Genomic DNA, 144179 nt, shown 5'->3' on the forward strand with positions numbered 1-144179 from the left:
GCATCCGGCGGCGGTTCGCGGCTGTGACTGCGCACGTCCGCAATGAATTTCTCAGGTGTCAGGTATGAAAGGGGCGCTACTTCGTCATGTGTGAGGGACCTTAATGGTCGTCTGGCTGTGGTTTGACAGCTGATGGCCGCGTCGCCTCGTGGGGGCTGCCGTTAACCTCCTGTGCGGTCTAATGGACAGGGGGTGGTGGAGAGTGCTTGGGCGTGTCTGTTGGATTATTTTGCGAGCAGGTTTGTAGGCTGTGCTATGCATTATTAGGACAGTTTACAATTTCGTGTCTGCACATCAGTATACTGAATTATTTAGGAGTGGTGGAACTGTTTTTGTTTAGCACAATCTGTGACATCCGTATGTGCGTCACACACACACACACACACACACACACACACACATCACGAGCGGTGGAACAGCACGATCTGTGACGTCGGTATCCACGTGTCAGAGGTGTCCCATTAGAATGACGACAGAGAAAAAGTGGTCGAACAGATGAGTGGAATGATAGCGAGCGCTGGTGGTGGTGCTGTGCACTAGGTCAGTTGGTCTCTGGACTTCATGGTGAACACACTGCATGGCAGTAGTGGCACAATTTGTTTAAATGAAGAATGGTGCATGATTTCGACAGTTGACAATTAGCAAGCATGTTTGCAGAGTCTTTTAGTGGTTCGCATGTCTGTAGGCTGTGTGACGTGACCCCAAGCATGTCAGAGTATGTGTTTTGTATCAGTGTAATAAATATACTCTATCCCTAAATAAATTGTTCCAAAATAAATAAAGTGCACTCCTTCCTCTCTCCACTAGCCCTGTGCAGGCTGAGTCCTTTTTCCATGAATCCCTAGGAGGATGTGGTGGTTAGGTGACTTAGGTTAGTGGAGATAGTCCAAGTGTCCTTTCTTTCGCGCCATTTTCTTAGGGTAGCAGATGTAGCGCAATTGACCTATCTTCCCGCTAGAATTCAACCTTCCCGCCAGGGGGGGGGGGGTGGCATTTGCGTCATCAACATACGACATGCGCTGTGCACGTTAGTACACGTTCGTACACGTTAGTGCACGTTAGTCTACGTTAGTATAAGTTAGTACACGTTAGCCTGCCAACATGGGTTGGTAAAGGGACGTGGCGGTCGGTTGAGGATCGTGGTGGAGACTTTAACGATTTCCTTTTCCTTCGCTACGTCCACAATGGTGGCAAACGGTTGCCAACTCTGCAAATTCCAACAGTCGCATTGACGCTGACCCACTCATGCTGTGTGGCACCATCGCTGATTTCAGTGTAAGACCTGCTGTGTACCTTTGATGTAATAAAGTCGATGGCACACTTGCCAGTGTTTCTCTATATGCTTCAGCGTCAGTCTCTCCCAAACCATACCTCTCGGTCATTCTGAAAAATTATAACCCATTAGCTCAGGAGGTTGTAACAGTATGGTGTCAGGAAGTGGTCGTTTCGCTTTCCAATGCAATACATTGCATCTGAAAGTGTCCGTCCATGCCCAACACTATGTTTTGGTGAGAGTGTTGGTTATGGTGAGTATTGAGTGAGGCATTGGCACTTGACATATGTACCAGCTCAGCATCGTGTTGTATGGTGAGTCTCAGATTTATTTATATTATTTTTTATGTTTGCTCTTGTTGTTAGAGTTTGTTGCGTGAAATAGGGTACGAGATGTTTAGAGTCACTTTTGTGAAGCCACAGGAACTCGTGGACTTAGCTTTGTTTAGAGGTAATGGTGGATGGGATAATCTAGTGCCAGTGAGCTGTCCATTTTGTCAGGACACTAACTGCCATGTATCAGAGCTGCAGCAGCTCTTTGTTCTGTATGTAGGCATGCTGGTCTCTGTCTAGTAGTTGTACTGAATCTAATGGATGATAATTCGCTGGAGGAATTAATTTGGGTTTACGTTTTTTGTGTAGAGTTGAATGGGAACTTGTGTTTTGTCTTGTTCAAAAACATCGGTTGCATTAAGGTAGAAATAGAGTAGGCAAATGATGGAAACACTCGCTACTACCGCAGATGCAGTTGCTACTTTAACTTGGAAAGTGCAAGTGTTAACAGAGCAGTTTGAGAGCACGAAGGAGAGAAATTTCGAACTTAATCGTGAGTTAGAGGCTGGTAAGGAGAGTCATGATCAGTCGCAATCAGAGTCTCGGGAATGTGACTGTGCATCGAGAGTGCCTTCTGTTCCGTATGAGCCAGCCGGGGTCGCACTGATTAATCCCTTCTCAGACAAGGCAATGGAAGATGAGACAATTTTTGTTAAGGATATTAGGTACTCTGCGGAAGCACATGGGTGGTCGGATGATTTAACACTACATGTTGCTAATATACATTTAGCGGGGGCGCCAAAGCATACGTTGTCTACCACGAGACACTGAGTAAATCGCACACGTTCCAAGAGTGGGCCGCAGTATTGTGCCAGCGGTATCAAAAGCAGAACAGTGCGCGATTTTTTCGCAAGAAATTTAGTGTGTTGTCGATACAGTGCAAGGGGTCTGTGGAAGCATTCTCAGATAGAATCTGTAAACTTCTTCTTACTCCTTGCAGACAAATTAAATGGCTTGTCTGGAACCAAAGGATATTAGGTACCCAGAATGCAGAAGATAATAGGGTACTGTTACAGGCGGCAGAAAATATAGCCGTGGATGGTTTTTTGCGTCGTATACCCGCTGAAACGTCATGGAGGGTATGGATGGAGAACACAGAGCACTTAGAATCAGCTCTTAGGAACGCAACACTTATAGAGGAGGTGCATATGGCCACAAAGCACCACTGCGTGTTCGCTTCTGAAGTCAAGTGTTATAGATGTGGTCAGCAGGGGAACGTAAAGAAGCAGTGTAAGCAACCAGAGTGCTACACCTGTGGCATAGTGGGCCACTGGGCATTTGAGTACAGAGGTAGGAAGGGTGGCAAGCACCATCAAGGGAAACAGGTGTTAAACGCAAAAACGATTGCTTCAACTGTCAGAAGGCAGTCCCGATAGACCGTAACATGGCACAAGCTACTAAACGGAATTTAGTCTGGTGGGCTTAGTGGGTGGCAGGAAACAGATTTTTGGTAGGCAGAGGTGTGAATGTGTCCGTTATCAGTCTGGATCTCGTGGGAAAGAGGAGACCGGGACCACCACGGTATAGGTTGCGTGGGGTTGGCGATAATAGGGTGGAATCATCTGGGATGGTATCATAGAACCGAGTGATAGTCCCTAGAGTGCAAATATTGTCATCGTGCCAAAAGAGTTGGCGGACGGGACACTGAAATACAGATTTTACTGTGACTGCAGATATCTTAGGCGCGAACCATTTCGGGTGCTTATCCAATTCCAAACATCACAAAAACTTTGGATAATCTGGGTGAGTATCGGTTGTTTACAACTATGAATTTCAGGATCGGCTACCATCAATTGGAGGTGGCGCCTGAAGATAGGCGAAAAATGCGTTTGTTGTCACAGCAAGACATTTTAATTACGCATGCATGCCATTTGGACTAAAGAATGCACCGGCAACTTTTCAGCGGTTGTCAGATGGGATACTGAGAGGATCAAAGTCAAAAACTTGTCTATATCGATAATATAATTGTCTATTCGAATGATATGCTGTAGCTTCTGAGAAGTCTGGAGGATGTCTGTAGTAGACTACGATTGGCACATTTAAGCTTAAGTGTGGGCAACTGCCATTTTGTGCAAACTCGAGTTAACAATCTGGGGCACGTGATTAGTGAGTGTGGCGTACAAACCGATCCTCGTCTTACAGATGTAGTTCAAAAGTATCAGACACCACAAGCAACTAAGCAGGTACAGTCTTTCATTGGCCACTGTAATTATTATCGATGGTTCTTGAAAGACTTTGCAAAAACACCTGGACCCTTGAACAAGCTACTGAAGAAGGGGACGAAATTCCATTGGTCGCAGGAATGTCAGGAGGCATTTGAAAACTTTAAAGAAATATTAGTTTCAGATCTAGTATTCGTTTTTCCGGATTTTGTCTGATGCTTCAAATGAAGCAGTCGGTTGTGTTTTGGAACAGATGGTAGGTGGTTAGGAACATCCGATAGCTTATGTTTCAAGGCAGTTAAACAAGGTGGAGCTTAACTCTTCAACAACAGAAAGGGAGAGTATGGCAGTTGTATATGCTATTACATATTTTCGGTGTTATCTATATGACAGGACGTTAAAGGTCGAGACAGATCAAGCCTCATTGAAATGGTTGCTTGGTTTGAAAGATCCATTAAGTAGATTAACTCTGTGGGCACTTAAGCTTAGTGAATTCAAGTACGAGGTAATCCATGTGCCAGGGAGATCACAAGCAAATGCAGAATCGTTAAGCTGCGGGACAGCAGTGTTAAGCAAGCTAGGGAAGAGGATTGAAGAGAGGCAGTAGGCACAGGCAAAGGATAAGGAGTGTCATGCATTTAAGTCACAGGCACATTTCGCTATGTGCGAGAGTCTGTTGTGTAGAACAAAGAAGTGTGGACCACATGCGGTGGTTGTGGGGGTTTTTTGAAAGGAAGTTTTGCAGCAAGCACACGACCATATGCTGTCAGGTCATGATGGACGACGTGTAGCAGAGCAGTTCTGAAGGAGGAACAGGAAGTGTGACGTGGAGCAGCAAATCGAGGACTGTGTGGCATGCACGCAGACGGCTGACGTTACGCATAATAAAGTGCCATTTCAAAGGTTACTAGAGGCTTCCAGTCCATTTTCTACGTCGCGGTTGGATGTCCTCGGGCCATTTAATAAAACACTGCAGTAAGTAGGTATGTTCTCATGCTCATCGATCATTTTTCTCGATTTTTGGCAATGGTACCATGCCAGACCAACGGGCTAGTACTGTAGTGCAGGTGTTAGTAAACAACCGGATAATTAAGTCCAGGGTGTCTGAGGTCATAATTATAAACCAAGGTACGAATTTTATCTATCATTTAATGAAGCAGCTATGCCATGTGTTGCGTATAAGCAAGTTATAGACGAGCCCGTTTCATCTGCAGACCAATGGAAGAACGGAATGCACGCACAAGACAATTGCAAAGATGTTGAGCTATTACATAGGTTCCAGACCAGACGATTGGGATACCTATTTACTATATGTACTGTGTGCCTATAATTCGAAGGTTCATACTGAAATGGGCTTGTCACCATTTGAGGACTGGATGGTGAGCTGGTGAGGAAGCTTGCCAGAAGACTTAGGGAAGTTTGGAGGAACGTGTAAAAGGCAAACACTAAGGTGCTAGAAAGCTAGCAACAACCAAATAGAAGTATGAGCAAATTGCCACAACGCCACGTGAGTCAATGGATAATGGTCACTAGTCCCTGCATGTCAAAGGGGAAAACGAAGACATTTTTAACAAAATACTAGGGAAATGACCTCACCGGTCACCATGAAGATACTATTCCCCACAAAAACGTCTGCTATACACGCCAGTCATATAAAGCCGTTTAAAGGAATGATAGAGGGGCACCACAGTTGCCGGCAGCCAATCAGGAGGTGAAAGTTACAAAGAGTAAAAAGAAGGAACCTGGAATTGGTGAGCAACATTAAGATGCATGATATTCTGCATAGGTTAAGGTTGCATAAGTAAGTTGTATAATTGTAATTTGTTCTTTTTTATTGTGGTTTAATATATCAGGGACGTGGTATTTCTTTTTGGCGTAGGGATATTTCTTGTTTTTGGGGTTTTGCGGAGTTGTTAGTTTTTCATGTTTTTTAGGGGTTGTGCGTTCTCGAAAAAAGGGAGGCGGTGATAGGGTCATTTCTGATCTGTCCAGACGGCCAAGTACGGACTGATATGCGGACATGTGAAGCGAGTTTTCTGGGGAAGTAAATGAGATGAGTTGTGGTAAGAAGCTTGTGCCAGCACGAACGTACTTCCAGATGGTGAGTACTCATTGGTTATACTCCGTATTCAAGCCATAAACTGCATGGTTGAATTGCTAGGAAGGAGGCAGACTAGTATAACTGAAAAAACTCGACCTTCGGGAAAGTGGAATGATCGTAAATGGCACAACATGTGAGATAGTCGGAACGGATTTTCCCATTCGGCTATGTTCACAGGCTCAACTATTATAACATTGTATTGTAACAAATAAGCCCTCGGTCACAAATATTAAGTCAAAATTAAGTGACCGAGGGCTTATTTGTTACAATATAATTCTGACACGGTCACTGAACCTTAGCAGCTATGTTCAAAGTATTATAGCATTGCTGCAGAATACATTGTATTGGCCAGAAGGATCTCTGAGGGTATTATCCATTCAGAATTTAACGTATTTAAATGACACATACAATCCAGAGCTTTTCCAGTCCCTGGACAGATTAATAGCGTACCAGCAAGGGCGAATTTAGATGGAACAAATGTGGCAGCATGTACATCATTTCCAGGAAGAACAGGAGCACAAAGTATTAGTGGTGAGCGTATCGGCCACCAGTTGTGGCGTGTTTCTAGCAGGCTGTTGCGGACTGTATTTCTGGGTAAGACACAAGAGGGCATAGACCGTGCATGTGCCAACACGCCAGTTACCAGTAGAATGGTTGATGGTCAAGGGTTCGAGAAGCAGTTAGTTTTAAGATCTCAGTTAGTGTGTAAGGGTATGATAAGGGATACATGGTAGTAGTAAAATGTGAGCGGAAGTCCTGTATGGTGAATTCGGAACATTGTCCTCAATGTGTAAATTATTAGTGTTAAGGCAGTTGAGTGCGACAATGGTGTTAAAGATTTGGGACGAATCTTCTCCGAAGAGAGGAGGTATGATGCGCCACGAAGAAGTACAGGGGTGGGTGTGGGAAACTCCTGCAAATTTCGCGCAGCTCTGGATGGAACGCACTAGTTAAGGGACCGATTGGCACACTGGGTGGCAGGCGCAGGCCTTGTTGATATTTTGCAAACGATTCTGCGAAGCAAGTTTACGACACCTATCGCAGGTGGGAAGGCACAGCCTGGCAGACATTGTTTACAAATGTGAAGTAACCAGGGCAGCACAGGGCACCGATGTGCTGTAAAGAACCCATATGTCGCAGTTACAACAGCGCCTAGTGACTGTGTGTTGGGGGCGAAGTGGGCTGAAGAAAGCTGACGTTGTAATTATCAAAGAGCACTCCACTTACCCCCTCCAGAGGAACTACATCAGAAGCGTAGGTAAAAGAATAAAGTATAATGTCACTTTGTCCAGACATGCAGTTCTCAGCCTGTGTAAAAGGTTTGTGTAAAACACTCCAGCTTCTTGTCTGCAGTCCTCCTTTAAAACCTGGAGGTACTGACACTTTTCTTTTGATGTTTTCACAGGACTCATGAAGACAAATTACTGTTATTATTATTTTTATTATTATTATTATTATCAGCAGTATACAAAGTTATTCTAAAATGATGTTTTATTATATTTCTATATTTTACATCTCTAAGCTGGGGATTGATATTATCCAGACTGCTGCTCTTGAAGTCACCGTTAAACTCTCACCGCCAATAATATCCAAGCTTCAGTATAAGTTTCTTTGTGAATGAGGTGTGGATTTTTTTTTTGTGATGGCTACCTCTCGAATCGGCCTTGTTAGGAAAGGACATCTCCTCAAATATTTCTTCTTCAAGATAATTAATTTCTTCTTCAAAATAATTAAGATACTATGCTGAAGTGTAATTCTTGTGGCGTAAACACAAATCACAAAGAACTTTTTAAATGTTTCACTGTCTTGTGCAATAATTATGTCACAAAGCCATTTAAAAAGAAAACAACTGAATTGTCCCCTCTTGTTCCAGAACCTTCAGTGTAAGTGTAAAATACTGATGTTGCATTTGAAAGTTGATGAATATTGAAGGAGTAAACAGTCAACTGACTTTTGTAACAGACATCATTACTACTTATGTTTGGTAAGCACACATTTTTTGTTAGTCTGTGCAGATAATTTCTTTTTTGTGAATTTTGGCTTCTTAAATGAGCATTACACTTTCTTGTATAAAATTTTCAGCTTTCACTTTGTGTGCTTCCTGGTCAATGGTGATCTTGTTGAAATGTTTGAAGACTTGTTTCTTAATGTCACTGTCTAAATCTGCAGATAATGTTTCATTCAGCACTTTCATCTTAGCAGTGTATTTATTGCATGTTAAGCGTGTATCATTCCTTGAGTACCCCAAAGTTATGTTGAATACTATGTTGAATGTTGTTATCTGCATTTTATGTGAAATGTCAGAATTTGAGTATTTTACCTGGAGCATTTCATGCAATTCTTTTCATAAAAAGTTCTTCTGCGAGATACAACATACAGGTCCTGTCATTGCTGTAATGGCTTGATCTACCCTTAAATGAATTAATTTGATCATGAACTGCCATTCGCACTGTTTCCTTAATTTTCTGTGGTCTTTCCATGCTTACCCCTTCCAGCAAGAAGAGACTTGTGCATCTTCAAAAATTTCTGAACTGTCAATAGTCATCTCCTTGTTACTCCACGTACTGCTGTGAAGGCTTTTCTGCATATAAGGATTTCATGTACGATTTCGTCGCCTTTTATCTTATTCTGTAGTTCAACTTACACTCTTGAAGCCATGCTTCACCTTTATTATTCCTTGATCGATCACCTTCTGAGAAATGGAAGTGTTGTAATGAGCCCAGTCAGGTACAGTGGCTGTTCATTCCAGTCTACCATATCACTAAATTTTCGTATAATATTTGATCTTACTTTGGCACTTACTATCTCAAAGCACTTTAACTTGCAGTTGTAGTCTTCTTACTCCGTTTGACTGAACCCTTAATTTCTTCATAACTGTGCTCATTCATCCTCATACTTTCCTTTTCCTAACATTGTTACAATCTAAGGGTCTCTGTCCTTGAGATTCAGCTGAAGTACTCAACATTTACAGTAAACAATAAACTGTTAAACCTGAGAAGAATCACTTACAACAACTGCATTACTAAACACAATGTCTCAAAATAAAGTAATGGTTCCCTCTAATACCAACAATGCACAATAAAGAAAAATTCTTTGTTTCTTGTTTAAACATTGTTTGCCAACCCACAAGGAATCTAAAAATTCATACAGAACGTTCTACAAAGCACATTTATTCCCTGTGGCGTGAGACATTAGTATGTTCTTTCCCTGCATGCCTAATGTAAAACTGGCTATAGAATGTGGACTATTCATACTATTAAAAAATGCAGAATCCTACATATCATGGCGTTCATAATTCATTTTTGATAAAAAAAGTGGACAAAGCACATTACTTTCCTGTACTCTTCATATGTACAGGAATCCCATAAATGAGCTACAATTACGAATAGTTCATCACTCCAGTTCCCTAATTTTACAGCTGTATGCAAACTATCCATGAATTTAAAAAAATCCATCCAAAGATTTACAAGAAAACGGTGCCGCCAATGACGCTGTACCAGCATTAAGGGCTAGGTGAAGCCGTGCCCAAAGGTGGTCCTTCCCTTCCTTCAACCTCCAAACGATTAACTTCTCTACACAAAACTTCACTGTCAACTCAGACCTTAGCTATCTCATTTATTAAATGCTGAATTGCCGGCCGGAGTGGCCGTGCGGTTCTGGGCGCTACAGTCTGGAGCCGCGCGACCGCTACGGTCGCAGGTTCGAATCCTGCCTCGGGCATGGATGTGTATAATGTCCTTAGGTTAGTTAGGTTTAATTAGTTCTAAGTTCTAGGCGACTGATGACCTCAGAAGTTAAGTCGCATAGTGCTCAGAGCCATTTGATCCAAATGTTGAATTGTCTCCTGGGTTGTTGCTTTCTCAGAGACAGCCATTTCGTTCGGAGGTTCCACCACAAATGTAAAGTATGCCCAAAGTAGAAATGAGAGAACAAACACAACGAAACAGGCACTTACTTGGAAAGTTGAGCTGAACGACAGTGCTGCTGCACCTCCTTCTCTTTCAGGGCTCCTTTGGACAACCATTTCCAGCTCCACCAGGTATCCTGACACCAATATAGTAACAGGGCTTTACTGCAGGGTAGGAATGGACGAGTGGTTCTCTGCTGGAGGTGGGCGGTGGGGTGGCTGAAGAAGGCAGTTGATAAAACACTTTACTGATGAACACGAACAGACATGGTTCAGCACATTGGAAACAGACAGACTGTGAATGACAGGAGGTGATCCTTGACCCCAGCAGACCAGTATAGGCGTGCTAACGCAGGCGTTTTCTGTGTACAGTAGTTGTTATCCGACTAACACAGCATGCTGGCAGATGATGGTTGATGGATGTGAGTTGGGTGCAGCAGCAAGGCAGCGTCCCTGTGTCCAGGTTGGACATTCAGGCAGCATTCATTGGTTTGCAGCCTGACAGAGTCAGTGTCATAGATGCAGCAACAACTGACAGAGGCTTTGCATCACCTGATGGCCCAGTTGTGACGAATTACTGAGAGGATGGTCCTTTTGGTTAAAATCCTGTTTCCCCATGCTGGCAGCTGCTGAAGGCCCCCTGTATCGAGATTGCATCGAGAATCTGGAGCAGGTTCGGTGGCCTGGTGTGGCATCATAGGTAGGTTGGTCAATCATGTGATGGGAGTCCGTGTGCCATCCCTTACACAGAAGCGTTGGTTGTGGAAACTGTGACTGCTGATGCTGCTGAACTGTTGGGGCATTGGCCGGTAATTGTGCCCTGGTTGCGGTTGCTGGGCTGTTGTCCTGACTGTTGGTGTTTGAGCCATTACGGTTTTGTGATGTTAATGCCTCAATACTGGATGTGGTTGCATTTGTGTCACCCATTCTCTCAATTGAGAAATGAAGTTTGTTTGATTTGTGCCCTCCATCGAGATTGCACGTAGATCACTGACCTCATCAGGAAGTTATAGTACTTCTACGTAAACTAGCTCAGCCAGTGAAAAATCCATGTCAGGTTTGAAAGTGTTTCGCAGGCCAAGCAAGACCAACGGTAAAGTAGTAGTCCAGTTTGACTCACGATGTTTTAGTGTGGCTTTTAACAAGTGGTGGCAGCCTTCATCATTCGATTGCTTGCTGGATGACAGCTTGTCGTCTTGTGATGTATGGCACTGCAGAATTTGCTCAGCTGGGTGAATAGTTAAGATTTGAATTATCGGCCCTGATTTGTTTTGACGTGTAGTGGACAACTAAACAGGGACATCCAGTACAAAACAAATATGGTGGCTAGTGTTTCACTGAAATATCGTCTACTGGTACGGCTTCTGGGCAGCAGGTATAGCTATCGATTGCTGTTAATAGGTATCATTGGCCTTTGGATGGAGGTAATGGTCCTTCAACAAAAATATGTACATGTGTAAATCTTGCAGTTGTGTCTGGGAAATCTCAGAGAGGTGCGTGTACATGGCGAGATACTTTGCTATGCTGGCACTGTGCACATACGCGAGTCCACATTCTATAATCTTCCTATATACTGAGCCATGCAAAATGGCTAGCGATCAGTTTAACTGTTGGTCTGATCCCAAAGCGACATAAGTTGTGCAGGCTCTCAAAAGCGTGTCAATGGAATGAGAAATATAGAAATGGACGTGATCTCCCATTAGAGTTCTCGCTTTATAGCTTAACGTTTGTGGGAGCAATGTCAATCAATTTCAGCTGAAGGTTGGAGGAAGTGTCTTTCAGTAGACCCTGAAGCTCCTGGTATGACTATTGTGCTTTGGTGAGCTGAGTAAAATCCACTACGTCTGTTATAATATTTGCATGGGATAGGCAGTCAGCTGTATTGTTAATTTCTGATGTGTGGCATATGTCAGTGTTAAATTGAGCAATAAATCCCAATTGATCGCACTGTTGTGGCGAGCTTTTATTGTTTTGCCTGAAGGCATAGACGAGTGGTTTGTGCTCTGTGTAAATTGCTAACTCTCTCGCCTCCATTTGTGTGCAGAATTACTTAACAGATTTGTAAGCTTCCTGGCAGATTAAAATTGTTTGCCAGAACAAGACTCGAACTCGTGGCCTTTGCCTTTCACAGGCAAGTGCTCTAGCGGCTGAGCTACCCAAGCACAATACACGACCTGTCCTCATGACTTCAATTCTGCCAGTACCTCGTCTCCTACCTTCCAAACTTCACAGAAGCTCTTCTGTGAACCTTGTAGAGCTAGCACTCCTGGAAGAAAGGATGTCGTAGAGACATGGCTTAGCCACTATAGATGGCGCTGATGATTTACGAAAAAACAGCACAGATTAGATTAGATTACATTAGATTAATTATTCATTCCATAGACCCACAAAAGAGGGGATCCTCCTGGGTGTGGAACATGTCAGATAAACACATTACAAAAATGTGATTAGAAAAACTTGAGTTTCATTAATTTTAATGATCCTCAGTCAATAAACAGTAAAATTATGTACATTAATTAAAATTAAACTTCTAATATTTACAGGTTTAATACATACATTTGGTTTCATTAAATACGTCATTCACACAGTAGATAGTTACTTGGCTATTACAACTAAGTATTGTCAAAACTTAAAGTAAATTATTCATTTCAATGACCTCAGGTAAGAACAGTCAAATTATGTACAAGATTTAAAATGAAACTTCCACTATTTACAGACTTAAGACTTACATCTGCTTTCCAAACATCCATCATTCACACAGTAGGTAGTTACTTGGCTGTTACAACCAAGTTTTGTCAAAAATTAAAGTCTGATAAATTTTCATTAAAATGGTCAACTGCACTTGTTGAGAAATTCATAGATGGAATTGAAGGAGTTGGCCACCAAAAATTCTTTAAAAATAATGTTTAAATTGTGACTTACTAAAACTTAAAAATGCAGAAACGTTTGTAAATATATGCATAATATTCAAGTTTCGCCATTACCATAAACTGCAGAAAAGCAGTGTCATCCCAAAATCATGTGACTATCGCAGTTTTCTGTTGAGAACATGTGCAGTAGGTTATGCTACTCAATATATATACATACTCTATAGTGGTAGAGCAGAGTAGTGTCTCTCGCCAGTAAAACACCTGACTACATTCACCTTTTGCACCAGAAACAAGCATCACATGACCAGCTGCTGTACATGCCTGGCTGCAACGACACATGAACAGCTGACACGGAACTCTGTGCTTGACTGGAATATGCTTATATCTTCATAGCTACAAAATCCGTGTACTTTTCCTCATTTTGATCCCTCCCTTATCTATATGCACTAAAGAAATTAGCGAGTATATTAAAATGGCTGACTGTTATTAATGGGAAAAATATGGTGCAAATTACATTTTAGTTGTGCATAAAGAACTTTCAGTTGACAGAAAAAAATATATGACTGCTATTTTTGTACCTGACCCAGTTTTAGAAGTGTACTCAAGATTAAACAATAGTCAACATTTGTTGTAACGTACATGGTCCAGTTAATTATAATAGTGCATTAATTATTGAGAAAGGTATTGTGGTACTGAAGCTTTTCCCACGAAGTTAATGCAACGAGACCATACCATATGCCACTGGAAAATTGGGGATTACTCTAAATACATTTGTACAGACATTTTAAGTGTAATTATTACTCTATTCCCATAAAATAGATGAAAATACATAAAACTCTCATAATTTCCTGGGTGTCTGTATCACTAGGTAAAGGCAATTCAATGGTCATGTCTTTATACATTACATCTTTGTGATAATGACTCACCCAACTTTGTTCACCTTTGGAATAAGACGTCTTTTTAGTATACACTGATAATACAATTAATGCTGAAATAACTGAGAAAGGTGCCTATATAATTCAGCGAATTACAATATTAAATACTCCTTTTACAGCTCTTTTTTTCCTCAGGAGTACTATTAGTGTACAGTATAGTTTCCACAGAGACTAATACAAAGAAAATGTTGACAGAAGATAGGGTAGCATATAAGCAACTGTTTTTCACTTACAATGCTTTCTAATTTGTAAATGATAAAAAATCTTTTAATAGCTTGTCCTACATGTAGTGAGTGTATGTTTACCAATTTACCACATCAATTTGAGATCTAGATGTATGACTAGCTGTCTGACTGGGCATACTTAAATTCTGTCACCGAGTTTGTGGTGGAGAATGTAAATAGCATCAGCTTCAGTGTTCTTTAAAATATAAATGTCACATGACATGACAAAAAAAGAAAAAAGAATAAAGAGTACCTGTTATGCCTACATGGGGTCTTATTATGGGGTAATTTGGTAGCAGCTAAGACAAAAAAGGGCCATTGGAATGCAAAAAAATGCCATTAGGATCATAAAAGGTCTAAATGTAGAAACTCCTCTAAGCCCCCATGTAAGTGTTTGGGTATTCTACTTCTACCATGTATTTACATTAGAGAGATGCTCGTATTTTAAAACTAACTTAATGGGCAATGAATAGCAGACTATTAAACAGTGACAGTCATAATCATAACAGTGTTGTTGTTGTTGTTTTTGTTGCTATCTAAAGTCCAGAGATTGGTTTGATGCAGCTCTCCGCACTACTCTAACCCATGAAAGCCTCATCGTCTCCGAATAACTACTGCAACCTACATTCTTTTGAACCTGATTACTGTTTTCATCTCTTTAACAGCATAATGTATGTAAAAAATAAGTAAATTCCAGCAGCAAATATAAAAAAAACAGAAACAAAAATAGCAAAGGAAGCAAGTGAAATGAGAATAAGCAAGCGATATGGAAGTAGGCAATTGTAACATATGTCTTAGCTGCTGCTTTCAGACTGGTAGAACACACGGAGCCAGGTGTTCTGTGAAGCCAGGTGGGTATGGCCACAAACTGTCAGTGTCTAGTCTGAAACATCAGTGCAGCCAGGCGTATTACTGGCATGAGACACTACCATTGACCAGGACCTTGCACAAAACCGTCTGATGTTAGCCGATGTTGAGTGAGCTTCACAATGAAAACCAACTCCAACAAACAAACCTACACAACTGTTGTCAGGTGGTGATCTCGTAACTGTTGTGAGTCCAGCAATCTTACAATTATTGTCAACTGTTGCTAAATGTTGACAACCGTTTCAAGCTCCTGTAAACATACACATTCGACGTTTATTATTATTATTATTATTATTAGTAGTAGTAGTAGTAGTACAATTACAGAAAAGAAACTGGATTCTGACTGAAGATGCATCACGAAAATCAATCAAAGAAAGACATGGTCCAGAAAGATTTTTTTTACAAAGATAAACCCATGGACCTCACAATTCTGTACTGGAGGAACTCTATGTTGAAGACAGGTGAGATTTCAAGAAATTTTGAGAATGACATGTGGCAAGAACACATATTCAACACAAAGACACATATCTTAGAGCTGCAGTATCACCAGCAGAACAACTTATTGTAAACCTCCGATATTTGGCAACAGGTGACAGTTATACAAGTTTAATTTACTGTCGTCGAAATTCAATGGCCAAAATTAGTGAAACGTTGCCTACAATATGCTAAGTAATCGTGAATATACTCAAGGACTTTGCAAAGTTAGTACTCGGCAGTCTCTCCATTGTATAAATACAAGAAACAAACAAAGCAGACAATACAGCAGTGCCTATGCGCAAATTACTCAGATTATCCATATCTTTGCTCATTAACCATGAACTATAGAACACTTGACAAAACTTCCCTCAGCTAGTTCTTCAAACTAACGTTCAAAAACAATTGTTGGCAACAGTTGGAAACTTAATCAAACTATGAGTTGAAAACAGTTATGCAGCAGTATATGAGTTGAAAACAGTTATCATCCAAGTTTGCTGGAGTTGGTTTCCGGTGTGAAGGTACAGTTGTGACGGCCAGGGTGGCCGAGCGGTTCTAGGCGCTACAGTCTGGAACCGCGCGATCGCTACGGTCGCAGGTTCGAATCCTGCCTCGGGCATGGATGTGTGTGATGTCCTTAGGTTAGTTAGGGTTCAGTAGTTCTAAGTTCTAGGGGACTGATGACCTGAGAAGTTAAGTCCCATAGTACTCTGAGCCATTTTTTTTGGTAGAGTTGTGACTATGAGTTCAAATGCCTCTGAAGTGTATGCTGCTTTCGATAATAAAAGTGTGTTATATTGAATCTATGTTTTTTGATTGTTCACCATCATCACTCACTGCATGTATGTGCAATACGTCTTCCACAAGACGAAAACCGAATTTCGGAAACCGTTTTTCGCCGTCGTGTTTACATGATAAGGCCGGAAGCGGATTTCCTATTCCAGTTAAATATGGCATCTGGAAAACGCTGATCCAGTTGCTGATATCACAGATATTACAGATAGACAGCTTCATGCTCAGTCTAATATTTCTGCTTCTCGTTCTCTGCACATTACCCGAATATTCCAAAAACAAGACGTAACTCGACAACCCAAGAACGTTTCAAAACCGGGTGCGTTTACGTGCCAGAGAAAATCGATGGCGGAATTGGAAAACCGGCAACTACAAGCGGATTTACAGAGCCCATTTTGAACTGTTTGCATGACCATCCAGAAGCAGTAGTATCGGTTTACAAAGTAAAGCTTTGGGAGTCCCATATAAAAGGGTGACTGTCTATGCACCGCAAAACTGCAGACTTTATTGTATATTTTCACAAAATGTGTTACCCCGTTTACATGGGCTCCCAAAACCGCATTTTCTAAACCGATTTCACAGTACCGCCTCTGGGTGGTCATGTAAACACTTCAAAATCGATTCTGATCCGTTCATCATAAGAATAAACCTCATGTAAACAAACACAAACGCGATGATTGGTCAGAAGCCCTAGCACACGTATACTGGTGTTGTTACACTGTTGGAAGTAGGCCCTACTTATATATTAGGTATATAAAGTTCCTTAAATTAAACTTTAAGGCATTCAAATGTATTAACAGCTATCAAAGTTTTTCTTAATTACGCTTTGGTTATGTAGTTTTTATTTCAAAAATCGTATATAATCATAGTCTCTGCAGTGCTCCACTCTGATCCTGGCGCTGTTAATACACAGTATGAAAACGGCTGAGGCTGCTTCCTGTTCCTTAGTGAAACACGCGTGTTGAAAACGTTAACGCCGAAAAATAGGTTGCGCTTAATGTTTGTCATTAATTTATAGAGGTAGTCAGCTTTGAATCTTTATGAGGGACTTTATTAGATACAGTTGAATCAATTTCTTTCTCGTTCAATTTGAATTACCTACATTTCATAATTGTAACATTAATTATCGTTTTTTATTAATAATGCGCATCTTCTTGTTTTTAATTGCATATTGCACGCAAAATTCCTGTTATCATTTCAAATATAAATTCTCAATTATCGATATTTTATAAAAGACTGTTAACAAAGGTTGCTTAAATTAGGAAAACCTAATTGTTTTAGGTAAAAGTGAAAAACTAAGTACTCATTATTTAGACTATGTCCATTGTTTTATACCACTGACATGTTCTAGAAACATGAAAAACAATCATTTTCACAACATTGAGTACACCATACAAATGCTGCATGTTTACATTTTCCACTGTACCATTACATTATGAACACAACAGAACTGATCTGGTGCCAAGTTAAGGGATTTGGCCCTGAGAAATAACAAGACTAATAAGCTGCCAGATGTACTGGATCTAACGCATGCAGCTTTTCATGTAACAGCCGAACGTTGGCGTGATATTGAGTGACATGTCATAAAAGAAGAGGAGAAAATTCGGCAGTTGGGTGGCTTCGTGGATTCTGTTGTTGATCGACTCGTTATCAATGTAGCAAATGACAGTACCAGTACTGAAATGTATTTCTCGGATTCGGATAAGGAAGGAGCTAAAAGATTACCAGACTACTGACTATAATTAATACGTTCAGTGGCTTCAGTGCTCAACAGTAACGTGAAATACCTGCAGTACACTTTCGCATCACACATGGCTCGCTCAAAAAATGTGTTTCAGTTAGGAATTTTCATCACTCTTGTTTGTGATTATAATATAATGTCAAGTAAGAATGGGAGCATTTTATGCTTTCCGTCTGGACACCTAAGAAGCGCTCGTAGTGCTGGAGTTTTCCCGATTGTTATTTCATTCTCTTCAAATATTAAACGACATTTGAAGCTATATTGTTTCTTTGCCCATCTCTTTTTACGTCTAAACAGCAACAGCTCACATCATTGCCGACTAGTTGGACCATTGGTTGGCCAGTGCTGCCCAAGTTTAACGCGCTGGTAAAGCCGTTACCCGCACATTATCACTCAATATGTGTGCATGTAACACAGCATAAAAGGTATCCTTATGATTGTACTTGACTGTACTGGTCACAACTTGACTTTCGTTCCACATGAAACGAAACACAATGAGATTCAAGTAAAAGCGGAAGAAAACGTGGCCTAGTGTTTACATCAGGTTTATTCTTATGATGGACAGAATATAGTTGCCTGTTTTCCAATTGCGCAATCAATTTTCGCTCCCATATAAACAGAACCAGTTTTGAAACATGCATCTTTTGTCAAGTAAGGTCTTGTTTTCAGAATGTTAGGTTAAATGGATTTACTGTCCTGTGAAGGAGAAATATTGGACTGTGCATAAAGCTCTCTACCCATAATACTTAAGTGAAGAGAAATAACAATTGCGCTGACTGAATTACAAAATTGATCAGCTGTTTTCCAGATGCCATATTTAACTGAGCTAGCAAATCCGCTTCAGACCTTAAGGCTGAGTTCACAATGGCACCACAGTCTAACATAACAGTCGCGACACTCACTGCTGTAAAAGTTGTTACCGTTTGACAGATGGAGAGGTACTAGCGCTCCAAGCGGCGAGGAAAGTGAACATCAGATGCGTCGTAAGCACAATGTTTATTTATTTATTTTTATTTATTGTATTTTTTGGCATGGAGACACCAACTGGTGTCTTTTGCAAACGTCATATCATTTTTTTACTAGTTTAGTACAGTCATATATACATATGTGAATATATATACATGATACAAATGTACCATTGTACCTAATAAGGCACAATATTGGGTGTTACATCGTACCTATTACAAATATTCAGATTTTACACAACTATATATATATATATATATATATATATATATATATATATATATATATATATATATATAATTTATTTTAGTTTAATATTAATATTCACTTAAAGAATATAAACACTTGTCAATCAAGAAATATTTCAGTTTCACTTTGAATAAGTTCCCTTTGTGGCACCTTATAGAGCTCGGTAATCTGTTGTATCATATTTGACCACTAATGCATGGACTATGGTCTGTTGTTTTTAATTTTGTTCTTTGTCTATAGTAGCAGTCTTTATTTCTTGTATTATAGGCATGCATATCAGAGCACTTTGTTGCTTTGTTTTGATGTGTCACAAAAATATAATTAATTTGTAAAGATACAGTGAGTAGACTGTGAGGTATTTATGATGAACAAAGATTTCCCTGCATGAATCTCTATACCCTAATCCATGGATAATTCTGATTGCTCTTTTCTGTAGGGTTAATATTCTGTTCATATGTATGTCGGCAGCACAACCCCATATCTCTATCCAGTAATTAATCTGTGCAACAATGGTTCCATAATAAATTGTTTTTAATGTCTCTTGTGGGACTACTTTTGATAACTGGCTGATTAGATGTAATGAACTGCTGATTTTATTGCATATAAATTTGATATGGTTTACCCATCTTAGATTTTCATCTAGGTGAATACCTAGAAATCTGCAGCCTTCTGTGTCCACTACTTCAATTCCACCTGTGTTACTGATAGAGGTTTGGTGTGAGTTTGTAAGTTTAAATGGCAATAACTGAGATTTACTGATATTAACTTTCAAACCTTGATCTTGGAAGTAAGTAGTTATTTGACGTAGTCCCTCAGTTGCTATCAACGTTAACTCATCATTTTGTTTACCAAGAAATAAAAGTGAGGTATTGTCTGCATAGGTTAGCAATTGGGAGTTGAAAAGTTGCTCTATATCATTTATGTACACTAGGAAAAGGAAAGGGCCCAAAATTGAGCCCTGGGGTACACCTTGAGTGACTGTCTCATATTTGGACTGGAAATTAATGATCTGAGTATTGATTTTGTAAGTCACCTTTGTACACTGCTTGCAGTTAAATTTACATTGTATGACTCAAGTTTACTTAAAAGTAACTCATGGTTTACCGAGTCAAAGGCTTCAGTAAGGTCTAGAAATATGCCAGCTGTTTGCATTTCTTGATCAAGGGCACCATACGTTTTGTGAAGAAATTCCGTAATTGCTGTGATAGTACTATGATCTTTTCGGAATCCATGTTGTGTCTCTGTTAGGAACTTATTTTTCAAGAAATAGTCACTAAGTTGCGTCAGCAGCACAACTTCAAATACTTTGCTGAAGACAGGTATTAATGATATGGGCCTGAAATTTGAAACCTCTTCCTTGGATCCTTTTTTATGCACTGGTTTAACTGTGCTCCATTTCAATACATTTGGAAATGTGTGTTCTCTAATACTGCAGTTTACCAGGTGGGTGATTATTTTCTCCATGAGGTCTCGGCTATATTGTCTGATTGAGCTATTTCACTGCTGTATTCTTAGATTTGAAAGCTCTTTCTTAAAGATTTTCTTGGCTTCGTTGTACTTGGCCTTAAAAACCTGCAGGTTTGTTGACTTGTGTAACACATCCAGGTCCTGGATGTTTTGCCTGGGTTTTATCATATTTGCTGGAAGTATCAGTCTGTTGGTTTTTGCACTTTGGTTATGGGTGAACACTCTTTGTATTTTCTTAACAGGGCAGCATCTGTCAAAGTGTCTTAGCATAGTATCATAGAATTTGGCCCATTTGTTTTCAGATCCTTCAGTCTGGTAAACCAGATCCCAATCCTCTATAGCTAATTTATTTCTTAGGGCAAGGATGTTACCCTCTTTTAGGATTCTTTTATTTTCGATAACTTTTGTCATTTTTGGGATGCTTGTGTTTACATACTCTACAAGCTGGCATTTGTGGTCAGAGTAGTGAAAATCCATATTCCAGCTCCTAACACTGTCTTTAATATGTTTACAGAGTATAATGTAATCAATTCTGCTAGCTGTGGACTTTGTTACCCTGGTATCACTATTTACTACATTTATGAGATTATATGGGTTAAGAGTATCTATTAACCTCATATTACACAAACTGGAAGATTTCACCTCAATATTCAGATCACCAAGTATAGTTAGGTCACTGGGACCACAACGTCCCACTACTCTACTAAATATGTCTATGAAGCTAACTACATCAGCCTTTGGTGGATGATAAATCCCAATAACTTTATGTTTTCTCATAACCTCTCTACACTCTTTGGTGTGGACTTCAATGCCTGTCACTTCAATCAAGCCTTCTATGTTGTACTGGTCTAGATAGTTTATTTTCTTGTACTCGAGATTCTCACTAATGTATACTGCCACACCACGACCCTTATGTTGCTGTCTACAATAACTATTTGCTAAGGAGTAGCCCTCTAGTTTACAGTAAATAATTTCATCAGATTTTAATCCATGATCAGTTAGCACTACTATATGAGGTGACTGTTCATTTACAAAAACCTGTAACATATTAAGCTTATTTCTAAGGTACTGTATGTTTAGGTGCATGAGCCTTAGTGGTATTTTTAACTGGTCACTCTGATTATCTTCCTTTAAAATGCACTGAGTTGGTTCACTTACACAAGTTCTGGATCCAGGCATTAAAAGTTTTCCTGTTCTTTGGCGATCTTGCATTTCCCGATCTACTACCGAACGTGGCTTCTGTCTGTCTAGTTGTCAAGGTAGCTGTTGAGGTGCCTTCATGCTCCGTACAGTCCGAGGAGTTGGCGAGCTGCCTGTTTGTTTTGCATCCATTTCCTATGTAATTTACGAAATATTTGAGTTATTTTCTTGCCTCCAAGGGTTTTATAGTATCAGAAGGCATATCTGTTTCTAAAAATGATTCTAAAATAAGCGCAAGTATGGACAAAAACCATGAATCGAGTGGAAAGCTACAACACATTAGTGATGAAACACTTGTGACGTTGGATGCAATTGCAGCTTGCCTCGTTGATATCAAAAGAATATAAACACACAGATTCACACGTAAGAAGCACAGACATGTACCTCTACATGTAAAAGCGATCGATAGCTCATTTATCGTTCTGTAGGCCTACTGTGTTTGTCATTGTCGCCTGTTGCCACAAGTACGACCTTCATCTTTATATTATTCTATGTGGGACAAGCAACTGCCAAATAGTGGGTGAAATATGTTGAAAACACTATAATGAGCTGATTACATTACATTTCAAGCAAAACCAAATATTTGAATAATTTTCAGGCAATCTGTCAATGAACAGAGTGCTAACAAAATAATGTCATCACACGAAGGAAGCAAGGAAAATTATGTGACTAACAACAGAAGTGAATGAAATACATACCAAACATTACGTTTTTGTGAATAACTGCACTTAATCTAACCACTTCATCGTCAAAGCAGGTCTGTGTTGACGATTCACACGAATCTGGCACTGATACTCGGAGAGCTGAACTGACTGCTTCTGTGTCATAGGACTGTTTTACAGCTTTAGATGGACTGTCGAATCTTTGTGGCAGTTTCCTCAGCTGAGGTGGCTTATTTGGGACGTCAAACAGTATGGGTACTATATTCCACACGAGTTTATTATTGTCTGCGTTCATGAACTGGTTTTGTTCGAAATGTACCGAATAAAACCTAATATTACTATACAGCTAAACTGGGTCTTTTTTCATAAGGTCTTCTCGTCTGCTATTAACTAGACATTTTCATCATCTTTTTAGCTGAAATAACAATAATAATAGTATGAGTATAAACAATACATCATTTGTTTCTATTAAAAAAATTCGTCAATGGAGTAGAACGAGTTGACCACTAGTAAGTCTTTCAGGCTCTTTTTAAATTGATCTTTATTTGTAACTAATTTTTTTATGTTTGCTGGCAAATTATTGACCCCTTTTTGAACTAAAGTAAGTGCTTTAAAGTGCTTGTGCAGGTCATTTTTGTTCCTGGTATTGTATGTATGAACTGAGCTGTTTGTTGGGAAAAGAGATATATTATTTAGAACAAATTTCATTAAGGAGAAAATATACTGAGAGGCAGTAGTTTGTATACCCAGTTCTTTGAAGAGGTTTCTACAGTACGTCCGTGAATGTACTCCACAAATAATACATATTACACACTTTTGGACTCTGACAACTTTTGTTTGACTTGGAGTTACCCCAAAATATTATACCTCATGACATTACGTAATGAAAGTAGGCAAAGTATGCAAGCTTTTTCATTTTTATGTCGCCTATGTCTGCTAACACTCGAATTGCAAATACAGGTTTGTTAAGGCGTTTCTGCAGTTCTGTGGTGTGTTCCTCCAAACTGAATTTATTATCAAGTTGTAGTCCCAGGAATTTAAGACTGTCAACCTCTTCTATCTGCTCTTCTTCGTACTTCCTGTTAGGGAGGTATGACTTGAAGCACTTTACAGCAACGCCCGTGACACCAAAGAATTCTAATTTACTTAAAAGTATGTTGCGGTTCACACAATGAAATGATTTTGACAAATCACAGAAAATACCTGCTGCTTGTAATTTGTTATTTAATGAATTAAGTACATTTTTACTATAGGTGTAAATAGCCTTCTCGATGTCAGAGCCCTTCAAAAATCCAAACTGTGTTCTTGATAATATGTTATTTGTGGTCAGATGGTTGAAAAGCTGCCTGTACATTACTTTTTCTAAAATTTTTGAGAATGCTGGCAAAAGTGAAATCGGTCTGTAGTTTGATGGTATCTCTTTATCCTCTTTCTTGCATAGAGGCTTAACATCTGCATATTTTAGCTAGCCAGGAAACGTCCCAGTTATAATTTACTGGTTATGCAAGTAACTTACAACTGTACTAAACCCACAAGTACATGCCTTAATTAACTTTGTTGATATTTCATCATAACCACTAGAATGCTTTGTTTTTAAAGATTTTATTATGGAAGTTATTTCTTTTGGTGAAGTGAGTGACATTCATTTACCTGAGGCTATTTGTAAAAGTTAGTTTCAGATATTCGAGGGCATTATTTACTGACCCTGACAATCCCATTCTATCAGTAAGGGATATAAAGTACTTGTTAAATAGATTTGCCACACTATGCCCATCGGTTACTAATGTGTCATCTACCCTTAATGCTATTTGCTCCTGTTCCTTTCTGGTTCTACCAGTCTCCTCTTTCACTATATCACATATTGTTTTTATTTTGTTCCCTGACATTGCTATATTCTTCACGTAGTGCATTTGTTTAGATGTCTGAATTACTTTTTTTAGTATTTTACAGTATTCCTTGTATTTAGCTAAATCATCAGCATTGGAGCTATTCTTGGTCGACAGACACATTTTCCTTTTTGTCTTACATGAAATCTTTATTCCTTGTGTAATACATGATTTTATTATAGACTTCTGTTTAATTCGAGTAACTTTTAGAGGAAAACAGTTTTCAAACATGGTACTGACATTGTTCATGAATGTTTTATATTTTTCATTGATGTCATGAGCACTATAAACATCTTTCCAGATCATATCTTTGAGCAGTTCCCTAAAACACTCGATCTTTGGTTGATTGACTACTCTCCTGTACTCAGATTTAGCAGTCTTGATAATCTGTTTAGAATTTACATCTAAAACAAGGAGCTGCATGTCAAGATCTGATAATCCATTTGTTACAGGTTTTATGATATGATTTTGTTCCTTTGATTTGTATATAAAAATATTATCAATGGCTGCCCTTGAGGATTTAGAGATCCTAGTTGGAAAGTTTACAGTGTGAGTTAGACTGAAAGACAACATTACTAACTGCAGTAAATGTTTACTGGAAGATTGCATTAGAAAATTTGTATTAAAGTCATCAACAATCAAAAATTCTCTGTTTCTTCCTGTTAAATAACCCAAAAGAGCTTCTAGATGATTTATGAATAGATTATAATTTCGTGCAGGTGCTCGGTAAATAGTTACTATTATATAGGACCTGTTATGGAACTCTACTTTTGTTGCACATACTTCTAGATGCTGCTCCAAACAGAACTTATTAATGTCAATGTTCTTAAATTTATGGCAGTTTTTAATAAATGTGACAACTCCTCCTCCATCCATACCTAGTCTGCAGAAGTAGGTTGCTAGCTTAAATCCTGAAATGTCTAGCACATCTATATCAGTGGTCACTTGATGTTCAGAGAGGCAGATTATGTCAATTTGGTTAGATGAATTCATTTCATCAATACAAATGAGTAGTTCATCAACTTTATTTCTGAGTCCCGGAATGTTCTGGTGTAATAAAGATAATTGATACTGCATACTAATGGGATTATAACTGCTATGGCGAAGATGAACTGGCAGTTTCTGATTACTTTCTGTTAGACTGTGGTGGCACTGATAGTGCTCACCAAAGGTTTCCCAATAGCTTGGTCACTATGCGTTCGATCTCATTCGTCGGTTTTTGACGGGATCGAGGAGGTTAGATTAGGTTAGAATCTATTCTATGTATGAAGTAGATTAGATTTTAACCTTCATGGACAGTACGGTTATCACGATGCTTCTGTGCTTGGAGATGACTGCTGTAATGCAGCATTTGCTATTAAAAAAGATACCGAATGCATGTAAACAAACTATACCTGTCTCGAAAAGAACGTGGCGAGCACAGTACACTCTGTCATCAGTGATTGGAAATACGCAACAAGTTTTATGAACAGGAGATGAAGAGGAAAACGCCATGCTATAAATGTTAAAAATGCTTTAACTTCATGACATTTTCCTTCTCCTGCCACCGATTAGCTTGAGAAGGAGCCGCTACCTTTGAATCTAAAATGACATTCTTGAAGTATTTCATATTTATACCTGTATATTAAGAAAATATGCAGTTTCAATGATAAACCACATTAAGGCTCTCTCCCAGACATGTTATCCGAGTATGGTTTATTTTGCAACAGTCGTAGGATGTGTGACTTCTGTGTATAAATATTTTGCCACTGAGGCTATGAGCACATGTAGGTTACTTAAGGTACATGGTGCAAGTACATGTCGTTTCCATTATATGATACAAGGATAAAAGGTGAGAGTAAGGAAGAATTATTTAATTAACAAAAGATATATTTTATCAGATTCCAGAATGAGAAGTTTCAGTGCTCATTAAACACTTGCTCACTGCTCTTTAAGCACTTGTTCAGTGTACTTGAGAACGGAAGTAACAAGGTTTCTGGTGGCAGTATTATTTCAAGTTGAATGTAGCTTTTCATAAAGGGAATCATAACATCACAGTGTCTTTTTAGTGCTTTACACAAGGCATAGTTTCAAAATTCGGCACAGAATAAATTTAACATTTCGTATTATTTGGGGTGAAGATATTAGCTTTTAAGTTAGTATTTAGGACACTATAAATAGCATCGAAAATATCAAACATTTCAAACAGATACTTTGAAATGTCAAATACTGAAGTGTCACGTCATTACTTGAGACAGAACTGCATCTTTAATGTGAGTATCGGATTTTCTAACTCTTATCACACCTCCACAAACACTCGAAATTAGCTTCCATTATCTGAAGGTGTTTCACATATGAGTCTTCAGCTTTATGTACTCAAGAAGATTTGTGATGACCTTGAACAACAAGGTTATAAACCCTATGTGTTGTTGATTTTATTTGCAATTGTTTAGGCACACAGTAATTAACTTTCAATGGTTATAATTAAGGATACGTGTGAAAGATAAACAAAGTTTAGAATAAGATACTCCGCCGGCCGAAGTGGCCGTGCGGTTAAAGGCGCTGCAGTCTGGAACCGCAGGACCGCTACGGTCGCAGGTTCGAATCCTGCCTCGGGCATGGATGTTTGTGATGTCCTTAGGTTAGTTAGGTTTAACTAGTTCTAAGTTCTAGGGGACTAATGACCTCAGAAGTTGAGTCCCATAGTGCTCAGAGCCATTTTGAGCCATAAGATACTCCGAATGTAAAGCACTGAAATGTGAACGCACATAACACCACATTTGCAAACCACTTCACGTAACAGAATCACCCTCATTACTGGCATAAAAACGTCAGTAAGCAGTAATAATAATTTCTAGAGAACTAATGGCCACCTACCAAAACACAAAAAAGATCCGTTACAGTAACTTTAAGCATAAGATACGCCAACCTTCTCATTTCAACAAATTATTTTTTGAGTTTATAATTCACCCCGAAACATCGGCTGTCTTCCGCCGAACCTGGCTGTCGGTGAAATTCATCGAAGTCGGTGCCACTATGACCGCAGTCTAATATGTAAACACAACAGCGAGAAAGGTTTCTGCAAGTCCTCTTTTGTCTTTCGGAAGATACTCCGCGTGTAAACGCAATGAGTATGTAGTTCTGTTTTGACTAGTATTGCTGATGTCACTGAGTGCCATGCATTTCACAATGGTTTGAATTCTTCTTTGCAAAAGTTACAAAAGCAACAGTAGTAACGCAAATACGTTATTAACATGTATTCCAAGCGATATATTTTAACAGAAACCGATGTATTAGAATCATCCTCTACAATGAAAATTTCGAGGTAAATGCGAGAAAGTGCGAAAACGGATGCAAACAAAAATTATTTAGAATAAGAGTAATATGCTTGCAATGCAATTAAAACGAGATTTCATGTACGGATCCGTAATCATTTACAAATAGACACGACTCCACAGAATACCATGCTACAAAACCGGCTTCTGTTTCATAGGAAGCAAAAACAAATACGAAATCATTTTCCCCACCAAATATTACGGATGCGAGCAAAAATTTACCAGTATACGAGCAACATATTTACAATGTAACTGAAAGAGGGTAATACAACAAGGTCAGGGTCAACAGAAAGGTCCGATCTTACTCGTCGGCTTTGACCCGTGACGTAAGCGTGTTGTGGTGTGTGACGTCATTACGGCGCGGAAAACCTAATACATGGTTTGATGTACTCTTGTTTAAAGAACATGTATACGTAATATGAAGCAATTTGATGAACATATTGATCTGTAGCGTAGCCCACTTGAGGTTAGGTTGGGAGTTTTCTTTTTGGAATGCGGCCGCGGCAGCGGCCGCCTATGATTCGAAAATATTGATTTGACACTAATGAAGCCTGTGGGGGGATGGGGGGGCACTGCAGACTCCCCCCACCGCATAACGACATATTTAGTTTCTCCCCACCCAAAAACCCCCAATTTCCCACGCTTGTCCCGTTACAGTCATTAGGCTTTTTGTGAAACTTGTGTATTTCAGTGTTTACAATACGTATTCGATGTTTTTATATTCGCCATATTGGAATTGTTGTTTATGGTCGTTTCCGCGGTATTTGTGACGTCATGGGTCAAAGCCGACGGGTAAGATCGGACGCTTCTGTATTTCCCAAGGTCATAATAAGGGTCACATTGCAATGAAACCAGCTTGTATGTCATACCAAACCAGATTTTGCCACGTGACAAAGGGCAATTATTAACACTTGATAATCGCCACACTGTCAAAACTGCAGCATTGAGTTTTACAAATAAATTATTTTACAGTCAAAAGACGACGACTTTGTCATTTAGAAAATTTTAAATAGCTGTGAAACCCAGCTACGAGAAGCTAAACATAGTTTTTGATTGATATTTCTCGAATATATTCCATCGCAAGGCCACAAAAACGTTTCTAGGTACACACTTTACTACCAGATTATCAGGCCCACTTTTGAGAAATATTGTCATCCAATAGTTACATTTCGCAAAGTAAGAATAGGGCTTTTCGCACTGTAGTTTCGTGTTTTTGAAGTTCACTGACAGACCACTACGAGCACTACTGACGTTCCCTGTTTCCCCGAGATGAGCGCATAGAGTTTTAATTTAGATATTTGTGCTCTATGAATGAGCCTTGCACTTCTTATAATTTGTCGTTGTTTTGGTGTTCCTCCGGGGGTATTTCTATTTTTTGTAAATTTCGTTTGGAGTTTGTGTTTTTACAATTCATATATTGTTTCTACTCTACACTTTGGAAGAACTTTGCTTAAAAATACAGTATATACAAATACTAAAAGTGGTACATCTTTAGTGTTGAATTCTCTGTCCATCTGTGATGTGGGCTGTTTTGAAATAAGCAGACAGGAACAAATTAATAAACATGTCTTGGAATTCCGGAAAACTTAGTTGGTCTGGTAAGAAATCGCAAATTACAGATGCGTGGGTGTTAGGTTTATTGTCGCGTTTCACAAGCATTAGGCATAAGTTTTACAAGAGAGCGGAGGAATCCATTATCATTAAGAATTAATTTTACTTGCCATTGTATTAGTCGGTATTGTGTTCAGTTGGCCAGGCACTAGATCGTGTGGTAGAGTGTCAGACCTCGTTAGGCTTATTTAACATCGTGTTTATTTGTTTTTGTAATGCATTTTTGTGAAGACAGTGGAGTAATCCAGTCTTCATTAAGAATTAATTTCCCTTGTCACCAGTAAACCGTATTATATTCGCCCTATTACTGTGTGTATATCTTAACTGCATGCAGGTGTGTTAGTTACACGTATACACAGTAATAAATGACATATCGCCAATGAGAAATTAGCAAAATGCGCCTTCAGTAAAGTCATTTGAGTACACCTCCGCCACAAACATTTATGACAGTTTGATTTAGCCTCAAGTTGATAGGACTTTGCCTTGTGCTTCATTACTGCACAACCTGTACATCTTAGCATTTACTTCCAGAGTGATTATAGTAATGTATTGTGAAATATTAATAACGTTGGAACTGTTAAATCTTCAGTACTTCTTCAGCAAGCTTGTTTGTGTTATCAAAAAGTGTTATTAAGTTTGTTATGCACATATGCTAAAGGTGTGAGTATCGCTTTCTGTGCTATTTAGGGATTTTAATACAAATTATGAAAAATCTTTTACTAGATTTAATTTAAAGGTCTGACCTTTGCAATGGTAGTAAATTACTAAGATGAGTCAAGGTGAAAAAGCTCTTGCCCAGTGAACATATTACATGGAGTTAGTCTGATTGTATTATCGCCAGTCACCTCCAGACTGAGTAAGACTTAAGAAATCACTATGTTCCAAAAATCCCAACAAGTAGAATGCATGGAATATGGAATAAGTCAAGATATACATTAATAAAGAAATGAGTTGTTAGAGACTGTGTCAATAATTAAATATTTATGCTTATTACGTAGAGCTATTATTAACAGGGGAGTAACTTCTGTTACTGTGAATAACTGTCATTTATTCCAATGCCGACCTAATATTCATACGACTAAACTACAGAATACATAAATGTAGATGACCAGATGGTGATTTGAACCCCATTCCTCCTGAATGCTAGCTAGTCCATTGCCTCAACTACTGTGTGACTTTGCTCAATCATAAGGTTATAGTTTTGTTTACAGTAGGCTACACATTGGTACTTGTAGAATATCTAACTGGAATAATCAGTCCCAGAATCTAGAGATCAACTTGTTAAGGGAATGGCATTGTTTTGTTCCTAGACAACAGAAATTTGTAGTATTGGCAATTAAAGTCAATTGAGGTTCTGGGCCAACACAGCGACATTTTCATTGGGGCCTTTGAGGTCAGTAAACAGAGGACAGGCAGTAGGCCTATATAGACATGTTCATTTGGGCCTTTGAGGTCACTAAGCAGAGCACAGATGGTATAGTTATGTTCGTGTACTTACGCAAGAAGGTAGATAGTGGAAGTATTTAATTTAAATGTAGTAGGAAAGTTGTGGCAGAATGTAAGTACACTATGTGATCAACAGAATCCAGACACCTGGCAGAAAATGACATAAAAGTTCATAGTGCCTTCCAAAGGTAATGCTGGAATTCAATATGGTGTTAGTCCACCCTTAGACTTGATGACGGCTTCCACTCTCATAGGCATACGTTCAGTCAGATGCGGGTTTCTTGGGGAATGACAGCCAACTCTTCACGGAGTGCTGCACTGAGGAGAGGTATTGATGTCGGTCGGTGAGGCTTGGCGGAGAGTTGACATTCCAAAACATCCCAAAGGTGTTCTATAGGATTCAGGTCAGGACTCAGTCCAGGCCAGTCCATTACAGGGATGTTATTGTTGTGTAACCACTCTGCCACAGGCCGTGCATTATCAACAGGTGCTTAATCATGTCGAAAGATGCAGTCATCCTCGCATTGCCTTCAACAGTCGGAAGCAGGAAGGTGATTAAAATATTAATGTAGGCCTGTGCTGTGATAGTGTTATGCAAAATAACAAGGGGTACAAGCCCCCTCCGTGAAAAACACGACCACACCATAACATCACTGCCTCTGAATTTTGTTGTTGGCGCTACACACGTTGGCAGATGACGTTCACCGGGCGTTCACCATACCCACACCCTGCCATCGGATTGCCACATTGTGCACCGTGATTCATCACTCCACACAATGTTTTCCCACTGTTCATGGTCCAATGTTTAAGCTCCTTGCACCAGGTGAGGCGTTGTTTGGCATTTACCGGCATGATGTGTGGCTTATGAGCAGCTGCTCGACCATGAAATCCAAGTTTTCTCACCTTCCGCCTAACTGTCATAGTACTTGCAGTGGATCCTTGCACAGTTTGGAATTTCTGTGTGATCGTCTGGATAGACGACTGCCTATTACACATTACGACCCTCTTCAACTGTTGGCAGTCTCTGTCAGTCAACAGAGTAGGCTGACCTGTACGCTTTTGTGCTGTACGTGTCCCTTCACGTTTCCACTTCGCTATCACATCGGAAGCAGTGGACCTATGGATGTTTAGGAGTGTGTAAATCTCGTGTACAGACATATGACACAAGTGACACCCAATCACCTGACCACGTTTGAAGTACTAGGGTTCTGCAGAGCACCCCATTCTGCTCTCTCACGATGTCTAGTGACTACTGAGGTCGCTGATATGGAGTACTTGGCTGTAGCTGCCAGGTACTCCATACTTATTGTGAAAAATGTATGTTTTTGGGGGTGTCCGGATACTTTTGATCACATAGTGTACACTGTCCAGTCTCATTAATGTGACCACCAGTCAGAAGCCTGAAATACTACCTTGGGCAGCACTAATGGGCACTAAGTGTGACAGTGAGGTTATGGAAGTTACGAACAGGGATGGGGAGGCATGCTGTCTCCAGCGCCATGGCCAGTTGATCCATGGCACTAACAGCCTGATTGAGATGATTCTGCATATTCTTGATTGGGTTTAAATCTGGGGAGTTTGGTGGCTAGGGGAGTACAGTAAATTCTCCTGGTGTTCTTCAAAACGTGCACCACACTGTGAGCTGCATAACATGTTCCATTGTTCTGATGGTAGATGGCATTGTGCCGGGGAAAGATACTGCATGTAGTGTTGGACATGGTCCTCAAGGGTAGATGCACAGGTATTGATCCACTGTACCTTCCAGAATGACAAGATCACCCAGAGGGATGCCACGAAGACATTCCCCAGACCTCCTGTAGCTTGGACCTTTCCGGCAGTTGTTACAGGGTGTGTGCTTTGACATTTCATGCCCTAGAGGTGAATGGCTATCTTTCCGATGGAGCATAAAATGTGATTCATCTGAAGAGGCTACCTATTGCCACACAATGGGTGTCCAGTTGTGTTATTGGCACACAAATTTCAGTCTTTGTCACTGATGACCAGCAGTTGGTGTGGCTGCAAGAACCAGGCACTTGCTGCAAAGGCCCATATGCAGCAACATTCACTGAACGGTTGTTGAGGATACACTGTTGGGAGCCGCTTGGTCCATTTGGGCAGTCAGTTGCTCAACAGTCGCATGCCTGCCTGCTCATATACATTTCTGCAACTGACATTCACCCCTGTCTTTTGTGGTCTACGATGCACCACAGTCATCTTGACAGCTATTTTGGATAGTGCCATTTTTCCATGCATGATATACTTTAACCACAGCACCAGGTGAACAATTTGCAAATTGCCATTTCAGAAATACTTCCACTCTTAGTGTGAAAGCTAGTGTTCATGCCCATTCAGACGCCAAATAAATCACTCCATTTCTGCGTTACGGCAACGCCACTGTTTTCGGGTCACCCTAACACGCTTTGTCTACTCGCCACTGCTAGTGCTGCCACTTGCCATCTGTGAGTGGTTATTACATGTTGACACTGAACGTAGCCAGTGGTCACATAAATGTGAGTGGACCGTGTAATTTAGGAGTGAAGGAGACTACTCACTGAATAGTAGAAAGATCATGTCGTCAACAGGCACACGGAAAAAGAAATAAACATTGCCAGCTTTCAGGATCAGTCCTACCTGGAACTACAGCACAAATACAGGGTGTTTCAAAAATGACCGGTATATTTGAAACGGCAATAAAAACTAAACGAGCAGCGATAGACATACACCGTTTGTTGCAATATGCTTGGGACAACAGTACATTTTCAGGCGGACAAACTTTCGAAATTACAGTAGTTGCAATTTTCAACAACAGATGGCGCTGCAAGTGATGTGAACGATATAGAAGACAACGCAGTCTGTGGGTGCGCCATTCTGTACGGCGTCTTTCTGCTGTAAGCGTGTGCTGTTCACAACGTGCAAGTGTGCTGTAGACAACATGGTTTATTCCTTAGAACAGAGGATTTTTCTGGTGTTGGAATTCCACCGCCTAGAACACAGTGTTGTTGCAACAAGACGAAGTTTTCAATGGAGGTTTAATGTAACCAAAGGACCGAAAAGCGATACAATAAAGGATCTGTTTGACAAATTTCAGTGGACTGGGAACGTGACGGATGAACGTGCTGGAAAGGTAGGGCGACCGCGTACGGCAACCACAGAGGGCAACGCGCAGCTAGTGCAGCAGGTGATCCAACAGCGGCCTCGGGTTTCCGTTCGCCGTGTTGCAGCTGCGGTCCAAATGACGCCAACGTCCACGTATCGTCTCATGCGCCAGAGTTTACACCTCTATCCGTACAAAATTCAAACGCGGCAACCCCTCAGCGCCGCTACCATTGCTACACGAGAGACATTCGCTAACGATATAGTGCACAGGATTGATGACGGCGATATTCATGTGGGCAGCATTTGGTTTACTGACGAAGCTTATTTTTACCTGGACGGCTTCGTCAATAAACAGAACTGGCGCATATGGGGAACCGAAAAGCCCCATGTTGCAGTCCCATCGTCCCTGCATCCTCAAAAAGTACTGGTCTGGGCCGCCATGTCTTCCAAAGGAATCATTGGCCCATTTTTCAGATCCGAAACGATTACTGCATCACGCTATCTGGACATTCTTCGTGAATTTGTGGTGGTACAAACTGCCTTAGACGACACTGCGAACACCTCGTGGTTTATGCAAGATGGTGCCCGGCCACATCGCACGGCCGACGTCTTTAATTTCCTGAATGAATATTTCGATGATCGTGTGATTGCTTTGGGCTATCCGAAACATACAGGAGGCGGCGTGGATTGGCCTCCCTATTCACCAGACATGAACCCCTGTGACTTCTTTCTGTGGGGACACTTGAAAGACCAGGTGTACCGCCAGAATCCAGAAACAATTGAACAGCTGAAGCAGTACATCTCATCTGCATGTGAAGCCATTCCGCCAGACACGTTGTCAAAGGTTTCCGGTAATTTCATTCAGAGACTACGCCATATTATTGCTACGCATGGCGGATATGTGGAAAATATCGTACTATAGAGTTTCCCAGACCGCAGCGCCATCTGTTGTTGAAAATTGTAACTACTGTAATTTCGAAAGTTTGTCTGCCTGAAAATGTACTGTTGTCCCAAGCATATTGCAACAAACGGTGTATTTCTATCGCTGCTCGTTTATTTTTTTATTGCCGTTTCAAATATACCGGTCATTTTTGAAACACCCTGTACATACGGCATACAAAAAACACTTGTCTGTGCCCCTACATAGTCCCAGCTGGACTCACAGTGCCGTGATTGTAGTTCAGCAAGTGGAAGGGTGTCCTGGGGATTTTGTCAGGTGGGTGGGCAGAGTGCGGGAAAGGCAGGAAGAAGGGTTGGGGGTGGATAGCTAGTGGCTCAGAGAGATACAGCTGGTTTGCTGGCGAGAAATGTGGCAGGGAGTGGTGGCATGTTTATGGCATAGGCATTTAATGCATGGGTGCCAGAGCTGGTGGTGAAAGGCACAAGGTGAAGATGATGTGAAGATGTGAATTAGGATGGATGATAGGACAGATGAATAGGGAACTATTGGGTGGAGTGTGTGAGGACAGTGGATTGACAGAGAGGAAGGTTTTGGGAGCAAAGGATATGTTGCAAAGATAATTACTATCTGTGTAATTCAGAAAAGCTGGTGATGGAAAGAAGAACCTGTGTGGCCCAGGTTGTGAAGCAGTGATTGGAATTAAGCATTTTGTACCACTGGATGGTCAACTTCATTTTTTGCTGCAGTTTGGCAATTATCATTTTTTTTTGCTGGGTGGCTGTTTGGTCGTCATAATGACATAAGCTCCGGAGTGCTTGCTGCAGAGTTGGTAAATGAAACGGCTGCTTTCACAGGTGGCCTGGCCTGTTAAGGGGTGGGAGGAGCCTGTGACAGGATTGGAATAGGAAGTGCTGGTTGGGTGGATTGGGCTGGATTTGCACCTGGGTCTTTCACCGGGATATGATGCCTGTGGGAAGGGGGTTGGGAGTGGCATAGGGATGGACTAGGATGTTCTGTAGGGTGGGTGCATGACAGAATACCACTTTAGGAGGGACAAGTGGGATCTTAGGTAGAATGTCCCTCATTTCAGAGTACGATGATAGAGAATCAAAACCCTGATGAAGGTTATGGTTGAGTTGTTCCAGTCCAGAGTAGTACTGGGTGATGAGAGGGAATGCTCCTTCGTAGCTGATTCTTGGGCCTGATTGAGAGCATTGCAGCTGTGTTAGCATATGGCACAGGAAATCTGTTTGTGGTCTAGGTTTGGGGGTTAATACCTGTCTGTGAAGGCTCTCGTGAAGTTCAGCATACTAGGCAAGGGAGTTCCCATCACTAGATATGCCAGCCACAGGTGCCGATGTTATATGGGGTAGGGAATTTTGGTGTGGAAGGGATTTCAGATTGAAAATTCTGGCACTATTGATGGTTAGTAGGTTTAATATGAACAGAGGTGAATGGAGCCATTAGAGATGTAGACGTCAATATCCAACAAGGTGGTGCAATGAGTTGAGGATGACCAGGTGAAGTGGGCGGGGGAGAAGGAGTTGAGGTTGAGGAGGAATCAGGATAGGGGTGTCTTGGCCCTGAGTCCAGATCATTACGATATCATTAATAAACCTGAAACAGACAAGGGTTGTGGGTTTTGGGAGGCTAAGAAGGCTTTTTGTATATGGCCCATAGAAAGGTTTGTCACTGGCATCAGTTTGAAGTGTGAGACCAGCAATCAATATAGTGTCCATTTACAGAGGACAACTGTATGCAAATTAAACTCAATACTTTATTTCTAATGACATGTAGAGTGGCATACATCCAATACATTAAAAGAAAAATAAATTAATTAATTGCAATCAATATTAACCATACAGTCTCCACCAGCACATCAGCAACCAAGCAAAAGTAAAAAAGAAGTAAGCAAATTAAAGTTCACTGCATGGAACATCTGCACCTTAGCAAAGATCAGTCAATTGCCAGCATTCCTTGTGGCTCTCAGATGAATTCAGCTGATGTTTCGCAGTCAGCTGATCACTAGCTGTCAGGCGTGAGCCAATTACGGTCTACTACTATCCCTACAGGTTGGTATTCGGGGGTGGAATGTGGGTACACATGGCTGTGCCATGGATTTCCTTTATTTATCTCCCCCACCCCCCAATAGGAGAAGCAGTTGTGTTTAAGATGTGGTTGATAATGAGTATGAGAAATGAGGTATTGGCTTTAGAACGTGAAGGATGTTAGGAGATGTAGTATTTGATGGTGCAAGGGCAGTAGTAACAAGTAGGGATTCAAGAGGTAAAGGGGTGGGGATGGTGGAGCATTGGTAAAGGAAGTAGTTAGTACCTTGATGTGCGAGGCTAGGTTTATGGCAGTTGGTTGAAGCTGTTGGTCTATAAAAGTGGAAATTCTCTCAGTGGGAGCACAATAGCCAGCTACAGTGGGGCATCCAGGATTGTTGGCTTTACGGATTGTGAGGAACACGTAGAAGGTGGTTGTGAAGTGTGTCATTGGGTTGAGGAGGGAGATGGACTTGACGGAGAGGTTCTGGGATGGGCGCAAGGATTTTGGAATGGATGAAAGGCTATGTTGGACTTCTGTGATGGGATCGCTATGGCAGAGCTCTTAGGTGAAGAGACAGGCAGCAGTTGGTGGAAGCCTTCTGTTGGGTAGTCACTGTGATTCATGGTAACAGTGGTGGAGCCTTTGTCTGCAGGGAGGATGATTGTGGGGTAAGGGTATGTTTTTGGGTTGTGTACAGCTGTCCTCTCTTCTACAAAAAGATTCGTGTTCTTAGGAATGGGCCTGGGGGAGGATGTTGAGGCTGAGTTGGAGGTAAGAAATTCCTGGAAAGTGTCAAGGGATTAGTTAGGTGGGAGGGAAGGTCATAGTTGGATGGTTGAATTGGGAGAGGCAAGTGTTTTGCATCCAGAATGAGATTTTCACTCTGCAGCGGAGTGTGTGCTGATATGAAACTTCCTGGTAGATTAAAACTGTGTGTTTTGGATTTTTTGGGTTGTGGATTTTGTGGAGTGTTAGGAGGGAGTTCTGGAGGATGAGACAAATTGAAAAGGTTGATGTATAGCAGTGCTCCAAGGTGGGAATGTCAACAGGTTGGACAGTTTATGAAGGTGTTGTCTGAAATACTCTTGGAGGATAATTGTTTCAATTTTGAAGATGTGGTGTAGGTAGTTAGGATTGTGTAATAAAGTATATTGCAGAGGGAGCAGTGGTGGTACTGAGATATCTGTGCCACGGTGGTATGCTTTTGCAGTATCATATTTGTTGTGAATAGGGACTGGGGGAATCTGAAAAGGTGAAGTTATTAAGGAGGAGGGATGGGATCCAGAAAATGGATTTCTTATGGTTAGCATTTTTGGGAGAGGCGAGTTGAGGGCTCCATGGCTTAGGCAGCATTTAAGGAACAGGATGAGGGACTTGGTTTTGATGAGAAAAGGGATACTTTTCTGAACTGACGCAGGTAGATGGAGCAGTGGTCCATTTGTCTAGGATGTTGCTAGGAAAACAGGAAATGATGCAGGACTTGGATGAATGGAAGCATTAGATGGTCTTAAAGGAACTTGATAACAGTGTGATTTTAGGGAATGAAAGGGATGCAAGAAATTTTGTTGAGGACATTGGGAGGGTTCTGAGATGTGAGGGTATTTAATTGCACATGAGAAAGAGGAAATGTGTAAAATACTGCCAAGAGAAATCTGTGTGGAGAGGTGGGTTGATATGGAGATGAAATGCAGTGGTTAGCGAGAGGCAAAGCTACCTGTTAATGCAGCCATGTCATTGTGGACATGTCATATGGCAAATCTACTGCAATCACTGTGCAGTGTTTTATGTCGGCATGACAACCAAACAGGTGTCAACTGGAATGAATGACCACCACCAGACTGTGGCCAAAAACAAAGTTGACCACCCAGTAGCTCCTCATGCAGTTGAATGCAACGGGCTTGATTTCAATGGCTGCTTCCCAACCTGGGGAACCATCTATGTGAACTACACAGAAGGGAGTTATCCTTGCAATGTTTCCATAACCTTCCTGGCCTCAGTCTCCATTAACCAACTATCCCCACACTGTCCTCCCAACAGTTTGCCTTTTCTGTATCCTCTCGCTACCTCCCACTTAATGTCTCCATGTCACCTACATTGTGTGCCATTCCCCACCACCTCCAGCATCTGTGCATCACATGCCTAGCTTGTACACTTGCCACCCCGCCCTCCCACATCCCTAGCCAGGAAACTGATGTTTCCCTCCAAGCCTCTAGCAATCAGTCTCAACACCTCTTCATCCCTGCCTTCCTCCGACACAAACTTCCACCCCGTCCACCAGACAAACTGCAATCATGACATTTTGCGTCCAGCCAGCACTACATAGATGCACAGACGTATGTGCATGTGTATTTCATATGTGTACTTCTCTTGTAATACGAGATATGATTGATTCTGGAAGCTAGGAAGTTTTCTTTCTCTTTTGTGTGCGCCTTTTGATGCATCAAACTTCTTCTATTTGGTGGATGGGCTTTTTTTACTCCTAAATTATATAAATATCTAATTTAGGTGGATTCGAGGAAAGCTATACCGAGTCATGTGTAAATTTGTATAAGAGTGGGCCATCCTGCTTCCTTTGACCATCCTAAGACAAATGTGGAGGTCTGAATATGTAAATATCAGATAATGTATTGCTTGGAGTACACATGGTACACTTTTCTCCTGTGTGACTTCATGGCTCAGCACATATTTTGAAAGGATGTACTGAGTGTATATGACACAGAATTTAGTCAAGAAAAGGAGGGGAAATTGATTTTGTAGGTCACAAAAAACCTTACCAAAAAATGTGACCAGTAGTATGTTTATTGCTCTTAGTGGCACTACTTAGGTTCATTTCTTCAGATTTTCTCTGTATTTGCTCCAGCAGGATTCATGCAGTACTATTCGGCATTTTACATGTGTTAAAATTAGTGTTCAGGTGCCCATGACAACAATCTTTACTTTTTCCCCGATAGAGATCTGCCAATGGGACAGGACCTATTTCCAGCTGGCAGCATGAAGATGCATCATAGCATGCGGCAGCCATTCTGGATTAGTCAGTTTGGTGTGTGATAAAATTATTCTAGTTTGCAGAAAATGTCTGACCCAGTGGTATTTACAAGGGACAGTTGTACACATGACCTGCTACCTTTCGTGGTCCTCTGTTCTCAATTGATACATTGTCCATATGGCAGAGAATAACAGACGAACCATAAACAACTTACTCACTGAGATCATCATAGCAGAAACTGCACAATAGATCACACATTGACAATTTGCTCATTTCTTTACAACTCAAAATGTTGAAAGGAATGCACCATCTTGGTGTACTGAGCACTAAATGCCAACTGGTAAGTTTTATGTATGTGGTATTGCCCTATGCTGTGTCACCGTACAGATAGTGAAAATTTCTGTTCATTACAGCTGCTGTTTTCATGCAATGTATCATTTAGTTTGATCCAGGCACTTTGTGGGTGAACATGGAATGGTTAGACCACAATAAAATAAAGGTGACTGCCAAGAATGCATGAATGTTACATTTAGCTTTTTTCGTTGTTGTGAAGAGATCACTTCTGATGCTCTGCAAAAAATGTGCCGTGGTATCACATAAATATGCATGCGCTGTCTGTCTATGTTGTGGTTGTGGTCTTCAGTCCAAACACTGGTTTGATACAGCCCTCCACACTAGTTTGTCCTGTGAAAGCCTGTATAATTTAACCCCCTTCCCTCTTCTCTCCAGTACTAAATCAGTGATCCCTTGATGTCTCAGAATGTGTCCTATCAACCGATCACTACTTTTAATCAAGTTATGCCACAGATTTCTTTACTCCCCAGTTCTATTTAGTACCTCCTCGTTGGTTACATGATCTGCCTATCCAGTCTTCAGCATTCTTCTGCAGCACCACATTGAAAAAGCTTCTAGCCCAGTCGTCCCTGAAATGTTTATCATCTGTTTTTCCCTTCCATACAAGGCTGCACTCAAGACAAATATCTTCAGGAAAGACTTCCTACCACTTAACTCTGTATTTGATGTTAAAACGTCTCTTATCCAGAAACACTTCTCTTGCCATTGCCAGACTACATTTAATATCCTTGTGCATGAACCACAGCACATTAAAAAAACAAAAATCACTCAAGCAAGTGCCTCCAAGAGATTTTATTTATTATAATACCCAATCCCATGGTGTGGAACACATTGGGAACATATGGATAAACTTGCAATGAAGCCCTTTCACTTTTGGTTAAGTCTGAGCCCTTGGCCATGAGACTAATCTCTTAGGATCATAAAGAATACTGAAGGAAAGTTAGTTCTGCTATGAGTGAAAGTGGAGGAACTTGTAGCGAAATGGTTCCAGCCACATTCTACATTTTTTTCCCTAAAGACATTTTGTTTGATTTTATTCCTCATTGAAAAATAACCTTGAATAGCGGTGGTGTATGAATTAAACTGTTAATGAGACACATTCCCTCTTCTTTCTCGTAGCGATTTAATTTTTCAGTGCTTAGCTGTGCAGACTCTCTCTTTCATTCCAATACATTATTTGCTTGTTTTGTGATTTTGTGCACACTATTTACCTTGTCGTAATGAGTTTTTCTGGTGCCTAGGTTGTTTACAAATTTTAAAAAAGCAGTTGCTTTTATTAACCTTTATTTGTGTTATGTTTCAGAGGTTCGTGACTTGTTTCGGAAGTGGAGGGAAGAGAATGAGAGGAACAGTCGTGAGATAGTTGATTTGTGGGAAACTGTTCTGATGAAGAAAGTTCATAAACTAGGTGATGAAAGTGAGTTCTAGCTGAGAGTTAAAGTAATTCTAACCACATAAAGTTTCATTAATATAACATAATTTGTAACTTCCACATAATTAGCTGCATAACATTAAATTTTATCATGCTTTATACTCATTTAATACTCTTGCAGTTAGTCAGTAAAATTGTATCCATTACAGCTGACAACAGTGCCCATTGTCTTGGGGTAGCATCTTTGATTCATAATCAAAACATTTTCGGTCCCAGGTTTGAATCCCGCTGCTGCTTAAATTTTGATTAATAATCAGCATTGGCGGCCAAAGACTTCCAGCATAAGAAGTCACTCTCATTCTGCGAACGGCCGTGTCAAAGAGGGTGGAGGAGCGGACAGAGTTTCAGGGCACTCTCTTGTCCTAGGGGTGGGAAACTTCCCCTAAAGGCAGAAGAATCAGCAATGATCAACGGTGTGAGGATGCAGAAGGCAATTGAAACCACTGCATTAAAGGCATGTAACATTTATCCACAGGACATGTGGCCTGTAATTGAAGAAGTGTCACGATGATTTCTCCATTGGCAACAGATTCAGGAATAGTCCCCCATTCAGATCTCTGGGAGGGGACTGACACAGGGGAGGTTACCTTGAGAAAAAGATGGAATAATTAACGAAAGGATAACATTCTACGACTCGGGGCATGGAATGTCAGAAGCTTGAACATGGTAGGGAAACTAGAAAATCTGAAAAGGGAAAAGCTAAGGTTCAGTCTAGATATAGTGAAGTGAAGTGGATAGAAGACAATGATTTCTGGTCAGATGAGTATAGGGTAATATCAACAGCAGCAGAAAATGGTATAAAGGGAGTAGGATTCGTTATGAATAGGAAGTTAGGGCAGAGAGTGTGTTATTGTGAACAGTTCAGTGACAGGGTTGTTCTTATCAGAATCAACAGCAAACACCGACAACAATAGTTCAGGTTTACATGCCAACATCACAAGCTGAAGATGAAGAGATAGAAAAAGTGTATGAGGATATTGAAAGGGTAATACAGTACGTAAAGGGATATGAAAATCTAATAGTTAGGGGAGACTGAAATGCAGTTGTGGGGAAAGGAGTAGAAGAAAAGGTTACAGGAGAACATGGGCTTGGGACAAAGAATGGGAGAGGAGAATGACTAATTGAGTTCTGTAACAAGTTTCAGATAGTAATAGCGAATACTCTGTTCAAGAATCACAAGAGGAGAAGGTATACTTGGAAAAGACCGGGTGATATGGGAAGATTTCAGTTAAATTACATCGTGGTCAGACAGAAATTCTGAAATCAGATACTGAATTGTAAGATGTACCCAGGAGCAGATATAGACTCAGATCACAATATAGTAGTGATAAAGAGTAGGCTGAAGTTAAGACATCAGTCAGAAAGAAGTGGGATGTTGAAGTACTAAGGAATGAAAAGATATGGTTGAAGTTCTCTAAGGCTATAGATACGGCAGTAAGGAATAGCTCAGTATACAGTACAATTGAAGAGGAATAGACATCTCTGAAAAGGGCCATCACAGACATTGGAAAGGAAAACACAGCTACAAAGGAGGTAACTACGAAGAAACCATGCGTAACAGAAGAAATACTTCAATTGATCTGTTGCGGGGTGTTGATGGTGGAACCCAGGACTCCAGACGGCCGAGCTGAAGCCAGGACCCACCGCTCCGTATTTCGTCAGGAGGGCGAGCAAGTTCATTAGCGCCAAGGGGTAGTGCAGAGTGATACAGTGGTATTTGGAAGTATTCCTTTATTCACATAATTTACAGTACTACGATGGCTGCAGCATAGTATCAGCGTTGTCCCACGAGTCCAGCCGGCTCAGCAACTCCTGGTATGCTGATACCGCTGCTCCATCATCAAGGCTGCTCAGCTGGGAGTCAGCCGCGCTTGCCCGGTCGCCGCTCGCCGATGCGTCGTGTCTTGCGCCGTGTAGTTGCCCGCAATTCCAGAGACTGTTACAGTCCCTGGTCCCCGCTGCCTTGCGCCCCGTTTGGCCTGCTCTGTCTGACCATGGGACAAGGTGGTTGTACTGGTCACCCATGGCCCTCAGCTGCCATTGCTCCCAGGACAGGACTGGACTCGAACCCGCACCCTCCTGGATGCGGTGCTACAACTTGCCGCTAATGGTGTTTGCCAGATGGCAACACCCGCCGCCGTCCCTGACACTGTTTCAGCGCTGCAGTTCCTCCCGCAGCATACGCCTCGCCCGGACCCCAGTATGTTAGGTGGGAAGCGAACGTGGCCCGTCCTGGACCCATTGCAGACTGCTATCACTGCCGTCCTTCAGGCAGACCATGCAGTCTCCAAGTACCCAACTGCTGTTCCGTCCCACCCCTGTATTGTTTCCCCGGAGGCGGAATACAGCCTGAACAAGTACATAGAAATAAAGTACAGGTTACACAGAATATTTACAACATTGCTGCTAGACTGGCCCCTATAAGCATAAGCCAGCAAAGGTCCATCCCAACTCTCAATTGACCTGGCGCACACTTGTCTTTAGCTAAAAGTGCCTGACTATTTATACTGCTTTTCCCCTCACTTCTGACGTAGTGTCATAGAGAGAGACAGAAACTATGGCAGGGGTAAATTCCCACATGTCAGCCACTTACACATCGCCCTCCTGGCTCTGGCCTAGTGCCCCGCCTCATACATCGCAATAACTTCAAGCAACGCTGCAGTTTCCTGCCTCGCTGTTGCTTCACACCAAACAAATTGTATGTGCAATACGCTGCTGCAGCTCCGTGCCATGTTTACTCTCCCAGGCCTACGGCTGCCGATTATTACCACACACTGCCAGCGGCCCCAGACTTCATTGCCCAACGGCGCCTTTGCTGAATTTTAACAAAATTCCCCTTTCTTATGACTAAGATTAATACTAGCACAGCACTCCTCCCTCCTTTCAGTAAGACTCATCCCAAATTGAAATATAACAGGCATGGCCTGTGACTGCATAAATTTACCTTGTTCACAAAACTTATATGCTACCGACTAAAACTAATGAGAACGTAAAAACATTAATCCTCCCCCTATACACTTTTTACACTGGTTACCAATGCCGTAGGCAACTGATGTGTTGGTACCACCTCTACTGGTGCACGTTTCCACACCCTCCACAAAGCTATACTCAATAAAAATAGAAAAATGGCACACCCTGTGGCTGAAATGCTCACTGTCATTATTCTGTCGGTGCAATACTGTTGTAACATTCGAATGTGTTCCAGTACTTTATTAACCGTGATAGATCCTTCCTGTGCATCAGTAAAGGAATGCAATGTTTCCAAAAACTCTGAATTTAACGTGGAGTTTAAATGTGTCAGATTCTGTATTTGCAATATCTCCAGAACCCCTTCCCACTACAAGTCGCTACAGCATCTTACGACATCTTCAAAAATTCCTGGTAGTGCACTCCACTCCTATCGAATTACCTTAAAATAGTCTCCCCCATACAATGACAAAACTAAAATAACAAACAAAAAAAATGCAACTATTATCTGACCCACCAAAACACAAAAAATGCAAATTATCCCTTGATACAAAAACACATAATGTAAACATGCCATACAATATTACACATATAATAATTTACTGTCTCTGTGACCGTAATGCATATGGAACGTAATGCATCCATTGTTGTCCCTCCGCCATGACTTTCTTCTTCTGTTTGCTTTGCCTAGCCTCTGCAATTGGGTCACTTCCTTGTAATTGAGATAATCTGTCCTCCATTCCTTTAAAAGGCTTTACTCTACTTACGTGGATAACGGAGGTTTTTGTTGGCAGCTGCACTTCACCATTTACAGGCGAAGTCATCTCCATGACCTGGTATGGTCACTGGTACTTCGTCAAGAATTTTTTCGTCTTTTCCTTAGGTATATATGGATTTGTGATCAGTACCCATTGACCTACCCTGTACTGTGGTAAAGGTCCCAACCGCTTATTCTGTTCTTCCTGCCTTTCCAACGCCTTCATATTGGCCTTCTGTACCCTCTTTCAGACTTCCTGTATTGTTCGTGCAAATTTCCTCACTGTGTCCCCTTTAGCTATCAAATTCGGACATAGAACGTCAAACAGTGATGGCATCTTTCTTCCATAGACCACCTCGAACGGTGACATTCCGACCCCCAAATGTATTTTGGCGTTATAACTCGATACCGTGTATGGAAGATTCTCCCATTCACTGCCGGATGAAATGGACTGGTCCATAATTTTTTAATTCTCAATAACTGACACAACTGTGTCATTAATTCAGACATGAAGTTTCTTTTCTTGATCCGTAATTATGATATCAGGCACCCTGAACTTCATTAACCAGCTATTGACTTAAGCTTTTGCTACCGTATTTGCCTGTTGGTCTGGTATTGTGACCATGGCTAGAAACCACAGAAAGTGATCAATTATAGTTAAAACGTAATGATTCCCTGTCGGCGTTTTGTTATATGGCCCGTAGATATGTAGCCTGATAACTTCGAAAGGTTTCGAAGCCTCTGGTAACCATTGCAATGGAATTCTTGTGCACATCACATCCACTCACTCGCACACGGTACACAATTGTTCCACATCCCTTCTCCGAGTGCGACACCAAAATCATTTTGCTACTTGCCTTTCCGTTGCTCGATGACCCCTATGCCCTGAAAGCACATGATCATGGGCCTGCTTTAAGACTTCCTCTCTCAAATTTGTTGGAACCACTACCCGTGGTCCACACCTGGTAACTCTACACAACAAATTTCCCTCCACAATGAAATGTGGTTGAGTTCTAAAACCCTGGTACTCCTCTTCCTCTGATTGTGCCCTTTGCCATTCCGTGACACTCTTACCCATTACCTCTAATGCGTCTAACTTGCGACTTAATACATCTGCATTCCCTTGTTTCTTCCCTGGCTTATGAATTACTTCAAAGTCAAACTCACTCAGTTTTAGAGCCCAGAGTGTTAACCGACTAGAAGGATCCTTGAGCCCCAGTAATCATCTCAATGCCTCATGATCTGTCACGACCTTAAACTTTCTACCATAAAGGTAACAACAAAAATAGGTTACTCCATATATTACAGCCAACATCTTCTTTTCCATTGTGGAATGCATCCGCTCTGCCCTATTTAACTGTCTGGAAGCATACGCCACTGGATGCTCCTGTCCCTTTACCATTTGCCTCAGAACACATCCACTGCGCCATTTGAAGCATCACATGATAAGATGAAGTCTTCTTCAAAATTCGGAAACATCGACACCTGACCAGAAACTAATCTCATTTTTAATTCATCGAAAGCTTACTAGCATTCCTCTGTCCATTGAAATTTAACACCTTTCTTTAAAAGCTTTGTTAACGGCTCAGCTATTTTTGCAAAATAATTTACAAATTTATGATAATATGAACGTAACCCAATACACTGTTGTAATTGCTTCATTGTATGTGGTGTCAGAAAATTTTGAACTGCCTCTGTTAACTGAGGATCAGTTTGAACCCCTTGTTCACTGATTACATGACCTAAATATTTGACTTGTGTCTGTGCAAAATTACATTTTTCTAAACTTAATGTCAATTTCTCTTAGACGCGATACATGTTCCGGTATATCCTTTGAAAATACTATAATGTCATCTAGGTAAACCATACATGTCTTTGGTTTCAATCCCCTTAAAATACCATCTAATAATTGCTGTAAAGTGGCCGGTGCATTCTTCAACCCGAACAACATACGTATATACTGATAGTGTCCCACAGGAACAGTAAAATCTGTCTTTGCCCTATCGTCTGGCATTACTTCCAACTGGTGGTATCCACTCCGTAAATCTATCATCGTAAAATACTTACATTATCCCATATTATCCAATGTGTCTGTGATATTCAGAATCAGATATGCGTCCAAAATGGTTTTCGCATTCAGAAACCTATAATCAGAACAAAACCTATATTTCTTTGTACCATCCGCTGACTTCTTAGGTATGAGAACTACATTGCTTGAATATGGACGATCCCTATGCTCTATGATTCCATCCCGTAGTTGTTGTTCTATAAACTCCTCTAGTGGCAATTACATATGATATGCTACCCTGTATGGTTTCCTAAACACTGGTGTATTATCCTCCGTTGGTATGTGATGCTTCGTAATCAGTGTTGCCGGTAAACCACTCCGAATAAATCACTAAATGTCAATAACAATGCCTCCAATGCAACCCTGTCATCTCCCTGAAATGCTGTAATTTTCCCCTCAATTGCGCTGCATCGACGTTTTGCTTATGGCTCATATCTAAATCCTCCCTATAGAGGTCATCTTCATCAAAAAAAACCAATGTGGCCAGTTACAGCCCTTTCGAGAAGCTAAAATCCACTCTGCCGAAGTTATCCATACTTACAGGAACCCTATAATCTCCTTCCACATGACTTGCGTGAGCTAAACTCCTTTGCACAAAACAGTGCGCATTATCCAACTCCTCATAACTCAAGAATGGCTCCACCATGTACAATGTCTCCTTTGGTTAGTCCGTATTTATCGAAACCCAGACTACCTTCCCTGTACCTACCGGCATGTTATCCTGCTGATTGACCTTTAGTGAATCCATTCGCAGTGTAGCTGGTGTCACCTTTGCGTTAAGTGCACCTTGTGACATTCGTTCATTTGCAACCGTTTCCCCCTTGTTCCACTGTTTGTTGCCAAAGATCTATCTTCGCACGATGTTTGTCAAGGAAGTCCAGCCCGAGAATCACCGAATACCCCTCGCCCACACATGGTAACACCTCTACCTGCTCGCTAAACTTAGTTCCTGTGATCACAAATTGAAGCACCGTCGTACCCAATGACTCCACTTTATTATCCACCACCCCACGTAACCTACAACATGGTGGCTCAAGCCTTCTCCTGCTAGACTAATAACAAACACGTGTGCTCTGTGGCAACCAGAAACCTCGGTTCCCTTCCGTTCACCAAGCATTCCGTCTGTGCATCTGCATGCGCTTTACCTAATTTCCCTGGGACCACCCTCCGACGGTTGAAGCAGTCCCATTCTCGTTTAACGGCTGCTGTCGCTGAGGTTCCCCCCTACTTTTACTCCTGCAGTTCACTGCCAGGTGACCCATTTTCCCACATGAGTAACACCACAACTGACGCTGACACTGCCTCCTAATATGCCCTACCTGGCCACAACCAAAACACAATTTCTGCTGCTCCACCCTTTGCTTCGTCGCATAATCTACCTCCTCTAAGTATGCGGCAATCCTTAGAGCTGCCGCAAGGCCACTGGGATTCTCCATTCTCACCCGACGTGACATCTCCGGCGGTACTACCCGCAAAAACACGTCTAATGCCCTGTTCTCGTCCTCTTGTAACAGCATTTTATTCGTCTCCCCATTCGGTGACAGTTTGAATGTTTGTGCATTTAGCTTTCGAATCCTGCCTGAGAAAACCTTCACAGTCTCATTTCTTCTCATAATTAACGCACTTAATTTTTCCTGGGAAAACCTGGTACTATTCTGTTCTCCCCTGCAGGTTTGGGGGGTTAGAATAAGCCTGCAGTATTCCTGCCTGTCATAAGAGGCAACTAAAAGGAGTCTCAAATGTTTCGGCCTATATGTGATGGTCCCCCTCTCGGGTTTGACCTCCATATTTCCAAATTCTTCCGAAGAGCGAGTCAATTGGGGAAGGATGCCTTACATGGTCCATTGTACCCATCGTGCATTGAGACCTTTCTCGTTGTTGCATTGCCGTCCCGCTTGTTCTCCATCACTTGGGTGGGGACACATTCCTGGGTGCGATTTCCACCGTGCACTGTGCAGTGTTGCTTTTTGCGGAGACAACAACTGTGGACTTCGTTGCACCTAATATCCAGCACGGTAGCCAGTCCGTTGTGGTGGGGGCGCCATATACCCTGTTGGCCCTGACAACACAGGGATCGCTCTGCTGATGCCGAGGAATAGATGCCTATCTCCTTGGGGCATCGGGACTCTCAGCAATGGCCATCCTGCCAGGTGGCCCTTTCTGAGTCTGGGCGGCACCCACAGGCAGGGCCCTTGGTCGGAGTGGGTGGCATCAGGGCAGATGACCCACAATGAAGCGTGGTACATCATCTCTTGCTGGTGGCCAGCTGCCAGCGGTCTCTAAGAATTCTTGGGCTCAATTCAACGCTCAGAAGTACGATCCCAAATCGTTCCCCTCCCTGGCCACACCGTGGGAGGAACATAAGGCTCAGGATGGCAGTAACACTTATTCGCCCTGGTTCCTAGTTTGTACGAGAGCTGATGGGGAGTCTTTTATGTCAACAAAGCCTCAATTCTTCATAGAGCATTTAGAGGACACGTTTGGGGAGGTGGAGGGCTTGTCCAAAATGCGCTCTGGGTCATTATTGATAAAAACGGCATCCTCTGCCTAGTCACGAAGGTTAGTTGCTTGTGACAAGTTGGGGGATGTTTCAGTTACCATCACACCCCATAAGAGTTTAAATGTGGTCCAGGGTATTATTTTCCATAGGGACCTTCTTTTGCAGTCTGATGATGAGCTGCACGCTAATTTAGAGCATTGAGGTGTTCATTTCGTCCGGTGCGTTCATCGGGGCTCGCAGGATGATCAGATTGCTACTGGTGCCTTCATCTTGGCCTTCGAGGGTGATACATTACCGGAAAAGGTCAAGGTGATGGTCTACCGCTGTTATGTCAAGCCTCATATCCCTCCCCCGATGCAGTGCTTTAAGTGCTGGAAGTTCGGCCATATGTCTTCCTGCTGTACTTCCAGCCTCACATGTCGAAATTGCGGACGCCCATCACATCCCAATACTCCATGTGCCCTGCCTCCCAACTGTGTCAACTGCGGAGAGCATCATTCACCTTGCTTGCCAGACTGCAGGATCTTAATGAAAGAGTGGAAAATCATGGAATACAAGACCCTGGACAGACTGACCTATACTGAGGCTAAGAGGAAATATGAACGACTCCATCCTGTGCGAATGATTTCCTCATATGCCACCGCTATGACAACCGTGATAGCCCCATCAGTTCAGCGAATTCCAGTCGGCTCACCAAGCCGTACAACTCCACATGCCCTCTTGCCCATGGGGGGCACTACCCGGTGCTGTTGCTCCCTCACCATCTACCTCAGGAGCAACACCCCCCCCCTCCCACCCATCGAAGAAGAGTCAAAATTCATCGGCTCCTCCCACAAGCAAGGGGTCCCTTGGGTCCCTCCCTTTCCAGGTTTCCACAAGTGGGAAGGATGATGCCCGGCAGTGGCATAAGTGCCCACAAGCAGCTGGTCGTAGGGCTTCGCGATCCTCCTTCCGTCCCAGAGACCGAATCGGTGAAGCCCTCCCAGCCAGTGAAACCCAAGGAGCAGTGAGAAAAGTCCAAGAAGAAGACCTCTAAGTCAAAGGAACTTGAGGTGACACCCACCCCATCGCAACCTACAAGCTCTGTGTCTGAGAGCAAGGTAGAGATTCTGGCGTCCGCTGAGGACCTAGATCTCGCCGGACTCTGACACAATGGATGTCACTCGCACAGGTACTCAATCAGTGGCAGCAGGTGACCCATTGGCGTAATCTCCCTCCCCAGTCCCTTCACGCCTTTCTCGGCCATGGACAATGTCATCCTCCAGTGGAACTGCAGCGGTTTTTTCCGCCGTCTTGCTGACCTCTGACAACTTCTCAGCCTTCACCCTTTCCTCTGCATTGCTCTTCAAGAAACATGGTTTCCGGCGATGCTGACTCCCGCCCTCCTTGGCTATCAGGGTTAAAATAGGAAACGGGCAGCTTATGAGAGGGTATCTGGTGGGGTCTGCATCTACATTCTTCACTCCCTTTACAGCGCGTCCGTCCCTATACAAACACCTTTAGAGGCTGTCGCTGTTCGAGTGTGGACGCCTCAGGCTGTCACTGTATGCAATCTCTATCTTCCACCGGACGGTGATGTCCCGCAGCATGTCCTGGCTGCACTGATAGCCCAATTGCCGCCACCGTTTCTGTTACTGGGCGACTTCAGTGCCAATAACCCTCTGTGGGGTGGATCAGTGGCAACAGACCGAGGCAGCATCGTTGAGCAAGTATTGGCACAGCTCGACCTTTCTCTTTTAAATAATGGTGCCCTCACACATTTCAGTGTGGCGCACGGCACGTACTCAGCCATCGACCTTTCGATCTGCAGCCCTAGCCTATTACCATCTGTCCAATGGAGTGTGCATGACGACTTGTGTGGTAATGACCACTTTCCGATCTTTGTCACTTCCACAGTGTCACTCTTCTGGGCGTCCCTGCAGATGGGCTATGAATAAGGCTGACTGGGACTTGTCCACCTCCATTGCTACTATTGAGCCTCTTTCCAATGACGCCATTGATTCCGTGGTTTACTCGGTCACCACCTGCGTCGTTGCTGCCACAGAATCTGCCATTCCCTGTTCTTCTTGGTCCCCTCTGCAGAGGACTATGCCTTGGTAGTCACCCGAGATCGCTGAGGTGATTAAAGATCGCAGGTGGGCACTCCAGCGTCACAAGTAGCATCCCTCATTGGAACACCTCATCGCCTTTAAACGGCTCTGTGCGCAATCCCACCGCCTCATTTGCCAACACAAGCAGGATTGCTGGGAAAGGTATGTTCCCACCATTGGCCTCCGTACCTCTCCATCACAGGTTTGGGCCAAGATTACTCGACACTATGGCTATCGGACCCCCGTCAGCGTACCTGTGCTTTCACTGAATGGAGCAGTCTGTAGTGACTCCGACACAATTGCAAACCACTTTTTGCTCAGAGTTTCGCTTCTGCGAATTACCCACTGGCCTTGCGCTCCCTGAAAGAGTGGTGGGAATGTTGGATCCTTTCATTTCACACACGCCACCCTGAATCGTACAATGCTCTGTTCAGTGAGTGGGAATTCCAAAATGCCCTAGCCGCTTGCCCTGATACAGCTCTCGGGCCAGATCGCATCCACTGTCAGATGCTCAAACACCTCTCGGTGGACTGCCAGCAACACCTCCTAAACCTTTACAACCATATCTAGGTTGAGGGTGACTTCCCATCGCATTGGCGGGAAAGCATCGTAATCCCCGTGTTGAAACCTGGCAAGAACCCACTGGATGTGGACAGCTACCGCCCCATTAGCCTCACCAACATTCTTTGCAAGTTGCTCGAACGCATGGTGAGCTGGAGGTTGAGTAGGCTGCTGGAGTCTTGGGGCCTTCTGGCTCCGTCTCAGGGTGAGTTCCGTAAGGGCCGCTCTGCCGCCGATAATCTGGTGTGCCTGGAGTCTGCCATTCGTACGGCCTTTGCCCACCATCAGCTTCTGGCCGCCATCTTTTTTGACATGCGGAAGGCAAACGATACGACATGGCGACATCACATCCTCTCTACACTTCATGGTTGGGGTCTTCGGGGTCTGCTTCTGATTTTCATACAAAATTTTCTGTCCCATCGTTCCTTCCATGTGCAAGTTGCGACCTCCTGAGTTCAGGAGAATGGGATACCGGAAGGATCTGTCTTAAGTGTCTGCCTCATTTTAATTGCAATTAATGGGCTTGCTGCAATGGTGGGAACGTCTGTCTCAGCTTCGTTGTAAGCTGATGGCTTCTGCCTATACTTTAACTCCACTGGCATTGCAGCTGCTGAACGGCAGCTGCAGAGTGCTATCTGCAAGGCTTCCAGTTTTCAGCTGCCAAGACCTGCGTTATGCATTTCTGCCAGCAACGCACTGTTCAACCTGAGCCATGGCTTTATCTTGTCAGCGAACCTCTTGCTGTGGTGGAGACGCATCAGTTTTTGGGATTGGTTTTTGATACCCGGTTGACTTGGCTCCCTCATATTCGGCAGCTTAAACAGACATGTTGGCGGCATCTTAACGCTCTTCGTTGCTTGAGTCACATCAGCTGGTGTGCCGATAGGTGTACCCTTCTACGGCTGTACAAGGCGTTAATTCAGTCCCGTCTAGATTATGGGAGCCTGGCTTACGGTTTGGCATCACCTTTTGCTTTGCAGTTACTGAACCCCATCCTTCACAGCGGGATTCGGACAAGCCCTGTCAACAGCATACTTGTGGAGGCAGGTGTCCCTCTATTGCGGTTCTGCCAACGATTACTGGCCGCTTATGCTACACTCGTTTATAGCTTGCCTGGGCATCCCAATTATCGTCTCCTGTTCCCTCAGTTGGTCGTCAATCTTCCGGAATGGTGGCCCCGACTAGGGTGTACGATTGTGGTTCGCGTCAGAGCTCTTCTCTCTGGGCTGGAGGTTTTCCCTCTTCCATCTCTTTTTTGGGCATCTCTGCGTATACCCCCATGGTGTGTGCCCCGCCCATGCCTTCAGCTCAATTTGGCACAGGGCCCGAAGGACTCAGTCCCTCCTAAGGCCCTGTGCCACCGCTTTCTTTCACTCGTTGCCGCATTTCAAGGCTCTGATGTTGTCTATACTGATGGTTCAATGGTTGCTGGTTGTGTCGGTTATGCTCTTACCCTAGGGGATCATTATGAACAACACTCATTGCCGGCTGGCTGCAGTGTTTTCACTGCAGAGCTGGTTGCCATCTCTCGCGCCCTAGAGTATATCCACTCCTGCTCAGTTGAGTCCTTCGTTATCTGTAGTGACTCCCTGAGTGGTTTACGAGCTATCGACCTGTGTTTCCCTCGCTCTCGTCTGGTGATGGCTATCCAGGAGACCCTCCATACTCTTGCCCATTGCGGCCGCTCTGTGGTCTTTGTGTGGACCCCAGGTCATGTCGGCATCCTGGGAAATGAACGTGTTGACTCGCTGGCCAAACAGGCTGTCGGTGTACCAACCTTGGAGATTGGCCTTTCAGATAGTGAACTGAGGTCAGTTTTGCTGCAGAAGGTACTTCGCACCTTTGGTGAAGAATGGCACACCCTTCCTTCACCCAACAAACTTCGAGCCATCAAGGAGGCTACCGGTGCGTGGCGCTCCTCCTTGCGGGTCTTTCGTAAGGACTCTATTGTCCTGTGCTGGCTGTGCATTTGCCACACCTGCTTGACACAGAGCTATTTATTGCGCCGTGAGGACCCGCCTTTATGTCGCTGTGGGTCAGCTTTGACGGTGGTCCACATCTTGTTGGACTACCTGCTTTTAACTCCACGCAGGCAGACGTTTGCGCTGACTGATACGCTTCCTGCACTTTTATCAGATGACATTGTGATGGCAGATTTAGTTTTGAGTTTTATTCGTGCAAGGGGTTTTTATCGCTTGATCTAAGTGTTTGCCCTTTTTTTGTGTTGTCTGGCCTTTGGCCAACGATTTTAGACTGGGGTTTTTAGTGCATTTCTTGGTGGTTAGCTTTTCCTTTTTTTGCTTCTATGGTCGGCCAACCACTGTCACACTCGGTGTGATTTTAATTCCTTTTTTTCTGGTCTCTGTCTGTGTCTTTCTTGTCCTATGTCGTCTCTTTGTCATCACCATTGTTTGTTCTTATTCTTTGTGGGTGTTTAAAGTTCGTGGAAAAAGGTACCAATGACCCTAGTAGTCTGGTCCCTTCAAAACCTCTGGCGTAACCCAGCCTCAAGCTCTGCAAATATCCCCACATTGTTCAAAGTTTCACGGTACAGTATCTACGACTTGGCATCCCCTATCAAGTGTAACTTCACCACTCTCAACTTTACAACATCCGACCACCTATTGGCCTCAGCCATTGTGATAATGTCATTAAGGAATACCAACACACCCTCCGTTGTTTTACCTGAAAAGGGGTTAATCAATGCCGTGATTGCCAGGTCAAACGGTCTATGACACTCCAAGACTTGTAATTTACTTTCACCCAGTGTCCCTTCCCCTACTTGCAGTGCCTCAAATCAACCTGGTAATCCTTCATATTTTTCTTTGTCCCTTATCTTTGCCTCTGACAATACCTGAATTACTCAGTTAGAGCATCTACAACTTCCGCTGCCACAGCCTCTGCTGCTTGTCTTGTTTCTACCATTCTTGTTTATAGCTCTACTGTTAGTATTAATTCCACTCTGCTACTCCTAAAACTTAGTTCTTGCGGCGAATCTTTGTCCATCTACATTCTGAACAATTACGCACCAAATGTCCAAATCTGCTACAAATAAAACAACTCTTTGGCACCCACTTTGTACACGGTAATACATGACCTGACAGGTTACAAAAATTACATCACTTAGGTGCTATGTTGTCATGTCCCCCATTTCTTCTGAAAATTCAGATAAATCTACAGGCTCCTCCGGCCTTACAAAAGACACCTTCAAAAAGTCGACCCTAATTGATACTTAACACCTTAAAACACAAAAGAATGACAATAAATCAAACATCACTCACCCATCCCCATCGTGCTCATGTGCAGGTGACATTCCTTTTTTGCTCCCTATAATGGTACGGACGAACACCTCCCAAATGACAAGACGTAACAAGAAGTGTACGACCACCCACCACAAATGCAACCAAACACCTTAACTACCCCTCTACGCAGGCACACCCCAATGCTACTTGCTCGACATAAGATGTGGGAGTAGAAATCCGGTACCAACATTGTAACCGGCACCACATCTGACACCACTGTTGCGGGGTGTCGATGATCGAACCTGTGACTCCAGATGGCCGAGCTGAAGCCGGGACCCACCATGCCGTATTTCGTCAGGAGGCTGAGCAAGTTCAATAGCGTCAAGGGGCAGTGCAGAGTCATACAGCGGTATTCGGAAGTATCCTTTATTCACATAATTTACAGTACTACGATGGGTGCAGTGTAGTGTCGGCGTGCCTACCACAGTGTTGTCCTGTGAGTCCAGCCAGCTCAGCAACTCCTGGTATGCTGATGCCACTGCTCCGCCATCAAGGCCGCTCAGCTGGGAGATGGCTGCACTCGCCTGGTCACCGCTCACCAATGCGTCGGGTGTTGCACCGCATAATTGCTCGCAATTCCGGAGACTGTTACAGTCCCTGGTCCCCGCCGCCCTCTGCCCTGTTTGGCCTGCTCCGCCCGACCATGGGACGAAGGTGGTTGTACTGGTCACCCATGGCCCTCAGCCGCCGTTTCTCCCAGGACAGGACCGGACTCTAACTCGCGCCCTCCTGGATGTAGTGCCAAAACTTGCCGCTAATAGTACTTGCCGGATGGCAACACCCGCCGCCATCCCTGACGCTGTTTCAGCGCACCAGCGCCTCCCGCAGCGTACGCCTCGCCCGGACCCCAGTATGTTAGGTGGGAAGCGAACGTGGCCCATCCTGGACCCGTTGCAGACTGCTATCACTGCCGTCCTTCAGGCAGACCGTGCAGTCTCCAAGTACCCAACTGCTGTTCCGTCCCACCCCTGTGTTGTTTCCCCGGAGGCGGAATACAGCCTGAACAAGTACATAGAAATAAAGTACAGGTTACACAGAATATTTACAACATTGCTGCTAGACTGGCCCCTATAAGCGTAAGCCAGCACAGGTCCATCCCAACTCTCAATTGACCTGGCACACACTCGTCTTTAGCTAAAAGTGCCTGACTATTTATACTGCTTTTCCCCTCACTTCTGACGTAGTGTCAGAGAGAGACAGAAACTATGGCAGGGGTAAATTACCATATGTCAACCACTTACACATCGCCCTCCTGGCTCTGGCCTTGTGCCCCGCCTCATACATCGCAATAACTTCAAGCAACGCTGCAGTTCCCTGCCTTGCTGTTGCTTCAGCCAAACAAATTGTATGTGCAATATGCTGCTGCAGCTCCGTACCATGTTTACTCTGCCTGGCCTACTGGCTGCCGATTATTACCACACACTGCCAGCGGCGCCAGACTTCATCGCCCAACTGCACCTTTGCTGAATTTTAACAAAATTCCACCTTCTTATGACGAAGACTAATACTAGCGCAGCAGATTGATCAAAGGAGGCAGTACGAAAATGTTCCGGGAAACTCAGGAATACAGAAATACAAGTCACTGAGAAATGAAGTGAATAGGAAGTGCAGGATAGCTAAGACGAAATGCCTGTAGGAAAAAATGTGAACACATTGAAAAAGAAATTATTGTCAGGACGGACTCAGCATACAGGAAAGTCAAAACAACCTTCAGTGACATTGAAAGTGAGAGTGATATCATTAAGAGTGCAACAGGAATTCCTCTGTTAAATGCAGAAGAGAGAGTGTGTAGGTGGAAAAAATACATTGAAATCCTCTATGTGGGGGAAGATTTGTCCAATGTTGATAGAAGAAGAAACAGGAGTCGATTTAGAAGTGATAGGAGATCCAGTATTAGAAACAGAATTTAAAAGACCTTTGGAGGACTTAAGAGGAAATAAGGCAGAAGGGATAGATAACATTACATCAGAATTTCTAAAATCATTGGGGGAAGTGCACCAAAACGACTATTCACATTGGTGTGTAGAGTGTACGAGTCTGGCGACATACCATCTGACTTTCGGAAAAGCATCATTCATAAAATTCCAAAGATGGCAATAGCTGACAAGTGTGAGAATTATCATACAGTCAGCTTAACAGCTTATGCATCCAAGTTGCTTATAAGAATAATATACAGAAAATGGAAAAGAAAATTGAGGGTGTGCTAGGTGACGATCAGTTTGGCTGTAGAAAAGGTAAAGACACGAGAGAGGCAATTCTGACATTGCAGTTAATAATGGAAGCAAGACTAAAGAAAAATCAAGACATGTTCATAGGATTTGTTGACCTGGAAAAAGCACTCAGCAACGTAAAATTGTGCAAGATGTTTGAAATTCTGGAAAAAGTAGGGGTAAGCTATAGGGAGAGAGGGGTCATATACAATACGTACAACAGCCAAGAGGGAATAATAAGAGTGGACGACCAAGAACGAAGTGCTTGTATTAAAAAGGGTGTAAGACAAGGATGTAGCCTTTCGCCCATACTGTTCAATCTGTACATAGAGGAAGCAATGATGGAAATAAAAGAAAGGTTCAGGAGTGGAATTAAAATTCAAAATGAAAGGATATCAGTGATACAATTTGCTGATGACTTTGCTATCTTGAGTGAAAGTGAAGAAGAATTACATGATCTGCTGAATGAATGGAATGAACAGTCTAATGAGTACAGAGTATGGATTGAGAGTAAATTGAAGAAAGATGAAGGTAATGAGTAGTAATAGAAATGAGAAGAGCAAGAAACGTAACATCAGGATTGATGGTCACGAATTAGATGAAGTTAAGGAATTCTGTTACCTAGTCAGTAAAATAACCATTGATGGATGGAGCAAGGAGGACAGCAAAAGCAGACTAGCAATGGCAGAAAGGGCATTTCTGGCCAAGCGAAGTCTACTAATATCAAATATTGGCCTTAATTTGAGGAAGAAATTTCTGAGATTGTACATCTGGAGTACAGCATTGTATGGTAGTGAAACATGGACTGTGGGAGAACTGGAACTGAAGAGAATCGAAGCATTTGAAATGTGGTGCTACAGATGAATGTTGAAAATTAGGTAAGGAAAGAGAAGGTTCTGTGCAGAATAGGAGAGGAAGGGAACATGTGGAAAACACTGATACGGAGAAGGGACAAGATGATAGGACATCTGTTAAGACATGAGGGAATGACTTACATGGTACTATAGGGAGCTGTAGAGGGCAAAAACTGTAGAGGAAGACAGAGATTGGAATACATCCAGCAAATAATTGAGAACGTAGGTTGCAAGTGCTACTCTGAGATGAAGAGGTTAGCACAGGAGAGGAATTCATGGCGGGCCACATCAAACCAGTCAGAAGACTGATACAAAAAAAAAAAAAAAAAAAAGCTGACGTTCTTATCAGTGGTATCTTCAGATACATGTCTTTACCTCTCCTATCCATGACTCAAGATAACTTCCAATAAAATACACAATTGCGTAATGTTTCCTGCATCCCATGACTTTTGTTAATTTTGCATGCATTCTATTCAGTTATTAGTGCATTGATTCTGACTACACTAAATTTCTATAGAGGCAGCATAAGATCCCTGACAGCTAGCAGCAGTGTTTCTAGTTTTCAGCTGTTAAGCACAAACAGCTGTAGGTGAGACAAGAGCCTTGTATAGAGTTGCAACAACACTGAGGTGTTTCCATAGAGAGGTTAACAAAATCACATTACATGATTGGTTGAGGTAGGCATGCAAAGCTGCTGTGCCTAGCCCTTTGCATCCGTCAGGGATCTGCTTATGTCATCTCGACTATAGCCAAGCAATCTGTGGAATGGTTTGCTTTAACAAATCAACACCCAATTCCTTCTCTCATCCAGGCAAGTGCCCTGTTTCTAATGACCTCAGTATCAGTGAGACATTAAGGTCTAGCCTTCATTCCTTCTAAGAGACACCGAAAATCATACTTTCTTTTCCAGGACCTTGTGTACCATGTGTATTTATTGGTAAGTTGCTTACTATAGGAATTTGCAGTGTAGCAGTGTTTGTCCCATTCCCAAAAAACAAGAAGGTGTAAACTACTTAATCAGTGATACTAGATTATCGTTGATAGAATGTCAAATGCAGTTTTAAATCAGAACATTTTTTAAAATGCCACAAAAGCATGACAATACTGCAGGAACTTGTCAAAACTATCAAAGTGCAACCAACACAACTCTGAAGTGCACTCAAGAAGTTTCTGTAATAACAACTAATAAACTTCTAGACACTATACTAACAAGTTCCTTCATCGTCTGTAACATGTGTAATTCACTCTTTCTTCTCACTAACTACTTGGCAGATATAATGAGATGGTGTCTCTGCACGTTATGATCATTCATAAAACCCAGATCATTTAGTAAATTTGATACACTTAGGTTGTCTATTTGCAAAATAGAAACTGAGGACTCACAACAGTTGTAACTTTATTTAGAAGTTGATCTAAACACACAAAAGATTTGCAAGCATCACATACAGCCACATGTTCTTCCTTCATTGTACAAAGATCAACACACTGCTGTAATTTACTTCACTGTGTAATTGGCTCTCCCTGAAACTTGAGTAGAATGCCACTTGTTGATCAGCTTGTACCTCTGTCCCAACCATGATCAGCATCACCATAAGCTTTAATATTGCAGACATCATTCTTCTCAAAGTTTGTGCCATCTGTAACTGTTGATTTAAAAGACCTGAATATTCCTTTGAACAATGTAAAATGTTCTTGTGTTGGTGAGTATTGAACTCGTGGTTCAGTATTAACAGCATATTATAAATCTGGTCCTGTACCTTGTGCTAAATACATCAGACTTCCAAATGTTTCTCAATTGAGTTCATTATTACTAAAAGAGGTGGCCCACCATCCAAGTCCTCTGGTTCATACATACAAATTTCTTCCTTCAAAATACTGTTGAGAAATGGTGTTCTTACATTAACTTGACTTACACACCAATCATGTGAAATAGCAACATTTGGGGGGCTCTTGTCTCAGATCCTGTTACAGGGCTAAATGTGTCAAAGTAATCAATTCCAAAACATTGACTATATCTGTTTGTCACCATTCGAGTCTTATATCGAACCACTTCATTATTTTCATTTAATTTTATAGCAGAATCCTGTTGATTTTCAATCACCTTTCAGTTTTAGCCTTGTAAACTAGTTCCAGTGTCTTATTTTTCTTCAGAATATTCATTTCTTCTTCCACTGCTTTCTTCCATTTATTTAGAATTTTCTCACTGCACTGCTTTTTGTAACTCCTTGATGTCTCACAAAGAAGCATTATTCTTGGTTGGTTGATGGGCTGAATCGTCATAGTAACATGATGGTCTCTCCAAATTCTGTCATTCACATAAATTGTGACCTCTATGAATTGCAGAAACAAATTTGGAGAATGATGTGTCAGCAGAGGGAAGAATTAAATGAAATTTTGAAAGTAAATGAGGAATAATGGGTTAAATATTTAAAGGAGTCGTGTAAAGGTAAAAAACACAGGAAAATGAAGAGAGATCAGCATACAAGTAAGTGATGATGTAACTGTTTCACATGCAGAGACACAAGAAGCTTTAACTCTGTTAAAAAGTAGGAAGTCTCCAGGGAAAGATAGGATCCCAATGAATTACTAAAGTATGGAGGGTGTCCACTAACTGAACAATTAACCAATTTGGTTAACAGAGATCAATGGAAAACTAGCATTACAATCCTGATGATGTACAAAAAAAAAAAAAAAAAAAAAATATAAGATAGAGCCATCCAGCTACAGAAGGATAAATCTACTGAGTTCAGTCCTTAAACTCATGACAAAAGGAAAATAAATGAAAAGTATTACAATCCTTGCAGAGGAGCAGTGTGGTTTTAGATCCCATAGTTCATGCATAGATGCAGCATTCATTCTTAGACAGTTTATAGAGAAGTCCATTGTATACAATAGACAAGCTTATCTTTGTTTTATTGATTTAAAAAAAGGCTTTTGATAGGATTCAGTTAACAGATGTGGTAAAACTGCTCTACAAATGGGGTTTTTCTTCCAAATAAGTAAAAACAATTGAAGACATTTATACCAATAAATACAGCCAAGTGAAAATTGGTTCCAGAGTAACTAGCTGCATAGCTGTTAATAGTGGGATTAGGCAAGATGACTCTTTGAGCCCGCTACTTTTTAATGTAGTCATGGACAAGGTGATAAAGGAAGGTATTGGCTGGTAGTGGTTATAGAATGGGGGATGAAGAAATAAAAAACATTTGTTATACTGATGCAGTTCTGCTGGCAAACAGCGAATATAACCTGCAGAAACTTATACATTTATTTATTGTGGCAGCCAGAAACCTAAATATGGTCATATCCACTCAAAATACCTGATGTATGACCACTTCAGTGGAACAAATTAGATGCAATCTGAAAGTTTCAACAGGTGATGAATATTTCAGTATCTTGATATTGATCTGTCCAGCATTGGAATTGTCAAAAAGTAAGTTAGAGAACAAGTAGCAAAAGCAAATACAGTGGCAGGGTGTTTAAATGATACTGTTTGGAAAAACAAGCATAAAGAAAAAGATGCAAAGGCAAGAATATACAAAACAATAGTGAGACAAAAAAAAAAACTGTGTGCTGGGGGGGGGGGGGGGGGGGGGGGAGAAAAGCATTAGAAAGGGATGTAAAGTGGACTCCATTAATGAGTGGGTACATAAGAGAAAGTGTGAATGGAACGTGCACATAGATAGGATCGATGAACAGGAGAGTGTGAAAATCGTAAGAGTTAAATTACCAGCTGGTAAAAGAAATATTGGCCATCCAAGAAAAAGATGGAACAACCACCTCAGGGTAGAATGAGGGGTACTGAAGCCTAGGAAGAAAAGAAGAAGAAGAAGAATTGTGGCTTCCTTTGCCTTCATTTGTTGCTTACAAGTTTTTGTCAACTTGTCCCTCAGTGTCATTCATACAATTCCGTTGATCACCCTCTTTAAAGTCAGTATTATTACAGTCAGTTTCTGCAGCATCTTCCTTTTCATCTACATTGTCAGTACCAACCAATCATCCTCCAGTATGGAAAAATTTAGGTCAACACACTGCTCTCCTGGCTATTGCCAGTCTTTGTGGCAGGAATCCACTGCTATTTGTTAAGTACCTCCTCAGTTGTCCTCACAAGCCTGAGTGTACCTCCAAATCCATGGCAGTACTGAGAATCGTTCACATGTCCTCTGCTTGGTAGTCAGCATCGATGAGCCTCAACTGTGGAGGCAGATCGACAACCTTTTTAAGCTCTCCAGTAAGTGGTTTTTGCAATTTGTTTTCAGTTGAGTTTTACGTCTCTGCATAGACACACAATTATCATAACCAACCTCGTATACTTTCAAAGATTAAGTGTCAAGCATCAATGCATTTCCAGTTTCTTGTAGGAATCCAAGCATAGCATTCTATTCCAAATACCACATTATCAAAAGACCTTCTTTCATCAAAAATATTTTAGTTGCAGTTATACCCTTAATTTTCATTTGACCAATTCGATTCAAAGTGTATGTTGGGGCCAAAATTGCCTCACCCCACAATGATTCTGGATATTCAGCAGAACAGAGCCAAGAACATGCCATCTTACAAAGGATTCTATCTTCCCACTCAGCAACTCTGTTCTGCTGAAGAGTATATGATGCAGTAATTGAACGTTTCAGTCCAGTTGAACGAGCAAGCTTATGTACATCTTTATTATGGAACTTGTTGCCACTGTCTGTCTGTAATTCTTTAACAGTAATTTCAGCCTTAGTCATTTATTATTTTAATAAACAGTGCTAATTTTTCTTTACCTTTATCTTTGTGTCGCAAAGGGTACATCATCCGGAAAGTGCAAAAATTATCCTTAAAAACAGCAAAGTATTGATGACCCTGCAAATCATTTTCTTTCACCTTTGTCTGCTAACATCTGTGTAAACCAGTCCTCCACATTCAGTGGGTTTCTCCGCTCTTTCACAAAATAACATCTAATGATGTTTATCATTGTGCACACCCTCATAAAACTGTATCAGTCATTGCCTCTATACCACAGTCCTTCAAAAACTGGTGCAGGTAACATTTTTCCACACCATCTCGGTACGTTACCAGTTTCAACAACACAAGACCTATCTTGATGAACAACCTTTACAGCCAAACAATAAGTCATTTTTGCCATTAGAATAGCAACAACAATTGCAATATCATCATTGAAAAATACGCATGATTGCACTCATTACCAGTTACTTGGTTTATTCCTTTTTGTATAGCTTTCATAACAGAAAATAAAGGATCCACCTCAGCAAACCAGTCTTCTTCAGAATATTGTCCTGTTCGTTGAATACCTGTAATCTATTCGACCTGTGTCATATACTTCAGTTTGTACACCATTTTTGGCACTATCCATCTTCCTTGGAGTTTCAGATGCTTAAATATAATGTTCCAATAACGTTGATTGTTATGCGTTGGCACACTGCTGTCATTGTTCCACTTGTCACAATCTAGTTTGTTTGTATCTACAGAAAAATTGTCTCTCATCCAATTTTTGAAGTATTTGTGTGGCAAGAACTTCTTAAACTTCCCACTGATGTTACTCTTTGTGCTAGTACACTCATTTGATCAGTGGTTGTTTTTATTACATTTAAGACAAACCGAACATTTATACACTGTTTTGATTAGCGACCCACTTTGTCACATGAAAAGCATTTTCTACCTTCACTCTTTTTGTAATGAGACTTTTTGATACATCTGCTTCAGATGAAGTTTGATGCGCTTTCACCATTATTTGTTAACTTTCATTTTCAACCTCATTGCAACATTTTCATCATCACGATCTGTTACGCTCAGTTTATAATTTAAACTCCTTTTTTTAATAATATATTCCATGTTTTCTCTTCAGTAAGTAAATCATGCCATGTAACATAAATATAATTGAACTCTTTTAGCAAAAATTGTGCACAAAGGTCTCTGCCATTGATCATTTTGTCCAATAAAGTCAGTTTTTACTTAATCAAACTTGGCTAGGTGGCCTCGTATACAACCACATAATGTTACAAAATTAATGTCTAAGCAGATCAATGTTTTCTGCTGTGCAAACATCATAATCCTATGTAGCTTATCCCGAATCTGTTTGGCAGCTTTGAATCCCCAAATACAAAGTATAAGGGCTTGGTGTCAAGGGATAGAATTTGCTGTTTCCTTCATTTTACATTGATATCAATCCTTTTAGCAAGATCAGCTTCATAATTTTGCACACTTACTTGCAGCTTAATCATATCACCATATACAATGTCAGAGATTTTGTCACAGTCTCAAGATAGACTGTAAGAGGTGGTACAGAGATCAGCACACTGGACTTGTATTCAGGACATCTGACCATCCTGATTTCTGTTTTCCGCAATTGCCCTAAATCACTCCAGGTAAATACCAGGATGATCCCTCTGAAAGGGACATAGCAGATTTCCTTCTCTATCCTTTCAAATCTGTGCTCAATGCCTAATAACCTGCTATCAACGGGATGTTAAACTCTAAGTCTTCCTTCCTACAGTCTAAAACAGTTCTCATTATAATCCTCCAGGTTCCCCAATTTGCTTCACGAGTCTGTTTATCAATTTGCTGTCTTTTGTCAGCCATTGTGTGATTATTTTCAATTCTGTAATGTCAAATTACCATTAAAATCAACTAAAATTGTCACAATTCGTGGAAACATTACCAACTATGCATCCCTGCTACCGCGTTAATAAAACATGAAATGAATTTTAAAACAGAAAATTTATTTAAAACATTTCAAATATCGGTAGTACCATTAAGCACAAGCAACACCCCTCTGAAGTCAACTCAAGAAGTTTCTACACTAACAACGGACAACTTTCAAAGATTAATAATACGTATGTACAAGTATTACAACTGTGAATAAGCACTTATACTTTTTGTAGCATGCAGTTTGTTTCCAATGTCCTCTTTAAAATTATCTTTAATATCTACACAATTTTCAATAGAGTACTAATGACAGCCCAGGCCACCTTAGCTTTTTCAAGAAAGCTTGGATGCCATCTTTTCACTAGCTATAAGCTGTAAATTATTTAATGGATATATAAACAATCTACTCATCAAACGGCGGCAGAACACACACGTAAGACGATTGTAACTGGCAAGCTTTTGGGGCCAGTGGCTCTTTCTTCAGGCAGAAGGGTTGAAGGGGAAGGAAGAGGGGTAAAAGAAAAGGATTGGAAAGGTCTAGAAAAAGGGGTAGATTTCAGGAGTCACCCAGAACTGTGGGTCAGGGGAGACTTACCATACATACATTCTGTAAGTGTATAACCATTGACATTGTAGGAACTTGAGTCAGCTATAAGTGGCAAATTATTCAACTCTCAGCAGTCTTGTATATCTGGTAACATTATCTTTTAAAACTGCAATTGAAATCACAGAAGTAGAAATGAATCTCATTCAAATTTCTTTACACAAGCCATCTCCGCAATTTTTGCTGTTTCGTAACAGGAACTCTACAATCCGTAATCTTGAAGTGACAAATATTGAAAATGAGGGAAGAGGTGCACATTTCAGCTTAGATGCCAGAAACATCGTGGTTGGTGCATGTTAGTGGTGACAAAAACAACTTCCCTTACTTTTCAGTGTTTCCTAAATTATAGGTGCAAGTGAACAGTGTTTCTTATTGTATGAAATGTTACATAATCTTAATAAACTCTTTCTACACATACTTAATTTTTATCATGCAATAAAATCAATTTTCATTTTGTTTTTTTCCAAAAATATTATTTTCATTATCCTGACTTTTTTTTTAAAAAGGGTTGCTGGTCCTTGAGCAGGTCTGTGTTGCAGCCTTGGACTGTAACAGGCTGGATGTCGCAGACAGATGTGTGCACACACTTTCTACAGAATTTCCTACTAGCTTAAGAGTCCGACGTCTTAGAGTTCTTCAGTTGGAAGCAATGGAACGGTACGTTTAAATGTTATGACCATTTTTAAAATGATTATAAAATATAAAATAACACTGTGTTTACTCCAATTTATGATCTGTTTGCTCAGTCAATAAGCGGATACGGGCTGTGTGTGTGTGTGTGTGTGTGTGTGTGATAGAGAGAGAGGGGGGGTGTGTGGGAAGGGGGGGGGTTCATACAGTAATTTTAGTGCTTGTTATGCATTATCATACAGTTTCTGTACAAAATGTTGGGGGGGAAAGGGAGGGAGACAGCACACATAGCTCTTGCTCCGTGCTGATGCCAATATTAGGATTGGAAATGGAGGCTGTCGAAAACACGTAGCCAGTATTAAAGCAGACAAGAGCTACAACAGTTATCTTACATATTTACGTTTCGATCATTTTTGCAATGATATGGACAAGTCATCATAAATAGGTATGGGATTTGGCAAACATTATGCATGTAGTAATTTCTTAAAAGTCTGTATTTGTACAGGGTGTTGCAGAGAACCAAGAACATTTGAAGCTGATGTTGGAAGCCCTGTATATTCAATAAGAATGGGTGGTTGTGGAGGGAGGGGGGAGGGAAGGAGGGAGATGCCATACTATCAAGTAGTAATGGACATTTAGTTGCAGAGGAGTGTAGTCACAGTGAGTGTGCACACCAAAATTGGTGACAATGTGACAGCTATACGAAGTGTGTTTCAGCATCATTATGAGATCTCAAACCCCATCGCCCTCTCCCCTCAAAGCTGTGGTCAAGTTCCTTCTTCACACACAACCAACCAACACCTGGGTCTGTAGTTTTGAAGGAACTGATTGGGCTTTGAAAAAGTGGCCTAGGGGGACGTTTATTGTCGGTACATACCCCAGAAAACATTTATACTTTGCAGGCTGTGGTGGGAAGGATCCTCATCATTCAGTGTGAAAAATTGCTTCGTCCTTGTGACTTGGACATCGGAATGTGCAAAGAATACTCCGTAACGTTCAATTTCACCCATATGGCTGTGTGGGGTAGCCGTGCAGCCTGAGGTGCCTTGACACGGTTTGTGCGGCTCCCCCCACCGGGGGTTCAAGTCCTCCATCGGGCATTGGTGTGTGTTGTCCTTAGCGTAAGTTAGAGTGATTAGTGTGTAAGCCCCTAGAGACTGATGACCACAGCTGATCCTACACATACAGTTTTGTGAAATCCTCTTGGCTAAAATAAGTGAGAATGCTAACTTTATTCAAAATTTATGGATATCACACAGTGCTTTAGCTACTGTACAATGTGCTGTGTTGTCGTGGGATGACAGGCCCTTACTTCCCTGAAGATGGAGGCTGCTTCACTGTGTGACATCTCTCTTTGTTATGCCAGCATGAGAGAGGCATTTTTGGACCAAGGCTCCATTCTCTCCCAAATCGTGACATTCAGCACATCTGGTGGTTTCCACAGGATGGAACTATCTCACACACTCACCAAGTATATTGAAATGTTTGTTTGGGGATTACAAGATTTCAAGGAATGCTAACATCAGGTGACCACGTCGATCACCAGGCTTTTCAGTCTGTGACTACTTATTATGGGGACTGTTGGAGAGTGTAGTGTACCAGATTAGACCAAGAAAACTTGCCTAGCTCAAGATTCAAGTTGAAAAGAACATTGCCAGCATCCTGGAGAACACATTGTGCTGCACTGTGCAAAAACTTCAGAATCGACTTAATGAATGTGTCTGTCAAAAGGACAACACTTAAGTAGTGCAATTTTTAAAAAGCGAAGCATAATTAAATTTCACTCGTATAGCACACACATTTCGTCATCAGGTAAAGTTTTGAAGTTCCCTTAATTTTCTCTGATTATTTCAGATTTTCTCATTTCTCTGCACCGTTCTGTATTATTCTAAAGATTAATTGATGCTGTAATCATTTAGAGTTTTTTTATACACAAATACTTGACTCACGTCACTTTGCAGGGCTCAGCGTAATGGTACAGTCCTGCCAAAATTGCCATAAGAACATCGTTACTGAAATTGTTTAGCAAAAGTTGCTTTAAGGAACAAATACTAAATAGTTTGGAAACAGAAACCCAGTTACCACAAAATTCCCAATCTTTTCAAATCAGTTGCATTAAATTCCTGAAGGAAAAAAGTTGACTCTTATTCCAGTAGGTAGGTCATAATATTTGATTGATAATTTTGAACAACTGCCAATTTCCTTGTGTGAGTCACGTGATATGTCACAGAAAATGTTACAATTAGATACTAGTGCACCAATTGATCACATTGTGTTTCTTATCTGAATATTGAATTTTACACTGAAGAAAGTTTGAGACTCAGTACAGCTGAAAATTGTTTGTGACGTTGAACACAATTGGCACGTTAAACTCTTCAATGTAACAAAGAAATACAATTTGGCATTGTTTTCTTTGTGCAGTATACAGTGAAAAATAAGCAAGCACTTTTGAATCTTGAAAGCACCACCCTTCTGCATTAAAAAGGGAGAACTTTCATGCTTTGTTGTTTAAAGGGGCGTACAGTTTAATTGGACAATTACCTGTTCCAGTCAGCATCTGTACAATTATCTGAACTGGAAGTAGGTAGGCTACATACAGTTTGAGCCTCAGTTCTCTCGATTCTGTCAATCCATGCAATATTTGTGGTGAAGAAGAGACAATGGGTAACAGAAGAGAGCGTTGCAACTTGTGTGATTGCAGATGAATTGCTTCAGTTCTTTCCTAAAAGCAGGTCAAAACTTTTAATGATGGCCCAAGTTGAGGTTTAGAAGACAGGCAACAAAAAGACTATTCAGAGAGAGTGGGCTTAGAAGTTATTGGATATTGGAGTATGAATATTTTGCTACAACTGATAAGGTTATGAGAAATAATTTCAGTCTTGGCAGAAGTGGGGTCTCTTCTAATTTATTAAAAATGTGAGAAAACTACTGTGTGTCTCTGGAGAACTGCTGAAATTTGTATGAAGTTTCTTAGGAATTTAGATGCCGAGATGGGTGCAGCAGGAAGGAATATCATTCTTATGACTGACAGATGTCCTGCACAACCAAACATAATGCCATTTCTCAGGAATGTTGATGTGTATCTTCCTGCTAACTGTACAAAACAGCTGAAGCCTCTAGACCTGGGCATAATTCATCCTTTGGAAACTAAATACAGAATGGCTGTTGTGCAGCGGTCAACTTCATTCCTCAAAAGAAAGGATGTCATGAAAACGAATGTTTTATAGGTTATGCAAATGTTTGCTGCTGCCTAAAATGCTGTAACCAAATGGAATGTGTTGAACCCTGCAGACTGTGGGTCAGTATCAGTTTCTGTAGAAGGAAATGATGATTTCTCTAAATGCTGCCGTAAATATTGCAGCAAGTGTGACATATCAGGACTTCGTTGTGATGATAATAGCCTGTCTTTTCCACATCAGTTAAATGTGCTTAAATAGAGAACCAAGCAGAGTTGTGGGAGGGAGGAGGGAAGACCCTGTTGATGGATGAGGATTCAGCTGGATTAAGTTTTGCTGCAGCTGAGAAACGGTGTTCCCTCATTTAGTGTGGACGAGCTGGTTCTACCCAGTGTCAGCCAGCTAATGCAATAACTTTTCTCAATATGTTATGCTGGCAGCAAAAAGTAAAGTACACTTCTTTTCTTTTTATTTAAGAAATAAAGGATAATATTTAAGGATTTCCCTTTTTATGTAATTGTGTTTCTGTACCAGTAACTGAATAAAACAGCTTTTGAATACAGCAATTTCTTTTTGATTCTTGATGCTGTCTTTCAACTGAGATGCCAATTGGTGTTTTTGCCTGAGGCTTTGAAATAAATACGTATTAAGTTAATGAAAGTATGTGGCATGTATACAAATTATAAATTGAACTCCTGCTGTATTTTTCTGTTTGTATCTGTAGGCCAATCTCAGGAACTACTGTGGAGATTGTGATACAATTTTCAATAATAGATAAACTAATGCATGAGGAAGGTTGTTGTTGTTGTTGGTGGTGGTGGTGGTGGTGGTGGTGGTGGTGGTGGACTTCAGTCCTCAGACTGGTTTGATGCAGCTCTCCATGCTACTCTATCCTGTGTAAGCTTCTTCATCTCCCAGTATGTACTGCAGCCTACATCCTTCTGAATCTGCTTAGTGTATTCATCTCTTGGTCTCCCTCTACGATTTTTACCCTCCACGTTGCCCTCCAGTACTAAATTGGTGATCCCTTGATGCCTCAGAACATGTCCTACCAACCGATCCCTTCTTCTACTCAAATTGTGCCACAATCAACTCTTCTCCCCAATCCTATCCAGTACCTCCTCATTAGTTATATGATCTACCCATCTAATCTTCAGCATTCTTCTGTAGCACCACATTTCAAAAGCTTCTATTCTCTTCTTGTCTAAACTATTTATTGTCCATGTTTCACTTCCATACATGGCAACACTCCATACAAATACTTTCAGAAATGACTTCCTGACACTTAAATCAATACTCGATGTTAACAAATTTCTCTTCTTCAGAAACGCTTTCCATACCATTGCCAGTCTACATTTTATATCCTCTCTACGTCGACCATCATCAGCTACTTTGCTCCCCAAATAGCAAAACTCCTTTACTACTTTAAGTGTCTCATTTCATGATCTAATTCCCTCAGCATCACCCAACTTAATTCGACTACATTCCATTATCCTCATTTTGCTTTTGTTGATGTTCATCTTATATCCTCCTTTCAAGACACTGTCCATTCCATTCAACTGCTCTTCCAAGTCCTTTGCTGTCTCTGACAGAATTACAATGTCATCGGCGAACCGTAAAGTTTTTATTTCTTCTCCATGGATTTTAATACCTACTCCGAATTTTTCTTTTGTTTCCTTCACTGCTTGCTCAATATACAGATTGAATAACATTGGGGAGAGGCTACAACCCTGTCTCACTCCCTTCCCAACCACTGCTTCCCTTTCATGTCCCTCGACTCTTATACCTGCCATCTGCTTTCTGTACAAATTGTAAATAGCCTTTCGCTCCCTGTATTTTACCCCTGCCACCTTCAGAATTTGAAAGAGAGTATTCCAGTCAACATTGTCAAAAGCTTTCTCTAAGTCTACAAATGCTAGAAACATAGGTTTGCCTTTTCTTAATCTAGCTTCTAAGATAAGTCGTAGGGTCAGTATTGCCTCACGTGTTCCAACATTTCTACGGAATCCCAACTGATCTTCCCCGAGGTCAGCTTCTACCAGTTTTTCCATTCGGTTGTAAAGAATTTGTGTTAGTATTTTGCAGCTGTGACTTACTAAACTGATAGTTCGGTAATTTTCACATCTGTCAAAGCCTGCTTTCTTTGGGATTGGAATTATTATATTCTTCTTGAAGTCTGAGGGTATTTCGCCTGTCTCATACATCTTGCTCACCAGATGGTAGAGTTTTGTCAGGACTGGCTCTCCCAAGGCTGTCAGTAGTTCTAATGGAGTGTTGTCTACTCCAGGGGCCTTGTTTCGACTTAGGTCTTTCAGTGCTCTGTCAAACTCTTCACGCAGTGTCTTATCTCCCATTTCATCTTCATCTACATCCTCTTCCATTTCCATAATATTGTCCTCAAGTACATCGCCCTTGTATAAACCCTCTATATATTCCTTCCACCTTTCTGCTTTCCCTTCTTTGCTTAGAACTGGGTTTCCATCTGAGCTCTTGATATTCATACAAGTGGTTCTCTTTTCTCCAAAGGTGTCTTTAATTTTCCTGTAGGCAGTATCTATCTTACACCTCGTGAGATAAGCCTCTACACCCTTACATTTGTCCTGTAGCCATCCCTGCTTAGCCATTTTGCACTTCCCGTCGATCTCATTTTTGAGACGTTTGTATTCCTTTTTGCCTGCTTCATTTACTGCATTTTTGTGTTTTCCTCTTTTATCAATTAAATTCAGTATCTCTTCTGTTATCCAAGGATTTCTACTCGCCCTCGTCTTTTTACCTACTTGATCCTCTCCTGCCTTCACTATTTCACACCTCAAAGCTACCCATTCTTCTTCTACTGTATTTCTTTCCCCCATTCATATCAAATGTTCCATTATGCTCTCCCTGACACTCTGTACAACCTCTGGTTCTTTCAATTTATCCAGGTCCCATCTCCTTAAATTCCCACCTTTTTGCAGTTTCTTCAGTTTTAATCTCCAGTTCATAACCAATAGATTGTGGTCAGAGTCCACATCTGCCCCTGGAAATGTCTTACGATTTAAAACCTGGTTCCTAAATCTCTGTCTTACCATTATATAATGTATCTGAAACCTGTCAGTATCTCCAGGCTACTTCCATATATACAACCTTCTTTTATGATTCTTGAACCAAGTGTTAGCTATGATTAAGTTGTGCTGTGTTCAAAATTCTACCAGGCGGCTTCCTCTTTCATTTCTGACCCCCAATCCATATTCACCTACTATGTTTCCTTCTCTTCCTTTTCCTACTATCGAATTCCAGTCACCCATGACTATTAAATTTTCGTCTCCCTTCACTATCTGAATAATTTCTTTTATCTCATCATACATTTCTTCAATTTCTTCGTCATCTGCAGAGCTAGTTGGCGTATAGACTTGTACTACTGTTGTAGGCGTGGGCTTTGTGTCTATCTTGGCCACAACAATGCATTCGCTGTGCTGTTTGTAGTAGCTTACCCGCATTCCTATTTTCCTATTCATTCTTAAACCTACTCCTGCATTACCCCTATATGATTTTGTATTTATAACCCTGTATTCACCTGACCAAAAGTCTTGTTCCACCTGCCACCGAACTTCACTAATTCCCACTATATCCAGCTTTAACCTATCCATTTCCCTTTTTAAATTTTCTAACCTTTCTGCCCGATTAAGGGATCTGACATTCCACGCTCCGATCCGTAGAACGCCAGTTTTCTTTCTCCTGATAATAATGTCCTCCTGAGTAGTCCCCACCTGGAGATCAGATTCGGGGACTATTTTACCTCCAGAATATTTTACCCAAGAGGACGCCATCATCATTTATCCATACAGTAAAGCTACATGCCCTTAGGAAAAATTACGGCTGCAGTTTCCCCTTGCTTTCAGCCTTTCACAGTACCAGCACAGCAAGGCCGTTTTGGTTAGTGTTACAAGGCCAGATCAGTTAATCATCCAGACTGTTGCCCCTGCAACTACTGAAAAGGCTGCTGTCCCTCTTCAGGAACCTGGCCTCGTAACAGATACCCCTCCGTTGCAGTTGCACCTACGGTACGGCTATCTGTATCGGTGAGGCACACAAGCCTCCCCACCAACGGCAAGGTCTATGGTTTGTGGGGGGGAAGGTTTTTGTATGTAACATTATCACTAGACCTTGGACTTTTAGGTTCTAAAAATCTTAAATTAGGTACTTAAATAGGTTCTATCACTTACAAAAATGGGTTATAAAAATCAGAAAATAAATGACCAAAATCTGACATTTTATTGTGTAGAAAGATAAATAGATTGACAAAAATCCACATTATATTATTGTCCATGTCCATAATTACAGTCACAGTGAATTGTTAACTCTTTCTCCAGATTTTCTGTAGAGAAGCTGTATCTCTTGTCTGTTAATAGCATCTTATATGCTGAGAATTAGCATTCAACAACAACAGATGTTACTGGGGCATATTTAAATGCGGGTATTAGGCAAAATGGGACTGCACACTCATGTTCTGTTGATTTACCTGATAGGATGTCAGCCATTGTACAGAAGGTGGTCAGTCCTGGGTTTTTTGTAGCACTGTCTGTAGTTTTTTACTAACTTTCATACCAATAGAACCTGGGACCAAGTTGATTTTTTTCTGTCACCTCTTCTATCAGTCTCAGTTGTGTGTGGACTGGTTTTCCTGAACACTCTAGAGCTTTAATAACAGGGACCAAAAATGCATAATGAGATTTTATGTATGCGGTGGCGTTGGAAATTGTTGGGTCCTTTAGAAGATCTTTAGCTGAAGTAATGTTCACTGCCTCCTCCCGCAATTTAAGAACAATGTTTTTAATGTCTTCCAAATGCTTGCTGTAATATTCCATGACTTGTAGCCACATTCCCCAGCGAGTAAGTGTGGGTTCTGGTGAAAGTGGTACGTTGGGAAGTTCCTCTCAAAATAATTGGAGTCTTGTAGGTGATTTATTAAAAAGCTTTTTGATGGTTGAAACTAGCTTATTTAAATGTGGAAATTCAAGATGTATCATCTCAGCTACACAATTCATGGCATGGGCAAGACATGTAATATGGAGCAAGGCTGGGTAAAATACTTTCAACAATTTAACAGCAGCAGTCATGTATGTGGGTGCATCAGTGTAGTTTGCAAGTACTTTATCAAGTAATTTATTTTCATCTAGACTGTCATGGAAAAGTAATTTGAGAACTTCATTAACAAAGTGAGCAATTGCTTCCTGGTTAATCATTTATAGCCCCTTGCTGCAGATCAGATGAGATACAGAGCGAGTGTCTGGACCTGACTTTCCAACAACCAAATTAGCCACCTATTGACATTGTCTGTCAATTGTGTCATTGACAGAGATCCACATGTATGAATTGCATATATCATCCCTTTTCCTGCTCAATGTATTTTCATATAAAGTATCTAAATAGTTACTTCTCAGTGTGGATTCTGATGGAATGCTTCAGTGACAGTATTTCTCTAGAAAGCTTTTGAATTGGGCTATTTTCATCTTCATTGGATGATATGTTTGCTCCAACAATGGCTCAGCAAAGATCAATGTGAAATTTGTTTTTGTTGCATTTAGTTTAGTTACAAACTTTGTGTCAAGTTTGATTTATTTTTTAAATTTACCCAGTGTTTAATCCCCGCAACACGCTGACTCAAATGTGACCTCTGTTCAGAACGTGCATAAAAACAAAAAGAAATGAGAAATACTTTGTGGAAGAATTTACATACAAGATCTGCTTAGCAGAACTAATGTACATTAAGGGTTTAGAAACAATATTTCTGCATTTGCATGTGTCTGGTCAAAGTTAACTCAGGAAAAAACAGTGGCATCACTGTTCTCTGAGTGGACGTAGCAGTTAATAGATTAACATTTTACTTACATCTTTGTTGCACACATTGCAGTGAATGACTCTTTCATCTGTAGAGAAATCAGAAAATTCTTGAAACCAATGACGAATCAGAGATGATTTGGAGCTGGCTGTTTTCGGCATGCTTGACTCTCAAATATTTTATCGAAAATTGTAATTTTACAGTACCTAAAATACCTAATTTCATGTTAGAACCTGACTGTACCTTATTTTTAAAAATCCTAAAAATACCTAATTTCATGTTAGAACCTGACCATCTAATTTTTAAAAATCCAGTAGATGTGAAATATTACACCACATCCAAGCAGCACGCTGACCGACTGAATGGTGCAGGTGTTTTCAATAGGCTGTTCTGACAGGGCAGGAAGGCACTGGAGGCATATCACAAAGCTCCTCAGTGCCCTGCTGGCCCATTTGAAGGTTTACGTATGCAGTCATCTGACTCACAATTGGCATTCACGCATGCAAAAAAACCAGTTGTCATTCAATTACTGTTTTCTAAGTAGCCGGTTTACCAGCAGAGTAGCTTTAGTCCTACAAATTTTATTTGACTGGATTTTTAAAAATTAGGTACAGTCAGGTTCTAACATGAAATTAGCTATTTTAGGTACTCTAAGATTACAATTTTCGATAAAATATTTGTGTCATTCTTAGCTGGGAAGACAACGAGAGAATGTTAGTCATAAAAGATTTTATTTAATTGGATTTTTAAAGTTTAGGTACAATAAGGTACTAAACTGAAATTAGGTGTTTTTAGGTGCTATAAAACTAGCGTTTTTGATCATAAATTGGCATAATTGGTGTATGTACAACTTTTATTGCCTTTATTTAATGAGGAACAAAATAGGTTTTTACGTAAAATCTGTTGTCTAATTATCACTATTCCAGACTGATCATATAGCCATAATACTTGGAGCTACCAGTGCGAAACCAGGTTGGATCATCAGTTAATATGAAGGAATACCGAAAAGTAATACCTCCAAATTTTTTACTCTGTTCTCATATCGTTTGTAGTATTACATTTCATGCACACTACTCAGTCGAGTTTTCCCATTTTGTTGATGCAAATTGTGACCTTCTGCTGCTAGAACACTCTGAATTGTAGCATGTAATGTGCCTGTGTGTAATGTACCTCTGTCTGGTGGTGAGAAACAGCAGGCTGTACGAGAGTTTTTAACTGCAGAGAATGAAGAATGAAAGGTGTGTACAGTGACAATGCCAGACCACACAGAGCACTGCAACATCTGCAACAGTCCAAAGCATTGGGTTCACTATCATCGATCATCCTACATAGTCCCGACTTTGCTCCATATGATTTTCAAAACTTAAAGAATGTCATCGAGGACTTCACTTTGATAATCATGAAGTGTTGCAAACAGGGATGAGATTGTGGCTCTGTTAACAAAGTCAAACATTCTACATTGACGGTATCAACAAACTGCTCTCTTGTCGAGATGAATGTTTTCATCACCATCGTGACTATGTTGAGATATAAATATAACAGTGAAACTAGTCAAAATGTAATGTAACTGGTTAGATAAAAAAATCTACTCACCACACAGCAGCAGGAGAACACACATTTAAAAATGCTTTTACTTATGCAAGCTTTTGGAGCTAGTAGCTCACTTCTGGCAGAAAGTTGGAGGGGTAGGAAGAGGGTGAAGAGAGAACAACTGGAGAGCTTCTCATCCCATCCAGTAAGTCTCCACTGACGTGGGGTTCTGGGTGACTTTTTCAAACTACCACTTTTCCTAAAGCTGACCAGTTCCTTTCCCTTCACCCATCTTCCTTCACCTTCACTCTTCTGCTGGAAGGAGCCACTGGCTCCAAAAGCTTGCGTAAGTAAAATCTTTTTTTATATATATGTGCATTCTCTTGCTGCTGCTTGGTGAGTAGATTTTTTTTTTTCATCCAATTACCTTATACTGAGATATAAATATGTAAACATGAAGAATAAAGATGTAGAATGTTAGTAAAACAAAGTCAGAGGCATTACTTTTAAGCTTGCCCGTGTATACACACTGAAGAGCCAAAGAAACTGGTACACCTGCCCGATATCATGTAGGGTGCCCGCAAACACGCAGAAGTGCATGGACGTAACTAATGTCTGAAGTAGTGCTGGAGGGAATTGACACCATGTATCCTGCAGGGCTGTCCATAAATCCAGATGGAGATCTCTTCTGAACAGCACATTGCAAGACATCCCAGATATGCTCAATAGCATTGATGTTGGGGAGTTTGGTGGCCAGCAGAAGTGTTCAGACTCAGAAGAGTGTTCCTGGAGCCACTCTGTAGCAATTCTGGATGTGCGGGATGTTGCATTGTCCTGCTGGAATTGCCCAAGTCTGTCAGAATGCACAATGGAGGCAGGTGATCAGACAGGATGCTTATGTACATGTCAGAGTCTTATGTAGGAGTATGAGGGGTCCCATATCAACCTACTGCACATGCTCCACACCATTACAGAGCCTCCACCAGATTGACCAGTCCCCTGCTGACATGCAGACATGCAGGGTCCATGGATTCATAAGGTTGTCTCCACACCCGTACACGTCCATCTGCTCGATACAATTTGAAACGAGACTTGTCCAACCAAGCAACATGTTTCCAGTCATCAGCAGTCCAATGTCAGCATTGACGGCCCAAGTGAGGCATAAAGCTTTGTGTTGTGCAGTCATCAAGGGTACACGAGTGGGCCTACACCTCTGAAAGTCCATATTGATATGTTTTGTTGAATGGTCTGCACTCTGAAACTTGCTGATGGCCCAGCATTGAAATTTGCAGCAATTTGTGGAAGGGTTCCACTTCTGTCATGTTGAAGGATTCTATCCAGTCATTGGTCCTGTTCTTGGAGGATCTTTTTCCAACCGCAGCAGTGTTGGAGAGTTGATGTTTTACCAGATTCCTGATATTCACAGTACACTCATGAAATGGTCATATGGGAATATCTCAACTTCCTCACTGCCTCAGAAATGCTGTGTCCATTGCTCGTCCACCAACTATAACACCACATTCAAACTCACTTAAATCTTGATAATCTGCAATTGTAGCAGCAGTAACTGATCTAACAACTGTACAAGACACTTGTTGTCTTACATAGGCTTTGCTAACTGCAGTGCCATATTCTGCCTGTTTACATATCTCTGTATTTGAATACAAATGTGTATAACAGTTATTTTGGTACTTAAGTGTAGATTAGGATTTGCTAGTGTCAAGTTGTGTATGTTTACGGTCAAATAGACCTAACTATGTTGCTTCAAAACTTCGAAATTTCTATTATGTGGCACTTCATTACCATATTGGAGCTAACTCGATATTTAAGGAAAAAATAATACAGTTTCCAGAGATTCATTGAAAAGGGGTTTTAAAGTGTCTGCCCAATTCTGCTAAAGCACCAAAAATTGGCAGGAGTATTGTTTATATAAAAAGAAGTCATTTGATAAACATAACGAAGTAGCAGAATGGGCGAAGAGGTCAACTGCTGTTTAGTTACACTAATGGCAATAAATAACTGGAAACAGGAATTACTGTGAAATACGTAGGAGTAACCGTCCAGGTTGACCTAAAGTGAAATGACAACTTAAAACAAACTGTGGGAAAATATGTACCAAGTTAAAATTCATTGGGAGAATCGTAATGAATGTAATACATCCATGGTGGAAGTAGCGTATCAAATATTTTTTCGACCAGTTTGTATCGCTCATCAGTTCGGGACCATACCAAGCTAGATAAATAAAGGAGAGAAAGAAAGAAGATCCAGCAAAGGGTGGTGCATTTCATCACAGGACTGTTTTGTTCGTGTGAGAAAATTTTGAAAATACTGCACAAATTCCAGTTTCAGATGCTACGAGAGAAGTTTTGTGCATCCTGGGGAGGTTTACTGTTGATATTCCGATAGTGTATGCGTGTGACTCAGAAGAGCAGTTGCATGGAATGGACGGTGTCTTAAGAGGAGGATATAAAATGAACACCAAAAAAAGCTAAACAAGGGTCATGGAAAGTAGTTTAATTAAATCGGGTGATTCATAAGGAATTAGATTAGGAAATGAGGCATGTAAAGTAGTAGATGAATTTTGTTATTGCGGCAGCAAAGTAACTGAAAATGATGGCTGAAGCAGAGAGGATATAAAATGTAGACTGGCAATGGCAAGAAAAGCTTTTCTGAAGAAAAGAAACTTGTTAATGTCAAATGTAGGTTTAAGTGTTAGGAAATATTTTTCTGAATGTATTTGTATGGAGTGAAGTAATATATGGAAGTGAAACAAGGGTGATAAATAGTTTAGACAAGAAGAGAATTGAAACTTTGAAATTGTGATGCTTCAGAAGAATGCTGAAGATTAGGTGGGTGTGTACCTAATGAGAAGATACTGAATGGAATTGGAGTGAAAAGAAATTTGTGGCTCAATCTGACACATTCTGAGACATGAAGGGATCATCAATTTAGTAGTGGAGGGAAGTGTTGGTGGGGCAAAAATTGTAGAGGGCATTGAGAGATTAATTCAGTAAGCAGATTCAGAAGGATGTAAGTTGCAATAGTTCAGAGATAAAGAGGCTTGAACAAAATTACCTTATAAAAACAAAGCTTTTATAAAAAAAATAACAAATCCAGAGAGATTATCCTTCAGCACAGGAAAAGGCACGTATTAGCAAAACAGGCACACAAGCAAAATGCAGTGAAAGGCAGCAGGAAGTTACTGTGCTTTCATTGCAATAGTTATGGGCACATTGATGGACAGAGTTGTGTAACTTAGAAGGGAAAAAAATAAGTAAATCTGAAGAAGATAAATTTTTTCACAGGTTTTACAGCTTCTTCATATTCAATGGGTCCAGACATATGGTATGTGGACTCAGGTGCTTCAATGCATATGACAGATCAATGTGACTGAGTGTATAATGTACAAAGCCCACTGATACCTATCATAACTTTTGCCAGCACGACACTGCTTTATGTGGAAAATTTGAGAACTGTCAGTTTGATGCTAAATCGTGGAAGAATTTGGGTAAGTGATTTACCGGACAGCTAACTTCTGCTACTTGAGACAACCCCGATGTGAAATGAGTGATTGTAGGGCAATGGAACTTGTGGAACATTTGTAAGACATGTGGAAGAGAAATAATGAATCAACCATAAAAGAAATACGTTTTAATTTCCACATGAGATAGTAACATTTGTTAATTGCGTACTGTCTTTATGTTCCAGTTTACAAATGTTGCTCAGTGTGATGACCATTTGTATCCATGATAGTGTGAAAGTTTGTACAGAAACCATTTCACAATTGTTCGCTGCATATTTTAAATGGAGGACCATGGAATGTTCAGGTGTCATGACACTGCATGAAGATCTTGCATTGCATCCAGCATTCTCAGCCATGGCAACAGTAAATTCTTCAACAATTTGTGGTGCAATTGGCTGTTAGCCTCTCCCAGTAGCAATTCCCAAGCAGCTAGTTAATTCGAACTTCCAAAGCGTGTTTTTCAACCCCAATGCAGAAAGAGAACCCGTCCATATTCCTTTAAAGCGTTGATACTCATGAAGAGCCGCAGTGCTGTTACAGCTGTTTTCATAATACAGCTTTACGGATAAAGCCCTGCTCACATTGTTCAGACTCATGTTGACTGTCGCCAACTTTAATGCACACTGATGCTTGGGTTTCAACTTACGTTGCCATACCAGTACTGGTGCCTAATGGTAAGTCATGACACATTACTAGCAAACTTGTCACTGCAGCGCATAGTCTACACATCATTCTTATAAAATTGGATACCCATATGGTAAATAGTTTTCCATTTACACTGGCTCAAGTTAAGGAAGTTTAATTGTAACCACCCTATAGTATATTTAGCAAAACTTGCTGCTAATCTGCTATCAGTTTGTGTAGTGGTCAAAAAATAGACCCCAAGTAATATATACAACAGGGAGGGAACATTTGTTTTCTCCACGACACTGACAGATAATTTTTATTTACTAAACACACACAGAGAAGTGATTGGTAACCTAACTTCTCAAAATTTAAATGCTGTTATCCTATGGCATCGGCACATTGGACATTTACAGATGTAAATAAAGTACCAGGTTGTACCAAGGGTGCAAGTATGTCTCCAGCCGGTAGTAAAGAACTTGTCACATGGATGACATCTCGAAATGGAGGAAGTCAGACTGCCATTCAATAATGATGGTTCAAGAGCTTCCCAGCCATTATTTGGTTCCGTGGAAACTACATCATTGGGAGGCATGAAATATTTCATTACTCTCACAGATGATTATTCCCGAATTATATATGTGCATTTTCTAGAAGCTTTCAAGGCTTACAAATACCTAGTGGAGAATGAACTTGAGAAGAAAATAAAAATTCACGCAGATAATGGTAAGGAGTACTGTAACAACAATTTCAAAAAAATCATGAACAAAAATTGTACTAAGTATCATGTGACTACTCCATACACTCCTCAATAGAATGGGCTTGCAGAGTGCATGAACAGTACACTACTGCAAAGATCAGACTTCATATTAATTGATGAAGGTTTATCTATACAATTGTGGGCAGCAGCAACAGTGACAGCTTCTTTATTATTAAAGATCATCTACCAGAGTGATTAATGGAAAGACACCTTTGGAGGTATGATCGGGCAGGAAATATGATTTGTCACATATACAAATTTTTGGCTGAGAAGTTAGGAGATTAATTCCAAAGCAAAAATGTCAAAAAAGGGATTAAAGATCCAGAAAGTTTGTATTTGTTGGCCATTGTGAGTCTACTAAAGGATTTTGTCTGCTAGTTTATCTTGATACTTACATTTTCATTAAGAGTAGAAATGTGGAATTTTTAGAAAATGCCGTAAACTGCGATAAAATATACTTATGTTGTGCATTTGAGAGAAGCATTGTACCATCTGAACAAATTAAACAGCAGAAATCCTAAGAGGATATAGAAGAAGTGCAATCAGTGTGTGATTCTAAAGGTGATTCATCACGAGTAGGAGCAATGACGTTGAATGTTGATCAGATGATGATGATGATGATGATGATGATGATGATGACGACGACTATGACTATGACTATGACTATGACAATGACAATGATGCTGATGCCTACATACTTTATGGGAGAAGATCGATGGATAACTGACACAAGATTACGGCTTGCATCCATGGAAAGAGATTATTCAATACAGAGAGAAACAGGAGGATGACATCAGTTTATTTTGTTCAGTTCCATGTCTGAATTAAACCTCAAACTGTTGAAGTTTTATCATCTGCTAAGGATGATCAGTGGAAGATAGTGATGTATGAAGAATATGACTCCTTGATGATAAATATCTTCCTGAAGGAAAAAGTATTTTACCTTTTAAGTGGACATTTGAAACGAGGACAAATGAGGAAGGAGAAATAATTTTACATAAGGCAAGATTAGTGGTCGAGGGATGTGTTCAAAGAAAAGCCACTGATTATGAGGAAGTCTACTCACCACTTGTAAGGTACTCTTCAGTTCATTACCTGTTTGGCTTCGGACGCTAAGTACAACCTAGATGTGGATATGATGGATGCAGTACATATCTTTTCTAGGGGGTGTTAACACTGAAATGTATGTCACCACCAGAGATGTACTCAGAAAGTGTCCAGATATGTTTCTTACATAAGACTGTGTATGATTTGAAGTAAGCTAGGCAACAATCAAATCTGAAGTTGAATAATATACTGCTTGAAATAGGACTCAAAAGGCCAAGAGTTGATTCCCGTATATATTATTCTGCTGACAGATCAGTACTGTTGTTCCTGATAGTTTGGCTTGGTAATATATTACTAAGGTCATTCAGCAAAGATTGAGACTGAAACTGAAAAAAACTTTTTTACCAAATAATCAATCAAAATCAAAATTTTCCCCTTAAATATAGTCACCAATAAGAGCAAATTACTTGTCCTGTGTTCTCAGCCACGTTTGGAAGACATCCTCAAATCAATTTCTTCATAATCACTTCAAAATTGCCTCTAAAGTCTTCACTGTCTGATTTTCGGAGTCTAGTTGACATCCCGTGAGGTCATTTTTTGCAGTAGGATACAGAAAAATCACATATAGCAACTTCAGGGTTATAAGGGTGGGTGGGCTGGGGGCAGGGGGAGGGGGAGGGGCTGTACAAGTGCCCTTCTTACCTAATAGTCATAACAGCTGCTGCAATACGAGGCCATCTGTTGTCTTGATGCAAATTCCAATTTCTGTGGAGTTCCGTCCATTTCTTTAGGATATGATCTTTCATCAGTTGTTGAATGACATTCTTCTAGTACTGTGCAGTTACTGTCCAACCACAGGGAACTTGTGCGTATACCATGCAACGATAATCAAACAGTGTGATCTTGAAAGCATTAGTGACTGATTTCTAGGCGCATGCTTATTTTGGGCAAAACTGACCCTTTTGGACTCGTGCTGTACTCTGTTGTTCCGTTTTAGTATCATAACAATAGACCCAAGATTCACCAGCAGCGATGATTCTTCAAAATGGTGTAAGCGTTTCCTACCAAAACTTCCAGAAATTTTGTGAGTTGTTAAGCAATCACACGAGACTCCTTGCAATTTTTTTTGTTTTATTTAGGTGGACCAAAAATGAGATAATATTTCAAATGTTTAGCGTGCTGTCTGGAAGCAGTTCAATCATTTGGCTAAGGTAGTCACTGTGTGATATGTTTCAGAATGTGTTGTTATTACCAGCCATTTAATAAGTTAAGACTTCATGTATGTAGATATAAAATAGTATTATTTTTCAGGTATGATGAAGCACTAGAGTTGTTGGATTCAATAATCAAAAGAGATGAAACTAATGCAGCACCTCGAAAAAGGCGTGTAGCAATTTTTAAAGCAAGGGGCAAAATTCCAGAAGCTATTAAAGAGTTGACAGACTACCTGAAAAAGTGAGTTCTTGGTGTTCATACTTGTGGATCTACTTTTCAGTGTTAAAATATGCTTAAAAAAGAGATGCAATTTCATATGAAGATGATTTTCATTACTGTTCTGGTGAAAGACACAATTTTAAAAATTTGTACAGGTTTATGAGTGACCAAGAAGGCTGGCAAGAACTTTGTGAGCTCTACCTAATGGAACAAGATTTAGCTCGTGCGGCTTTCTGTATGGAAGAATTGTTACTGCACAATCCACATTCTCATTTAATACATCAGCGTTATGCTGAAATAAAGTATACACAGGTTAGTGTTTTGTCTATTTTTGTCACCTACGCCATTAAATAATTACATTGACCCAAGCAATATTTTTGAAGCAGGGAATATATATTCATTAATATTCTGTTACCTCATTTTATTTGCTTACATAGTGATACTGTGTTTGAGATGAACAAGTATGTAAAATGTGTACCAAACAATGGAAAATCCAGGATGGAATGTAACAATATTATGAAAAGGAAAGTTGCTACTCACCATATAGCAGAGATGCTGAGTCGCAGATAGGCACAACAAAAAGACTCTCACAATTAAAGCTTTCGGTCGTTGGCCTTTGTCAACAGTACTCTCTCTCTCTCTCTCTCTCTCTCTCTCTCTCTCTCTCAAATGCAACTCGCACACACGACTGCAGTTTCAGGCAACTGAAACCACACTCGGCATCTCCGCTATATGGTGAGTAGCAAATTTCCTTTTCACAATATTGTGATATAAAATGCATGAGTATATAAAAAGTGTAAGTGTATAAAATTTGGGCTTTTTTTTTTTGCAATAAGTATTCATAATAATCAAAATCTTATTGAGGACGTTCTACAACTGAACAATTTAAAGTCAGTAAATGACTTGCATTTGTCTGTAATGTAAAGGATGAAATATAGTGTCAGAGACATTACCAGTTCTCTTTCTGGCAGTCTGACAATAGATACTGCTGGCATCACTGACGGGTCACTGGTCTACATTAGCCTCTCTGTCTGAGTGAAATTTTTTCTTACTTTAGCATGTGGGTCATTCCATGTCAAATCAAAACACTTTAAATAAAAATTTGACCTTACCCTCTTAGATTTTGCTGAAAGTTGGTATAATTATAGTGGTCGCTGAAACTAAGAAAAATCCCAAATTTCAATTTTTTACCTCAAACTATTCCTGAAATATGGTCATGTAAACTTTTCAAAAACTTGCCAAAAATGTGTGAACGGACTTTTTTAAAATTGCCCCAGGAGCTGCCCTAATTGAGCTAAAGAGCTGGGAAAGGTGTCATTTTGCCGCATTTTTCATGCTCTTTCCAGTGATATGCAACAAAACGTAGCTTCTTATTAATAACCTTTTACAAAAAGTACATAATTGAAAATTTTCAAATTATTTCCATGACTACTTCATACTGTTGTAAATTACATGGTGAAATATAAATGTGGGATAATGATGGGTTCATGCCCGCCTGGTTGGCCATGCGGTCTAATGCACGGCCTTCCGGGTGGGAAGGAACGCCTGGTCCCCAGCACGAATCTGCCCGGCGGATTTGTGTCGAGGGCCGGTGAACCGGCCAGTCTGTGGATGGTTTTTAGGTGGTTTTCCATCTGCCTCGGCGAATGCGGGCTGGTTCCCCTTATTCCGCCTCAGTTACACTATGTCGGTGATTGCTGCGCAAACAAGTTCTCCACGTATGCGTACACCACCCTTACTCTACCATGCAAACATAGGGATTACACATGTCTGGTGTGAGACGTTCCCTGGAGGGTCCACCGGGGTCCGAATCGCACAATAACCCTGGGTTCGGTGTGGGGCGGCGGAGGGGTGAAGTGGACTGTGGTAGTCGTTGTGGGGTTGTGGACCACTGCGGCTGCTGCGGGGATGGAGCCTCTCTGATGATTATAGGTCCCCGCTTAACATACAATACAATGATGCGTTCATTGTTAAAAAAATTATTCCGGAGTCTTGTTTTTCACTAACAGCCGTAGTTTGACCAAACTGACCTTTAACAAACAGGAATTTCATTAAAATATACTGAAAGGTAAGTAAAAAAGTACTAGAAATATCAGAATATCACCTTCTTGAAACAAAACTAAACAACATTTTCCATCATTGGTTGCTAATATTTTTAGTTTCTTACAGTTTAAACTAATAGTCTATTAACTGGCAAAACGAAATGTTGAGTGTGGGACCTATAGCTAAGATTTAAATAAGGTGCGAAAAACTTATGAGTAGACTATTGATGTAATACTTCCTGTCCAAAAATACACGTTTCATTAGCATAGACTTTAGCCACTGTACGAAGGCTGAACATACTTGTGTTTCTGTCCATGTATGCAGCAGGCTGTGAACAAGTTGAAACAAGCACCGTGCTTGATATCTGTACAATCATTCAGAGACTGGAGCCATTGTTGAGAGGATATAAGACTGTTACCTTCTAAGGCTTAATGTGCCTACAGCATTATTGTGCACTGTGGTTTTAGTGCAAATCAATTGTTACCTCTGTGTTGACTAATTTGTATCTAGTATATTTAATAGTTCATTTACAAGTAAATCTATAAATTGAAGGAGAATTTATAAGTGGTTTTTGTATCAATATGGAACCAAGTAAAAAGTGCAGCGTTGTAAGAGCGCAGCGTTGTAATCCACTGAAGAAGTCAAATCATTTTATTAGAGACAGGAAAAAAACTGAGAAATGTCACAGCATGGATGCCCAAATTATTTCCACAATTACCTGGTGGTGGCAGGATTTGTGATAAATGTAGGAAAGATGTAACCACATTGAAAAATACACCAGAGCCCATCAGTGATAAAAGTGTTGAAGAAGATTCTTCTGGATCAGAGATAATCATCCCAGACCAAGATCCTGACTTCACTGCAACTTCAGTGGTTGTTCAAACACTTAACACATCACTTTGAGAACTAGGTGAGTCCCCAGTTGATAAGAAAAAAGTAGCATCTATGTGTTACGCCAAATCAAAAGTGAAAAAAAAAAATCTCCTCATCAGTGACATGTAAACTTTTTGTTGCTGCTGAAACGTCGTCCTCAGATACTGATACTGATTAATCCGTTCTTGAAAATCTCAAAACAAACTTTAATAATTCCATAAGTAGAGCAAAAAAACTAATGATTCTTACAGTTTTACCTGAAAAGTGGAGTGTCAGGCAAATAATGAGGGAATTTAATGCTCCTAATTACATTGTTCAGCAATCCAGAAACTTTTTGAAAGAGAAAGGATTCATGGAAGGTCCAAACCCAAAACCAGGAAAGTATTTACCAACAGAAACTGTCAAAACTGTACATTCATTTTATGAAAATGGTGAAGTTAGCCGGGCAATGCCAGGTATTAAAGAAACTTCATAAAGTTCTTTGTTACAGAAACAAGTGAAAGTTAAACAAAAAAATCAAAAAGACTTATTTAGTGTAACCTTAGAAAAGCTTACAAACATTTTAAAGACAAGTTTCTCTAAATTTGCTGAGTTGAGACCGAAACATTGTGTATTTGCTGGCTGGAGTGGCGCACACACACTGTTTCTGTGTGCACAACTCGCCAAAACATAAAATTAATGATAGAAAATTCCAAACTAAATATAGTAACAAACAGCAGCGGCTTAAACAATTATAAGCAGTGCATTGCAAACACACAACCCATCATCAGTTGATTGCAACTTGGGAAACTGTGAATACTGCCCAGGAGAAACTGTCATACATAAAATTTTACAAGACTCTTTTGATGAAAACTTAATTGAACGAGTTCATTTCCGACAGTGGATTGACCACTGTAATCTGAAAGTGTTCAGAAAACTTCAGAAGAATTCATAGATTTATTTTGTGGTAAGATGTCTACTTTGATTCGGCATGACTTCATTGCCAAGCAACAATGAACATTCCTTAACTCCACAAGAGAAAACCTTAAGGAATCTGAATATGTTGTCATATGTGATTTTTCAGAAAATTTTTGTATAGTTCTGCAGGATGAAGCTCAGAGTTACCGCTGGACAAGACAACAGATTACCATTCATCCTTTTGTTATATATTACAAACAGGAAGACAAAATTGGGCATTGAGCTTTGTCATTGTTTCCGATTGCCTGGAGCACAATACAGTGCGGTTTACACCTTTCAAAAGCAGCTTATTTCCTATCCATCGAATAAATTCCAAAAGCTTCCAAAAAAGGATATACTATTATTCTGACAGTTCTGCTGCTCAGTACAAAAATAAGAACAACTTCCTGAACCTTTGCCTTCATTAAGAAGGCTTCAACATAAAAGCTGAGTGGCACTTTTCAGCCACAGCACATGGGAAAGGGCCTTGTGATGGAGTAGGGGATTCAGTTAAGAGACTGGCAGCTCGTGCAAGTCTGCAAAGGCCGTACCAAAATCAGATCCAAACTCCACGAGATCTATTTGAGTTGGCAGTAGATAATATCACAAATGTTGATTTTGCGTATTCCACTCAAGAAGACTATGCTGCTTCAGAAATATTATTAAAAAGTCGGCTTGAAGGGGCATTGACAATCAAAGGAACACAGCAATTTCATGCTTTCGTTCCCAACACTACATCAAAGTTAATACTCAAATACTTTTCAGGTGATATGCAGAGTTGGGAGAGGGAAGTAACTACATCACCAGACAAACTGAAGTTACAAGATGTATCAGGCTATGTCACCACTGTATGTGGCAGAAACTGGTGTCTTGGGTACATTTTAGAAAAATACAAAGAACTTGATGAAGTGAAAATAACTTTCCTTCATTCATGTGGACCAACTAAGTTATTCTCCTACCCTGCACATGCAGATGTCCTATGGGTCTCAGTTGTGGATGTTCTCACGAAAGTAAATCCGTTTACTCTAACAGGGAGAACATACGTTCTTAATGAAAGTGGTGTAAACCAAACCCATTCAGCTTTATTAAAATGTAATCTGTAAAGTTCCAAGACAATTTATTGGGAAACTGCTTTCAACTCAGAACTTAATTTTTGTCTCAGGTTAGTGTTACCGGTAATTTATATTTTATAGAAAGTTTTTTCAAAATTACTGTTAGTACCTATTGTGTTAAATTTAGCTGTTACTCAAAAACAAGCATTATGTATTTAATTTTTTTAATAGTTTCATTCCAAACATCATGGACCAGAACTATAATGTAAATACTTGTACTTTTTCATTTCAGTTTGTAGTTAAATGCTCAAACTTTTTTGTTTCATCAGTTAATATATTGTTAGTTAAGTTGTGTGAAATTAAAATATGCAATCAATTATAAAATATGCTGATTAGTTTTGTTTTAATAAGGTGATGTTTTGATATTTCTAATATATATGACGGTAGTATCTGTTCCCGAAAGAACAGTTACCGTGGATGACCATGCAGCTTTGCTAGAAATGAAATGATAATTAAATGGACACCCTAGCTGCAAACAGTCGTTGATGTACTTAATTGGGGACATGTTGAAAATGTGTGCCCCGACCGGGACTCGAACCCGGGATCTCCTGCTGACATGGCAGACGCTCTATCCAACTGAGCCACCGCGGGCACAGAGGATAGTGCGTCTGCAGGGACTTATCCCTTGCACGCTCCCCGTGAGATCCACATTCTCAACATGTCCACACCACTACATTCGTAGTGTGCCTAATAGATGTTTGCCCATCATACTCATTACTCGTGGCACACATTTTCAACATGTCCCCAATGAAGTACATCAACGCCTGTTTGCAGCTAGGGTGTCCATTTAATTATCATTTCATTTCTAGCAAAGCTGCAGGGTCATCCACGGTAACTGTTCTTTCGGGAACAGATACTACCGTCATATATAGTTAAATATGGCTTCCCAGCCATTGACCTTGTGCGAATGCACATGCTATGCCCGAACTCGTACGGGCCTTGGTAGATTAATCTGCCACGAGTAATGAGTATGATGGGCAAACATCTATTAGGCGCACTACGAATGTAGTGGTATGGACATGTTGGGAATGTGGATCTCACGGGGAGCGTGCAAGGGATAAGTCCCTGCAGACGCACTATCCTCTGTGCCCGCGGTGGCTCAGTTGGATAGAGCGTCTGCCATGTAAGCAGGAGATCCCGGGTTCGAGTCCCGGTCGGGGCACACATTTTCAACATGTCCCCAATGAAGTACATCAACGCCTGTTTGCAGCTAGGGTGTCCATTTAATTATCATTTCATTTATATTTCTAATAGTTTTTTTTTACTTACCTTTCAGTATATTTTAATGAAATTCCTGTTTGTTAAAGGTCAGTTTGGTCAGACTACGGCTGTTAGTGAAAAACAAGAGTCTGGAATAATTTTTTTTAACACTGAACCCATCATCATCCCACAGTTATATCTTGCCATGTGATTTACAACAGTATGAAGTAGCTGTGGAAATATTTTGAAAATTTTCAATTATGTACTTTTTGTAAAAAAAAATTAAATCAAAATATTAATTAGTATTTTGAAAAAGATTATTAATTAGAAGCTATGTTTTGTTGTATATCTCTGGAAAAAGCAAGCAAAATGACACCTTTCTCAGTTCTATATCTCAATTAGAGCAGCTCCTAGGGCAATTTAAAAAAAGTCTGTTCACTCACCTTTGGCTGGTTTTTGAAAAGTTTACATAGCGATATTTCAGGAATGGTTTGAGATAAAAAATTGAAATTTGGAATTTTTCTTAGTCTCAGCACCCACTATAATTATACTAAATTTTAGCAAAATCTAAAATTGTGAAGTAAAATAGGTGTGTTGATTTGACATGGTCTTGTAAGAAAAAACGAGATAATTGTGTTAGAACAAATCTCTTTTTCCACATAATAGACAGTTTGATCCCTTTTGTATATACTATCTAAAACTCTTCACCTACATCTCACAGATGTGCGGTGCATAGAAACATGTAACAGAAACAGCATTTTAGTAGCTAGTGAGCTCTTTATCTTTCTCTAGTTACATAGTTAAAGTATGCACATTCACACACACAACCACAAAGATACCGAAACGCACATGCCCATGGCCAAGGGTGAGTCTTCCTGTCTGTAGTCACAGGCTTGTGCATCTGTGTGTGTGCATACTTCTGCTAGAGAAAAAACAAGAGCTCACAGTCAAGTAATACTGTTTCTGCTGTGTGTCTCTTTGTGTCATGCATCAGTCAGCTGTAGGTAAACAGTTGCCTTTCTTTTGTTTTATGTATTATCCATCCAGGAATTTCCATTGTTGCTGTCTACAACTCTGTCAGCACCCATATATAATCCATACCACTTTTCTTTTGTACTTTTCTTTTGTTGACTTTGGCAAAGAAATTTAACTTGGCTGTGTTCTTGCTGTAATACAGTAATAAATGTAGTAATGTCTGTAGCTAAACTACTTTAATTTTACATGATATTGTTCAGTAGCAACTAGTAGAAACTATCCTCAACAACAGACAGTCTCTGCACCCAGCATTTAATTTCAAATACTGGCATAGCTGAGTGTTCAGCACTGCTGACTGCCATGCAGAGGACCTTGCTTTGACTCCCAGAACTCAAGGGATTTTTCATCAGTGGGAGGATTGGTATGGCAAGCCCTCGGCCTCGTGAGGGTAACTGAGAAGCTACTCAACCGAATAGTAGCAGTTCTGTAGTCAAAAAACCCAGCAATGACCAGGAGTGTGTTGTGCTGACCACACACCCCACTGTACAACATCCGATGGCACCATTGGCAGAGGATGACATGGCAGTCGGTCAAACATGATTAACTCGTCTGTGTCCAGAATGTGGAACCTTCCTTTTGCTTACTGGCAATGAAGCTGCACTAATTGTTAGTGTAATAACTTATTTCTGAAACAAACTTACTTACTTTGATTTATTTCAAATCTGTAGTAATTCTTCTAATAGATTACTGTTGAATTTGTATATTGTTTGTATATATTATATGGAGAGACACAAATGTCAGCCCAACATGAAGTTTTTCACTTGTCACTTACAATCAAGGTCTTGCATTTTATTGTTAATGTATATTATATCTAAATCTGTGTACATAATCTGCAAGCCACCGTTTTGTGCATGGCGGAGGGTACGACATACTGCTACTGATATTTCCTTTCCTGTTCCATTCAGAAATAGTGATAGAAAAACAGCCATTCATAAGCCTCCTTATGCAACCCAATTTCTCTCATCTTATGTTCATGGTCCTTACACCAAATGTACATTGGTGCCAGTAGAATCGCCTACCTGTAACAAATGTAGCAGCACACTTCTGAATTTTCAATATCTTCCATTAATGTGACCTGGTGGGTATCCCAAATGCTCAAGCAGTACTCAAGAATGGATTGCACTAGCATCCTATTCACGTTCTCCTTTATACATGATCTACACATCACTAAAGTTCTCCCAATAAGGATATATTTTCACAATATTTGTAAATTTAAATGTAATAGGCTGCACTAAAGTTTCATACAAGAAGCTCGATAATAGCCTCCCATCATTATTTGAATGACTCCCAATCTTATTACCTTGGGGGGTGCTTGTAAACCTCCCAGCACTTCTACAGTGTTTTGACACCAGGCAGAAGTTTGATTAAACCCAAGCCAGTTACCAAATAGAAATACAGGGTGAATCACGAAGATATGCATATACTGTAATATGTTATTCTACATGTAAAACTAAAGAAAAAAGTTCATATAAACATCACAAAACTGTACAATGTTAAAGTAAAGCACGATTTCCATTTATTTTGTTGTTATATCTGGTGAATCTACAATCTACAATCTACAAACTACAATAGTTACTATGTGGTTTCACTTAAATACACTGTTGGTATTATGTTCTTTCACTGAACAATACAGTAAACGGACTCCTTTCAAGGTTGGAAAATGACTGAAACAACTCACTAACTGTTGCCAACAATGACATAAATGTTCCTACATTCTTAATGGAAAGTAAACAAATCTACTTATATAATAATCTTTGCTTCTCTGGAAGTTCTGGAAAGCTACTGCAGATACACATCTGGGACATGTTTTATTAGAGTCATCAGACCAATAACAACAAAATAAATGGAAATCATGCTTTATTTTAACCTCTTACAGTTTTGTGACGGCTTCAACAACATATTAAAATATTTGCCTAGCATTGTGAATCACCCTGTATATATTGTCCGCTTCATAAATTATGCAAGGACTGCTGCAAATGGATGGTTCCTATAAAAGGGCACGGCCGACTTCCTTCCACGTCTTTCCCTAAAACCGATGAGACCGATAACCTTGCTGCCTGGTCTCTTCCCCCAAACAAGCCAACTGCTGCAAATAATCCATTGTATTATAATTATTTTGTCATAGCCAGTACCTGTTTTGAGATTTGTTGCAAACAGTTATGAAGTGCTGTTTTGAGAATTGCTAGAAACAGGTTATTTCTATTGTTCTTTCAGGGAGGATTTGAAAACATGGAACTTGCTCGTGCACATTACTGTGAAGCCATCAAGTTGAATCCAAATAACATGAGAGCTTTGTATGGATTATTTTTGGTAAGTTAAACTGTTTTATCTATATTTATGTCTTACTTTCTCTTCTTTGTGTGCCCTTCGAGCAGTTGGAAACAGTAAAAGTTAGAATTAAGGTCGGGACACACACGTCCGGGCCATGTCAGGGCCGAGCGTCGAACGAGTGACGGCCGTGCTCCGGTCCGTTCCTGCAGGGGCCACACATGACCAGGGCACGTCCGTGTCTCTGTTGTTCCTTGTAGTGACTCGGACACGGTGATCTGTGTTTCTCTTTGTGAAAGCTGTAAAACATGTTCACTAATTTTTGTAATAGTGAATTAGGAGTTATAGCACTTGCTTTAGACGAAGAGGAAAAAGAACGAAGGCAAACAAAAAGAAGAAAATTATGGATCCACAGTGCCTGGAAAACAAGACCAGTACAGGGAGAGTTTCGGAAACTATTTTCTCATCTCATAGATGATGAGACTAAGTTTTATGAATATTTTAGGATGACGCCGTACACCTTCTGTGAGCTTTTAAAGAAACTAGAACCAAGACTGAGGTAAAACATTTCATTCGGTATATTGCAACAGAAATTTTGAATAATTAGAAGAATCCTTCAGGGAGATCCTAATAACCTGCGTGTGTACTGTACAACTTTATTCGAAAAATGGAAGGTTATAGGGTGCTCGAACAGACGATGGATCAAAAGGAAACTGCTGAGGGATCCGGAAGTTCATAAAATCTTCGGAACCTACCTCGAATTCGTGGGAGATCAACAGATGCTGCATTTGCTGTACGAGAACAACTCAAAAAATTCCTGAATTCTCCACAAGGGACTGTGGAATGGCAAGAACATGTCGCCCTGCCGATATAACAATGACATAAACCAAACATCTGTTTATAAAATAAAAAATTAAATAAATATCTTTCGGGTATTAAAACTTGTGTAGTTTTTATCTTACCTTTGGCTTGTAGATCTGTTGCAACTGTCTTCCAAACTCTGTCTTTGTACTCGATATTCCAGTAGTTTTCAGTTCCCTGATCGTAAAGAACAGGAAACTTACGAAATTCTTCTATTAGTCCTTCCACATCCATGTTTTGTACACAGAACAGTCTTGCGCAGTTGCACAGCTCACAAGACAATTCTACTGTCAGGCTGTGTCCGTCACGTGAAAAATTAAACACGGCGAATCCCGCCCGGCCCGGCCCCGGCCCGTTGACGTTCCCCGTGCACGGCCCGGTCAAGTGGGGCCCGCTACATTTGTTTTAATGATGCATTTCATTGTCCGGGTGACGGCCGATACTCGGACGTGTCTCGGCACGGAGACATTCCGGACATGTGTGTCCCGGCCTTTAATTGTAGTTAACAGTTTGCTTACACAATTTATAACAAAGTATTGATTGCTACTCTAATTTCTGATTTGGACAGTGAGTTCTGCCTCCTTTGCATATGCTATCAGTATCTGTATAGATTACAAACTGCAAATAAGTTATTGTATGCCGCAATACATCTTATCTCTCTGGGAAAAGAAACATTTGATTGAAAATGGTTACATTAAAGGAAAGGGATAAAACCAGTTTCAGAATGATCAAAAGTTGAAACAATCTGAGGTCTCAGGTATGAGGCGTAAAAAAAAAAAAAAAAAAAAAAAAAAAAAAAAATTTGTTGCACATGTTCATTCGTGGTCTAAAATTTTCCTTTTGTTACTGCAAAACTCAGAATGTTTGGAAAATCCATCAGTAAATAATTTGACAAGAATCTTACTCGCTTTTTGTTTTTATTTATTAACCCAGTCATTTCTTGCATGCATCTGTCAGTTGTATGGATAGTGTCATCCTTACAGCATGTTTTGCACTAGAATAACAGCTGTAAACTAAGGTTTAAAAATCAATTCAGAGTTATCATCACATCATCTTCTTCATCTTTTTCTTGATCAACCATTTATCATCGATTACTGGTTATAGACCTGACCTCACACAGGTTTCTCCATCCATCATCTTTTGACATCTAAATCCACCCTTCTTGTTTGTCCTCAGTCCATCTTCCAATAGGTTGTTCATAATACATTTTCTTTATCACGGGGAATCCAACATAGATTCTCCATCTCCCAACACTTCATCTTACTATATGAGCAGCCCATTTCCATTTCAGTTTCATAAGTCACTAACACGTTTCCTACTCCTGCCTTTTCTCTTATCAACCTGTTTGTTTTTCTATCTCTTCTGGTTATGTTCATCTTCCATTGCTCATTTGGCAACCTTCAGTTTTTAAATAGTTAAAAAAAAAAAAAAAAAAAAAAAAAAAAGAATTGATGGACTGTGTCAGCTGTGAAACCCAGCACATTATATGGTTAGCACCCATCTCTACTTATTAATTAGCATGACTACCTCGTACCCCAAAGCTTGCTTCAATTAAGACTGACACATCCACTAATAATTTGCAAATTTGTCTAATGGAGAAGACAGTCTTTGTCACTATAGTCTTGTCAGTTATAAAGTAACTACATTTTCATTGCAGCATGAAATTACTGTATGTGATACATCCCCTACACTGCTGTATGTCTCCAGCAGACAAGATCACTTGAATATATTTAGTGTGCCTAGAGGTGGGAAACATGGTATAGTTCTGGTGGGTGCCAGTCAATCTTATATTACAGGGTGTTCTTCTGTAACTCTTGGTCTAGCACAGGTGTGTGTGTGTGTGTGTGTGTGTGTGTGTGTGTGTGTGTGTGTAAAGCCCAATTTAATTTTAGTGTGTACGTGGTTTGTTTTTCAGGACCAGTAGCTATTTGTAGATTAAATTAGGCTTTAATTATTCATGATTTTTTGTTATATTCCTGTAACTACTTCACCAGGTATTATTATTATTATTGTTGTTTTTGTTGTTGTTGTTTTTATTTAGCCAGTAGTTGCTCATAAATTAAATTAGGCTTTAGTTATTCATGATTCTTTTGTTATGTCCCTGTAACTGCTGCACAGAGTAGTTACTATTATTATTGTTATTATTATTATTATTATTATTAGTAGTAGTAGTAGTAGTAGTAGTAGTAGTATCTCGTGTGGGAAGCCTGTTCATTTCACAAAAATCTTCTTAGAAGAGTATTTACATCAGTGACAGCTCTGTTGTTTCATTGTCAGTGCTCTCCTTTATAACTACATGTGCTTTCATAATGAACTTCATATAATGGATCTGTCACACATTACCTGCCTTTCATAAACAAAAAAATGCCAGATGATCCAAAAGTAAAACAACACTTGGAATATCAATAACTCAAAAACTATTGCCAAGTGCATGATATAACTTGCATGGAAAGATACAGGATTGTACTTCATTACAAAAAATGTTATTTGTCAGAATACTATAATTTTCTTTCTTGTTAGCTTCCCTATGAGTCAGTAGTTTCCAAGATGATGTGGTACAGTTCACAATTGTGATGCATTTCCATTAAACAAAAAATGATCATCATCTGTTGTCCACGGGAGATTAAAAAACAGTCTGCATAATTTTCCATTTTTACCAGCTGTAAGCCTCTTTGAATAAAAGCACTACATTGTGTCCCACTGGTGAAAACTGTAGCATGTAGCAAATGCCCACATGATGCCTGGCTACAACCTTCAGATCCTATAAATATGAAAAAAAATGAAGAAGTCCAGTCCATGAGGTCTCTATGATAATGTAAAACTTTGCTTCTTTCCAAATTGTAAAAGCTGTCTCAAAGTGGGATGTACTGAACAGGATGTGTGTGTGAATGAATGAATGAATGAATGAATGAGTGAGTGAGTGAGTGAGTGAGTGTACTGGTGGATAGGAGGGTGGACAGGAGTAAAAAATAATCACATCAGACAGCCAAGCTGCCAGTGATATCACACTATTGTCAGTATAAATTATTCCATTTCCTACTTCATAAGTTACGTGCCCACACATTGTTGGGACAAGGAGAATACAGACGTGTCTGGTATTATATTAAAACAACAAAGTTGACTGAAATGTTATAGAAGGTAAAACACAAATTTTTAATCATGTGTTTCTTGAGGAAATATCAAGTACATGTTTAATTTTTAATAAATTGGACTACTTTTGGTCTGGTAAACTACTAATAGGTTCAAAAAAGAAGGGACTTTAGAACAAAACAGTGGTGAGACATAATTCTTGTATAGTTTCTTTTTACATCAGAACAAAAGATATCTCCATAATGTTCCCACCATTAAGAGAACAGCACAGCTTTTTTGTTTAGCAGAATGATTAAAAAGTTGATGGCATTTTTAATACCTGTGCATTCTTTACTCGAAATTTAGTATTGCTCACAGTAGAGGCACCTGTACATCATGAAACTTCACACATTTCTACTTAATACCCATTTGTGGCAACTACACATTGTCAAATGTTACATTTTCTTAATGAAGCTAAATATATTTATTTATTTGTCCTTTTGACCATTTAACACAATGGTATAGGATATATCTGATGCATTACAGAAAAAAGATGCACACAGAGTAGGATAGGATTAGGCAAGGATAGGGCAGGAAATCACCTGGTGTCTTGCAAAGTCATTCTAGCACCTTCTGAGGAACCTACATTTGAAATAACTGTATGAAATACTAATACCAGAGAAGGAAAGTTGCTAGTCATCATATAGCGGAGATGCTAAGTCACGATAGGCACAACAAAAAAATTCACACAGTTATAGCTTTCGGCCATTAAGGCCTTTGTCAGCAATAGACACACATACACTACTGCAGTGTGGTTGCAGCTCTCTGAGACTGCAGATGTGTGTGCAAGTTGCGTTCGTGTGTGTGTGTGTGTGTGTGTGTGTGTGTGTGTGTGTGTGGTAGCAGCTTTACTTCTCTGGTATTGTTACATTCCATCCTGGATTTTCCATTGTTTGATTTATGAAATACTATCGGTTTTAAGTAATAACTGAGTTTCCATTTACTATTAAAAAGAAATTTTCTCTTTTAGGCAGCAACCAACATAGGTTTGTCACCTAAATGCACATCAACAAAGAAGAAGGAAGCACAGAAATTAGCAAAGTGGGCTCTTCATGAAATTGCTCTCAGGTATGGCCATTTTAATAAGTGGTGAATGAAAAATGATATGTCACATTGACCTTAAATATTATTAGAGTTACTGTAATGTTTACTCAAATTTCAACACCATGAGGCGATTACCAAAGGGATGAAATTGAGTCAATGTATCAGTTATAATGCTACAAAGAAATGATTATATGTGCAAAGCAATGTGCTGAGTCTCTCCACATATTGTAGTATTCAATCAAATCATATGATGCAAGAGAATTGCATTCCATTTAACAATTATACAAGTCCAAAATTTATACAACTACTTGGCTGTTGAACAGTTCTTAGAAGTGATTAATCAGCTAATAAGAACCCCTGCCCCCTTAGCCCCTATATGCTCAAACTTTCTAAAGTACTAGCTGTAACATTCTTCAGCTTTGAAAAAAATATTGTGATTAATTTTAAATTTTATTCAAGACAGCCATTGAAATTAATATTTAGGCTGAAAATGGGTGAATAAATATTCCAAATACTAACAAAGAGATAGAGGGGCTGGCCAGTACTTACCTCAGCTCGGTACAGCCGATAGATAACACAAAACAGAACAGAAAATTTACATTCCTAGCTTTCGGAACTTTGTTCCTTCATCAAGGAGGAGAGAGGGGGAAAAGGGAAGAAGGGAAAGTGGATTTAGTTACTCACAACCCATGGGTTCCCTTTTTTCCCCTCTATCCTCCCTGATGAAGGAACAAAGTTCCGAAAGCCAGGAATGTAAATTTTCTGTTGTTTTGTGTTATCTATCAGCTGTACTGAGCTGAGGTACGTACTGGCCAGCCCCTCTATCTCTTTGTTAGTATTTGTTTCACATCTTTATATGAGATTTTCCATTAATCATTTTGAATAAATATTTCCATTAGTAGAACCATGCTTCTAACAAACAGTTCATGTATTGAAAACTCGCTATGAATAGGTTTTTTTTTCTTTCTTACAACCATTGTTGAATGTTAATAAACATCATCCAATTGTTACATTCATTCTCAGTAAAAATTCTTGTGTTCCAGTACAGGGTACAAACCCCAATGATGATTCTTGATTTAAATTTTTCTAAATCACAGTAGGTGAATGCCAACTACATTTGTTACACAAAGCCATGTCTGATTGCATTCTAGTTTCTTGTCTGTGCTGGTGCTCTGCGTTTAAAGACTCTGATTTTGATGAAACATTAAGTACTGACTTTGACCGTACTTTGGCAAGAACCTTAAGTAATAACTAGCAATTAAGTTCATAATTTTTATTTTAAACATTAGACTCACAGTGTTAATAAATCCAGCTGACAATGACCATGCCTCTGATACTTCACTTCCATAGCATTTAAATTCTTTGCACTGTGCTGTGGATTTTTTTTTTCCTGTGATTCTGCATTGCCACTAAAAATCATCTTCGTTGTACAAATTAACAATATTACCAGTTAAAACTTCAATTCTAGATTCATTTTAATTACTCTTCAAGACACTTTAAGTGAAAGAACAGCTGATTTTATGTCAGAATGTATTGTACATGTTGGGATATATCCCTCTCTAACCTTTGGCACTTTTTTTATGTTGCAGGTATGAGAGGCAGAGTAGGAATAAAAAACAGGTAGCATCCCTGGAATCCCTTGTTAGTTCATTGCAAATTTCTGGAACATCATAAAATTTGAAAGTTCAGTGCTTTACTTTTACTTAAGTTTATTGTTGTAAGGTCTATAGTATTTTAAAAATGATGTCTTTACACACTGTTATTTGTGAACTTTGAAATTGTTAATAAATGTGTATAATTTTTTTAAGTTAATAGTGAATGATTCATTGTATATGCAGTGATGGAAACTATAAACAATGTTGCAGTTGTGGAATCTTGATCTTTGGCAAAATTAAAATCATTTACTATTATTATGTGCTGCATTGCTCTTGTAATCTCGGAAGCTATATACTGAGCTACTACCATTTGTCATTTGAGTAATAGTTTCCATATTTCTTATTATTTATGTGAGTATCTTTGATGATTCAATTAGTTTACACTGTTTAATTGTAGTTTGTGGAAATGCCCTGCCATCACAAATGCAGTTTCTCTTTTGTAATTGACTGAAGGAATCATTGGTAGTCTCAAATGTGTAATTTAGTAAATATACAGTTCTTTGACTTTCTCTTATTTGAAGTTTTCCAGAGATTATTGCCACACTCTACAGTGTTTTGAACTTGTCTTATTACATGTGTGTTCTTTTGCTTATTGCCTCTTTAAAGTATATATAATTTTTCCTGCTCCTAACATATCAATTTTGGTGTGCACACACGCGTGTGTGTGGGGGGGGGGGGGGGCGGGGGGGGCCTTCATTCCAAAGAACACCTTGATGCAGCTCTCCATGCTAGTCTACCCTGACTATGCGATGTTTACAAATTTCCCTTTTTTAGAAATGATTTTCTTGTTATTGCCAATGTGCATTTTACGTCCTCTTTACCTTGGCAATCATCAGTTATTTTCCTGACCGAACAACAAAACTCCTGTACCACTTTTAGTGTCTCATTTCCTACTCCAGTTGGCTCAGCATTGTCTGATGTAATTAGATTACATTCCATTACCCATGTTTTACTTCTGTTGCAGTTTCCATATTATAACTTCTTTTCATTACACCTTCTATTCCATTCAGCTGTACTTCCAAGTCACTTGCTCTGTCTGACAGAATTACATCATTTGCAAACCTCAGACTTCATATTCTCCTTAACTTAAATTCACTTTCCAAATTTTTCATTGGTTTTCTTCATAGTTCATTCAGTGTATAGATTGTATAACATTGGCAATAGCCTAAAACACCATCGCACTTCCTTCTCAACTATTGCTTCCCTTTCATGTCTGTCAAGTCATAATAACAGTGTTTAGCTGCCAGTAGTTTATTTCTGCTATGTTCAGAATTTCAAAGAGTATATTCCAGTCACCATTGTCAAAAGCTTTCTCTAAATGTATAAATGCTAGAAATGTTGGTTTGCCATTCTTCAGTCTATCCCATAAGTGATAGGGTCAGTACTGCCTCAGGCATATGCTTACCTGTTAATACAGTGAATATTTGATTGACGACTCTTACATTGTCAACCTATTGAGTGTCATCTTCAAGCATTGTTCCCACATGTTACCTACTCATAATTTTCAAGTGCAGTATTGATACATCTTCAGCTGAAGATAATGAGTAGGAAACTTTTTGAAATCACACAGCAGAAAGTCCAGGATGGAATAACAGCCATAATGGAAATAGTATTGTTATAACTTCAAGTTGAACAAATATGTTTCAAGGACGACACAATACACGAAAGTCACAGATCAAGTAGACAAAGTAAGATGTGTGTTCACTTTAACAGTCAAATCAGAACTGAGTCGGAGTCTAGCGGCCGCTGCCTGGCTGGCCGCTTAGATGGCGCTGATGCTGCATGGCTGGCAGACAGCGCCGCATGTAGAGGATGCGCATAACTGCGCAGCGGCACTTTGAAAGACTGGCGAAACACAACACTTTTCCCCGCTTTGAATTTTTTGCACATGTCTTGATGGAGGTGGCCTGTAGATTCCTAACATCCATAGGTGTAGTTTGACTGGCCATAAAGTCTCAAGGAGGAGGCTTCCCTTACGGACGGAAGTGTCCCCGTTCAAAATGACAGGAGACGTGGGGGTCGTATCTGCTGGGGCCCCGTGCATCAATCTGCCCATTGCGGTAAGTCCGGTTGTTATAACAGGAGACATGGGCGATGTGTCAGCGTCCGTAGGAGAAGGAGGCGAGTAGAGTTGTCCCGACAGATGGTGGTCATCTGGTTCCTTCATGGGCACGTCTCCTGTTGGCGTCAGTTCTTGTGCTGGCACCAAGATGATGGTGAGAGGACTGCGTTGTGAGTAATGAGAGATTCCAGGATCCTGAGCATCAGGTAGAGCCAAAGGTGGTGTAGCGGCATCCGGAACAGGTGTTGCCAGCACACAAGGCCGAAGCTGGTTCGAATGACGCACTGCAACACCCGTGTCCGTCTGGATTTCATACAGGCGTCGGACATGGTGTCGTAAGATGCGGCCAGGACTCCATTTTGGCCACCTGCCATATCCCCGTACCCACACAAGGTCGCCAGCGGTGAACTGGCCAAGCGAAGGCACCTGTGGCCGTTAGATGGCAGGCCACAGGAGACGAAGTAGCGTGCGGGGCTGTCGGCTATGTAAGAGCTCAGCTGGGCTGTGGTCGCCCATGGGGGTGAAACGGTAAGAAGCTAGTAATTGGAGAAACGCATCATCAGCAGCAGAAGAAGTCAGGAGTTTCCTCATCTGAGCCTTAAATGTGAGGACCAGACGTTCAGCCTCTCAGTTTTTTTATTACAGAGGGCAGCAACCCCTCCAACCGAACACGCTGAGCTACCGTGCCGGCATTTTGACTGGATGGAATGAAGGGGCCATGACGTGCATGACGCCGTGACGGGCACAAAAGTCCGCAAAATTAAAAGAGGCAAATTGCGGACCATTATCAGTAACAAGAGTAGAGGGAAGGCCTTCGAAAGGTAAAATGCGAGCTAGAGCATTTGTGGTTGTCGCGTTGGTAGGCGACATGCAACAGACAATGAAAGGAAAGTCAGAGTAGGCGTCAATAATGAGAAGCCAATAAGTGCCTAAAAAAGTCGCGCGAAGTCAGCATGAATACGCTCCCAGTGCTTCTCAGGCGAAGGCCACGGTGACAAAGATGACTTCGGGGCGGCGGCCTGTGATGCACAAGGGCCGCAGGCAGCGACCATGTGTGCGATTTCAGAGTCGATGCCGGGCCAGTACACATGACGGCCCGCCAGAGATTTTGTGCGAGAGACACCCTAGTGCCCTTGATGGAGGAGGCACAAGACCGAAGCACGCAAAGACGCAGGTACCACAACACGCGGCGATGCATTTTTGGTGGAAAGGAGGATAACACCATCCCTAGCGGTGAGGTGGTAACGCAAAGCGTAGTAGTTCCGCAACGGATCAGAAGTCTTAACTGATGGACGATCTGGCCAACCCTTCTGAATACAGTGTAAAACCCGGGAGAAGGTAGGATCAGAACCCGTAGCAGCTGCCAGCCGGTCCCCGGTGATGGGGAACCCGTCCACAACCCGCTGCTCGGCAAACATCCAGGTGGAAAACACAAAAGTTTGTCCCTATCGAATGCCAGATCAGGACCCATGGGAAAGCGAGACAGTGCATCAGCATTCGCATGTTGAGCCGTCGGCCAGAAATGAACCTCATAATTGAAACGAGACAAGTAAAGAGCCCAACACTGGAGGCGGTGTGCAGCCTTGTCGGGAAGTGACGTTGATGGATGAAACAAGGAAACAAGTGGTTTGTGATCCATAACAAGATGAAATTTTGAGCCATAGAGAAAAACACCAAACTTATGAAGAACATAAATAATGGCCAAAGCTCCTTTTTCAATTTGAGAATACTTTTGTTGGGCATCTGTGAGCGTTTTGGAGGCATAAGCAATGGGTTGTTCAGAACCATCAGAAAAACGGTGCGCAAGGACTGCGCCGATCCCGTATTGAGAGGCGTCTGTGGCAAGAACAAGATGTTGGCCAGGTTGATAAGGAGTCAGGCACGGGCCCTGTTTTAGCATAGTCTTCAATTTCCGGAAAGCTGTATCGCATGACGCGGACCAGTGAAAAGGCACGTTTTTGTGCAACAGGCAATGCAAAGGCTGAGCCACAGAAGCAGCAGACGGTAAAAAACCTGTGATAGTATGCTATTTTCCCCAAGAAGTCCTGCAGTTCCTTAACAGATGTAGGGCGAGGAAGGGCATCGATCGCAGCGACAGTTTGGTGAAGCGGACAAATACCATCCCGAGAGAGTTGAAACCCCCAAGTACGTGATAGATGCCTGAAAAAATTTTGATTTCTGAAGATTACACTTAAGACCGGCAGTCTGTAAGACATGAAAAGGTGTGCGGAGATTCTGAAGATGTTCTTCAGTGGTGGAGCCAGTGACAACAATGTCGTCCATGTAATTTATACACCCAGGGACAGTGAGCAATAATTGTTCCAAGAATCGCTGAAAGAGAGTAGGGGCGCTAGCAACCCCGAATGGCAAGCGTTGGTATTGATAGAGGCCGAAAGGCATGTTAAGGACCAGAAACTGCCAGGTAGCAGTGTCGAGAGGAAGTTGATGATAAGCTTTTGACAGTCAAGTTTAGAAAAATACTGACCTCCAGCAAGTTAAGTGAACAATTCTTCAGGTTGAGGCATAGAGTAAGTGTCGATGAGGCATTGAGCATTTACAGTGGCTTTGAAATTGCCACAGAGATGAATATCACCATTGGGCTTAGCAACGACAACGACAGGAGAGGACCACTCATTGGAAGTGACAGGAAGCAAGACCCCTGAAGCAGTGAGACGATCCAGCTCCCGTTTGACTCGACCACAAAGGGCCACAGGAATGGGCCGAGCCTGTAAAAACTTAGGCCGATCAGTGGGTTTGAGTGTGATATGAGCTTCAAAGTCATTTGCACGGCTTAACCCAGAAGAAAAAAGGGACAAAATGTCATCAACAAGGAATCCAATTGAGCATAAGGAATAGCATCAGAGACGATATTGACAGTCATCTATAGAGAACCCAAAAATGCAAAAGGCATCAAAACCAAAAAGATTCTCCGCGTTACTATAGTCAACCACAAATATGGGAACAGTGCGAACGACAGATTTGTAAGATACCTCAGCATCAAATTGTCCCAAGAGAGAAATCTTCTGTTTATTGTAAGTCCGTAATTGCCTAGTGACAGGTGACAGGATCGGAGAACCCAACTGTAGATACGTCTGAGGATTGATGATAGTGGCAGCAGAACCAGTATCCACCTGCATGCAAACATCCCGACCAAGTATTTGGACAGTGAGGAATAAGTTCCCTGAAAGGGAAGAAGGACTATTGACAGACAACACAGAAGCAGAATCAGCGTCATGTTCATGAACATCAGGTACGCGTTCGGATTTGCAAACGGACCCTTCTTTTTGCATTTGTGACACACGGCCCAACGTTGGGGACAATCCTCTCGTGAATGTTTTCGTAAAACACCGCGCACTTGAAGGAAGTTGCCGTGGGGTTTGCTGCAGTTTCTTAGAGGTCTGTTTACAGTTAGGCCGAGGCTGCGCTTGGGAGCGTACTGTGGCCACATCGGCCAGTGGGGAGACACCGCACAATTTCATCAACATTGCACAGAGGTTCTACGTCCCCGACGTCACCCATGCCTCTATTTGCGCTCCAGCGGTACAAGAAATTTCAAAAGACTGAGCAATGGATAGGACTTCATCTAGAGTCGGATTTGCCAACCGAAGGGCACGTTGCCTAACTTCTTTGTCGGGCGCTGACCGGATAATAGCATCCCGTACCATGGAATCGGCGTAGGATTCTTTGTGAACTTCAGTAACAAACTGACAGTTCAGACTGAGGCCGTGAAGTTCAGCAGCCCAAGCGCAATAGGATTGATTCGGTTGTTTTTGGCAATGATAAAAGGCAACATGAGAGGCTACCACATGCGTGTGCTTTTGAAAATATATGGACAGAAGTGAGCACATTTCAGCAAAGGACAAAGAAGCAGGATCTTTCAAAGGAGCCAATTGCGACAACAACCGATACATTTGAGGTGAAATCCATGAAAGGAACAGAGACTTACATGTTTGGTCGTCCGCGACATGAAATGCCAAGAAGTGCTGTCGAAGACGTTTTTCGTAATCAGACCAGTCTTCCGCCATCTTGTCCTGAGGAGGGAGAGACGACGACAAGAGATGCCCCGCATTGGATGCCGCGACGAAATCACGAATCGCATTTGTGAGAAGCGTTTGCTGTTGTATGAGGCCTTGCAATTGTTGCTCTAAAGTAGCCATGGAAACCTGTGGGTCAACGATGAAAAAGAAAAATTCACTACCTCATCACGAATTGTTATAACTTCAAGTTGAACAAACATATTTCAAGGAAGACACAATACATGTAAGTCACAGATCAAGTAAACAAAGTAAGACGTGTGTACACTTTAACAGCCAAATCAGAACTGAGTCCGAGTCTAGCGGCCACTGGCTGGCTGGCCGCTTAGGTGGCGCTGCTGCTGCATGGCTGGCAGACAGCGCCGCATGTAGAGGACGCACGTAACTGCGCGGCGGTACTTTGAAAGGTCAGCAAGTCACACCAAGTATATCCCTACTTTCTGAGAACAAATATATTCTTTCCATTATTGTTAAACTTCCTGAAGTGTTGCTTCAGTGCTTGGTTACTTAGTTGGTTATGGGAGAAGATTTAATCAATGCCAAGAAAGTAAACATTTTTGTAAGATTTTATTAAGAAAAATTTATCCACCTTTTATTTATTGTGTGGCTATTGCTTGACATTTTGTGTAGGAATATTAATTTGCTTTTTTAAAAAACAGTCTATACTCCAATTAAAATTACTTTGTAATTGATTCTTCATCAAGTCAAGTGGTAGGGACCAACTGGCAAGCAATTGCAGTTCTACCTTGAGTGCCATAAGATCTCTGTGTTGGCCATTTTGTTGGTATGCGCAGCATCTTGTGAAGTGTGATTGGCTGCACTCTGGCAACAGTACTACCCGGCACTGAAAACTGCCAGTCAGTAAGTAATTTTAATTATTGTAAACAAGAGAATAAATTTTATTTTGAAATAAATTATCTTTATTGACCATTTCGAAGACCAAGAAAAACTATAGATTTCCAGTATGTGGCAAGTGGCTCATCACAACCATTCGTATCATAAACAATTTACCTGTGGTATGTAAAAGCAGTAAATGAAAAAATATCAAGAAAATTGTAATCCTAATTTATTTGCTCATTGCTTATGGCTGAAAGTCAACCCAGGTAAAAACTTGGAAGTCCATAACAGTAGTTCAAGGAATCATTGTCTATTATTCCAGGTATCATCTGCCAGTAAGCTTGTGTGATTTAGAGGTGGACTTGAATAAAAGTATCTTGGAAATGACAAAGCTGGTCAGCTGTTCGTGTGCTGCTGTTGTGAGCATGTTTAGAATGTGATTGAAGGGTGGTGACACCAAGAGTAGGCAGCAAAGTGTTGGATGTACACAGTTCATCACAAAACATGGAAGCAAAGCAGGACAGGCAGTGATTTGTGGCAGATCTGACAACAGAGTGCATTGCTGGTGCAGCCACAAGTGTTTCAGAGCATACTGCTCAGCACACATTGTTTAAAATAGGGCTTCCCATGTTGACCCAACATTATGATTACAAAGGCACAGGATCATCAAGATTTGACAGTGAATAAATTGGTGTCACCAGGTCAGATGAATTACATCTCTTAATACATTAGGTCGGTAACCATGTTTGGATACGCCATCATCCAGGCGAATGACTGCTCAAATGGATAGCTGCTCGAAACATGCACCAGGCTATTGGCACAGGACAATGGGGACAGTATTATGCTATGGTGGACATTCACCTGGGCTTCCACGAGATTTTGGTAGTAATCGAAAGCTCCATGACAGCTGTGGACTACGTAAACATTGTTGTGAACTGTACATCGCTTCAAGCTTGATGTCTTTGCTAATGGCCAAGGTGTCTTCTACCAGAATAACTGTCTATCACAAGGCAAGAATTGTGCTACAGTGGTTTGAGGAGCATGATAGTGAACACATGTTGATGTCTTGGCCCTATCCAGCACAGGTTCCATGCTCACAAATCACTGGACCACAATTTACAGAAATTGTTTGACCTGTGCATGGATGTCTGGTGCCACATTCCTCCAGAAACCTTCCAAGGACATGTCGAATCTATACCATGCAGAACTGCTGCTGTATTGCATTCCAAAGGTAGATCACCTTACTAAGCAGGTTGTAACATAGCAAGTTATTACTAGATGACATTCATTGCAGTAAGGCACACAGCCGTTTGTTACAGTAGCTGCAGGATGGCTAAGTTTTTTTGTCTCTTTACTCACAGCGCAGCTGCCACTGCCTGCCATAAGAACTGCATAGTGAACAGTCAGTCAATACGAAGATTCATACCCTCTACAAATCTAAATAATCCATATTAGTTATTATCCAATATTGTTCAAATTTGTTACACAGCCTTTTGTTATTAATGGAATGATGCTGTCAAAATTTCAGATTTTTATTTATTATAGCACCGGAGATAAAGAAAATTACCTAAAAGGCCTAAAACCAATGCTTGTTTTTTAAAACCATGTTAGGAACAAATACAGATTCATTATCATTTGAAGCCATTACAAAATTACCATTGCATAAAAATCAATTAATTAGAATTTTCTTTTTTAACACTGTAGTCACTGTGCATTACGTAATACAAAAATCGGTCAAAGTTATTATTATATTATATTTTGTTGTATGAGTGCGTGAAAGTGATTGAGAGAGTGTATGTGGGACATACATTAACACTTAATGTCATTTTTCATAAAACCTTTTACAAATAGACTGTGAGAAAGTTATGGTGCAACCACGATTCAGGTGACATATGTCAGTGTGTGCTTGCTTTTGTATAAAAGTACCCAGAATGAAAGTTAGAGACAGAATAAATTTATTTATGAATTTGGAGAATAATTCGTACTGCACTTATTTTGATTAAACAATATACTAGAAACTGAAGTTTTAATTATGTTAATTACTATCAGATTATTGATTGGATAAGGCAAGTTTTGCTGCGAGGTTGATTTGGAAGGTACGTTCTAATTGGTCGTTTAGATAAAAAGCAAATCAGAATTAAGCTGTTCCTGCGCAAATATAGTAGAGTGGGCAGTGAGTAGAGTAGTGCGAGATAGTCCCTTGCTAACCGGCCTACAGATAACACCATGTTAGATAGCTCTGTAAAAATACTCTAAAAAATGAAGAAATAGTGAGTTAACTGTGGTTCAAATACCTTGTGACTGAAGCAACTGGAGTTACAAATATTTTAATGAAAGTTCATTGTTTCTAAATTAAACAGTTAAAGTGGATAATGCTGATAAATAGTGAAACAACACTCTGGTGGGCAGTTTGCGGGTTTAAATCACCTCGGAGTACGACCATGCGGTGCATTTGACCTGCGGTCGGCACGCGGTGGCTCTGGCAGCAGTCCAGATACGCAGAGGTGTGTTGGTGCATGTCAGAGTACAGTACAGATGTTTTCAGATGTGCTAATGGTGATTATGTGTTGAAAATGGCTCAAAGAACACACACCGATAACGTTATGAGGGGTAGTATACTAAGGCGGCTGGTCAAACACAGCAGGTCGTAGCACGGGCCCTCTGTGTGTCATAAAGTGCGATCTCAAGATTATGGCAAGGATTCCAGCAGACAGGAAACATGTCCAGGCACTATAGTACGGGACATCCACAGTGTATAACACCACAAGAAGACCGATATCTCACCATCAGTGCCTGCAGACAGCCACGGAGTACTGCAGGTAGCCTTTCTCGGAACCTTACCACAGCCACTGGAACAGTTGTATCCAGACACACAGTCTACAGACAACTGAACAGACATGGTTTATTCGCCCGGAGACCTGCAAGGTGCATTTCACTGACCCCTGGTCACAGGAGAGCCCGTAAAGCCTGGCATCAAGAACACAGTACATGGTCATTGGAACAGTGGTCCCAGGTTATATTCACGGACGAGTCCAGGTATAGTCTGAACAGTGATTCTCACCGGGTTTTCAGCTGGAGTGAACCAGGAACCAGATACCAACCCATTAATGTCCTTGAAAGGCACCTGTATGGAGGTCGTGGTTTTATGGAGTGATATGGGATTATGATTGGTGCATGTACACTCCTGCATGTCTTTGACAGAGGAACTGTAACAGGTCAGGTGTATTGGGACATCATTTTGCACCAGTATGTCCATCTTTTCAGGGGTACAGTGGGTCCCACCTTCCTCCTAATGGATGATAATGCACGGCCCCACTGAGCTGCCATTGTGGAGGAGTACCTTGAAACAGAAGATACTAGGTGAATGGAGTGGCCTGCCTGTTCTCCAGACCTAAACCCCATCAAGCACGTCTGGGATGCTCTCAGTCGACGTATCGCTGCAAGTCTTCAAACCCCTAGGACACTTAAAGAGCTCCGACAGGCAGTGGCGCAAGAATGGGAGGCTATACCCCAGCAGCTGCTCGACCACCTGATCCAGAGTATGCCAACATGTGTGGCCTGTGTATGTGTGCATGGTCATCATATCCCGTACTGATGTCGGGGTACATGCGTAGGAAACAGTAGCGTTTTGTACCACATGTGTTTTGGGACGGTTTTCTCAACTTATCTCCAATACCATGGACTTACAGATCTGTGTCGTGTGTGTTCCCTATGTGCCTATGCTATTAGCACTAGTTTCGTGTAGTGCCACGTTGTGTGGCACCACATTCTGCAATTATACTTAATTTGTGAGCATGAGCGTGCGTGTGTATATATATTGGACCAGGGATTTTTTAGTCTTCATTTTAACCTAGTCTTCAACTCTCAACGATGTGAGGAATCAACAGAAACTGTAGGTCCCCTTGCTCTGTTGGCTAATTGAGTGAACTGTTGAAACAAATCCTCTCTCAGGACTACACCAAATGAATTATTTAAAAAGGCTTCAGATAATGAAGCTGAACCAACAACTTCATGAGCAATCTGTCACCCTAGTACTCTTATTAATAACTTTTATCTTGATTATAATCTTTGTTTTGTAGTAAAACTGTAGTGGAGCATGTGCTGATATGAAACTTCCTGGCTGTGGCAAAGCCATTCCTCTGCAATATCCTTTCTTCCAGGAGAGTTAGTTCTGCAAGTTTCATAGGAAATCTTCTGTGAAGTTTGGAGGTATAAGACGAGGTACTGGTGGAAGTAAAGCTGTGAGGACAGGTCATGAGTCGCACTTGGGTAGCTCAGTTGGCAGAGTACTAGCCCGTGAAAGGCAAAGTCCCGAGTTAAGAGTCTCCATCTCGCACACAGTTTTAATCTGCCAGGAAGTTTCATATCAGTGCACACTCTGCTGCAGAGTGAAAAGTTCATTTGACAGATGATATAACTGTGAGATCGGAGAATTGCAACATTTGCCGATGAGACAGGTCTATAAAAAGTGCAAACATACCTGACAAAGCCCGTAGAATAATGGAACAGACTTAAAAGTGATTCACAGTTATGAAATTGATCCTTAATCTTCTGAAAACTTGTATTGCAGGTTACTGGTAGATGACAGACAGGAAATTGAAGGTACAGGGTTATTCGAAAACTATGTAAAAGAATGGCTCATTAGCCACTCCTGTTACAATTTATCAGAATATTTGTACTCGGCATGTAAAGTCCACACAACTCTGACTTCATGTGAATCTTGACAGCTGATAGTGGTGTGCGTGAAGTTAGATAATTGCGTTGTTGGAAGTTTTAGATAAAACAGCATTTGCATAGCATAAGAGAATGATCAAATATGCACTCCTGGCCAGGAAAGGTAGCAAATAACAAAATTATGCTTACAGTGAGTAGAAAAACTACATGTATGAGGTAAGCTCGGAAGGTAACCTGCAATGATTTGCAGCTGAAATGTTGAAATTTCATGATTATGTAGTTTGAAGTTTGCACTACAGAAGGTATTTTGTTTTCCTTTGCAGCTCTATTGAGAGAAGTCTGAACTATGAAATAAACATGATGTGCATGTTACTGTCGTCAACTTGTGAAGAGAAGTGAAGTGAAGTGAAGTGGTGTTAATTACTTGTGGACCAAAGGGCATAAACTGAGTGAAATTCACAGGGATTTGCATGGCATTGACAGGGATGACTGTATGGACTGTAGCAATGTCTCCAGGTGATGTGAATTCTTCCAAGAGGGCTGTGTGAACCTAAGTAATTTGCCACACTTCGGGTGGCCAGTAACAGCTGCAACCCCACAGAATGTTTCAGGTGGCCGGTAACAGCTGCAACCCCGCAGAATGTCGGATCCATTGAGGCACCAATTTTGAATGACCAGTGTGTGAAACTACAAACCTTATTGCTACAGTGCAATGATTCTTTTGATGTAGTGCACGATATTGTTGATGACATGTTGAAATTGTGTAAAGTTAGTGCTTGCTGGGTGCCTAAGAACCTGACATATATCCCCAAGGCTCAGCAAATGGTGATAAGCTTGGATCACGCCAAAGAGCAATGTGACTTTCTGAAAGTAATTGTCACTTGTAATGAGTTGTGGCTGTACCATCACATGCCCAAAACTGAGCAGATCTATATGGAGTAGAAACATGGTGGTTCCCACTGCAAAAAGAAATTCAAAGTGGATCTATCTGCTAGGAAACTGCTTGTGACAGTGTTCTGGGACATGCATGGTGTGTTATTGGTGGTCCTCGTTGAACAGTGGACCACTTTGAATGTTAAGTTGCACTGTGCCCTTTGTGTCAAATGCCACACTGTTAATGCTGACAGTGTGAAATTCCTTCATGAAATGCTCGCCCCCAAGTTGCTACTGCTGTTCATTAGAAAATCACCAAATATAGGTGAGAGGTGCTCCAGAATCCAACACACAACCTGACCTTGCAGCCCCCGTGCAGGTCCAGGGGTAAGAACAGGCCCAAGGTATTCCTGCTTGTCGTAAGAGGCGACTAAAAGGACTTGCACACGTTTCGGTCTTTATGTGATGGTCCCCTGTAGGGTTTTACCTCCATTTTTCAAAATTTTCCCGAAGAGTGAGCCAACTGGGGAAGCGCGCCTTACGTGGTGCATAGTGTCCATCGTGCATTGAGATCTTTAGCCAAATTTCTCCTCGTCACATTGCAGTCCTGCCCATTCTCCATCTCTTGGGTGAGGACACCTTCCTGGGTGTGTTTTCCACCATGCACTATGCAGTGTCACTTTCAGTGCCAACAATGACCATGGACTTCTTTGTACCTCATATCCAGGACAGAAGCCAGTCCGTTGTGGTGGGGCTGCCATTTACCCTGTTGGCTTTAGCCCCCTGACAACACAGATCACTTTGCGCGAGCCCCATGTATGCCAAGCAGTAGATGCCTGTCACCCTGGGGCATCAGGACTCCGGCAATGGCCATCCTGCCAGGTGGCCTTTGCTGCGGCTGGGTGGCGCCTGTGGGGAGGTCCCTGGTCGGAGTGGGTGGCATCAGGGCAGATGACACGCCATGAAGCATAGTACGTCATCTGTTGCTGGTGGTCTGCTACCAGCAGTTTCTAAGCGGGCAAAGTCCAACTTAAATGCTAAGAAATATGACCCCAAGTCATTCTCCTCCCTGGCCACACCATGGGAGGAACGCCAGACTAAGGATGGCAGTGAAGCTTATTCACCTCGGTACCTCATATGTACAAGATTTGATGGGTAATCTTTCATGTTCATGAAGCGTAGTTTTTTGTGGAGCGTTTGGAGGACAAGTTTGGAGGTGGTGGAGTGCTTGTCCAAAATGCGTTCTGGGTCAGTTTGGATAAAAACAGCATCCTCTGCCCAGTCACGGGTGTTACTCCTTTGTGGCAAGGTGGGGGATGTTTCTGTTACCATCAAGCCTCATAAGAGCGTAAATATGGTCCAGGGTATTATATTCCACAGGGACCTTCTTTTGCTGTCTGACGATGAGCTGCACGCCGATTTAGAGCAGCGAGGTGTTATTTTGCCTGGCATGTCCATCATGGTCCTAGGGATAACCAAGTTGCCACCGGTGCCTTCATCTTGGCCTTCGGGGGTGACACATTGCCCAAGAAGGTCAAGGTGATGATCTACCACTGTGATGTCAAGCCATATTTCACTCCCCCAATGCAGTGTTTTAAGTGCTGTAAGTTCGGCCATATGTCTTCCCACTGTAATTCCAGCTCCACCTGTTGAGATTAAGGACATCCATCGTATCTCAATACTCCATGCCCCCGCCTCCCATCTGTGTCAACTGCGGAGAGCATCATTCACCTTGCTCGCCAAACTGCAGGATTTTACAGAATGAGAGGAAAATCATGGAATATAAGACCCTGGACCGACTGACCTACACTGAGGCTAAGAGGAAATTTGAGAGCCTACATTCTGTGGCTATGACCACCTCATACGCCGCCGCTACAAGAACAGTTCTCACCCCATCAGTTCCTTGAATTCCTGTCACCTCTCAGAACTGGGAGACTACACCTGCCCCCCTTGATGGTGGGGGGCACTTCCCTCCCTGTTGCTCCCGCAACACTTACTTCAGGAGCAACCCCCCCCCCCCCGTCTTCTCCAACCATCGGGGGATTTCAGTTCCCACTGCTGAGCCAGAGAAGTGTAGTGCTTCTTCAGCTCCTCCCCGTGGCTGAAGAGCCCAAAAGCAGCTGGTCGTTGGGCTTCACCCTCATTCTCAGTCCCGGAGACTGATTCAATGAAGTCCTCCCAGCCAGGGAAACCCAAGGAACAGCACAAGAAATCGAAAAAGGAGACCCCTAGGAACAAGGAACTTGCTGTGGTACCAACACCAATGCTACCTACAAGCTCTGCGGCTGAGGATGGGGTGGAGATTCTGGCGTCTGCTGAGGACCTTGATCTTGCCAGATCCTCAGACACAATGGATATAGACTGCTCAGGCAAAAAATCGGTGGCAGCAGGTGACCGTAAGGTGTAAACTGCCTCATTGAATGTTTCATGCCTTCCCAGTCTCACAATGATGTCATCCTCCAGTGAAATTGCAGCACTTTTTTCCACTGCCTGGCTGAGCTACGGCAGCTGTTAAGCTTTACATTTGCTTTCTGCATTGCCCTCCAGGAAACCTTCTTCCCGGCAATGATGAGAGCTGCCCTCCATGGCTATAAGGGATATTACAGGAACCGTAGCGACTACGATCGAGTGTCAGGTGGAGTTTGCATTTATGTCCTAAACTCAGTCTGTAGTGAACCTGTGCCCCTTCAAACCCCCTTGAAGCTGTGGCTGTCAGAATACGGACAACGCAGGAAATAACTGTCTGCAGTATATATCTTCCTCCAGATGGTGCAGTACCCCTGAATGTATTAGTTGCACTGATTGATCAACTCCCTAAACCTTACAATGAAATAAATACCCCTAGCTGCTTACAGGTGTTGATATAAGTCAACAGGGACAGTTGAAAATTTGTGCCCCGACCGGGAGTCAAACCCGGGATCTCCTGCTTACATGGCAGACACACTATCCATCTGAGCCACCGAGGACACACAGGATAGTGCGACTGTAGGGACTTATCTCTGGCTCACCTCCCATGAGACCGACATTCCCAACTTATTGTCCTGCACTATATTCGTAGTGCCCCTGCACATTACACTCATTACTTGCGGCTTTTTGCAGATTCCTGTAAGAGTTCGGGCACCATTTGTACATCCGCACAGAAGTGTGGGGAGACACTGTGCTTACTGGCCGAGCCAAAGTTGTCGAAACTTTACTGTATCAGATCGACCTCTGCCTCTTAAATACTGGGGCCGCCACACATTTCAGTGTGGCTCAAGGTAGTTACTCGGTCATTGATTTATCAATTTGCAGCCCAGGACTTCTCCCATCTATCCACTGGAGAGCACATGACAACCTGTGTGGTAGTGACCACTTCCCCATCTTCCTGTCACTGCCCCAGCGTCAGGCCCATGGACGCTTGCCCAGACGGGCTTTAAACAAGGCGGACTGGGAAACTTTCACCTCTGAGGTCACGGTTGACTCTGCTCCACATGGTAACATCAATGTGATGGTTGAGCAGATGACTACCACAATCGTTTCTGCGTCAGAAAACGCAATCCCTCGCTCTTCAGGGTGCCCCCGGCAAAAGACAGTCCCTTGGTGGTCGCCGGAAGTCGCTGAGGCAATTACAGAGTGTCGGCAAGCTCTACAGCAACATAAGTGACACTCCTCCATAGAGTCTTTAAGCGTCTCCGTGCCCGTGTATGCCAGCTTGTAAAATGATGGAAACAGGAGTGTTGAGAGAGGTACGTGTCGACCATTGGGTGCCATATGTCACCTTCCCAAGTCTGGACGAAGATCAGACATCTTTTTGGGTACTAGACCCCAACAGGTGTCCCCGGCGTTACCATCAACAGCATGCTATATACCGACGCAAATGCAATTGCCGAGCACTTTGCCGAGCACTATGCTCGAGCCTCTGTTTCGGAGAACTACCCCCCTAGCCTTTCACACCCACAACCGGCGGATGGAAAGGAAAGTCCTCTTGTTCACTACCACCACAGTGAACCCTAAAACGCCCCATTTACGGAGTGGGAGCTCCTCAGCGCACTTGCACATTGCCCCGACACAGCTCCTGGCCTGGATTGGATCCACAGTCAGATGATTAAACATCTCTCGTCTGACTACAAGCGCCATCTCCTCGTCATCCTCAACCAGATCTGGTGTGATGGTCTCTTTCCATTGCAATGGTGGGAGAGCACCATCGTTCCAGTGCTCTAACCCGGCAAAAACCCGCTTGATGTGGACAGCTATTGGCCTCACCAACAATGTTTGTAAGCTGCTGGAATGTATGGTGTGTCGGCGGTTGGGTTGGGTCCTGGAGTCACATGGCCTATTGGCTCCATGTTAGGGTGGCTTCTGCCAGGGCCACTCTACCACTGATAATCTTCTGTATGGTGTGAAAAGTGGCAGTTGGCACTAAACAAAGAAAAGTGTGAGGTCATCCACATGGATACTAAAAGAAATCTGATAAATTTTTGGTATATGATAAATCGCACAAATCTAAGGGCTGTCAATTCTACTAAATACGTAGGAATTACAATTACGAGCTACTTAAATTGGAAAGACCACATAGATAATATTGTGGGGAAGACAAAACAAATACTGTGCTTTGTTGCCAGAACACTTAGAAGATGCGACAAACCCACTAAAGAGACAGTGTACATTACACTTCTCTGTCCTCTGCTGGAATATTGCTGCGTGGTAAGGGATCCTTACCCGGCAGGATTCATGAAGGACATTGAAAAAGTGCAAAGAGGGGCAGCTTGTTTTGTGTTATCGCGCAATAGGGGTGAGTGTGTCACTGATATGATACATGAGTTGGGGTGGCAGTCACTGAAACAAAGGCGGTTTTCTTTACTGCGAGATCTATTTACGAAATTTCAGTCACCAAGTTTCTCTTCTGAATGCATAAATATTTTGTTGACACCCACCTACGCAGGGAGAAAGGATCATCATAATAAAATAATAGATATCTGAGCTCGATTGGAAAGATTTAGATGTTCCTTTTTCCCACGCGCCATTCGAGAGTGGAATGGTAAATAAGTAGTATGAAAATGGTTCGATGAACCCTCTGCCAGGCACTTAAGTGTGAATTGCAGAGTAACCATGGACATGTAGATCTTGTGTGCCTTGAGTCTGCCATCCGAACAGCCTTTTCCAGACGCCAACACCTTGTTGCCGTCTTTTTTGCTCTATGCAAAGTGTATGACCCCACCTGGTTACATCATATCCTTGCCACATTATACGGGTGGGGTCTCTGAGGCCTGCTCCCATTTTTTATCCAGAAGCTCCATACTTTCCATGTCCAAGTTGGCGCCTCCCATAGTACCCCCATATCCAGGAGAATGGGGTCCCACAGGGCTCTGCATTGAGTGTATCTCCATTTTTAGTGGCCATTAACAGTCTAGCAGCAGCTGTGGGGCTGTCCGTCTCACCCTCTCTGTATGCAGATGACTTCTGCATTTTGTACTGCTTGGCCAGCACTGGTGTTGCTGAGTGGCGCCTACAGGGAGCCATCCACAAGGTGCAGTCATGGGTTCTCCCCCACAGCTTCCAGTTTTCGACCGCTAAGTCGTGTGTTGTGCACTTCTGTCACCGTTGTACCGTTCATCCGAAACCAGAACATTACCTTCATGACGATCCATTCACTGTAGTGGAGACATATCGATTCTTACAACTGGTTTTCGATGCCCAATTAACTTGGCTACCTCACCTTCATCAGCTTAAGCGGAAGTGCTGGCAGCACCTCAATGCCCTCCGCTGCCTGAGCAACACCAACAGGATCGCTCTACTCTGCTGCAGCTCTACAAAGCCATTGTTCAATCCCGCCTTGACTATGGGAGTCTGATTTATGGTTCAGCAGTGTCCTCAGCATTGCGTTTACTCAACCCAGTGCACCACTGTGGAGTTTTCCTACTGACGGGAGCTTTTAAAATGAGTCCGGTGACCAGTGTCCTGGTGGAGGCCAGAGTCTCTCCATTGCAAATCGGACGTGCACAACTGCTCACCAGTTACGTTGCACACATTTGTAGCTCTCCTGAGCATCCAAATTACCATCTCCTTTTTCCTCCCATGGCAGTTCATCACCCGCATCAGCGGCCTAGGTCAGGGCTAATGATTGCAGTTTGTGTGCAATCCCTTCTGTCTGAACTGGAATCCTTCCCTTTACCACCCCCCATCCAGGTCCATCCGCATACACCTCCATGGTGTATACCTAGGCTGCAGATTTGTCTGGAGCTTTCACATGTCCCTAAGGACTCAGTTACTTCTGTCGCTCTCCGTTGTCACTTCCTCTCGATTCTTGACATGTTCTGGGGCTCTGAAGTGGTTTACACCATGGCTCGATGGCTGATGACCATTTTGGCTTCGCCTACGTCCACAGAGGCCATTTTGAACAGCATTCCTTGCCCGATGGCTGCAGTGTATTCACTGCAGAGCTGGTGGCCATCTCTCATGCCCTTCAGTATATCCGTTGATTTCCCAGGGAATCGTTTTTTCTGTGTACTGACTCCTTGAGCAGCCTACAAGCTATGGAGCAGTGCTACCCTTGCCATCTTTTGGTAGCGTCCATCCAGGAGTCCATCTATGCCCTGTACCGGTCCCGTCGTTCAGTGGTGTTTGTGTGGACCCCAGTACACGTCGGAATCCCAGGTAATGAACTTGCCAACAGGTTGGCCAAACAGGCTACGCGGAAACTGCTTCTGGAGATGGGCATCTCTGAACCCGACCTGCATTCTGACTTACGCTGTAGGGTTTTTCGGCTTTGGGAGATGGAATGGCATAACGGTACACACAACAAACTGCGTGTCATTAAGGAGACTATGAATGTGTGGAAGTCTTCCATGCGAGCCTCTCGCAGGGAATCAGTTGTCCTCTGCCAGCTCCGCATTGGCCATGCTTGGCCGACCCACAGTTACCTCCTGCGCCGTGAAGACCCATATGTGGCACCCGGTTGACAGTGACCCATATTCTGGTGCACTGTCCCACTTTGACTGCCCAGCGATGAAGTCTTGGGTTACCGGACCTGTTGCCGCTAATTTTATCTGACAATGCCTCATCGGCTGATTTAGTTTTATTCGTGAGGGTGGGTTTTATCATTTGATCTAATTTTTAGTGCATGTCCTTTGTCTCTCTGTGTCCTCCACCCTAGTGCTTCTAGGGTGGACGTTTCAATGTTTTGCAGAGTGGCTGGATTCTCCTTGTTTATTCTCATGGTCAGCCAGCCATGGTAATCTGCTTTGTTGTTTTAATCTCTTCATACCGTTTCATGCATTTATGTGGTTTTCTTGTCCCCTTTTGTCCATTTACATGTTTGTTGCCCTTCATAATTCTTGTGATTTTTCCTTTCTTTCTGTTCTGAGTAGTCAGTCTCGTTTGTTTTATTCTCACGCTTGTGGCGTTGTTTTATTCAGAAGAAGGGACTGATGACCTCATAATTTGGTCCCTTTCCCCCCTCTTTAAATCCAACCAATCCTGACCTTGCATTGTTGGACTTTCATCTGTTTGGTGCCATGAACAAATTCCTGGCTGGCCAACATTTTTCGACAGATTTGGAAGTGAAGTCAGCAGTCTATAGGTGGCTGTACTCCAACTAAACAGGCTTACATGAACAGGGCATATTGAAACTGATACCACGATGGGAGAAATGTGTTGAGAATGTTGGTGACCGCCTAGAAAAGTGGGTTGAAGATGTAAGTTCATTTTTGTTTTCTTTTGTTACCTATTAAATTTGTTGGTAATAAAATGATATTGTGTTACTTTCAGCTCTACCCTTGTATAATTTATTGGGGCTTTGGAGCTCCACATGATGCAAAATTTACTACATGGGCTGCCACCTCTTGCAGCAACCAGGACACTAACCTGGCTGGGATCCAAGTCAAAGTGAGATTTGATGACAGATATGAGTACATTCATCGTATGCTGCTTCAGCTGTGAGGCAGAGTTCATCAGTCATAGTGGTTGGCGAGTGGTGGTTTGCCAGTGTCTCGGAAACCTGTGTCCGTATATTTTAATTGGCTGAGAGGTGACACGTGTGTGGGGCTTAACATGTCAGAAATATAATGGGTGCTGTCCAAACTACAGGCTATATGAACCAGAGGTGATGGTGGTGTGTTCTCAGTGGCACGTCATGTCCTTATATCTACAGCTAGGCCTATATGGCCATGATAAATACAATCTGACAATGTTTGTTCCCCTTGGAGCTTAGTAACATGGATATGTGCATTGTGATACTGAACACCAAACTGAGATGACATGATACAACTCCTGCGCCCACTGTCGGCACACTTTTCTCTGCTGCAGCATCAAGGGAAGATGCAGTAATGTTTCCCATGCTGACATTTTTTCATGGTACAACAAACGTCATAGTACTGTCTGTAGATACTCGTCTTACTGCAAACAAGCCTGTTCATGAACTTTAGGTATGAGACATGCGCGAGCAAGCAGTATATTGATCCACGAGTGCTAGTCACGTGGGGACATTGAGAGCCTGCATCATGTTGAGTATGACCCTCCAGAATCAGCCAATTTCATATTTGCATGACAGTCGTAATATCCCCACCATCATGAGCAGCAATTTTGTGAAATGATGAACCACAGTCGTGATAGGTCTCCAGCCTGCCATGTTGAATCCAATACATGCTGCTAGATGTTAATCCCCCTTATATGAGGTGTAACATGGCTTCACAAACAACCAAGAACCACATCTCTGATTACCTCCTTGTTGGTGAGGTGCAAGGGAACATGCGATGAAGTACCTTATTGTGTTAAAGGTACTAAGCTGAAGGAGATGTGAATGTGGGACAAATGTAACATAAAAATTTTAAAGACTTGTACAACAGGGTAACACCGTACCCCTCCCAGATTTAATTTCAAAATCTGATAATCTGTTTTAAATGTAAATCATAGAAACTGGGAGAAGCAAATGTTTTTGTGATTGATTCAAATAATATAGGTATGGAAAGAAAACTGCTGTTGATGAATGACATTCTTGTTGAGAATCAAGAAGCATGACAATAAACATTGGGCAAATGTAAGACTGGCATTAACTACTGTGTAAGATATTGATTTAGTAGGAATTTTGGATTAATGAGGACATTGCAAATACCATCATTTATGCACATGTTGTAAGTGAAATATTTGTTCATAATGTGTTCTTCACAAAGTAAGTGACAGGCAGAGGTGAAATGGGTGATGATTTTATTGACACAAATTACATTTCTTTATACATCATCTCTGCAAACCCTCTTCAAAGCAAATGTGACCTGGTGCTAAAAGTTTATCATGAGGTCAAGTAAAAAATCTTTGGAATGTTATGTCAAGCATTAGAACGCAGATCATCATACACTCTTGGAGTCTTACAAAATAAGAGTATCTGTGAGGTAACACCCTGTGTTATATGTGAGCTTTGGTGCTAGTAAAGTTAAATTTTTCTGTTTTTGTAATTAACAGTTAAAGGAGGTTTTTCTTTTGTTGCATGTAACTGCATGAAATTTTCTTCATGGTAGCAGATGAGTGCTTGCTCATGTCTTTGCTGTTACCAGTGCATAATTGAGTAAAAGGTCACTGAAAAGTCTATGATGCGTTGTATTTTGAGTTTGTGCGAACAACGTAACTTCAGATATTGTGTATATTTACTGTTATTCTCCATTTTGCTCCTGTATTTTAATACTAGATGATGTCGCGTTCCAACCAAAATCAATTCCACATTGAGAAAATCACTAGATGTAATAATTATGAAATTTGGACATTCTTGATACTAATTATGCAATTAGGGAGTTCTCAATACAAAAATATGTTGAATGTCACAAACTATGGCCCTGTGTGTATAGTGGCAACACTAACCCAAAGAAAGAAGTTGGGGAAAAGTCAAAGTTCATTTTATTATTTGATACAATCAGTTACGTGCACATACGAGGTGCAACTACAGCTAAGGAGGTCTGGAAGAAACAGGAGAAAGCTTTAGATGACAGTATTTTAAACAAATAAATAAGTTAGTTAGTTTTCATGTTCCATGGATCAATTTTGAATAAGTCATAATATGTGGATAAGGGTGTTTTTTTTTTAACAAAAACAAAATGCAGATTGTCTTGTAGCTCCTCTATAAACTGTTCCCAATTTATCCTCCCTAGCTGCCAAAGTCGTTGCGGTGGCTCCGTGCCGTCAGCGTCTGTCAAAAGTGACCACCAGATTGTCCGACTTGGGAGCCACTCAACTTGTGGTAGTAGTGAGGTGTCAGACACCCCTCACCACAATGTCGAGAACATCAGAGCAGCCGTGTGCATTGTTTGGGTAGTGTGTCAGGCCATATGGCCCTAAGACTACCACATTGTGCTGCCGAACTGTGCACAGTAGACGGTGACCATCATTATTTGTTACTCAGGAGTGCCGCTCGAGGTGTTTTGCATTAAAGTCCCCCACAATAAAAAGTTTACTGCGGAGAGACAGTAATGCTTCAACATCTCTGGTTTCTAGTGGCCGATAAACTGAGATTTATGTAATCTGACTTGACATTTCCTCTACCACAACAGCAGTGGCCTCAAGTGTTGCTAGTTGTGGGAACTGTACAACTTGGTGTCTCAGCGAGGTCTTAATGTAGATGACAGTGCCACCTCCCACTGTAGAACCATCAGTGCAGCAACAAATTAAATTTGCCATCCGTGCGTGAATGCCAGGTTGTAAGGTTTCATGGATGAGGCAGATGTCAACTGCCTTGTCACAAAGGAACTGCCGGAACTCTCCTACCTGGGGACATACGCTGCATGCATTCCATGTCCATATGGTAAGGCCATAAACCGTATTAGGCATGGTGTACCTGTGTTGTCTGTTGGTGGCTGGCCGCAAGGGCCGTCTGCACTGCCATCACAGTGACAGTGGGAAGAGTCTGGAGCAACACTCTGACTGTTTCAATGAGAGAGCAGAGCTCGTCTCTTAAGTCGTCGTAGTTTGCACCAGTGTCCTCATTTGTGGAGGCATTTACATTTCGCGGGCGTTTCCTCTCTGGTTCATTCCCGTGAATGTCTACCACAGCTTGTTGGGGAGCCAGGCATTCCCTATTCAGTCTGCACCTGCTAGTGACTTCAGTAGCGGTGCAGGCAGCTGGGTGTTCCCTATTTGTTCCACACCCACTAATGCCCGCATCTTGTGGTCGTGTGGTAGCGTTCTCGCTTCCCACGCCCGGGTTCCCGGGTTCGATTCCCGGCGGGGTCAGGGATTTAACTCTGCCTCGTGATGGCTGGGTGTTGTGTGCTGTCCTTAGGTTAGTTAGGTTTAAGTAGTTCTAAGTTCTAGGGGACTTATGACCACAGCAGTTGAGTCCCATAGTGCTCAGAGCCTCCACACCCACTAATGACTTTGTTAGTGGAGGAGTCTGCAGCAACAATTTCAGCCCGCTGGCGGCGTGATTTACGTCGGCGCGCAAGCAGTCCATTTGCATGCTTTTCCACATGAGGATGTGCTGCCATAGCCTTAGTGTGGTCAGAGGGGGGGGGGGGGGGGGGGGCAGTACCCTTTCACCTTGTGACGTTACTAGAACTAAGGCCAGGAGTAACTCATCTGGTTGGAGTGTTTATTGGCACACTGCCTACTGTCTGCCTTTGAAAGATGTCACACCTGCTTTTGGGTGCAGTTGCAGCACTGAGGCATTTGCTCTGGCTGTGCACTGCACTCACGACTTTCATGCGGCCCAGTGCATTTTACGCATTTGGGCAGCATAGTGCAGAACAGGCCTTGACACCAAAAACATTGTGCTGTCTGACCCTTGCCGCAAAACTTTTAAATCTGTTTTCCAGTGACATAGGTGATGTTTTTCAGCTGAAGTTCTTTCCTATTTTCTACATTGTCAATCAGGATAACTGTAAAAAGGCCGGCCGAAGTGGCCGTGTGGTTAAAGGCGCTGCAGTCTGGAACCGCAAGACCGCTACGGTCGCAGGTTCGAATCCTGCCTCGGGTATGGATGTTTGTGATGTCCTTAGGTTAGTTAGGTTTAACTAGTTCTAAGTTCTAGGGGACTAATGACCTCAGCAGTTGAGTTCCATAGTGCTCAGAGCCATTTCATTTGAACTGTAAAAAGCGTGGTCTGTTTATTTGTGTGCGGCATTTTCATTCAGGAGACCGATCTGACACCAAAACCTAATTCGTGCAGCTCGTCTTTGAGGTGAGATGGGTCCATTTGTAAATGTAGCTTGTGGAAGACTACCTTGAGCTACTTGAATGGCTCAGACGAATGGATATAGTATGGCAGACCTTGGGTCTCAGCCACACCCATAACCACATCGTAATCCTCAAGCAATTTTATGATGACTTTGAAAGTGTCACGGTCTACTGTTTTGATCGCGAGGGATGACTTAGACTGGACTGCACTATTTAAGAGCTGTTGCAAGTTCTTAAAATAGCTCGACCATTTCATAACAATGGTAGGAGGTGCGTCCCTCTTTGGTCTACACAGTTGTTCATTGTTGTCATCGGTTGGCACATCAGTGAACATGAAATTCCCCTCTAGCAGTCAGTAACAGCTGTGCCCGTGTGAGTGTAGCTACCTTGGCAGTGTGCTTCCTTTTCCGCACTTGGAAACCGTCCTCAATGGGGAGGTTGTCCTTGGTGGCCTTTGTGCCCACTGCAGAATACTACTTCTTTGTGTGCACTTTTGGTGCCTTGCTTTTAGAGTCAGCAGGCTTCTTTGCGGAGATCTCAGAAGACGCCGCTGGTGCTTCTTCGTGGATGCGTCCACTTCATGTTGTCCCCTCACAGTGACGTTCACCTCCATCTCTGCCTGGTCCCCATCCAGGATTAACCCCTTCAGGAACGCTAGACTTCCACTGACCACAGCTGTGGCCGCAGAAGCCTCAGATGTCAACAATTACCGTCCAATCTCCCTTCTAACAGCTTTATCCAAAATTTTTGAGAAAGTAATGTATTCAAGAGTAGCTTCACATATCTGTAAAAATGAAGTACTAACAAAATGTCAGTTTGGTTTTCAGAAAGGTTTTTCAACAGAAAATGCCATATATGCTTTCACCAGTAAAATTTTGAATGATCTGAATAACCGAACACCACCCATTGGGATTTTTTGTGATCTCTCAAAGGCTTTTGATTGTGTAAATCATGAAATTCTGCTAGACAAGCTCAAGTATTGTGGCATGAGTGGGACAGTGCACAAATGGTTTAATTCGTACCTAACTGGAAGAGTGCAGAAAGTTGAAATAAGTAGTTCTCGTAACATGCAAAGATCAGCACATTCCTCAAACTGGGGAACTATCAAGAATGGGGTTCCACAAGGGTCAGTCTTGGGTCCTTTGTTGTTCTTATTATATATTAATGACTTGCCATTCTATATTCATGAAGAGGCAAAGTTAGTTCTCTTTGCTGATGATACAAGTATAGTAATCACACCTGACAAACAAGAATTAACTGATGAAATTGTCAATACTGTCTTTCAGAAAATTACTAAGTGGTTCCTTGTAAACGGACTCTCACTGAATTTTGATAAGACACAGTACATACAGTTCCGTACAGTGAATGGTATGACGCCATTAATAAATATAGACCTTAATCAGAAGCATATAGCTAAGGTAGAATATTCAAAATTTTTAGGTGTGTCCATTGATGAGAGATTAAATTGGAAGAAACACATTGATGATCTGCTGAAACGTTTGAGTTCAGCTACTTATGCAATAAGGGTCATTGCAAATTTTGGTGATAAACATCTTAGTAAATTAGCTTACTACGCCTATTTTCACTCATTGCTTTCATATGGCATCATATTTTGGGGTAATTCATCACTGAGGAATAAAGTATTTATTGCACAAAAGCGTGTAATCAGAATAATAGCTGGAGTCCACCCAAGATCATCCTGCAGACATTTATTTAAGGATCTAGGGATATTCACAGTAGCTTCTCAGTATATATACTCTCTTATGAAATTTGTTATTAACAACCAAACCCAATTCAAAAGTAATAGCAGTGTGCATAACTACAATACTAGGAGAAAGGATGATCTTCACTATTCAAGATTAAATCTAACTTTGGCACAGAAAGGGGTGAATTATACTGGCACTAAAGTCTTTGGTCACTTACCAAATAGTATCAAAAGTCTGACAGATAACCAACAAGTATTTAAGAAGAAATTAAAAGAATTTCTGAATGACAACTCCTTCTACTCCATAGAGGAATTTTTAGATATAAATTAAGAAAAAAAAGAAAAAATATTAAAAAAATAAAAATAAAAAATAAAGAAAAACAAAAAACACAAAAAAATAAAGTTGTTATATTAACTTAAGTATGTTGTTAAATTAACCTAATTATGTCATGTATTGGAAAATTCGACTCGTTCCACATCATTACGAAATATCGTATTCATGATCCATGGAACTAGTATTAATCTAATCTAATCTAATCTAATCTAGAGACGTAGTGCAGCTAGTAATTACTCCATTCGTTTGCGAGACAGGTGTCTCCTACGCGACGCCGCTTTCGCTCGCACTGGCAGTGCAGGGGCAGGTACCACTGGATAACAGCCAGAGTACTTCAGTGCCCCCCCCCCCCTCCCATACTTCTAAAGCGCGTACTATGGTGTTTGGGAGCAAGCCCCCGCCCACCACGTACGCTGAGTTACGAATCGTGTCGTCTGTGTGCGCTACCAAAGCCCCGCTCGCGTCAGTATCCGTACTCGCACTATGAATGACGGCGTTCGAGTTTGGTCTCATTCTGCACAACTAATGTGACGACATCCTCCGACAGCCAATGAACTTTCAGCAGTTCTCTCAACACACTGCTGGGAACGTCTTGGCCAGTGTGTGTGTTAATCGTGGTTGTAGCAGTTATTCGGTGAATTTGTATTCAGTTTGTTGCATTTTGCCGTGGGTGATGATGGTGGTGGTAAGTGACATGTTCGGTTTACGTAGCTCGAACGCTAACCACCTGACCACCCACAAATTTCCCCTGGACTATTGAGAGATATAATTTACAGGATACATGCTTTCTTCAAGTGCGAAGCAGAAAATGGACCTATCACAGATGTTGCCAGATTTCAGGAACGCACAGCAGATGAACAGAAGCGAGTGGTGTCAGCTTCAGAAGTATTCATCGGGTTGCCAGTTAAGGTAATTCATCTGTCCAGGCCTGTGGAAGCCCAATTTTCATATCGCCATGGAAACATCACAGTCGTGAGAAGTCTGTCAGGAATTAGACGATTTCTTCAATGACGTTCTAAGACTACTTGTGCTAAGCAAATAAAATACAGAATTTCCTACTTTTTAAAAAACTGCGTTGAAAATGCATGAGAGACTATAAATTTTAAAGGCAGTCTTACCTCAATGCGAAGACTACTGAAAGACATCGGGTTCAAATATGTAAATGCAAATTATGACGAAAATTTTTAATGGAACATTGTGATATCGCAGCTTCAGGGGCGCAGTTTTTAAGAAGTATTCTTGAAATAAGAAAATCTGGCAATCAGAACTTTTTTACTTGGACAAAACATGGATAATCCAGAATCAAACAAGGAAAAAGTGTTGGAAACTGACTAATGGTTCGGGTATTTTTGAAGTACCAATTGGTAAAGAGGGACGAATAATCGTGCTTCACGCTGGTTCTACTTCCGGATTCATTCCAGAAAGCAAATTAGTATTCCAAGCAAAAAAGAACAATTCAGATGATTATCATTTTGAAATTAACTCATTTACATTATGGTTTAGGAAACAGTTTCTCCCTTGCCTGTAAACTCAGATATTCTTACGGACAATGCGAGTTGTCACTTAGTATTGTTATTGTAATTGTTGACAAGGCTCCCACAACAAGTACAAAAAAATCCGCTATAATGCTGTGGCTTGCAAGTGAAAAGATACCGCACGCTGTCAGTCAAGCTCGGGCTGAATTGTTAAATCTTGTAGGCCCTACAATGTAGGGCGTCAGAAGTCTCGTGTATGAAATCGATTGTACTGCACAGGAGCATGGGCATTAAATTTTGCGTTTGCCGGCACAATCCGACAGAGCTCATATGGGCCCAAGTGAAAGGGTATGTCGCAGAACGAAACACGACGTTTATGACTGCTGCCGCAGACAAGCTTTTGCAGAGGGAAATTTTAATTGATAATCTGCTTTAATTGATGATCTGCTTGTCATCACTCTAAGACCAGATGAGCCAGACACTGACACGGACTGCAGCGATGTAGACGACGACTGTCGCAGCCATTGAAAACAATTGAACGTGAACCACACATGCAATATACATGTTGTCTTTTCCTGTAGCTTTTCTTCCGCAGTTGCAGTCTAACCAGTAATAATGATATATTTTCTATATTTTGCGACTGTAATAAATCTCTTATTTATACCAGACGCGTTTGCTTTATTTTGAAGCATCTTTAGTGGACAGTATTTGGTCTTCTACACTGCCACGTGATTACCTATCGTAGTTTTGTGCATCCCTGAGGTTGTCAGTTCATATTCAACTTTAGTCTCTATTGATCCACATTTCAGCAAGTAATTTTTGTTTGTGTATGACAGACACGCTCTAATAAATTCGTTTTTTTTCTTTTTTTTTCTTCCTTCCTTTTTTTTCCCCACTGCGCACTTCACTGACACCAAATATATTTTCGTCTTTAGGAAAATTTTCCAATAATACATACAATATTTTTGTGGAATTAAAATTATTCCATTCAGAAATATCAGAATGTTTTTTATAACATACAATTTTTGGTGGCTCATCCATGTTGGAAGCAGTTAAGCACTACACATGGCAGCAATTTTTTGCTGTTTTACGAAAGTGATTATCTGTAAACTTTAATTTTGTCTTTGGACACAAACATTCGTACTTTCTGCAACGCAGGTGATCGGGGCGAAGCATCGCAACTTACTGTGCCAGACGACATTCCATATCTCATTCCTTTCGATCCGGCTATCTCGCAGTGGTACTCACGTGGTGTCGGGACCTTACTTTTCTGAAAAATGACATTAAACGTAATAAAAATTCACCAAATAACTTTCTCCGCTGCCCCTTAAATATGAGCTTACGAACTGTTTGGCGTCTACATCTCTATGTGCTGTTGTTTGCAACTGGCAACACTGCAATTCCCCCATCTGCGCATCTACACTACACGGACCCGTGCGGCCTGCCTTCGTGCATGGATTCAACTGTAATTTCAAGGTAGATTATTATACTATAAGTAGCCTCCCAATTTAATTAAACGTTTTGCACTAATATTTTCATTGAATGAGGCTGCAGCAGTTTTTTACTCCACTCTTGTACTCATTCGCAGTATCTACCAGCCTCAATGTAGCCTCAGATGAGTAGTTTTGAGACCTGTAACGCTTATCGCTAATGTTTAATACACTATTTCTGCAGACGATGACTAAGTAAACATTAAATGACGCACGCGAGAGTACCTAGTGTGTTCTTCAGTTGTTACCAACCTAACTGGACATGAACGCTGACTGGCGTATAAAATGGCGTCGTAGAATGCACAGATTCAGATTCTTTATTGGTCATTCAGCATTATTACATGCAATAGACTTCGTCAGTTCACTTAACCTATTAATTTTATAAAATGAATTTTTACATGTTTAAGTTGATATTGGGCATTTCTAAAAATTCTTCTAATGAATAGAATGGATTAGTTAACAAGAAGTTATGTACATTTTCTTTAAATAATATATCAGGCTTGATTAACGTACTCTTAGGCAACTTGTTTATATATTTTAATTGCCATATTCTTATGACTATTGTTAGCTTTAGCTAATCTATTTTGTGGCAACAGCAGAGAACTACAGGTTCTTGTATAGTAGTCATGCCTTTGATTTGTTACACTTAAATTACGTAGTTCAGCAAGTATGTTGTTAACACTTTCAAGAATATATAAATTAATAACTGTTAAATTTCTATATTTAATGAACATTGGTTTACAATCTGCCCTATTATCTACCTTAGACATTACTCTCATTGCTTTCTTCTGGATCACCATAATTTCATTTATTTTTCCTCTGTTTCCCCAGAGTATTAACCCATACCTTAAAACAGATTGAAAAAAGGCAAAGTACGCTGTCCTTATGTACTCAAATGTCACACAACACATCAGTCTCTTCTACAAATATATAACTCTTGACAACCTAACCACTATGTGATCACCATGAGAGTTCCATGTTAGACTGTTGTCAAGTATGATACCTAAAAACTTTGCCTTTTGTTTTTCTATTTTTGTAGTGTTGATAGACTCAACCACATATTCTGGGTGTTTTCCTCATTTAATAGTAGACCATTTTTATTAAACCATGATGTTGCATTTTCTTTTGCCAATTTCATACCACTTACAAGGTTTTCAAATACATGGTTTACAGATAGAAAAGTTGTATCATCTGCACACGTAAATGTCTTTACATTTATATTTCCTGGTAAGTCATTTATGTGTACAAGGAAGAGAAGTGGTCCCAATTTAGATCCCTGTGGCACTCCATGTTGAACCTCAAGTGTGTTTGTAGATGACTTCTTGTACTCACCACCTGTTTCCTTTTATTGAGGTATGATTTGATGAGTTTTAAACTTTTATCACATATTCCATAGTACTCAAGTTTAGAGAGCAAAAGTGAGTGGTCAACACAGTCAAAGGCTTTGCTCAGATCACATAAGGTTACCTGTGTGTGAGCATGGTCATCGAATGCTGCTAAAATGTCTCTGACTAAGAGCTCCATGGCATGTACAGCTGACCTTCCTTTTCTGTAACCAAACTGTGATGCACTTAACATATCATTTAGTTATAGGTACTCATACATCTGCTGACGTATTATGCCTTCAAAAACTTTTCCTAGTACTGGAACTAGTGAAATTGGTCTGTAGTTTGTAGGATCTGATTTGATACCCTTCTTAAAGACTGGAGTCACCTTGGATAGTTTGAGAGGATCAGGAAAAACCCCTTGTATGAGATGCAGGTTTATAGAATATGTTAATGGTGCTGCAATGTAATGTATGATTTCTTTCAATAGATTGTTCGACATTTTAAAAATATCTGTACTGTATGAATTTTTCATTTCTTTGACTATTTTAAGAACACTCTTTAAAGTGTTTCATTGATGATCTGGTCCTATTATGATTTAGGTTTGCACTCTTAAGATAGTCTATATGTGTTACATTGGGTTTACTAATCAACTTTTTGATATCATCAGCATAGCTTACAAAATAATTGTTGAATGTATCTGCTGGTATTGGGACTGTCTTGTCAAAGTTTCTGACTTCACCTTTAATTATTACTGACCAGGCTGTTTTGTATTGGTTTTTACTATTTTTTGTCAGATTTGTGTTGTATCTTTGTTTCACCAATTGTAACTCTTTCTTATACAATTTCTTAGTGGATTTTTCGAGATCGCTAATTTCATTAGAATTATTTACTTTGCCAAGGCGCTTCAACAGCAGAATCTTAGTTTTCAGATTCTCCAGTTCTTTGGTGTACCACAATTTACCCTTTCTTGTTTTATGTTACTTCCTTTGAACAAGATGGGCTTATAAGTACCTATTAAGTAATTGTGAAATGTTTCATAAACTGCTGGGGCACTAGAATCTCAGTTTTGAAATAATTTGTGCCGGTTAGTTATGCTCAGCTGATGTGTTAGTTTTCTGAGATTGTGTTTTGTTAATATTAAGGTATTAGAGTTTGTTAACTTTTGTGCAGCCTTGCTCTCATCCCCTTTTATAAAAGGTCTTAACTCTAGTGTTAATATGTAGTGGTCTGAGAAAACAAATTCCGTTATCCTTGGTGGAGTTCATATCATGAGCACAGTTGACAAAAGCATTATCCAAGTACGCTTTTAGTCTTGGTTCTGAATTTACATGATGGAAGTTGTCCTGCCTCAGCATATTCAGTAACTTATTTACACTGGGTTTGTTACATGTTACATCAAAGCTTCAATTACAGTTGCTTACTGTTTCCACTTCGTTATGTAGCAGACTACACTGTCTAAATTATCTAAAAAAGTTTTATCATCTAAGTCAGGGGAATGATAGATACATACTATGATAAGTTTCATTATATCACATATGATCCCAGTAATTTCAAAGTGTTTCTCTACACATGCCCAACTAAGATCTAGTGCTCTACACTCTATTTCATTTGAAACATAGATAACAGTACCACCATTATGGTACTGAGATCTGCAAAAAAACTCTTTCCATGTTTATAACCTTCTGGTACATAGTACTCTATTTGTTCTGGTTTAAGGCAATGTTCAGATAGACATAAGAAAGAAAACCTGTTCTGTGGCAATGACTCCTCCAGAATTACAACTTTACTTTATAGACCCTGACTGTTTAAAAATAAGATGTTGCTGTGACTTATCTCTGAGTTAGCAGGCTGGTTTTTTACATTTTTATTTTCTTCTTGGCTTGAAACTATAAAAAATCATCACTGAATGAAACAGATCTATTTTTCCTTTGGCTCCTCCTTAAGCATTGCTGTGTTGCTGCTCCAGTTGTTGTTGGTTCTGCTACAGCTGCTGCTGTTCTTGTTACTGCTGTTGTTGTTGCTGCTTCTGATGATAATAATGATGGTGCTGCTGCTGTTTCACTTATTTCTGGTGTTTGTTTTTCCACAACTGCTGTGCCTTTCTGTGAATTGTTAACAGTTGGGGTATTCACTTGCATTAATAAAATTTCACAATTGTCTTGTAGAGGTGTAGCTTCACTGACAGCAAATTCCACATTTGCGTCTCCAGGTAACACACTTCCTGTCCATGAGAGGTATGACGTTTCTATCATCACACTGCACATTTGAGATTTTATTTACTAGTTCTAACATTTTTTTTCCAAGTACATTTAGATGAGAATCGTGTGTTGTGTGAAATATTTTCCCTAAATCGCTGATGTTCACAATTGTTACATTTTCAAACCGCTTGCAAATATTTTGCATCTCATTATTTGCAGTTTCAATTTCTTTATTTACGCAGGACCATTCTATCAAGTCGTAACCGCATGGCACAGAAAAAGCAATAACATTTGTTCCTCGCAGCTCGTACAGTTTTCCTTTTAGCGAGATTAAGAGATGGTTTTTTTCGTTGCTATCGACATCATTTGATTCCGCCAGGAAGGTGGAAAAGTCCTTTTTGCTCAATGAGGAACTTTTTTCTTGACTCATTGATGTAGCAGCACTGCTCCTGGTTTTATTGTACAATTAAAATTAAAATTCTGACTGCTTGTACGCCGAAATTCAGTGGCTATATTTCGTCCTTGGCTGTCGGCATACACTTCAATTTTGCCAGTACTTGCTATTCCGAGATTACCTGTTTTCTGCCTACCTTTGCAGTAAGTATAGTCTTGTTTCGCACTATTTATTATGTGTTTTTTGTAAACACACGTCGATATTGTCTCAGTAGAACAGCTTAACGGTGGAAGCTTTTTTGTGAGCACTTTCGCATATGATCTTTTACTTAACTGCTGCTGAAATATTCCATGTTTTACCTCATTCACAAAGTCGTTTGGTTTTCCACATGGTATGCTCGAACTGTTAACAACACTCCAAGTTAACCCATTATTAGCCTATTTCTCAATTAGTTATCTCTGGATTTTTCCCAAGATTGTACAATCGGCCCTATAACCCTAATCTTTTAAGCAACGTTTTTATCAAACATATTGACAGAATCTTCTTTTCCTATCTTTGTCAGAATTCTATATTTGCCTGGAGGGCTTTCTCTGATGCAGCTTTCCTCTTCCTATTGAATCGTCTACTACATACCTCGGTTTTAATAACTTCACAAATTTCTTCTTGTTCCAGATCCAGTTGAGAACTCTTGTTTTTTACTATATGGTTGCATTACGTGGAACATGTTATATTGGCACTATACTGTATTTGTTGCAGTCCCTTCCACAGAACAGGAGTAGAAATAAATTGCGTAAGTGTTTGAAAACAGATTGAATTCTCCTATGTGGAACAGTTGATGGAAAATATGTGTCAATTATTCCTACACTTGATGCAGAATCTTATTTTTTCAGCGACAAGCAGTTTCACAGTCGTATGCTGATTTTAACTATGAACTCATTTACTGGTACTCTAATGACAGCAAAAATGGACGTGTATCTGATGGTGGTACAATGAAGAATAATCGATTCTGATGTGAACGGCATTTTGTATTTTGACTATCTCCTCCATCTGCTGTGAATGTATATACACTACCCTACACCAAACATATATGTTCCATATGAGACTCTCTCATCAAGTAGAAGTTTCATGAACCATTCAACAAGAATCGACCAAACAGAGAGCAAAAGATTTACAATTATAGAGCATCATGTGTGAAACGTCAAATACTTCAGTACATCAAGTCTTAGAAAGTGTTGTCAAATACTGCAATAATATTCTGTTCTCTATATTTTGTACCCAGATGGCAGTTATAAGCGTTGAGGGGCATGAAAGGGAAGCAGAGGTTGGGCACGGAGTGAGACAGGCTTGTAGCCTCCCCTCGATGTTATTCAATTTATATATGGAGCAAGCATTAAAGGAAACAAAAGAAAAATGTGGAGTAGGAATTCTAATCCACAGAGAATAAATAAAAACTTTGAAGTTTGCTGATGACATTATAATTCTGTCAGACACAGCAGAGGATCTGGAAGAGCAGATGAATGGAATGGACAGTCTCTTGAAAGGAGAATATAAGATGAACATCAACAAAAGTAAAACGAGAATAATGCAATGTAGTCGAATTAAATCAGGTGATGCTGAGGGAATTACAGTAGGAAATGAGACACTTAAAGTAATAGATGAATTTTGCTATTTGGGGAGCAAAATAACTGATGATGGTCGAAGTAGAGAGGATATAGAATGTAAACTGGCAATGGCAAGGAAAGTGTTTGTGAAGAAGAGAAATTTGCTAACATCGAGTATAATTTATGTGTCAGGAAGTCGTTTCTGAAAGTATTTGTATGGAGTGTAGCCATGTATGGAAGCGAAACATGGATCATAACTAGTTTAGACAAGAAGAGAATAGAAGTCTTCGAAATGTGATGCTACAGAAGAATGCTGAAGATTAGATGGGTAGATCATGTAACTAATGAGAAGGTACTGAGTAGAATTGGGGAGAATAGAAATTTCTGGCAGAACTTGACTAGAAGAAGGGATCGGTTAGTAGGACATTTCCTGTGGCATCAAGGGATCACCAATTTAGTATTGGATGGCAGTGTGGAGGGTAAAAATCGTAGAGGGAGACCAAGAGATGAATATACTAAGCAGATTCAAAAGGATGTAGGTTGCAGTAGGTACAGGGAGATGAAGAAACTTGCACAGGATAGGGTACCATGGAGGGCTGCATCAAACTAGTCTCTGGACTGAAGACAACAACAACAAAATATTTTGTACTTTCATGTTGGCGTTATTAATCCTAAAAATAATTAATGTGAACTTCATGTTGTGAGTTGGTAGGAGCCAATTCACGGGGTTTGGAGGAAGCCGAAAGTCACGCATTTAAGCTCACGCAGATTGGCGTGAGGTCTGGAACAAGGTAAAGTAATTATAGTAGCCAAAAATAGTACATAGCTTCTGGAATACTTAACTTTAATCCATAATTGGTGAACATCGCTCTTGACGGTACATGTTTTACAATCTCAATATTAACTGGTAATGGCGCCTTGCTAGGTCGTAGCAAATGACGTAGCTGAAGGCTATGCTAACTATCGTCTCGGCAAATGAGTAATTTGTCAGTGTACCATTCCTAGCAACGTCGGCTGTACAACTGGGGCGAGTGCTAGGACGTCTCTCTAGACCAGCCGTGTGGCGGCGCTCGGTCTGCAATCACTGATAGTGGCGACACACGGGTCCGACATATACTAACGGACCGCGGCCGATTTAAAGGCTACCACCTAGCAAGTGTGGTGTCTGGCGGTAACACCACACTTCAGCTCACTGCTATCACATTTCTATAGTTGAATTAATTGTGTTACACACATCGACAAGCATGGTAAATCGAATCAATTCATAATTTACTCACACACAGTCTAACACTGTGATTCATCTCTCTCGTTGAACTTAATGTTATGAAAAAGGTTCTGTATCATCCTTTAGAAACTGGTTTATTAGCTGCTCTAAGTGTAGTTCTCACATTTATGAGGGCTGTGTGATACCTCTAGTAAATGTCTGTGAAAGACTGGATCATTTTTGTGACACCTTAATGGTTGGTAAGTTTCATTATTTCGTGAAGCAGATAGACAGTTTAAAAAATGTGCAATACAATGTACACTTAATTTTCGACAACTGTCTGAATAGACCAGTGTGTCAACTGCAGCTGACATGGAGAGTACCGAGTTTCATGCTGTTATTAAACATTTTTATTTGATGGACTGCACAAATCAAAAAGAAGTTGATGACCAATTATTGAAGACCATTTACTTTTTAATTAATGAATTTAAACATGGTCAGACAAACACTGAAGATGAAGTATGATAGACTTTTTGCGTTTGCGCCGATTTGTGACTGGTGATGAAACGTGGATCAGTCATTACACATCAGAATCAAAACGTCAGTCAAAACCATGGACAAAAGCTGGTGAATGTGCACGGAAGAAGGCAAAGAGCATCTTGTCAGCTGCTGAAGTCATGGCCACTGTTTTTTTCCCAGGGAATAATACTCATAGAGTGCATGGAAAAAGGCAGAACCATAGATGGACACCATTATTCTTCATTGTTGTATCACTTGAAATTTCCATAGGTAGAAAAAAGCCCAAAGTTGGTGTACAAAAAGGCGCTCATTCACCAGGGTAACGCACCATCCCACAGAGCAGCGATAACAGAGGCGAATGTGCATGACTGGGTTTTGAATTGGTTCCTCATCCACCCTGTTCACCAGACTTCGCCACTAGTGACATCTTCCTGTTCCCTAGCTTCAAACATTGGCTTGCTGTGAAGAAATTTTGATGAAATGAGGAAGTTATAATTGCAGTCAACTAGCATTTTGCAGAGTCGTTGTTGTTGTGGTCTTCAGTCCTGAGACTGGTTTGATGCAGCTCTCCATACTACTCTATCCTGTGCAAGCTTCTTCATCTCCCAGTACCTACTGCAACCTACATCCTTCTGAATCTGCTTAGTGTATTCTTCTCTTGGTCTCCCCCTACGATTTTTACCCTCCACGCTGCCCTCCAATACTAAATTGGTGATCCCTTGATGCCTCAGAACATGTCCTACCAACCGATCCCTTCTTCTGGTCAAGTTGTGCCACAAACTCCTCTTCTCCCCAATCCTATTCATTACCTCCTCATTAGTTATGTGATCTACCCATCTAACCTTCAGCATTCTTCTGTAGCACCACATTTCGAAAGCTTCTATTCTCTTCTTGTCCAAACTATTTACCGTCCATGTTTCACTTCCATACATGGCTACACTCCATACAAATACTTTCAGAAATGACTTCCTGACACTTAAATCTCTACTCGATGTTAACAAATTTCTCTTCTTCAGAAACGCTTTCCTTGCCATTGCCAGTCTACATTTTATATCCTCTCTACTTCGACCATCATCAGTTATTTTGCTCCCCAAATAGCAAAACTCCTTTACTACTTTAAGTGTCTCATTTCCTAATCTAATACCCTCAACATCACCCGACTTAATTCGACTACATTCCATTATCCTCGTTTTGCTTTTGTTGATGTTCATCTTATATCCTCCCTTCAAGACACCATCCATTCCGTTCAACTGCTTTTCCAAGTCCTTTGCTGTCTCTGACAGAATTACAATGTCATCAGCGAACCTCAAAGTTTTTATTTCTTCTCCATGGATTTTAATACCTACTCCGAATTTTTCTTTTGTTTCCTTTACTGCATGCTCAATATACAGATTGAATAACATCGGGGAGAGGCTACAACCCTGTCTTACTCCCTTCCCAACCACTGCTTCCATTTCATGTCCCTCGACTCTTATAACTGCCGTCTGGTTTCTGTACAAATTGTAAATAGCCTTTCGCTCCCTGTATTTTACCCCTGCCACCTTTAGAATTTGAAAGAGAGTATTCCAGTCAACATTGTCACAAGCTTTCTCTAAGTCTACAAATGCTAGAAACGTAGGTTTGCCTTTCCTTAATCTTTCTTCTAAGACAAGTCGTAAGGTCAGTATTGCCTCACGTGTTCCAGTATTTCTACGGAATCCAAACTGATCTTCCCCGAGGTCGGCTTCTACTAGTTTTTCCATTCGTCTGTAAAGAATTCGTGTTAGTATTTTGCAGCTGTGGCTTATTAAACTGATAGTTCGGTAATTCTCACATCTGTCAACACCTGCTTTCTTTGGGATTGGAATTATTATATTCTTCTTGAAGTCTGAGGGTATTTCGCCTGTTTCATACATCTTGCTCACCAGATGGTAGAGTTTCGTCAGGACTGGCTCTCCCAAGGCCGCCAGTAGTTCCAATGGAATGTTGTCTACTCCGGGGGCCTTGTTTCGACTCAGGTCTTTCAGTGCTCTGTCAAACTCTTCACGCAGTATCGTATCTCCCATTTCATCTTCATCTACATCCTCTTCCATTTCCATAATATTGTCCTCAAGTACATCGCCCTTGTATAGACCCTCTATATACTCCTTCCACCTTTCTGCTTTCCCTTCTTTGCTTAGAACTGGGTTTCCATCTGAGCTCTTGATGTTCATACAAGTGGTTCTCTTATCTCCAAAGGTCTCTTTAATTTTCCTGTAGGCAGTATCTATCTTATCCCTAGTAAGATAAGCCTCTACAGCCTTACATTTGTCCTCTAGCCATCCCTGCTTAGCCATTTTGCACTTCCTGTCGATCTCATTTTTGAGACGTTTGTATTCCTTTTTGCCTGCTTCATTTACTGCATTTCTATATTTTCTTCTTTCATCAATTAAATTCAATATTTCTTCTGTTACCCAAGGATTTCTACTAGCCCTCGTCCTTTTACCTACTTGATCCTCTGCTGCCTTCACTACTTCATCCCTCAAAGCTACCCATTCTTCTTCTACTGTATTTCTTTCCCCCATTCCTGTCAATTGTTCCCTTATGCTCTCCCTGAAACTCTGTACAACCTCTGGTTCTTTCAGTTTATCCAGGTCCCATCTCCTTAAATTCCCACCTTTTTGCAGTTTCTTCAGTTTTAATCTACAGGTCTTAACCAATAGATTGTGGTCAGAGTCCACATCTGCCCCTGGAAATGTCTTACAATTTAAAACCTGGTTCCTAAATCTCTGTCTTACCATTATATAATCTATCTGATACCTTTTAGTATCTCCAGGGTTCTTCCATGTATACAACCTTCTATCATGATTCTTAAACCAGAGTCTGAGAGAACCTATTTTGCCAGTGGGATGAAAAGGCTGGAGGATCGCTGGACCAAGTGTATATTACTAAAAGGAGATTGTGTATTTTCTTTTGAGATTAAAAAAATGTTCATAGCGACACAAATACTCCCCATTATTGACTATGGTGATGCCGTTCTCCATGGACTTTCACTTGAAAATTCAAGCAGGCTGAAACTGGCGGTGAGTGCTTGTTTGTGAAATATGTCTTTTCGACCATATCACAGCACCCTACAAACAATTAGTGTAGAGACTTTCATACTCTATGTTTGTTCTATAATCGTCTCAATCATTGCACTCTTGCTTATTTGTCTTGTATTCTTACTCTACTGTCTGAACAGTACAGCAGAAATACTCATTTTCAACAAAGTAAAATTCTCTCTTCATCACCACATAGCACTGCCATGTTCTCTGGGTAATTTTCTATATAAGGAATTTAACTTTGGAAAAATCTTCCTCAAAATATCTGAGAAATTAAATTGCTTCCAAAGAAGAAAAGACAGCTAATGATTTACCTTCTATCACAGTAACTACCTCTCCTGCATTTTGTGCTCCTCATTCCCATCAGCCCCTCTTCCCAAGAACCTGATCCTTCCCCTGTTGGCAGAGATCTGTATTTATATCCTGGTTTTCCTAACAGACACTGTCATGTCATTTCAATCTTCTCGTCTTCCTTTATCATTCCATTTCTGATAATACTAAACTTGACTTCAAATGTGCTAAGCTAACCTTTATTATTGGTACCAGCTGTGTAGACTGTCGTTAGATGATTTAATCCTGTGTATTTCTCAACATGTCGAAACCAGCCTACACAAAAAACTCGTTCGTGTAACGAGTGCCAAACTTTATTGGATGTGGTCGCAGGAAAAATGGCGAAGAAATACCGTAACTTCTGAGGATACAACTCGTAACTCAGTGTTAATGCAAGCTACAGTACGTACGAGCTACCCCGTAACTACGTGCTAATAACTAAGCATGGAAGATACAAAAACATAAAAATGGTAAATCAAACAATAAACAAAACCAAAATATATATAAAACACAGTACCTCTGGTGGCTGGCGCAAAATGTTTGACAATGCAGTGTTTGTAAAAACATGGGCACCACACGTGTGACATAACACTACGTAACAGCAGACGGGCCCTACATCAGCCCCCTCAGAGGAAGCAGAGCACTATCCAAAAGCAGACTAAATGGATGTATAGGCTAGTCTTCTGGTTCATTCTGCCGGTGGGTTCGCTGGTGCCTGAGTCAGTTCTGGTGATGGTGGTGCTGAAAGTGTTGTTGAAGGGGTAGCTGTTGGATGGGCTGGAGCCTTGGAACGTCTGATGGGAGTGCTTCATGGAATATGTTTGTGGGCTTAACCCTGTTAATGGAAACCTTGGGCAATTTCACGTTAACTGAAATGTTAAGCATCCCCCCCCCCTTGCGATTATACGATATGGGCGGATGTACAGTGGCTGTAGAGATGGTTTGATGCTCTCCGTGCATAACATGACATAGGAGTCGGTACTGACGTCTTGATGGTCAAAAGTAGAGGCTGTTCTGTGCCTGGAAGGCTGGTGAGGACAGATCCGGGTTACACTGTTTCTGAGTCGAAGTTCAAAGTCAGGCTGATTTTGGTCTGGTGGCGGCAGAGTGTTAGAGTCCACAAATTCATCTGGTAGACGCAATGTCTCGATGTACACTAATTCAGCTAATGAAGCATCTATTCCCGTTTATAACTGTTCCTCAGACCCTGTAGCACCACAAGGAGGGCCTTAGTCCAATCAGTGCAGCGGCACATCAGTGCTGCTTTAAGTGAGCAATGCCATCGCTCAGCTATCCTGATACTAGCCAGGTGGTAGCTCGTGGTTCTGTGCTGCAAAATTTAGCGGGTTGGGCGAAGAGATCGGATTCAAATTGCCGCCCATGGTCCATCATGATGGCAGCAGGAGCGATAACCAGTACAAAACTGAAGCTGTATGCTAACGTTTCTGCTTAAATATTGTCTATAAGTGCAGCTACTGACCAGAGGGTGAAACGGTCTATTATCGTGAATAAATGGCATTGGCCATTGTATCGTGATCACGGCCCAACGACGTCGATGTGGACATGGGCGAAGCAGGCAGTCATGTAAGAAAGTTCCCTACAGATGTGTACACATGTTGACGAAATCGTGTTGTGCTGACATTTAACCATTTGCCACAGTCTTTTAGCATTTCCAATCATACACAACAATTTGTAACCAGACACGTCACTGATCGTATGTCAGGATGGCTCAGTTCGTGTACAGTCGCAAATGCGTCTCTTCTGAATGTGGTTGGTAGGAAAAGACGAAGTTTTGAGGTGGACACATCACAACACACTTCACTGTTGGTTCCGGGAATATCGATTAGCAGAAGGTGTAACACTGAAGATGTTACTGTAAGTAGTTCCTGGTCTATTTGTTGTGCTCCAGCTAGCTTTGTGTAATCTAATGTGCTGGAGATGCAGCCGACCTGAGAGAGAGAATCAGCCACCACGTTATTAATATTTGAGGTATAAAGGTGTAAGTCAACATTTTGTGAAAAAAGTCCCCGGCTTCCAAATGAGGCCTGAAGTATTTAATGTCCTCATACACAGTTATAAGTTTCTGATCGTCTGTACTCCATTTCCACTGCGAGAGTGACAGCTTGTTAGAATACTACTGGCTGCCACACATCATTGCACCTCTGCTGTAGCAGTGCACTAACTGTCGAGCGAAATAACAACTGTCAGTGCCAAGGGCACAGCAGGCTTAAGCTACATGAGCAATCCAATGTCCACAGTGCTCTTTATTGCTGCTTTAAGTGCCAAGGTAACAATGTTAGCGCCGGCCGAAGTGGCTGCGCGGTTCTGGCGCTGCAGTCTGGAACCGCGAGACCGCTACGGTCGCAGGTTCGAATCCTGCCTCGGGAATGGATGTGTGTGATGTCCTTAGGTTAGTTAGGTTTAACTAGTTCTAAGTTCTAGGGGACTAATGACCTCAGCAGTTGAGTCCCATAGTGCTCAGAGCTATTTAACAATGTTAGCCCACGTTACGGGCGAGCTGCCCTCACTCATCGAGTCAGAGCGCGATGGCTCTTGTAACTCAGCCCAGTGCGGCAGATGGTGATGATACAACTTTAACATACACAGAAATCGGCGCAATTCCTTGGCAGTTCTTGGCCATGCGATCTAAAAGACAGCTTCCACCTTGTCAGGTAGTGGTAGTGATTCCTCTATTGATATTTGTGTCCAAGGAAATCCATTTGTTTCTGGGCAAACATACATTTGGCTGTGCTGAGGATATTGTTGTGTCATTCCAGCTATCTGAACATTTCTAATAAGTGTTGACGATGCTGTTCAGACAAAGCCAAAAACATTAGAATTTTGTCAAGACAGGTGAAGCAAAAGGACAGATCTTGTAGCACCAAGTCAATAAACCTTGGTCAGGTTTGTGCCGCATTGTGGACACCAATCGTCAGTTTAGGAAAGAAATTAAACAGCACAATTCTAGCAGATTGGATCACCAATCACAGCTGTCAATTATAAATTTTCACCAATTACCAGAAATTTTATCTACACCAAGTTGTATCTCAGTCCTAGGTAATTGCATTGATGAATTAAAGTCACCCAACCCAGTTGACATAATCTGCCTCTCTGAACACCATGTGACCACTGGTATAGGAACTAGGCCTAAGCACAATGAGAAACTCAGACGGGAGAGTACTGCAAATGTTAGAATAAGGAAAGGTTCTCATAAAAGTATAATTAAAAATACTGTAAGTATATTTCATCAAAATATTGGGAGTTGAAAGAATAAAGTAGATGAGCTTCTGGTTTGTTTAGAAGATTTAGAAGATGAGAATGAAATACACTCCTGGAAATTGAAATAAGAACACCGTGAATTCATTGTCCCGGGA

At 41.1% G+C, this 144179-nt stretch overlaps 1 protein-coding gene and 2 non-coding genes across 3 annotated transcripts; 2 read left to right on the plus strand and 1 right to left on the minus strand.

The window, feature by feature from the left end:
* The first annotated feature begins 28872 nt into the window (after positions 1-28872).
* On the plus strand, positions 28873-101146 carry LOC126260010 (ER membrane protein complex subunit 2-like). The gene is made up of 8 exons (XM_049957173.1): positions 28873-29020; positions 41172-41285; positions 66365-66515; positions 84278-84421; positions 84556-84712; positions 93814-93909; positions 98828-98925; positions 100491-101146. Exons 1-8 carry the CDS (start codon positions 28987-28989, stop codon positions 100573-100575), a joined length of 879 nt encoding a protein of 292 aa, XP_049813130.1. The 5' UTR covers positions 28873-28986; the 3' UTR covers positions 100576-101146.
* On the minus strand, positions 89882-89956 carry Trnat-ugu (transfer RNA threonine (anticodon UGU)). The gene has a single exon. It is a non-coding gene; the product is annotated as a tRNA-Thr (tRNA).
* Positions 90452-90526, plus strand: Trnat-ugu (transfer RNA threonine (anticodon UGU)). The gene has a single exon. It is a non-coding gene; the product is annotated as a tRNA-Thr (tRNA).
* Positions 101147-144179: the final 43033 nt, after the last annotated feature.

Source organism: Schistocerca nitens, chromosome 1 (assembly GCF_023898315.1).
Source record: "Schistocerca nitens isolate TAMUIC-IGC-003100 chromosome 1, iqSchNite1.1, whole genome shotgun sequence".
Taxonomy (NCBI): Eukaryota; Metazoa; Arthropoda; class Insecta; order Orthoptera; family Acrididae; genus Schistocerca; species Schistocerca nitens.

Excerpts from the sequence above, each read along its gene's own strand:
- LOC126260010 (XM_049957173.1), top strand. The coding sequence starts at position 28,987 with ATGTCTTGGAATTCCGGAAAACTTAGTTGGTCTG. Across the intron at positions 66,516-84,277 it reads CAGTTGGAAGCAATGGAACG|GTATGATGAAGCACTAGAGT; the intron begins GTACGTTTAAAT and ends ATTATTTTTCAG. Across the intron at positions 93,910-98,827 it reads CTTTGTATGGATTATTTTTG|GCAGCAACCAACATAGGTTT; the intron begins GTAAGTTAAACT and ends TTTCTCTTTTAG.